This window comes from Buteo buteo, chromosome 4, assembly GCF_964188355.1.
Source record: "Buteo buteo chromosome 4, bButBut1.hap1.1, whole genome shotgun sequence".
Classification (NCBI taxonomy): domain Eukaryota; kingdom Metazoa; phylum Chordata; class Aves; order Accipitriformes; family Accipitridae; genus Buteo; species Buteo buteo.
This window is the reverse complement of record NC_134174.1, coordinates 1816316-1957246: the sequence shown is the minus strand read 5'-3', so window position 1 is coordinate 1957246 and position 140931 is coordinate 1816316. Positions and strand designations below refer to the sequence as shown.

Below are 140931 nucleotides of genomic sequence, written 5' to 3'. Positions count from 1 at the left end.
TAAATGAGCTCTCCTGGGGTGGTTACTGGCCTGTGTCAACTTAGCACAGGTCGATCTGTTACTGGCTTGCAGAGCTGCCTGGGATATCAGCACTAAATGTGTTTACTTATTTTTACATTTAGTAAGAAAAGAATGAAAGGAACTGTGCCTTCAAAAAGTAAAAGCCTTAAACAATCTCTTTTGTAAGAGCAAAGTACACCTTCAAGTCCTTGTAATGTTTAAATATTTAAAATATGAAGTCACTCAGTGCCGCCTTACCACCCACCTACTAAGGTCTGTTTCTCTTCTGATCTTACCATTAAATTGTATAGACATTACATTATACAGCTCCACCCTGCAGCCATTTCCTGCCCAGCTCCTTAGTCCTTGGTATTTTCTGATTATTTTTTTCTCTTGTCTCCTTTTCTGTTTTTCCTACGGCTCCATTTTTTTCATCCATGGTTCCTCGACTGCTTCTGCCGGCTTACTCTGCTCTGCCCAAATCTAACCCTGCCCCCGTTTCTTCTTTGCTGTGTGGGATAAGTGCTAATCTCCTTCAGCCTGCAGAGCAATGCAGGGCATCTTTTTATAGCCCTGACAAAGATGAGAAGGAGGTGAACTTTCCTAAGAACATAAGAACTGGTTCAGAACAAGGGTCCCTCTGACCCAATGCACTGTTTCCAACAATGATTTAGGTGTTAAGTAAGAACAAGACTGACATCTATGAAGCTCATTTCTCTTGTACTGTCTCAGTCTCCACCAGTTTTCAAGTTGTCTGCTTAGTAGCCCCCAGTAAATCTCTTCCAAGGCTTTGTCTGGTTTTGTCTTGATCCCATGCGGACCTTGCATCCAGGGCAGCTTTTGGCAAGGAGTCCTGCAGGTCATTTGTTTACCTGGGGTGTTCCTGGTGGGGCCATAGCCAGAAAAGCCTCTCCTGCACCAGAATGGGCAGGAAAAGGGATGTAACCTGCCCGCACCCCAGTCATGCTGTATTTTATGGCTTCTGCAGAACTGCCCTGAGCAGTAGGAAAAATGCTGGCTTAGGTTATTTCAAGCCAAAGCCATCCTGTGGCTTGGTTTGTTTTTGTTATGAATCATAAGTAATTACAAGCATATTATTCTAGTGCTGATGAGTCCCCACACTGGTGCTATAGCAAAGGGCAAAATGGCTTCCTTTAAATACACACGTGGCAGTACCACTGCTGTTACAAATCCTCCATCTCCTCCAGTTTTAAGAGAGCCTTGAGCTGCAGTATGGTCCTGTATAACAGAAAAAAGCTATGCTAGTACAAGTAAACAACTACATTTCAGCTGTTCTTTAATAACCCTATACATGCATGTGTTCAGCCTCAGCTAAAGATGGTTGTCCTTCACTGAGCAAAAGCCTAACTGAACTCTTGCTCAGACTACCTCACGTTTGCTGCTGGTGTTTCAGCTGGTCAGTGGGAACTTGTTACACCATGTTAAGTTGCTGTTCCAGCCCTTGAGCCCTACAAGTGGCACAACTGCATTCATACCAGGGGCTGCAGCGACAGTTTGCACAAAAAAAGAAAAACATACAGCTGAAGTGACTGTTTGCATAGCTGCTTAGAGTTAAAAAAGAGAAAAGTTTGTGCCTGTCAGCACTAAAATGTATGTTTTCCTGAGTGTTCTCTTGTGATAACTTCTAATATTTATTGGATTAAGCTTAGTTCCCACAAGAACTCAAAATAGTTGTCTGGATTTGAACCGACGCAGTCTTCCTCAGCTGGCATGGCTGCCGGGCAGCAGAGCTCGCTCCCATGGCTTCTGGGCACTTGGAATTCTTCTGTCCTGACTGCTTTCCCCTGAGAGTGTTCAAAATAGGTATCACAGGGGAAGGGGCTTGCGGGGGTGACACTAAGTGGAAAGAGTGATGTTTAAATACAACTAGCTTCAGCTGAACTTGGAGCCTTTTGCTCCCTGCCTGGAAATGTTTGAAAAGTTTAAAGTTTACTTGGAGCCCTCAAGAGCTTGTTTTTGTGGGAATTTAAAAAAATCAGGTAAAGTTAATCCAAAAGGGTCAGCGGTTCATTAAAGCACCCAGCGACAGTGGCCTTCACTTTGGCACACAAAAACACCGAAGACGGCCTTATCTTCAAGTCTAATCTCTATGAGACAGTGCTTTCCTGTAAGCATGACTATTGTTTATAACATTTGCTTCCTTTCTCTTTCTTCCTTGAATGCAGTCCAGATATTTGTGGCATTTTTTGTGCTTGTGCATTATCACCTGGTCACATTAAGTTTAACATCTCTGCATTGAGAAGTCCGCTTTCATTTTTTTTAGTGGTGGTGGTTTCTCTGGAACACAGCTCATTTCTGACCTTGGGACCAAACTTGCGGAAGAGGGTGTGAACTATTTAGAATAAAGCCTGACTAAAGATTTCTCTAAGCCTTTAGAGGTACCTGCTATCAACTGTACAGCTAGGATGACATGGTCAAGTGAGTCAAAAATGTATTTATGAATATTGCATCTGAGCTCTAACTAGAAATTTTGTCAGCTGGTATCTCCTAAGCACTGCATGGAAGATTAATTTCACCTAACTTTGGTCACCTAAAAGCTGATTGCTTAAATCTGAGCTGCACACAAGGTTCCTTTATAGCTGATGCAGAAAGAGAGGCGCCTCGAGGGCATAGCCAAGCCAGCTTAAAATGCCTAGCTGGAGGTGTCAGCCTCTCTCCAGGAGTGACAGGGGAGCCTGGACAACTGCCTCCCAGTCAGGGGGCTGACAGATGAGATGAGCCCTGGCCTGGCTATAGACTGAGCAGGAAAAGGGGAGCCGAGGTTTGGCATGTGGTGTTGGTGTGGTTTTATTTCTGTTCCTGGTTTTTAATTGTTAGGATTATCTTCTAGCTCATCATTCATGCGAGAAGTCGTGCACGGCCGACAGACCTGATTGACAAGGGCCTGATGCACGAAACAGCGGCTCAAGAGCTGGGGTTGCATTAGCTCTGCCACAGGGAGCTGTGCTCTTCTGCCAGAGATGATCCTGCAGCAGTGAGAGCGCTTGCACGGCTGCTGACAGGCAAAATATTTTGTCAGCAGCTGCACTGCTTCTCCCTACAGTCCTCCTGCCCCCTCTGCTTCAGCATTTACATCATATCTCTGTAAATGAGAGTACAAATAGCTCTGTGAAGTGGGCAGAATTACTACATGCAGCATGTGCTTAATCATGTATCAGAAGATGTTAGTTCTGCCGGCAGCTTTCATTTTTCTCTTAATAAAGAGGAATAAAGTTTTTATCTTCCTAGTGATGGATTATTGCCATAATCCTCTCTTACATGCTTGCAGGCAAGAATACCTGCTTACAGAACTGGACCTTTCTTTGTACAGCTCTGCCCCTGCATGCCATAAGGCTGCGCGGAGGAGACTCTGCTCTTGCTGTCTTCCAAAGCAAAGCACGGATGGAGGCAAGGGCGAATGCCTGGGTGAGGGAACAGCTGGGCGATGCTCTGGGGCATCACTGGCATGAAAACACTAATGCTGATGGAGTCTGTAGGGACACCAGCTCCCTCCTGTGCCCTGTAAGAGGGATCGTACTTCTAGAGCACTACAGTTTCTGCTCATGCCTAGTGAGGCTTCTGTCCTCTCAGTTTGTGCATGGCCTGGATTCATGGACTCCTTGAGGCATCCAGGTTTTCTTTTGTTTCCTCAGCAGTATATGTTCTCTGGGAAGTTCACAGTGTTCCCATCATGATGGCAGTTGAAGAAGGTCTGTGCAGCTGCAGAATTGTCTCAGCAGGCCAGCTTGCAAGCAAAGCGGACGGAAGGTTTTCCTACCCAGGCTTATGTTTGCCACCTCTTGGTTTGGCCAGCGCAAATGTTTGCACAGTCGTATTGTAAACTAAATCACTGAAATGGTACTCTTACAAATAATCTTCACAAAAGGCTATTGTTATCTGTTTCATTTCAGTGCTCGGTCATGGTATGTTGCGGTGTGTCATTCAACCAGAAGCCTTTGAAAAATGTCACTGTGTGCTAAGCATAAACGTTGAAGTAACTCGAACAGTTGGACAGGGATCGGGGTGGGGAAGAGAGGAGATTTGACCATGTGCTACTGAAAAGTCCTTCTCTTTCTCCTACAGAAAGGTCTGACTGCCAGCCTTAGCAACAGTGCTAAGGAGCTTAGCGTTTACCAAATTTGACTTGGAGCAGATACCCAGCTGGGGAGGGAAGTGTGAAGGCAAACTGGAAGGAAGATGCTTGGGTCATAAGGGAAGTCTGCGGTGAAAAGATATCACTTCAATCCTCAGATGAAACTAGATGTTGCTGTGTTGGCTGTGGTGAGAGTGCTAATGTGCAGCTCTGGAGAGGTCAGGCGTGTGATTATTTAAGGATATCAGTGCATGTTTAATCTGCTTGGGGCTTATCTGCTCGTGTTCAGTGCTGCCGTTGATTGCTTCTTCAGACAAATAGCTATAATATTCCACCAATACCTGTGAGGAGCAAACACGTCTAAAATGGAAAATCACTCTTCCCGTTCAGTCTGTGCTGAACTTCATAAAACTATTTAAACAAAAATTTAATGTTCTTTGTATAATTTAAACCTGCCCAGAATGTCTGAAGGCGCTTCCTTTTAGAAGCAGAGGTTGTTCCAACATAAAAGAACAAAATAATGGCTATTCCAGAGTGTCTGAAAAGTACAAGAAGTTCTCAGCTCAGCAGTAGCACTTGGTCCTGTCCAAGTGGTAGATGGATTGAAGTGTTTTTGATTGCTGCTTAACTCCACTGCCGTGGGTTTTCATGGCTTTGCTATTTGAAAGCTGAGACTGCTAGAATTACTAATTGCACCAGTGTTGCAAACCATGATGATGATGCTGCCAGAAAGTTATTGCAGCTTTCTAAACCACATTTCCAGAGAGCAACTCCGTCATTCTTTTGCTCTCTATATAATTACGGCTGTAAGTATCCCGCTTCCTTTTGTGTGCTATTGGCAGCGATAGCATTAATGAGGTAGCATTAATGATGGAGAAGCAGTCTGCAAACTTGAACTCCATGCGGAGTTCACCAGCACCATTTTCCTCTCAGCCATTGAAGTACTGAGTCCTTCTGTTTTGCTTTTAGATATTGAAAATGTCTGTCAATAGATTTTTCTTCAAGTAAGGCTTTTACCCTGGAGCTTTTCAAGATAAGGAACCGTGACAAGAACTGCCGTAAGTGCCCTTAGTCAGAGTTTGTTTGCATAGTGCTTGGGAGGCCTCTTATACTGGCCAAGGCCTCTGGATATTGTTGAAGTGGAAATATTAACTATAGTAAGTTGGAAATCCAGAGGCTCTTTTTTTCCCCCTGCAGAAAAGCTTTAAATTAAAATTCAAAAGACTCTTTGTGGAGCTTTTCTGTTCTTGTCATTCAAAACAGGATTCACCAGTGTGGCTTGCTCGTTTGGGGAAAGACTTACTTTTATTCTGTTCATGTTGCTGTAATATTCACCATCTTAGTATTAACTGGTGCAAGTGGTTTATATTTAAGAACAGCTTGCTCTGAAAACAAAAAAAAGGGGGGGTTGGAAGTCAGAGGGGAAGGAAACAGAATTGCTGCCCAGTCTGAAGAATGTATTTTGGAACTTTAAAAAGTTAAGAGAACTGCCAGATCAAAGCATTTCTGCAGTTTCCTGGATAAGTCATCAAAAATAAGTAAAAAAAGAGTGCAGACTGTCGAATGATGCTGACTAGGCGGTGCGGATTTACAGTAAAAAGGGAGAAAAATGTTTCAAATCACATTAATGTGAACTTGCTCTAACCTGATGAGTGAAGCTCTTCTGTGCTTTATCCTCTAGTCTGACTAATGGGAATCTATTCTAGCACGCCCTTTGTGGATGTCTTTTGGATTTTTGTTGACCCCAAAATCTTACTGATGGCTTTTTTTTCTTTTTCCCCCTCCTTCCTCAGAAAAACCCAGCAAAAATCAACACAAAAAAACCCTGTCTCTGGTTGAAGACAAGCAATAAGAAGATGCTTAAGAAGCAACACAGTATTTGAAAGAAACATTTGCTTTTTGATGAATTGATTTAAGATTAGGTGTGTGTTTTCACTGCTGTTTACCCTTCCCTTCTGAACTTCAAAATGTGTCCAGCTCTGAAGGGAATCATTAACCCTGAAATTAAATTCTGAGGACAAATTTGGCCAAGTGCTCACTGCCATTGCTACATCCATACTGTCCTGTGCTGGTGAGAGGATCCCAATGTTTATTCAAGGAAGGCGGTGAACAATGACTTTTTCCTTAGTCTGGCTTCAATGTGAAACAATTGGGCCTGCCCACTTGCCTTTATCAATATGTTATCTACTAAATTGCCCAAACTTCCTCTATTAAGATTATTGGGGCCCCATCTCCTCCCTTGCTATGTTGCCGAACAGGTTTTGTGTTCAGGACTTCCCCTGCCTCTCTCAATGTTGGTATCTGGTTTTCTAAATGTGTTTGCAGGCCAACTTGAAAATACAGATGACACATGCTCAATTTTAAGGTTAAAAAATATTTCATAGTTAATCTGCCTATGGACCATCAGCATGGCATTCTCTATTTTAACAGGCTCTGGAAAGATTTACTTTTGGCAAGACTGGCAGTATCATCATTTGTTGGTAGGCAGCCTGGAACATTAATTTCTTGAAGCAAACAGGGGGTACCAAAACAGAAGTGTTTGTTCTTTCTGTACAGTCTCAACAAGATTTCCCTTCCCCTGCTCTTGGTTTGGGGAGATTTGCTTTGCCAGCGTGTTGCTGCAACATTTTACAACTCAAAAGTTATTTTTGTTTGTTCACGTAATTGTCTTCATAACCCTGAAGTTCTTAATCACTTTGAAATAGGTTTCAAAGTTACATGAATCAGCCAGCTATAATTAACACTTTCTGCTTGTCTTGAGCCTGGTAAGATAAGGAAAGAGTCTGTATCTGCTCATCCTGTCTTAAACAAGGAAATTATGCTGGAGACAGTCTATCAAGAAGAATCTTTTCAAGGAAGTGACTGAACACAACTTTAGTCTTTTCGTTTGGGTGACACAGCAGGAATATCTATGGATGTCCCTACAATAGGGCTGGGCTCTTGCAACAGCTTTGCCGTAAACACAACAATTCACTGTATGGCACCAGCATAATACTTTATTCTGCTATTTTCAGGTACTAAAACATTACATCCAGGCCACTCTGCACTTGTTTCAATCAATCATACAGTGTTTTGAGCAATGACCAACAGTGCAGTGCTCCATCACGCAGCTCTGCTTTTTCTCACATTGTGTTGTGAGATGCATTAGGTAAAACTTCCAGGATTGCTCTTACGGTCATTGCTGACCTTTAATTCACCAGCGCTGTCTTCAGATTCTTGACAGACCTTGCAAGAGATGCCCATCTGAGCACTGCAATCATGAGTCATCTATTTGCTCGTAATATGCGTGGTAGTCATGCAGGTGACTAAATTTGGCTCTGTACTTTTGAAGAGCTTTGCAGGCTCTAGCAGAGCTACAGGCAGAGCAAAAAATAAGCAGTTCTGCAGGTAATCATCCCAATGATCATTGATTAAATGGTACCTCATCAAGGCTCAGTTAGCAAGCAGTGACTGGAGAGGGGACACCGGGATGAGATGTGATGAAGCTTTGAGATGACAGAGCATGCTTTCCTAAAGGTCTTTTTTCCACTTAGCACGAGAGTCTGCTTACCTTGATATCTGTCCGTTTGCCACTCCTTATGGTTCCTGGCAGATCTCAGCTCCCCATACTTGGCCAAAGACTTGAAAAGGAAGGAGGATCAGTAAGATCTCTTTACACCACAAAAGGCTCATTCCTGTTAACAAAACATGGTTGGGAAATGCCTGTGATACCAAGATCTAGAACAAATAAGAGAATTCCTACTCCCAGACACTGTTGATGTTGGTGGCATGTGAGAAAGAGCAGTTTCTGACTTCTGCTTTGCCCTCTTCTCTTGATTGAGTCCTCTTACTGGACCATTGAAGAGGAGGAAAGAGCAGCCGGTCTATAACAGGCTCTGTTGTTGCAGAAGATCTGTGTTGGGTGTTTGGAGGACTGAAGGGAAGTTTTTAACTGGGGCAGATATTTCTATATTACATGCCTTTTGTGGGAGGGATTAGCTGCATTTCTTCCCACAGCTGAGTGACCAAGGGAGAAAGTTTAGATGATGGAGTCTGAGATGGAGAAATTTCTCTTCAACCCTTGTGGACAACTGGAAACAAAGCTGGCTGTAGATTTTTGAACCTTGATTCTTTTGTACTGCTCACCCCTACAACTCATTTCAAAATGCTGAGGTTTCCAAGTTAATGCCTATTGTACATGACCATTTCTCCTTTTCATGAAAGAATAGTGGCTATGTAGTCTTGATATTAAGCAGTAGCGGTAGAGAAGTTAATACCTGTGTGATCATCTCTGCAGGTTGTCTTTTGGAAGATATTATCAGGCAGGTTTCCAGGAGACACCAAAAAAAGCCTTTTTCAAGGACAGTGAGGAGGCCAGAGTGGGAGGCATCTCGGGCATTTAGTTATATGAGTCCCACCCCAGCTTTAGCAGAGGAGAAAGTGAAATGCTGCATAGGCAGCCCCATGAGGTACATTGCCTTACAGTGTGCGTGCCAAAATAAAACACTGCTTTGGATTAAAACCTTATTATAATGCCTGTATAATAGGAATGAAACGCGTTGGGCAGTAAATGAAAACCTACAGTGGTTGCTTTAAACCTATGAGTGTAAGTGGACATGATGATAGCTGTACAATACCTTTAAATTTGAGCTTTTTGAAAGGCTGCTGTAGCCAGACTCACTTGATTATACCCCATAAAATCTCCATTTGATTGGAAGCTGAGTGCGTTAGTACAAATGGGCCAAACTCCTGCTTGTTCTCAATGGCAGCTTCATACCTCCAGTCCCGTTGCTGCCCGTGGGCAGGGGCACACAACTTGAGGTGCACCCAGGACCCCAGACAATGCAGCTGGGGCAGTTACAAGCAACCCACATCCATACTGGGGTGACTGGGAGTTACTTTGAACAGTTTGCAAGCCTCATGTGGCTTCCAGGCCACAATTTGGCTGCCTCTGGTGTCGGAGATCAAGATTCATGCAATAAAATTCTCCTGCTTCTCAGCATGAAAGCTCATGCCTGCCTTAGAGACGGAGGCTTAGTCCATTCTGGTAGCTCTTTATAGCTATGCATGGCGCAGTTTGCAGACCATTAATTATCTCTTTGCTTTTCTATCTGTAGGCAAGGAAGGTTTAATCAAACTCATAAATTTTGGTCTGGGCAGCCTAGCAGGTTAGATGTTGGGATTAAACAGTGAGGATTTTTCTTTCTCATGAGAAAAAATGTCTCTATTTTAAATTTCAAAGAAATCCGATGCTCATTCCCAGATTTTCTTCCCGAGCGGTATGTACTTTTATAAATCCCAAAGAATGTTCCCTTCCAGAAGTTTCTTCTCCATCTAGCAATCAGTGTACTGGTATGCAGCTCTTGGAAATGCCACTTTCCTTTCTGGAGCAGTGTCACAGACATAGTGATTGTATTAAAAGGTTTTAGCTGATCCTAAGGTACCTGGAGATCATGTGCTCTGAGGAACAGCTTCCTCTGATTTTGCATAAGTCGTAATTCCTGCATATGGTACTTTGAACAAGCTTATTTTTTATATTTATATATTTATAAATTTTAGGTATTTATTTTAGATATCTATATGTTTAGGTATCTAAGTCTACGTGTATATATATAACATAGAAGGCATATTTACTATTCTAACTAGTTTGAAGCCCATGACAATGTTCCTGCTTCCTGGGTTTCCACTGCAGATGCTGCTTGCTTAGCATTTTCACTGCTTACACGGCAGCTACCTTGCTTGAACCCTTGGAGAAGGCGAAATGCTCCCTAAACAGGTCCTGAGGGGACTTCAGCCACCCCAGAAGCTGCAGGGAAGTGTTACTCCTATTCCATGGGACCTACTGAGGTGGCCAAACAACTCTCACTCCCTGTCTGGATCAAAGTATATAATTTTCTGCTAAGGCTGCTTCAGCTTTATATAGGTATCAGACACATTCCTTCACCACGAGTGGGGAATGAAGAGAATATGCCCTTCTTGCATGTAGTGGTCTTGTCTTTTTTGTACCAGGTGCCAGATAACAGTTTTGGGTCATCTCCTTGGGTCATTCCAAGAAACAAAATCCACTGCCCGGACACTGGTCCTTCCTGCAGTGAGGAGCACAGAACCAGCTCAGGCATTAAGCAGCTGGTTAGATTTCTTGTCAGATTTGAGTTTGAAGTAAAATACGGTGTCATGTGTGTTAACAGACATATGCTAAGCAAAGGGTCAGCATAGAAATGTATTTCTGGAGGAAAAGTACTAATAAGCTCACCTGTGCAGTCTATATCTGCTGCATAAAATGTCTGCCTCATCGCCAAAAGCATCTTGTATTCCTTCACGTCTTGCTTCCAATAAGGTACACTTCATAAAATATTTATCTTGTTGCTCTGCACTAGCTGGTAGAAATGCAAAAGTATTTTCTGGGTGGTTGACTTATATTTTCCAAACACCAATCCAGAACACCCCACCCTGCACAAACCTCTTACAGACAAATGCTTTTTCTCTTCCGATAGGGAGAGCTGCTGACATTAAATACTACTAATACTTTGTGAGATGAATTTTCATTAATGCCTGAGCAATACTGGAGCGCAAGTCCCCTGAAAGTCAGAAGGATTTGCATTCCTATATTATTTCCAGGTTTCTGATAATCCTGTGGGATCTCAGAATGAAGAAGAAAGGTGCAGCTGGCGAGGAGATGGCTTTTCTGTCTGAGTTCGTGACAGCAAGGGGGAAATCTTCTCCCCATTAGGTGATGCAGCTGGCTGCCTTTGAAAAAAAACGTGTGGCCCGTTTGGGACTAAAATTCTACATGCAGAAACCCAATGACAGACAAAAATGTTTCTCCATACTACAGCCAGAATAAGCTTTAAAAAATTGTTGCTGGAAACATACCTTAAGTCCACCAGACAGTGAAAGTTGGAACGTAACTTGTTTGCTTAACTCAGTGCTAGTACAATAAATGACTTGCATAAGGCAGTTCGTTTACCATTGTTCAAAGAGCAAGGATTATACAAACGGTCTATTGTGTGTAGTGCTTTCTGGTGGTTTAACTTTCTTGGATTGAGAATGACTTAATGAAAGACCACAACTCAATTCCTGGTTGTAATTTTATGGGAAACTACAAGGCTGCATTGTCAAAGGTGCAGTTTGTTGCCTCCTTTCATTTCAGCTTCATTAACCTTGGAAAATGAGGCCACAATATTATTATTTTTTTATTATTATTATTGTTTTATCCTTCCTCTTGGTCAGATTGGCAGGTTTGTGGTCAAAGAGATATTTTCCTCCATACCAGCCTGCAGGGCCCAGTGGGAGGTTTTTGCCTGCCTCTGTTGCATGGAGCCATTTATTGTAGAAAGTGGGATTTTTAATCTAACAACTGCAATCATCATTGGGAATACTGACAGCTCTTTAGGAAGGAGAGACCAAAAGATTATGCTACATCATTGTCTTTGCAACTTTTGTGCTAACAGCTAAAGATGTATGATACCATCAAAGTTGTGGAAATCAGATGTAGTTTATCAATTGCTACAGAAACCTATAAGTTATTTACCTTATTCCTTTTTTTCTGCTCACAGGTACCCTCTGAGACGAGGCAGCTCTTTCACATTTCTGACTCCGGGACCACACTGGGACTTCACCCTGGTGAGTAAAACAGCTGGTGGGTTCATATTGCAAAAGCACACAAACAAAAGCAGGAATACAGAGGTGAAGGTCCTTCTGTCTGGAGGAGAGAGAAAATCAACACATTCCTCTCTACCTGGCTAGACATTTTCTGAGCCACTGAGGCTTCTGAGTTTTAGCTGGAGGGTGCTTTCTGCACACAGGGATTGAGAGAAGGCAGGATATCCTGGACACTGTGGTTTCTTTAAAAACTTCTTATTTTCTGTTGTGTTTCAGCAGTCCTGCTAACTAAGCTGGCAAGGCAATAGGCAAGATGTAAAACATGGTATAGAAATAAACCTTTTTTTTTTTTTAATTAAATAAAAAAATCTGTATTTTATTTGGTAGAGAGAAACCACCTAAAGCAAGTGCATGGCCTAACTGCTGTAAGCCTTGTACTCTGTTCTCTTCATCCTTTAACATGCATCCCTTACTAGGGAAGTGGTTCACATCCAGCCTCTAGAGCTGGCAGCCGAAGATGGACCACTCTGGCAAGTGGTTCAGAAGACCTGCACTGGGTTTGTGTTCTAAACAACTGCTTCATGAAGTCTGTCCCGCTTCATGTACTGAGGATTTCAAGGCGATTAGTCAGCTCAAGTAGGTGCATAGTGTCTGGTGTTGTGTATATAGATTTTATCCCATCTTAAAGCTCATTTTCATGAGCTGCCTGAGCTGATTTGTCCCCCACTGCCCCTGGAAGTGGTGATCCTATTCTCGGCCAGCAAACTGATCTGGCTGAAAAACTTGCCTTACCAAAAAGAAAACAAAGAGTTTTGGATGAGCTGAACCAGCTGATTGCACAAGCTGTATGAACGCCTGTGTCGGCACAAGGAGGGGCGTGAGAACATGTCTGGAGGTGGGGAAAAGGACAGGACTACAATTTATGAAGGAAATCCCATCTAAAATCAGCTGGACTTTCTTGTGAAAGCATGCATTTAGACAGGCATTTTGCTGGCTGTGCCTTGAATGGCAGCCATGTGCAATTTTGAGGCTGCACAAACACCAGTCCAGTGTGGGAGTCGATTAAAGAAAACCATAATCTCTTGTAGATTTTTCTTTTGCTTAATTTTAGAAACTTTCATCTGGTGACTACAGCTATATTAAACATATACATTTGAATGTTACAAAGCCCTAGAAAGGTATATTCTTTCAAATTTGAAAATATTGTTCTCTAACATCACAAATTAAAAGCATTTTGTTTGAGTTTCAAGTTATTCCTGTTCTTTGCATGTTTTTTTAATCTGCTTTTATTTGGCTATATGCATATGCAGTGCAACTCTCAATTACAGTTAGAACATATTATATGACATGACAGACTGCAAAAAATGAGTAAAGTGTTTTTGAAGGACTTAATTGTTTATCTGCATTCCTCCATCACATCCCTCATCAACCTGGTCCACCACCACTTCTCCCCTCAATCCCAAGTAGCTTCATTTGCAGCTACAGAAGGTGGGTACCCCTGAACTCCAGACCCTCTCTGGAGACCTAAGCTTTCCTGTGACTAGCTAGAGCTTAGTCTTGGACTGATACACTTAACATTGGAAAAGAAGCAAATACAGGAGAGAAAAAATAATGAAGGAGAGAGCATAGCTGTGCAGTACAGTTGCCCAGCAGACATACCCTTACTGCACGGCCAGGGACCAGGTCTCTGCTTAGAGGCTTTGCCAATGTAATTATGCTGACGTACATTGACCAGAGTGCATTTTGGCAGCAGCCTGTGTAGGCAAGCAAGAATTCTACTTTTCTCAGTGTCGCATCCCGTGCTGGAGTAAGCGTGTCACACAAGGACTTTTTTTCCCCATGACCACCAAGTACTCATATGCCAGTCACAAATAGCATCTCTTCATGTGATAGTTTGTGCAGCTGTTTGGCCAAAAGTCTGTAAAATGTACCTGGCCTGAGCCTCAGGGGAAGTGGGTAACTAAGCCAAGTGTCCTTTTCGTGCCTGCCGAGGTGGGATGGGTTTAAAGAGAAGGACTAGTGCATGTTCTGCATAATTCTAAGAAAAGACTAATGCAGTTTGGGTTAAAACATCCCCCTGGATGGCTTCTGACTGGAAGCGAGCTTACTCATGGTCTGTTTTCCTTTCTTCCTTTTCATTAAGGAGGATTCATTTATAAGAAACAGGCACTTGATCTTTGTTGACTTAACGGTCCTGATGCACATTCCTCACCTGAAGCCTTATTGGTGTTTTATGACTTCAGGTGGGCAATAAGCAGCAAAAACCAGACTGATCCCTAAAGAACAAAATATCCTGGTTTTAGGCAAAAGCCCTTAGTAGGAGAGAGGAAAACTAGATGGCTAGAATTGTTTTCAAATTGAAAACCAGTACTTTCTTAAAAAGGGTTCCTGGAGCTTTAATCGGAATCCTTGAAATGTAATTAACATTCATGCTCACGGCATTGTTTAGGTCTTTCTAAAATAAAGTCACAAAATATTTAGATTTCCCCTCCTGATTAGCATTTTTTATGCTTCTCCTTTACAATACCTCTTTGAGAGCCTGAATCGGGTCTCACGGTTTTTACAGTTTAATAACTTTCGTAGAAGTAAGTTTTTCCACATGACTTGAGTTTCGTGAGAAGGTTAACGTATCAGATCTCTGATCGTGACTGTCTCAAAAATGTGAGAAAACAGTACCGTAGCAGTTGCTTTTCTATCATGTGGCTTTAAACACCCAGATTTGAGCAGTCTGAAGAGGCCGTTTTCTTGGAATATGTTTCTGTTCTGGCACCACACAGGAATGACACAGCTGGCTCTGTAGTGAAATGTCTAAGTTTTTGTATGAAACTATATTGGGCAAAGGAAATGGGGTCCAGCCAATGCAATACTTATTGCATAAGTCTAGCCAGTTTAAAAACAAAACTTTGGCCTTCCTTTCGTGTCTGGGCTTTGGTCTGGAGCTGTATGTTAAAGATGTTAATATACTTGACTACATAAGGAACGAATAATATTCAGACCAAAAAGGCGTGGTGTCTTTGTCTTTATTGCAAGTTTTCTTCTGTTAAATAAATGCTAATATCCTTGACTTACATATGGGAAAAATAATCTGCAGACCAAAAAGGTGTGGTTATAGCAGTCTTTTATTGCAGGGTTTGATAAATAACCAACCCTGAATATTTTACTAAACCTAAAAAAAACAAATGTCTGCATTTGCATGTGTTCTCAAGCCTGCCAAAGGTCTGTTCAAAAAGTATGGAGTGTGCTGTGACATTAATTCAGTGTCAATGCTATAAATATGGTAAAGCATAATGTCTAATGTGAGAATTTTTTCCTCTGTAGTTAGCAAGTCTATCAGTGAAGACTCACTCACGTGACAATCAGTATCTTGTCTTTGCAAATACAGAGAAAAAAAAAAAGAAAAAAAAAAACAGAAAAACTGAAATCACTGGGGAACTTTGTACTTGAATCCACTTCTGTAGCTAGTTTGAATAGCTGAGAAAAAAAAAACGTGGCACCAAAACCCAAAATGTAAGAAACTAGTGAGTGTACTTCTGTAATATCTCACCATTACATGTGTGTATTTAATAGTTAAGTGGTAGAGTCAGCATAGTGTGGACAGGTGAGAAGACATATTGGAGCCTAAAAGCACATTGTACAAAAGGACTAGCAAACAAGAGAACACGTTTCTAAAAACCCTTCAGGGAACCTGGACATCCCCTCAACAGCATCAGATTTTCAAAGGAACCATAGAAACTAGGCTGGTTAGCATTTAAATGAATACTTGCGTTCAAACATTTTAAATACACTTATGATGAAGGCAAACCTCTTAAAGCTGAAACTTTTAAGTTATTTGAATATATTATTAAATTCTAAGAAAACAGGAATTACATATTTGCTCCTGACAGAAAGTCAAGCTGCTGGACTGGTAGAGCACAAAACTGAAATTTGCTGAAGTTCGGAGTGGACTTGTGGTAGTAGTTCCTTCTGCAGCTGCAGAGAGGGTGTTTTCCTCATTTCACCTAGTTCAATGCCTAGTCTGTTAAACTGATAAACAACATGTAGACCAATATAAAAATACAAAATAGCTTTTTGCCTTTGTACTTAATGAAGTGGAAGAGGATGAACTTGACTCATTCTGAAATGCTGAAGGACAAGGGTCAAACACAGGATGAAAATCAACTACTTGTTTCATGGGTGACCAAACAATTTATGCTCATGACCCGTATTTTTTTCAAGACCAGGTGATCTGCAGGCTGGCACAGTCTAGCAGGATGAGTACACAATTGGTTTTCCATTATCTGGGTAATGAAAAAATAATGTAGAAGCCCAGATAGTAAAGAAATAGTTGGAGGTATCAGGAAGCTCAGTGCAGATGTCTTTGATCATTGTTCTACTGGCCTGTGCTCTTCTTCGGACAGGAAAATAGCTGAGAGCTGCCTGGCCAAAAGCCTCATCTTTCTCCCACAAAAATGCTTGTTCTTTTAGCCTGTTGCATTCCTAGCAGGGATGCTTCAGCCACAGCTGTCTACTGACCATGTCCAAAGTAATCAGTTAAATAGGTGATTGAAATGCCCTCAAGTACACCCGTTCAGCTGTTTAGGGAACTGCACTATAAAACAAATCCCTGATACACAGTAAGAATTCCCTGAATAAAATATGTTTGGGTATTAGAGGGTATCTGAGGAGTGGGAGTAACCAACCTAGTACAAAACTGCTTTATGCTGGCACTGACTCTAAGGTGAAATCTGTAGATCCCATCACACACAGACCCCAGCCCAAACCCAGCCGTGCTGGTGTGCAAACATAAGAATTAGGCATAGTATTTGCTGGTGTCCCCTAGAGACCTCAGATCCTATTGATCACCAAGTCTGACCCTCTTGGTACCTAACTCTTTCAAAAAGCCCAGCTTTATTGCTGGATTGCTGACCTCAGAAACCACAAAAGATGTTTCGTTTAACTAAATGAATCTCAAATCATTTCACAGTGGTAATCGCTGCATTCTGTCCTGCTACTGAGATTTCCTACTTAAGACTTTACTCACAACCACAATTATGGGAGCGCAGCGAAACAAGCTTCTGAGCATATAATTTATAGGTATTGATCAGGTGACAAACCTCATGAAACAGCATAAACATGCTTTGCATTTGTTTTCAACCTTTAGTTTTTTGAGTTATTATACTTAGTTGGGGGTGCAAAGAAAGAAAATATCTCTGGTCTGCTTTATGAAAAGCAGAACCTTCTTTCTGAATGCAAATCGAGTGTACAGCTATAACTGTTTCATTTCTTACAGAAGAGGAAGCGTCGAGAGAAAGATGATGATGCAGTCAGTCTTTGCAGCCTTGACTTTAAGGTAATCAAAACATGTTGCTCTACAACATTGTGCAATCATCTACTTTGTCAACTATAGTGGCTTCTGCTGGGGAGTGCTATACTTTCTGTGTTTGCATTTCACCATCAACAGTTTAGAGACATGTACAGCTGTGTTTGCTCTTGCATACACCTCTGGGGTGGGCTGAGTCCTGCTAGTGATATCCACAACACTGTTTGTGATCTCCTGTTTTAATCAATTGAATCCTAAATCTGCCACAGTTCTAATGTTGTGTGAAATAAATGCGTGTAACCCGTGCTTAGCAAGAACATAAGCATTTTCAAGTGCCAGGAAGCAAAACTGTGCAAAGCCTCTTCAAAAGTTGCTTTTGTTTGACTTTAGTTAGTGCACTTCATTGTATTGCAAACAAGCTGGACTGCCTGGGTGGTAAATTGTTCTTAAAGCTATGGATTAAATTGACTTATAAAAATGAGGGTGGGGAGGTGCAGAGTTGCATCTTTTTCCAAGGACTATCCAAACCTGGTTTTCTGAAACTACTTCCCACTGTCCATCTGCCCTGAATATCTCACTGTCAGACACTTCTCTGAAGAGGGGAAGGAAGAGAAACGGGGTTTTTCCTAGGAAGGTAGCTATTGAGTTGAGAGTTAACTAAGTGGGGTTTATGGTTTATTAGACTGGGATTAAAAGTAATTTGTTAGTGGAGAATTTCCTGTTTGACCTAATGACCAGTGCATCCTCTGTTGTTGTCACTTACTTTGCATTTGTGCATTATTTATTAGCCTCGCTTAACCTGGCCACTGCTGGATGCTTTCCATGACCGATTGTCCTGTCCAACAGGCTAACTGTGGGCTTTGACCTCTCTAGACTAGATCTCCTGTTCCAGATAAGACCACCCCTGTAATTTCCCAGTAGGAGAGGGAAAAGAGAAAAGATTATCTGCAGAGGGCTGTGACACAGCAGTGCTGATACCCCTGAAATGACTGTGTTTTGGGCTCGTTTTGTTTCTGAGGTCTTTCTGGTTTTCTGATGCAGATGAGAGTGTTACAACTAGGAAATCTGCCCTCAGGGAAGAGAATTTTTTTTTCTTTTCTTTTTTTTTTCCTTTTTAATTGGACTACCTTTTCATGTTGTTGGACAAAATTGCATGAATTAGGGTTTCTCCCACAAAGCAATCACTTCAAGGTGAAACTAAAGTATTAACAGTAATTTGTGTACTCACCTTTTAAGAGTTTTAACACAAATCTTCCAAGGAAAAAGGGAAATCCCTAGGCTAATGCAGTCAAAATTCAGACTGCAGCTTTTGTTTAACCTGGCTTTTTAACTTGTTCTTTTGAAAGGGTCATGCTCTCCCGGACATTTGAGAGTTTGAGGCACACCTACCAAATACACTCCAGTGTTCTTGCAAAAATACATTAATGGTACTGATTGGATTGTAATTTTCAGGCTTTTTAATACCAACTCTCAAGGTTATTAGAAGTTTCAAAAGCACATGAGCAACTATCTATAGTCAGATTTTCAAAACACATTACCATAACTTCTGAGTCTCATTGAGCACTTATGCTGTGGTACAAATTATACTTTGCTCTGTCTAGATTTGGTGAGGGTGAACCAACAGCCTAAAATTTGGCTTCATCAGACACAGATATATCTATTTCATTGATGAAATATGGTCACAAGAGAAGATCAAGATAATTTAAGAATGTTACATGTAGGTCAGACCGTATATTGTTTATTTCCATCTTAGAGAGGGGAACTGATTTTTCAGAGTTTGTCTCTATAAAGTGTCTAATTCCACAGCATAACTGTTATTCAGTTCCACTATCTCCCCCAGCAAATATAGCTCAGCTGACAAGCTGTTGTTTTGTCACCATACTTGTAATAATGGAGGACTTTTGCCAGCACACTGCATTCGTGCTCCTACTAGGCATAATTATGCTGATAAAACTGCCATGTACATGGTGATCCCATGAAGGGCTGCTTTGGAGCAGGGAGCTGCACCCTAGTATCCTAGACTTGGCATCCTACCCAATGTATGTTTTTAAAGTAAAGGTAGGGGCAAGGGATTATTTAATTTGGATGTGTACCTGTCTTTCTGAAAAGGCTGAGCAGTCCTTTAATGGTGTTTAAGCCTCATATATTCTAGATCATCGTTCTGAATACCAGGAAGATGGTATGCAAAATGGCAGGGGAGATCACACCAGTCCAGACAGACTGCAATGCCCTGGCTATTCTTGTTTATTTTTGGCTTGTTAACCTCCTCCTTGCTGCCCAGAGTCCTACTCAAAAACAAACCAGATCTGTTAGGTCTGTTAAGCTTCTAATTTGACATACAGCCTAAAACCCTCCAAACATTACCAAAATATGAGTGGGAAGTTACAACCTGAGACCATAGTTACAGCATCCACTTCCTTCAGCACTGAGCCACCCCTTCTCTTGTGCCAAAACACCCTCCTTTTGGGAGAAAGAAGGTATTTTCTCCCCAGATCATGTCTGGAGCCATACTACAACGTGGGCTGTTGATAATTGTCTGGGTAAGACAGAAGGGAGAGTGAATTGCAATGCAGGGACAGAAACAAGAAATTGAGGACAGGAATTTATTAAGCAGATCTTTATGCTTTAAAACTGAGAGTATTTTTGCATTTCAGGTAGGTTTATGCCCAACTTTTTGTTAAGTGATCACATAGGAAATGGTTCTATATTACCCCCACAGTTATGTAAGGTGTTGAATGATTCATGGGAGGAAGCAGTACTGTGTTTTTTGAAGGTGTGTGTATCTTGATGTTTGTTAGCAACTAGATAAATACATCTCAGTATATGACAGGGAACAGACGGATGTGATGGTGTATTTTACCAGAGGCAAAATGAAGCCAGGCTGAGTAATGTGTAAGAATCACGTCTCGTCTGGATGGTGTTTTCTGTTCATTATGGGATGTCCTTGTAAGGGTTTAGGGAAGAGGGACTTCAGAGAGGAAGTGAAGTCTTAGTGAGGACCCTTTTTATGAACTACCATGCTGTGTCCTTCTTGATGCCTTACTCACCTTTTGGGGACCAATTCTGAGAATATTACTCAGTCTGGACAGGAGTTCAGCCCAAACAAGCCCTAGAGTTGTACTAGTGTTGGCAGCAGAGAGAAACTGCGACAATAAAGCTGACAGCGACAAACTCTCCAGGGAAAGCAGATAAACACTGAATTTTTTTTTTATATTAAAAATTACTTGGAAAAAAAGAGGGAGGGGGGGGAAAGAATCCCTGTGTCTGCATTCTTGCTGGTCCAGATCATTTGAAACCATCAGTGAGTGTCTTTCCATGGTCAGAGTCGCCACAAGCAGCTTGGCTTCAGGCAGGGATAACACAGCCTAAAGACCATCACTAAATAATGCAAGAAACTGCAGTGGTAACTCCTTCCTTTAGAATATATACCCACAAGCTTTAAAGAAACAACAAAAACCTTCCTTTCCTCCTCCCTTCCCCCTCCCAAAGATACAACCGCTCTAGAGGACTTTTATGGGAATTTTATTGGCGTGCCTGATTCATGCAAGAACGTGCCCATGCATAAGTTACAAATTATTTGCAAATAGACTTTGATCAAAACGAACATCTCTGGCATTGACTACACCAGGCAACTCTGAAAAACAACATTTGGCACGTGAGCAGGTTGTGAGCTGAAGTCAACTGTAGCTTCTTGCTCCATTTCTCTGTTGTTAGGGTAGATGTTAGTTTAATAATATCACAAAATTCAACAGTTCATGTTTTCTGGTGTTGCATTCATATTCATAAGATGGAAATTGCTTTTCTGGCCTGAGCGCACAAATGTTCACTTCAGAGATAGTTGACGTAACTCGTTTTCTACAGAGGTCTACAGAGTGTCATAGGTTGTATTTCAGTAAAAGTGCCTCAGTACTGTGGGCTGGGTTTGGGGGTTTTTTTGTATTTGTAACTGTATAATGGAGTTGAATGGCAGCTAATTATAGTGACCTCCCACCATCCAAAATAAATGCTGGATTCCAGACCGGCTCATAAACTTTTCAGATGACCCAATAGTCTCTTGATGGGTCATAGCCTACTTTTGCTCATTTTCCAGAATACTGCTCTGAATTTGGCTCTGAATATAAATATCTGGGAGTGGAATGTTAAACACAGCTCATGGACAGTAAACAACTTTGTGTACGGCAGAGGGGGTCTGACTGCCCTGGGTGCATGAACATGTATGGGAGAAGATGATTGCCTGTGGAGATCTTATTTATTCCAGTCCTCGAGTGTTCTGCATGTTACACTATATATACCACATTAAGAATAGCTGTAAAGTGAGTTTTTAGGTGGATTTCAGTTCCTAGTAAATAGGATTTCAAAATGTACATGCACAACAATGAAAATGAATATGCTATGAATGTAATGGATGCTTTCATTTTCCCCGAGACTTCAAGCCGCCAAAGGGATTAAAATGTCGCAGGTTCTTTCTTTGAAGAAATTGAATCCAGATGTCAAGCACATTAGAGGCATCCAGGAACTGTGAAAACTGGGAAAACTGCCCACTGAGGAATACCCCCCTGCCTCCGGGCTCTGTTAATGCACCAGCTCAAGTCTTCTCCTCTTCAGCCAGTGGTAGAACTGAGATCTTTTGTCATTGGTTTTGTCAGCAGCAGCAAACATCCTTCGTGCAGGGTTAGGTATAAAACAAAGTAACCTTGAAGTGTCCTGGGCTGTGTAACTTGGCCAGACCTGAACTATAAGGATATTGAGGGTGCTGTAATGACTCTCTTCCACTGATGGTAGGCTGAAAATCACAATCCAGGCCTGCTAGGGTTTTGTATTAACTGTATCTGCCTGCTGTTCTTGCACATGATTTGCTTGAATACTGCCAAGAGAAGAGACAGGATCAGGTTGTGAGTGCTGACCACCCTGGACACAGGTGCTGGAGGACATATTCAGCTGTTGGGGGAGCATTCCTGCATGCCACGCTTGGCAACCCCTGGCACTAGCCAGATGCCATGTGTCGCTTAAACAACTGAGTATTTTTAACTATGAAAACTTACATCAGTCTGGAATTGCACACTGGAATTTGGATGCATGTTTTCTTAGGAATTCATCATTTGTTAATCTAAAATTTATTTGATCATGCTTTGGGGCTGAAATAACAAAATGGCATGTCAATACCCCGGAGAGCATTTTTATTTAGTAGCAGCCCTACCCAGAATAACTTGCAGGAGCAAAGAATGTCGCAGGTATGAGGCCGCCCAGGACTTCAGGCAAACAGCTCTGTGTAACAGCAGTCCCCCCTTCTCCGTGGAAATGAAAACCCAAGCTAAAAATAAGAGTAAAACAATGAGGGCTGAGTGACTCCTCTTGTCACTTGAACTCTTCCCAGCTCCCTAATTTGATAGTAGGATAGGAGTCACCAAGGTATTTTGCTCCTAGAAGTGAAAATCCCCATTTGAGTACAGGGGAGGAATGCTATTAATACCCACTAGCAGGAAAGCAGGAAGAACTGGTCTGTTATCCATTGCTCAGTGCAGCGACCGGCTGGGCTGCGTTCTCGTGGCTTCGGAGCTGCCCCAGCATGGGCTGATCCCTGCCCAGTGGGCTGGAGGGGCAGGGGAAGGCACTAAGGAGGTCGGGGCCAGCGCAGAGGGGTAAGGGGGCGCTGGGAAGACAGGGAGATGGTGTTGGGTAGAAAAATACGTCCTGAGTTAGAGGGAAGATGGGATTATGGTGCAGGGTGTATAGGGTAAAAACCCTTAAGTCCAGCTTCGTTGCTTCTGCTGCACAAGGAACAATCTCCTTTCTTTTTCCATTTGTTTTGGCTTTCGTCAGAGGGTTCCCAAGTACCACAGCTTTGTTCAGGATGGTTTGCCCACTGGAGTGGCATTCACACTACAATGAACTTTACTAACTTAAAGGTCATAGTCACCCTGCCTCTCCCCTGTGTCGTAAGTAGAGCAGAGGCAGGTAAGTAACGTGCAGGTATTGCGGCGCACTCTGAGACGCTCTAGGGCCGTGCTGATTATGTTGTTGTAGACGGGATGCCATGGGCATGGGCAATGATTACTTTACCTGTGCAAGATCACCTTCTACCCTTGCTGCCTTCAGGCTTCTCCAGATTTATTGCCTTCCCTGCGTTGCATGTTGGCCAGCGAGTACCCATTGCACAGTGTGTGTCTCCACCGCTCAGGGTGGATTTTGCCTGGAAATGGCGTTTGATGATCTGTACAGATACAGAGGGCATACAGAAATCATCCCATCTGCTACAGGGGCAGCTGGGAACTGCTTGTCTTAGGTTCTTTTGTTGCTATAAGGCCTTACCCACGCCTTGCTTTGAACAATGGGCAGGTGTCCAGGGCACGTAACCCTTTGCACGTGCCATGCCAGGAGGCAGACGGGGAGCCCTGTTGCATCAGGCCAGAGCTTTACATGTCCACAACATGACATCAGCAGGCTGCATCAGCTGGGGCTTGCGTCACCATGAATTAGTTAGCCTCACAAGGTGTCACGAAGAAAGTCAGGGATCTCCCGTCGGTGAATCAGGTGCACAGCAGCAGGTCCCTTCCCCAAGGGCTCGGGAAGGAGAAGGACTATTTAACACTTACGTCACAGAAAACACTTCATATGGCATGAAGTGCTTCAGGACGCAGGACATCACGTTCTGGTCCTAACAAGAAGCGTTTAAGTGCCACCTTTGTGTGCACGACTCTGTTTCACACCTTCCCTCTCGGGTCCTGGTTGTTCATCCCCTATTTTTAGTTGACTCTGCACAGCCTGTCTACATCTCACTGAAAAGAGATGCGCTGTCAGGGTCAAGAACCGTTCCTGAATATTTAGACCAAGTTTAACAAATTTTTGATCTTCGATTGTAGGAGAAATAAATGGGCATGTTTGATACTCCCCCAAAAAATGCTCAGACTCTGTGGTGGGTTTGCCTGCTCCTCCCCAGAGGCATCATCCCTTTGGTCTTTTGTTGTCTTAAAAGTGGTTGACTTCACTAATCCCAAAAAGGATTACCCATATCTGAAAGAGTCACAGTCTGTCCTTTCAACAAGGGTACAGAAACTCACTGTATCCTGAGTTTCTGAGAATCCTGTGGTGGACGAACCTAAATGTCCTGATCTCGCAACGCAGAGGTTAAACAGGCGCAGATTTGCTGAGAGCAGCTCCCCATGGGAGAGAAGCAAACAAAGCTAAAAAAAATAAAAGCCAGGGGAGGGGACAGCAGGACTTTCCTCTTGTCCATTACTGTTGCAAACCCTCTGCCAGTCCCGCAGCGGCCACATGGGAGCCGGGGACCAGCTCGGTGGGCACCCTGCAGTACTCCCAGCCATCCCAAATTTTTTTCCTCCGAGAAGGAGGTTGGTTAGCGCAGGTAGGCAGCAACGCAGCTGCCCTCCTATTGCCAAATTAACTCAGTTTCTTTTTACCAGCACAAGAGACCTTTTATTTTGGAGATTTGTAGCGGTGCCAGGAATAATATGACTTGAACAAACAAACAAAAAATACAAACTCTTTGCATCTACAGCCAGGCCTGCTGGGACAGGCTCCCCTGTTAGAAGAGGGGGAGAGGCTCAGCCCAGCCCCTGGCTAACAGAGCTGTGCCAGCACAACCTTTAAAGCTGAGAGCAGACTTAAAAGCACAGGTCTAGACAAGAATTCTTTTTTTTTTTGAGCAAGGAGGGCTGAGGCTGGTAAAAAAAACGACTTGCAGTGGCAAACGATTTATGCTCCAGCGGCAGCAAGGAGAGCCGCCATCAGGAGGAGCACGTCCCACCGCCACACTTGCGAGACGGCCGTAGGCAGCGGTGGGCCCCAGTGCTGCAAGTGCCAGTAAAGAAAAAGAGAAAAGGGAAATAAAACCCAAAACATGCGTTTGGCTTTGTCTCTTTTCAGGGCAAATAGTGAAAGCCCCGCACTTTTCAAACCGCTTTCCATTGTGGGGTGCGGTGGAACAGTCCTCTCGACCCTCAGTGGGTGTCCCCGTTGCCCTGCCTCGAAGGGGAGCCTCTCGGAGGTCCCATTTTTGGGGAATTTAGGAGGAAATAACGATCGGGAAAGAAGCCCAGAGGCTCCTCTCCCTCCCCGGGCAGCCTGCCCCCGGGACAGGGCGAGGGGCTAGCAGCCAATGGGCGTGGCTGGGGGGGGGCGTGGCCACGTCGGCAGCCCCGCCCCCCGGGCGCTCTTGCCTCTGGGCTACGGCGAGGCGCAAGCGGCCAATGGGCGTGGCTTTGGGCGCGGGAGGGGCGTGGCCACGGCGGCAGCCCCGCCCCCGGCGGTGAGGTCGGGGCGCGGCGCGGCGGCGGGCGCAGAGCGGGGATGAGCGCGGGCTGAGGCGGCGGCCGCCGAGGGAGGGAGGGAGGGGGAGCGGCGCCGCGGACGGCGGCCATGGTGGCTCACGACGAGCTCGGGGGGCTGCTGCCCATCAAAAGGACTATCCGGGTGATCGACGCGCAGAACCAGTCCTTCAGGGAGCAGGAGGTGAGGAGGAGCGGGGAGGAAGGGGTTGCTTGTGGGTTTAGGTTTTTGGGGTTTTTTTTTTGAGGGGAACGTGGTGGGTTTGGGAGACGCCTCCCTCACACACGCACCTTCCCGCTCTCCGCGCCTGAGGGGAGGCGACGAGCCGGGTGCGCTGCCCGCGGAGAACCGGTCGCGGAGTGAGGTGCAGGTAGCGATTTTGGGAAAAAAAAAAAAAAAAAAAAGGTCTTTAAAAAGAACCAACAACTTCCTAGCCCCTGGAGGGGGTTTGTCCTGGAGGAGTGGGAGCAGGGAGCCGAAACCGAGCTCGGCGCCTCACCTGAGCCCGCTCCTCCCAGCGGGGGGTTCATTAAAAAAACGCCTGTTGCTCTGTGCGCTCTTTCCACTGACGAGATTTTTCCCAATTAGGGCGTTCGTTTGCTGCATAAACCAAAAAAAAAAAAAAAAAAAAACAAACAAACCATGGGTGTTGGTTGGGGTTTTGAGGTTGGGGTTTTTTTGGAGCATTGTTATTTTTATTATCTGTTGTTATGTAGATGAGAATAATTGCATTGCTGGTAGATGCTCGCATGCCTCCTGCTGCGACAGAAGGCAAAAGTTCAGGAGCCAGGTAGGGACCGGTTGCACTGGGCAGGGTTTTATTGCCGAGATTAGCGGCGAGACGAGGTGGGAAAAAAAAAAAAACTCCCGACAGCTCTGGGGCTTGAGGGCTCCAGTCTGAGTCGCCAGCCTCTTGAAATCCTGGCTTTAAAACAGCCAAACTTGGGCAATCTCATTGTGCAAAAGGGAAACCACATGTTGGGAGAGAAATAACATAAACCAGATCTCTTAAGGGGGAGTAAATCACCTCTAATTCTTAAAACGTGTATTTTCTGTAGGGTATAACCAGCATGCTGGGTATCTGAAGTTAAGCTTTGGGTCTGGGCTTGAGTAATGACTCCTAAGCCAACACTCCTATCGGTGCTAGGTGCTGAGTTGCTATCAAGAGCCACTGAAGTTATAAGCGGAGTGCCAGGCTAGATTTCCCCCTTGGTCGCGAACAGCCTGTTAAATTTGAGAAAGGCGAGGGCTGTAATCTCTGTACCGATGTGTCAAGCCAGAGCCTGGTGGTTCAGTTTGAGTGCAGACAGCTGTTTTCGGAACAGAGCTTGAGATTCAGCAAGCTCCTTGCATGTGAATCTTAAGATAGTCAGGTGGCGATTTCTGGCAGGAATTATTTGAGCTGGTGACTAAAATCCCTTTCTGCTTATTTGGCTTAATAGGAAAAGTTTTGCTGTGCGTGGTTTTTAGATTTGTCACCATGTTTGTATGCATTGGTATGGAACTGGCACGTAGGACATTGCTCTCTAGTAAGTGATCCTTGTAAAAACCACTAATTATTACCTAGCACAGGGGGAAAGGTTGTAGCCAGGTAGGGACTAGCGTGCTGCTAGAGGAAAATGTTTGTTGCTCAAAAGTAGAGCCTGGTTTTCTTTTGAGCAGCAAGGTGCAATCTTTTCGCAATGCGAAGAGTTAACCAGCACTTAGAAGCACTTGAAGAAATTCCACTAGTGTGAAGTCTTGCCTGCCAGCTGAGGCACTAAGGCACAAATTTAGCTTTTGTGTATGTCTGATATATTTATATTCACTTTTAATAAAGAGTCCCCTGGAAAAAAAAATTATGAATGGAAGCAGAAGTGCTGTTGAAGTTGCTGGGGTTTTAATTATCTGTCGGTGTTGTAGTGTTTAACACGGCTAGCTTGTTACAGAAGCTTTGCAGACTTCATTCTAATCTGGGCTTCTGTAAGTCATACAGTGTGGAGACAGGCTAATCATTGTTTGCAAGTACAGAACAAAAAAAAAAAATACTGAGCCAAAGTTATCCATAGTATGAACTGTGCTGAGTCTCGGCTTACACCACAACTGAGTTTGACTGTAAGTGGAGTACATGACCCCAAGCTGAAACACAGATCTCGGAGAAGGTGAGGTTTCTAAGGAGAGGGATATTCCCCCCCCTCCTTGGATCAAACAATATCGCTGGAAGGAGAAGAAGAAGAAACAGATGCTTTTTTTTGGCAGTCAAGCCATTCATGTCTGAGAGCGCTCACAGGACAGAAAGTGGAATTTGTTTCTCTTTAAGAGAGAGGAAATGGCCTTTTGCTAAGCTGAATTTATAGCGTACAGAAGTTTTTCTGTTGGCCAAACACCCCAGGGGAGCACATCGCATGTACAGAAAGCGCTCTGGTCATGCCGATCTGTGTGAAATCCCTCCCTCCTCAGAGCAGAAGAGGGCTCCTCGAGAGCCGTGCTCCCTCTTGTTCAAGAGAGTGGTGCTTTTCACTTCAAGCCTGCCTTTGCATGTCTCAGTATGTATGGGCTGTTGAGAAAAGTGGCGATTTATAATCCCAGGGATCCCCTTTGTACCGCCTGTCCCAAACGGAGAGGCAGGAATGCCAGACCTTGTGCATATGCATGTGTCGCTTCAGCCTAGCACAGATGTGCTGGGAAGGCATTCACACATGTCCCTCAGCACAGATAGTGTGTCATTGTATCTCCTATCTGGAAAGGCTGCAGAGCTGACCCTTTTAACAGCAAGCTGCAAAAGACCATACAAGCATCCTAAAGTACTGAGGTTTCTTGCTATTAATTTTCAGTGTCAATGTTTTTCTTTTCCATGCTATTTATATCAATGGCCTTGACAGAGCTGTGTAGCTTATGTCTGTATATTTTTTGCTTACATTCTTGCAGTTTCTTAAGCTTCTCTTGGCTTGTGTCCCTTTATTTTAGTACACTGATACATGGTTTTCTAGAAGTAAATTACCTATCCTTTTCCTCCACTCAGAAATGTGAATAATTAAAGTTCCCTCGTCTTCCTTTGAGCCCAGCCTAACTTTCTAGCCTTCTGCATAATCCTTCTCCTGACAGACTCTGTCTTGAGTGCCAGTGGCTCATGGTTGGCAAAGGAGAGAAGCGACTGCAGTGTTCCCAGTGCTGTACCTAAACCCAGCTGAGGGTTGGGGTCCTGGGGCTGAGGACACTCTTTTACAGCTTTTCTTCATTTCTATAGTACCCTCATAGTTTTGAGATTACCCAAAACATTTCAAGCATAGCTTTGAACAGGCTTTGTGCTGTGCCAAGAGGTATTTCTGTTCTGCATTGCTCATAAATTGTTTCTTTTCATGTTTCCCCCCTGCAACTTTGAAGGCTTAATTCAGTGTGAGCTAACCTCCTCTGTTGCTTAACACTGTGTGTAGGCAGACAGACAGGCCACTCCTTGGGTCATGTTGCTGAAATCAGATCTTACGTACGTAGCTTTTATGCTTCTTCAGTCTCAGGACTGGAATCCATCGTGTTCCTATTCCCCTTTTTTGTTTTCAGCATTTGTCACTTCTGTTGCTACACAGAAGCAAAGCATTTGGGCACCTTATCTTGCAATCTCGGACTGGAAATAGCGACGGCAGAGAGCTTGTCCTAAGCACTCTTCTCAGTCTTTGCCTTTTAGCCTTTTGAAATGTAGAAGGAGGGAGTCAAATGTAATTAACTGAAAATGTCTAATAAAGCTTTGGTAAAATTTCTGCTGAGATGAACTCAAAAAAGAGACTGCTTCCATCAACTCATCTGAACCTCATGCTAAGAAACTTCCTTGTGATGATGAGTCATGTCCAACCAACTGCCAGATGTTTAAGAGCACCAGGGCATCTCATCTAGTCTTTCTCCTAGCCTTAAGCTCCGAGTCCATCTCTTCCTGGCATCCCATTGTGCACGCCTTTCCTGTACAGTCCTTACAATACAGTATTTTTGATGTAAAATATGTAGAGTTGCCAGCATGGTTTTAAAAACTCATCTGAGCTTAAGCAGCAGGAGGTTTCCATGGGGCGTTTCCTCTTTCTTGGCAGCATTTTGGTCAGGACAGAATTGAAAATGCTCTGGGCTCCCAGCAGGGATTAGTGGTGTAGAAAAGCAGAAGCTCTATCTTTCAAATCTAAACAACATATAAGAAAAATTACGATGACTTGCGGGGGTGGGGGTGGGGGAGCAGAAGGGGGAGGAAGCTTTGTAAACTGAAGGTTTTAAACTTTATCCACTTCGTGTGTGCATGTCCCTCGCAGGAATGTTCAGCATGTGGTCATTTGCTATTTGTTAGAATAGCTGCTGAGGCTGTCCTGGGCTCTGACTGCTGCTTTTCTCTCCAAAATAAAATTAAAATGGAAAAACACATTCTTTCTACAAAGGAAAACATGATAAAATGGAGAGGCAGATCACAGCTCCATCTTTAGATGACAGTCGCTTGCCTTGCAGAGGAGAATGCTTCAGTCTATTTATGTTCAAACCATAACGGTCCCTGTTCGAGCCCTATTTTGAATTCTGACTGATGTGTATGTTATCTTGCCTCTTTTACACTGGGCAAAGTCTCTGCAGTTTAATTTCAGCCTTAAAGTTCAGACAAATATTTACAGCCTCTGCTTTCCTTTTAAGATGAATGGCTACTTCAAAACACTCTCTTTGCTGTGTTTCCCACTCCTTAAGTGGGTTCGTGCTTTTTAAACCTGCCTGGGCAGCTTGAGAAATGAAGTGGGAGTCACAGCCAGTACAATTTGTTCTCTGCTTTATTTACAGGAGCCAAGCAATAAGCGGGTTCGGCCTTTAGCACGGGTCACATCCCTGGCAAACTTGATCTCTCCTGTAAGAAATGGTGCAGTTCGGCGCTTTGGGCAGACAATACAGGTAAATAGCAGAGCCTTCTAGTCCTAGACGTCTAGAGATATGGGGAAGGTACTGGCTGTATGGGGGTAAAACAGGCACTGGGATTTCAAGGCATCTCTTGAAAATCTGCTATATGATTTATGCAAGGACAGAAAGCTTGTTTGGGACTTGGGGATGAAGAAGAGTTCACGAGTTCAGAGGTAGCTTGTTAGATAACCAGGTTATTGAGGGTTTAAGCAGTAAAAAAAATAAACTGATTCAGATAGGGAGAATTAGTTGATAAACTGTTCAGTACTCGAGATATGTGTGTTGGAGCATGTGCTTAAATGTGAACTGACCCTGCTGTTCAGTGACCTTTCAGTAATGTTAGAGAAGTGTTTTCTAAGGAGCACTATACTCCACGCTTGCAGATAAGAGCGCTCCTGTGTCTGTGTTTTAAGAACATTGCAAATCACGAGAGCAAAGTTCAAGTGGCTCCTGATTAGCCCCATTATAGGTAGAATTATGATCCTAGTTTATTTACTTCCTCATACCTTGGAAATAGACCCAAGCTTTACCTTCCCATCCTCCTCCCAAGTGCTGCTGCTGGATCAGTGCAGGGAGAGGCACATGGAAAAGCTTGCCAATCGCTGGGCTCTCAGGGCTTTCTCAGCAGCTTGATTAAAGTGTTCCTTTTTCTGAGGAAAAGTGTCTGGGTGTGTTTTCCTGCCCTGTACAACAGAGGAGGATGAAGGATTGGGAGGGGTATGGATAATACTATAATACTTCTGTACTTCTGAAATGTTGGCTCTACTTTTTTTTTTAAATTTTTTTCTTATTTTTTTCTTTTTTTTTTTTTTAATTCCTATAGTCATTTGCCCTTCGCAGTGACAGCAAGTCTCCTGGCTGTGCCCAGAAGTCATGTAGCAGATCTGCTGCTCCTACTCCTCCTAAAAGAAGAAACAGTGTACTTTGGTCTGAGATGTTAGATGTCAACATGAAAGAGTCCTTGAGCACCAAAGAAATTAAGCGCCAGGAGGTAGGCTCTCTGTTAAACAGCAGGACTGAGAAAGGCAGCCGAGGCCTTGGCTTGTGCCGTTTCCTTGGCGGGGAAGGGAGTAGTGAGCATCTGTAGGTGACTTTATCTTCCTGTGCACCTTCATTTCTAAACCACTAGATTTATTTCTGCATTAGGCATGGGAAAACGTAGGCTTCTCTCTCATGACTAGGGAGTTCATCTCCCCAGTTTGGCGATCAGAGATGCCAAGCTCTTTGCGTGGGGGTGCTCAGCATTTCTGAAATTCAACACCCAGCCACCCTGGTTGCTTTGCAGCAGACCCAAAGTCGGGTTCCTTGTAAAGCCAGCTGTCTTTCTCTTAAAGCTCTTGACAATTGGTTGAAAGCCAAATAGCAAGGCCTTGGCTTGCCTTTTTCCTGTAGTTCTTAGACAAATCTTCTAGTGACAACACAGAAGCTGACTAAAGACGCCTGGGATTTGACCTCTGTGGTTTTCTGGGTTTTGTTTTTTTCGTACTTGCCTGTGTAAAAGCAGTGATTTAAAAGGCGCTAATATTTAATTTGGCTTGTGCGTGAGCGTCAGAGCTTTCACACAGTTGTAAGTAATGTTGCTTTCTCGGAGCTGGGAAAGCTAGCAGATTTACTTGAGGTTGTCATGCCCAGGTGGCATACAGTGATTCAGATGGCAAAACCGCCTATTCAAGCTGCAGAGGCAGGGTGTACATTATGTGAGCTGAAAGGCTCTTTCAGAGGAAGACTGGGATTAAAAATGACTCTTGATGTTTTATCTCCTTCCTCACAGGCAATATATGAAATGTCTAGGGGAGAGCAGGACCTAATCGAAGACCTGAAGCTTGCCAGAAAGGTGAGTGTCTTTTTTTCTGCAGTCAGAAATCATATTACATATGATATCATATTACAGATAATAATGAAGTTTCTTTGCACCTGCAAAGATTACATATCGGCTTTATCAGGCCCAGAATCCACAGTTTGAAAACTGGCCTGGAAAGTTGACGTGAGCAGTCCTACAGCACTGGTTTGATTGCAACAAACCCAGCCAAAAAAGGATTGCACTTTGCAGTCCTGCAGAGCTAGTTGGGGGAGAGTTGAGCTACAGAGCTCATCTGGGAGATGAGAAGAGTTCAGACAGGAAAGACCTTTTCATTTGAAGGTCTTGATACCTTCATACAGAGGTGAATCTTTTCGTGATCAAAGTTGATGTTATGTTCCTGTTGGCTTCACTTTGTATCTGTCCTGCACGTGATATATCCCCTCATATTTAAATTGTCAGCTTTTGGGCTTGGGAGATTTGAATATATTTTAATACTGATGTTCTTTGACAGGCTTATCATGATCCTATGCTGAAACTCTCTATCATGTCTGAGGAGGAACTCACCCACATATTTGGGGACTTGGATTCTTATATTCCTTTGCATGAAGGTAAGAGCAACTGGATCATTTTCACATAATGTGCTGACTAAGAGTTAAACTCTATGCTTTCTCATGTTAGAACAGCTTACTGAGGCATTGTTGCAATTTCTATTTTTGTGTTTCAATTCCAGACTTGTTGGCAAGTTTAGGAGAAGCAACAAAACCAGATGGAACAGTGGAGCAGATTGGGCCCATTCTTGTGAAGTGGGTGAGTACATAACTTGGAGACAGCAGGCTAAAAGTGAGCTTAAAGAACATTTAAAGCTAGAAGCCGAAAAGCTGTGGGCTTTTGTGGCCTTGAGCGAAAGATTGAAACGGAAATCCTGGCTACATTGAAAACAAAGGGACTCTGTCAGCCGTAATGGGCCACGATTTCACCCTGGAGACTTACACTAGTGTGACTGCAATTACTTGCTGATTTATGTTTGAAATGTCTGTATCTTCTGGACTGTTTGTCACTAAGGCGATTTCAATAATGTTATCGTTGTTAATCTCAAACATCTGAACTTCAAAGGCATCACACGCAGGTTGCCCTTGTTCTACTCACGAAAGACTAGCTACATATACAAGATAGTCTGTTAGCTTTTTTTTTTTTATTGGGCAGAGTATTGCAGTAAGGGAAGTAGAACTCCCCGAGTTTTGACAAGTTAATTTGATTTGCCTTTCCTACATGTAATTTGACTCCTGAATATTATTCTGTTCTCCTGCAGTTACCACGACTCCATGCCTACAAAGGTTACTGTAGCAATCAGCTGGCAGCCAAAGCACTTCTGGATCAGAAGAAGCAGGACCGGAGAGTGCAGGACTTCCTTCAGCGCTGCCTTGAGTCTCCTTTCAGCCGCAAGCTAGACCTTTGGAGCTTCTTGGACATTCCTCGAAGTCGGCTGGTCAAATACCCGCTGCTCCTGAAAGAGATCCTGAGACACACTCCCAAAGACCATCCCGATATCCAGATTCTGGAAGAAGCCGTAAGTAATAGTGCTGTCACGATCATTGTTCTGACATAAGCATGTCATTCTGGTGGTCCAGAAACCTTTCTTAAACCCTCAGCGATTTTGTGGGGTGGTTTTCTTCATGGACACAAATCTGTGACTGTAACCCCTCATGAAAGCAAACGAGAGATCTGTCCACATGGATTCCATCATCTGGAGTTCTTGAATAGCACTTAAAGGGAGGATACAGAAGCAGAGGTCACTATTTAATCATTTGTAAATGTTTTGGTTTATAGATATCTATAATCCAAGGAGTCCTCTCTGACATCAACCTGAAAAAGGGGGAGTCAGAGTGCCAGTATTACATTGACAAGCTGGAGTACCTGGATGAGAAGCAGAAGGACCCAAGGATTGAAGGCAGCAAAGCTTTACTGTGCCATGGGGAGCTGAAGAATAAAAATGGACATGTAAGTCCCTTGTGTTCATGGTAATTAATTCTCAAGTTTGAAAACGTTCCCTCAGAGGTAGTTAAAACTCTTTGTCTGTCATAGCAGGACCAGGAGCCCCTTCCATCCATAGGGGTAGTTTAGACAATAAGCTAAATTTAAAGAGCAGAAGAGAAAGCACCTGATGGCAGTCTGTATTTCAGGGTGTAAGGGAAAGTTTCCTGCTGACAGCTTTACAATTGGCCTTCAGAAGCTGGAAAATAATTAGCACAAAATTACCATAGAAAGTGTGCTCTGTGCCCAAGCACTCCATCAAAAGGGATTTCCTGCCGGCTGTTTACTTTCAGGTGCTCTGACATTCCCCATTATGAGCGCTGGCGCACAGCTCTTCCAAACAAAAGTGTTCCTGCAAAAGCCTGTTTGGCTTTGAGATGAACCGCCAGAAGTTTATCTCCCACTGTAGCAGTGCTGAAAGACCCTGCTGTACTCAAGGCTCTGCTGCCTTTTGTTCTGGCTTGCAGGAGGAACCTCGTTGTAAACCTCCAATCTTTTTTCTGTTTTCTTTTTTTTTTTTTTTTTGCTTGGTAGGGGGTTTTTTGTTTAATTTGGCCATTACGCTTCCGTACACATGAAGTGTTTTGTATTGTCAGAAAAGATATTGCTTCTAATCATCCTATTCTTGGCATCTGTAAATGATAATTCACTTTTTTAAGGGTCTTGTAAAACAATAAACCTGTTGATAGAACTGTGGTCTGTGCCACCACTGCCAGGGCCCTATGTTGCTGTAACAGGAAACTGTCAGAAAATAAACATGGGTGAAACTTCAGATAACGTGACCTTGAATCCCAGAAGGTGTGTGACTGCTTTGACTACGGAGTACAATGCTTTACTCGTATTCAAATGTGTTTTCTCTTTCAGAAACTCTACGTCTTCCTCTTCCAAGACATCCTGGTTTTGACCCGGCCGGTCACTCGCAATGAGCGTCAGGCTTACCAAGTGTACAGGCAGCCGATCCCTGTCCAGGAGCTGCTTCTCGAAGACCTGCAGGATGGTGATGTGAAAATGGGGGGATCCTTCCGAGGAGCTTTTGGCAATTCCGATAAAGGTATGGACCAAACCAGTTCATCTGCCCAGGAATCTGTTGGTGAGGAGAGATTACACCTGGGCATAGATCCCCATGGGCTGGGGTTCCTTTAAGATAGCAGACACATGTTAGCATTTACCTGTAGACTGCCACTGCTGGGCCCTGCAGTTTTATATTTGGTGGCCATAAAATTATATATGGTGCTTTGCAGCTGGTGCTCAGATTAGAAAACATCTATTTCAACGCGTTTGTGGGGTTTGGAGGGGGGGTTGGTGGGATTTTGAACGCTTTCCCTGAAGCAGAGCAGTGCAGGATTTTGAACGCTTTCCCTGAAGCAGAGCAGTGCAGTGCAGTCCAGGTCCCTTGTCTAGCAATGGAATCTAAATACTGAGCTAGGAACTGATCTGCTTTTTCCTATGTTTATCTTCAGCTAAAAATATCTTCCGAGTTCGTTTCCAAGATCCCTCCCCAGGCCAGTCCCACACGCTGCAGGCCAACGATGTCTTCCACAAGCAGCAATGGGTTAATTGCATCCGAACCGCCATCGCTCCCTTCCAGCGGACTGCTGCTGCAGCAGAGCTGAAGGAGCTGCCGGAGCTGAGCGAAGAGTCGGAGGAGAACAACCCCTCCGCGCCCAACATCAAAGCCCAGAAGAGGCAGTCTGCCATGTCTGGCATAACCGAGATGGAGCTAGACGAAAGCACATCCGAGTGTGGCTCCATCTTGGACTCGGAGGAAGCCAAGGGCGTGAAAACACACAGAACACCGTCTGGGCACAGAAAAACGAGGGAGAAGCAGCTAAGTGGCAAGCGGAAAGAAACGCTAGTGTAAAGAGGAGCGCAGCAACATCCTGGTGGAAGACTGTTTATTTATAAATAACGTGTACATTTTTCTTGTAATGTGAGCATGATTGGATTCACTCTACTGAACAGAATCTTTTTTGTTGTTGTTTTTTATGTTGTAATGGCAGCTACTGGTATACAGTTAACACTGTTGAACTGGAGTCTGTTTTTACAAACGTGGCCACTTTGAACCTGGTTTTAATGCTGTGAGTGATTCGCAGGCCCTCGTGCTTTTGACTGCCCATGGCAGATTTGAAGAGCAAACTTTGGTTTCTGAAAGATTTCCACGTGCAGTGTTTGAGATGGGAAAACATTAAAGCTAAAGCGGAAGTCTGGGCCATCACCGCAAGCCTGGCAGCACCTCCATTTGTGGGGGGTTTGGATTGACGTTGCAAGGGTCCTTTTAGAGTGGACTCGAAACCTGAATTCACGTTTTCTTCTTGTCTTGTACAGTGCATGTTTTGCAGTGTATGGTTATCATAATCTGTGCAACTTTACATGTTAAACAAGGGGGGAAAAAAAACCACAAAAAAACAGACCCCAGGTTCAACAGGTTTTCAATTTACCTACTGGAATCTTTCATCTTAGTGTGTTCTTTGTACATTCCTCATTTTCACTCCTGTAACCTGCCAGATATTTAATTTTTTTATTAGTTGTTTTGTTTCAGGTTTGTTTGGGGGTTTTTTTGGTTTTCTTTTTTTTTTTTTATTTTTGTATTTTGTTGTTGTTGTTGCTCAGACTTGGCATTTCCTTTCAAGTACTTGATCCTCCTTGCTCTGAGGTGTGCGTGTACATACCGTTTCTCACATCACTCCACAGTTCTGCGGAGCGCAGGCAAGCCATAACGAGCCGGTGGCTGGGAGGAGACGCCCAATGTACCCCGTTAACGATGAGCGACATAAATGGCTTGTGTGCGCCCCGGACTACTGAAAGAGAACTGCATTGCTAACGGGGTTTAGGAAGGTTTTAGGCACGTTGCAAAGGGTTTGGGGAGGGAAGAGGAGCAGCAGCTAGAGGGGAATAGCAGGGAGTGAAGGTAGATTTTTCTTGTTCCTATTGCCTTTTGGAAATGAAACGCCTTCCACAGGGAGGCAGGACTGGAGGCAACCAAGGGTTTATTGCATGTGGTAGAAAGGTAGAGAAAAGAAAGCGTCTGAAGCTGATGAGGTGTAAGGAAAGAAGAGATAGTGGTTGTATATACTTGTCACGGCGACACTGCCATGTTCTAGCGGTCCAAAGATTCGTGTGAGAGATGCCAGCTTGGTAACTGCGCTGCTGTAGGAAACAAAGCGATGACAGCTTTGAGCACAGCCAACAGGTTCTTCCTGTCGTTCGACGGGTGATGGAGGGGCGAGGACAGCAATCCCACCGTACCCGTCCTTGAGTGTTACCCGAAATCTGTGCTTGAGGAGCCGTAACTCGGATGCAAAGGGTTATTGCCTGTCACGTGTTTGGCCAGTAACGTTGGAAATGGGAAGAGGGTGTACATAGACACAGACGTGTGGTTCTCTGTAAATGTATTGTACAGTTTCGAGTGCCAAGTACAATTAAATTCCTGACAGCCTCTTGCCTGCCTCGTCTGAGTCGCTGCCTGGGAGGGACACGCTTGTGCAGTGGGTGCTGCCGGATGGCAGCAGATAAGCGCGAACCTGCACTTCTCCAAAGCCCACGCTCCGGTCGTAGGGCTGTAGCTCGCAGGAGGAAGCCGTGGCTTTATTCAAAACCCTCTTCTCTGTCACGGTTCCCCTTTGCGCGCCATGACCGGGCAGGACAGGAGCCGGAGGTTTACAGCTCCTTGTGCAGTGTGGGGCCTGGCAGCCGCTGCCCTTTGTGTGCGACGGGCGGTCGCTGTAAAACAGGGCGCAGCTGTGTGACTCACTGCAGCGCTTGCATCACTCTCCTCCTTTTCTGGGGCAAAAAGGAGCAATGGCAATAATCCCTGCCCTCCTGGGGCACTGAAACCTCCTTGCTACAAAAAAGAAACCACACCACCCCAGAACTGAAATAGTCCCCATTTAGCAAATAATTTTAAAATATCTTCTCCTTGGCGAACCTTCAGAACCTTGAGCGGAAGGTGGACCTGGCGGGGCAGACTGCCCTCCACCGATGGGGAGCAGTGGGTGATCAGCACCATGCCGAAACCGTCAGGTCTCCGCAGCCCTCCCGAAAAGCTGTGACCTGACGGCGTAGGAGGGTGTCTGGGCATGGCTGCAGCTCCTGGGGAGAGCGGCCCCGGCTCCAGGCCAGCTCCCTCGGGCTGGCCGTGCTTCCCTGGGTCCCCCCCACACCGCTGGGGCCCTGCTCGGAAGGGCAGGCTCAGCTCAGTTTGCAGGGACAGGATTTACAGCTGAGCTTTGACCCGTGAAGCCAAGTTTTGATCTGGAGGAGGATCAGCCCTTCCCATGCAGGGAGAAGCTGGAAAAAAGGCTCCTTTTGCCATTTGAAAAAAGGTATTAATGAGCTGCCGGGGCATGCAGCTTGTCCTCAACAGAGAGGAAATCCTGCAGAGAGCCTGCTTATCCTCCCGCATGTCAGGCCGAGGCCAAACCTCTGTCTGGTCGGCCCGTAGCTGACAGCAAATTAGCCAAGAACTTAATTTCCCTTTAAAAGTAAATCCCCCCTGCCCCACCCCGACTCCCGGTGGTTCCTATCCCCGCTCCGTCCCTCCGGGAGGAATGTGGAGACCACAGCCGTCCGCCTCCTCAGCCCTCACTTTGCTAGACTAAACAAGCCGGGCTTTCCTGGTTTCCTCCCATGCCGAACTCCCATCGGGTCCCGGCCAACCTTCTCCTCGCCTGCACTGCTAAACCGCTGAGCTGAGACCCCCCCCCCATCCCAGATTCAGGGGGACCCAGGGACGCAGCGGGGTGAAATACCCAAGGGCAGAGGGGGGACCTGAGCCCCTCCGTCCTCGGCCACCCTGGCCGTAGTGACGTCCCCGTCGTGGCCAGGGAAAGGGAAGGTGTCCGTGCCCGGTGGACACGTGGGCACCTCTGCCTTCAGTAAGGAGCTCCCCGGTCCCGAATTTACCTTTGGGGATCCACCCAGCTCAGGTGCTACACGCTGAGAGGAGCCAACGCTGTCCCGGTTTACAGGTGAGACCTTCCAGAGTCGGGGTCCAGAGCGGGGCACATCCCTCTGCCGAGCATCTCCCCGATGCTGGCCTCCCTCCTCTGCCACCGTGACATCTGGCAGGTCCAAAAGTGGGACTGGGGTCCCTTCGTTTGGGCTAGAAAAGCCTGACTTTAGGAGCTGCCCTGCAGACCCTGCCGTTCCCCCTCAGCTTTGGAAACCTCCGTTAAAACGATGCCTAAACTAAAACACGAGCCACCGAAGCCCAAATTTTACACCCAGCAGCTATCCCCTGGAGATCCCCGCAGCCATTGCGGGATCATACCCAAGCTCAGCCTCTCCAAAATCCCGTTTTCCACATTAAACCTCGACGCAATCTTATGCCGGGCTTTGCGGAGGTTCCTCTCCATCCCCACGGGTGCTCACGGGACCGGCCGGCCTCGGCGCGTCCGGGCTCGTGCGAGGGGCACAGGGCCCCACCGAGGTTTCCCTGTCGGAGCGGTTTCCCTCTCCGCCTCCAACTTTCTCTTTTTTCCACAAATTCATCAGCCTCGCCCCCACCGCCTGGTCTGCAAATGCAAATCCAGACGTCGCCGCACACATCTGCGCACATCTGGGCTTGCGTTACGAGCCGCGCGGGCTCGGGATAATCCAACTGGGTGCTTTTAACCATCTGGTCCGGGTTTTGGGGTTTTTTTCGGCCATTACCTGGATCAGACCGCTCAAAGCCAGACGCTGAGGTTGAGCAGGGAGATGCTGCCTGGAAAACGCTGTGTGAGGCTTTAACGTTGGCCGCTTGCAACCTCCTTCGTCAAAGCATCGACCTTTCCAGCTCCGGCTGGAGACATCCCGGGAAAATCAGCTGCCAAAATACCCGTCAGCCGGCGGCTGCCTGCTCCTGCCTCCCACCGTGGTGGCCTCACCGCTTTCCCATCCTACCCCACGGCCCATCTCGGATGCCGTAAATAGGACCCGGCCATAAACTGCGGGATTTTATGGGCCGGTAGGAAGTTTTATTAGCTTAATTATCCTGCCGTGCTAATGAAGGTGCAGTTAAGCAGAGTCTAAATCAAGGGTTGGCTCGACCTTCTCCCAAAGGCTGCTGCAAATGTGGGAGGCAATGGGTACAGGTGACGGGGAGGTGATGGGTGCTGGTGGTGGGGATGTCGTGGGTGCTTGTCATGGGGAGGTGATGGGGAGGCGAGAGGTGCTCGTGATGGAGAGATCATGGTGCTGGTGATGGGGGGAAAAAAAAAAACCCCAGCAGCTTCCAGCTTCGCTCAGCACCAAGGGACACCCAGGATGGAGCAACCCCTCCATCCTTAGCAGAGTGACCCAGGGTCCTCCCCACCCAGCCCACCCTCATTTTGGAGCTCAAACAACTCCCCCCACAGCTTGAACAAACACCTTAACCCTCCCGGGCTTTGAAAACACAACACAGATAATGTTGGTGTTTGCTTCTCCCAGCTGGGTTTGAGCCAGCTCCCCCTCCTCTTGGCTCCTTGCTCGCCTGCCCAGGGCTCTTTCACAGCAATTTTAATTCGATCTTATTAAATCTGGAGCAGAACAGCAAGCGTGGGCAATTAGACAGACAATTAGGGAGCAGCTTGTTGCACAAGAAGAGCTGCCAGGGCCTCCCCTCCCCGAAACGCGCTCGCGGGGCGAGTAGTGCCGTGCCTCTCGCCAGACAGGTTCTCGGCACGGCTCAGCCGCTTCCTCCCTGCAACTGCAGCGTTTTACGTGCCCAGAGTTTTTTCCAGATGAGGTTTTCCTCAAGACGGTGTTCCACCCCCGGACTTTGTCCCACCTGGACGTCCCATTTCCCATGTGTTCCTCAGTTGTCCCATGGGTTGGCTTCTGTTTTGTGGCCTTCCCTCCAAATCCCACAGCTCTAATTCCCCACTGGGTTAAACTGGGGTAAACTGGTGCCATTTTCCTGTAGCTGAGAAAGTCAAACTATCTTCTGCTGTGGACCCTGGTCATCTGGTCCATTAGCTCCTTGGCCTGGCTGGTGACAGTCACTTGACCATTATGGGCACACAGGAAAGAGGGGTGGATGGTCGGAGGGACAGGTAGATGGACGGTAATGTCAATGCATGGATGGATGGACAGATGCGTGGACGGGTGGATGGATCATTGGGCAACTGGATGGATGGATGATAATGTGGTTGGGTGGATGGATGCACATATGGATGGATGGATGGGTTGGTTGGTGGGATGGAATGATGGTTGGTAATGTAGTTATGTGTACGGAAAGACACACGGATGGATGGATGGATGGACAGCTGGGTAGATGCATGCATGGATGGGTGAACGGATAAGTGGATGGAGGGTTGGATGGAAGGTAGTGAGAATAGCTGGATGGATGGACAGTTGGACAGAGAAATAGCCCTCGTCATCATCTGCCTCTGAACCCTCCTGTACTCCCTGCTGTAAGAGATGAGTAAAAACGAAAGCAGGCCATTACAACCTGGTTAACCCTCACTCAGCCCCGGGGTTAACCCCTGACTAACCGGGGGCAGGACTCATGACACTGCTCACCTGATACCACCACCACGTCAGCTGCCCCGGGGGCCGTGGAGCTGGTTTTGGGGAGCCCGGAAGAGGCTGATTCAGGTCTCCGTCAGCGCGGAGCACGTCAGCTCCGGAGATGCAGGCTCTGCCTGGACCTGCACGAGTGAACCCTCTCTCGGCAGGTTTGACACGCTGCCAGCATCGCTCTTGGTGGCCCTGGGGCTGGAGAGACTGGGGGGACCCCTCTCAACCATGCGGGGCTGGAGGCCTTTGCACGACTCCAAACCCCACCAAAATTGCCTTAAAACAGCCAAAAATAGTATCACCCCCCCCCCCCCCCCCCTTTCCACCAGCGCCCTGCCTCTCCCCGAAACCACTGCTTTGCTGCAAGCCACAGAGCAAATCCCTTTAATTAGGGGGTTTGTTAGGAGCCGGCCCCACGAAATGCCACCAGCGGAGCAAGCGGGACAGCAGCCAGGGTGGCCCAAGGGGGCTGGCGGTCACCCTTCTTCTCCAGCACCCCGAAACTCTCCTGCCCGATCCGCCGGGGTCCGGCTGAACCGTTCCTCCTGACCCCATGTCTCAGCGTCTCCCGTGTGCCCCGGCTCCTGCCTCCTCCTCCTCCTCCTCATCCGGGGAGAGGCAGGTTGGAGGGAGGAGGCCCCATCTGCGCCTCCCCGCCGGCACCGCGGCGTGCCGGGGCAGAGCCGCGTGCGAGCGGGGAGCGCCATGGCCGAGCGGCTGTCGGAGGAGCAGATCGCCGAATTCAAGGAGGCTTTTTCCCTTTTTGACCGGGATGGAGACGGTTGCATCACCACGAAGGAGCTGGGCACCGTCATGCGGTCGTTGGGGCAAAACCCCACCGAAGCGGAGCTGCAGGACATGGTGGGGGAGGTGGATGCCGATGGCAGCGGCACCATCGACTTCCCCGAGTTCCTCTCGCTGATGGCGAGGAAGATGAGGGACACGGACAGCGAGGAGGAGATCCGCGAGGCTTTCCGCGTCTTCGATAAGGACGGCAACGGCTACATCAGCGCGGCGGAGCTGCGGCACGTCATGACCAACTTGGGTGAGAAGTTGACGGACGAGGAGGTGGATGAGATGATCAAGGAGGCCGACTGCAACAATGACGGGCAGGTCAACTACGAGGAGTTTGTGAGGATGATGACGGAGAAGTGAGCCCCCCTGCCACCCACCTCCAACCCCATCCCACAGGTAACTCACTGGGATGAGGCTTCGTGCCCAACCCAGCATCCATGGAAAGTCCTGAACCATGGGGTCTACCCCACCCATTGCAATGGCCACCCCAAATCTTGCATCTCCCCATCCCGACCACCTCCTGCCCTGCAACTCTTGCTGGTGGTTGGAAAAAATCTATGTTCGTGGTGCTTTTTTTTTATTTTTTTTCCTTAATTTCTTCATAGGGAACAGAGGTCGTGGTGGTCCCCCAGCCCCTTCATCCCCTGCTGCCTTCTCTCCGCCATTCTGGGCTGGAAAATCCTCTTTTATCCCAGCCGGAGCGTCACCAGCCAGCGTCTGCATCGGATGCGGGCATCCTACCTGGCAGGATGGGGCTCAGGGTGCAGATGGACACGGGGGGTCTCTTCCCCCTGCCCCCCCATGAGACGCACCTCTCATGTCCATAGAGGTGCCAGTGGCCGTCGCGCATCCCCCGGCACCACGCCGAGTCCAATAAAGAAATGCCCCCCACCCCGTGTCCTGGTGGCTGCCATTTCTTCCTTTGGCTTCTCTTTGGGGTCCCTGCTAAAAACCAACCCCCCCAAATCACTGACATCGGTGCATCCCAGCCAGGGTCAAGCCCCACATCACCCCCATCCTCTTTCCCCCCCATTCTTTTTCCCTACAAGCTGGAAAAATGCCCCTCGTGGGTGCTGGGCACCCTCCAGCCGCAGCCCCCAGGGTTGTGGCCATCCCCATCCCAAATCCCCATCACTTTTGGGGTCTGCTGTCTGCACCCCCAGGGTATTGGGGGCCCTTTTCTCCCTCTCCCCAAGCTAAGAGGAGAGTTGGCAGCTGGATTTAGCCCTAATCCCCATCCCAAAGATAAGTTAGAGCAGGATTCACCTTTCCTGGCCGTAATCCACCCCGTCATGCTCTGCGTGACTCAGTTTCCCAACAAAGAGGGTGAAACCCAATTGCAGCAGCCCTCCTGCCCCGGGCTGGGGTGATTCCCTACACAGAGGGGTTTGAAGGAAAATTAATTATAATGGGTCTTATTAATGCTCAGTCACTAATGAGCAAACAGGGAGGCGGCGTGAGCGGGGGATAGCTGTTTTTGCGGGGGACATCGTGGCTCCGGGGATGTTCAAGCCACCACGAGGACTTCATCCCCCACCTCCAGCCCATCCCTGGGGCCGGAATCTTTGGCAATCCCGGTTGTTTTCCCGACGCTCGGAAAACCAGGCAGGTACCTGCACGCCGGCTGGCGGGGCTGAGCACGCCCACGCTCGTTGCACCCCAGGCACGGCCCCCAGCCCAGCACCCAGCACCTCTCACCACGTGCTGCCCTCTTGCTCGCGCATCCAACCTGCCTGCAGCTCTGCGGGGGACAAGAACGGGGCAAAGCCAGGCAAAAAAATAAAGCCCCAAATCCCGCAAGATCAAGCGAAGGGGTCACGCTGGGCTATTGTACCCGAGTCACTAAAATTAGACCTTCCCGAAAACATGATTATTTATTAATGCCGTGTTTCAGCGCAAAACCATACCCTGTATTTTTAGGCTTGACCTTTTCTCCTTCTATTCTGGGGCTGGTTAATTACCAGCGTATTTTTTCACGCCACTTATCCTGAGCTGGTTTTTCTTAACGACGGCCTTTCACGGGAGGCTGGACCCCGGCCAGAAACGCTGGCCCCGCAGCCCCATCAGCAGCGGCATTGGCCCGGAGAAGAAAGTTTATTTGTGCTTTGGCACTGGAAACTTTTGCCTGTTTCTCCCCCAATTTGATGGTCGGGAACGTGGCGGGAAGGTTTCTGCTGGTGTCATTCGGGATGGACAGACGGACAGATAGGAGGGTCCCGTTTGCTTCAGCAGTGCCAAGGGAGGGGATTTTGCTTCCCAAATCCAGCTTTCCAGGCTCAAAATTGTCCTGCTGGGGGAGGGGAAGGAGCTGACGGGGTGTGCAGGATCTGGCCCAGCACTCGCGCACTGCCTCCTGCCATGCAGGGCAGAGCCATGACTCACGGGGCAGTTTGGATCAGGCGTTGGTTAATGATTAAATTAATTGAGCGAGTATGGGAGCTGCACTCGGTGCCTGGGAGGCTGGGGGGGCGGAATCCATGCAGGGTGGAAAATGGGGGCATGGGGTGGTAAGGGAGAGACTGGCCGATTCTACCCCAAAACCCAACCGGGATGGTCCCCTGCACCTGGGGAGGGAGATTGCAGGATGGGACCTGGGTAGGGGTCACCTGGGATGGGTCCTGGGGAATCATCTAGCCTAGGACGTGGGTGATCCCTTGGGATAAAACCTGGGGGATCAGCCAAGAGGGGACCTGGAGGAGGGTCACCCGGGATGCAACATGAGGGACCATCTAGGATGGGGCTTGGGGGATTATCTCGGATGAGTCCTGGGAGATCCCTTGGAATAAGACCTGGGGGGGGGGCTTCACCTGAGATGGGACCTGGGGGGGGGTCACCAGGGATGGCACGCTGGAGATCACTTAGGATGGAGCTTGGAGGATCCTCCAAGAGATTGGACCTGGGGGATCATCTAGGATGGTATCTGGGAGATCATCTAAGATGGGACCTGAGGGGTGACCACATGGGGTGGCAGAGGAGGGATCACTTAGAACGGACCGTGGGGGATCACCTGGGGACCTGGGGGTTCATCTAGGATGGGACATGGGGATCATCTAGAATGGGACACAGAGGATCCTGCAGGATGGGGCATGGGAGATCTCTTGGAATGGGACTTGGGGGGATCTCCTGGATCCGGGCTGTAGCAGCTGATCCCATCTCCACGGCTGGCAAACAATCTTCCACCACCTTGCCATATATTTTCCGCCAGCCTTTCCAACAAAAAAGCCACTGAGGACTCCAGCACCACCCAAAAACAAGGGTCCAACCGTAACCCCCCCATCGGTCCCCTCTCCCTGCTCACGGTTCTGCTTCACCTGGACACAGTTTTTCTCTAAAATGATACTTTTTTAGGAGAAAAGCAGCTCATGAACCCCCCAGCATCACCCACCATGGGGACTGGAGATGCTTCTGCTCCAGCATTGCTGAATCAGTCACAAATTCTCCCCATTCCCTTTTATTTTAGCAAAACAAGACATTTTAATAACATTTGAAGAACCGGGCTTTAAAAACACATCAATTAAACATTGGGGAAACAATACTGACGCCCCCCAAGAGAGACCAAGGAGCTTTTCTGAGCCCTCCCAAAGGATGTTGAAAAGAGGGGCAGGATTTTTTCACCATTTTCACCATTTCCCCCCCACCTCCTGCAGCCCCCCCCGGGCCACGGCTCCCTGCCTCCTCCCTGGCAATAACTCTGCTCTTAAGTAAACATGACGTATTGCCTGGGAAATGTCGCTGCCCATGGGAAGGGGAGGCCCCTCGACACCCGACTGCTGTAAAAAAGTGGGGAAAAAAGGATTTTTGCAGTGGGGTTGATCCCAGTTGGTGAGGTGAAGGGTTAGGGGATGGCCGCAGAGGAAAGCTCAGTTGGTTTGCAGCAATCCAGGTTCTGCATGGGGGAATAAATAACTAAACAAACCCCTAAAAACCCCAAAACACCTTTGAAAATATGTCTTTCCAATATTTAGTTTGGCAGAAAACTGTTTCATTTCTCAGGGGTGTTTTTTAACCTGTTTTAAAGTGCTTTTTCTCGCTGATTTTCCACTTTCATGTCATCTGTGAAAGGAGAAATCACTGTATTGGGGGAGGAAAAAAAACCCCACCACCACAACACAAATTGCCCCACGACCAGGCACCACGTATGGGGCAGGATGGGCCATGGTGACCAGGGATGGTCAAGATGATGCTGAACGGAGCCATTTGGGGCTAGACCCAGCGCCAAGCCTGAGGTTGCACCAGATGGGGAATTGTTTTGGGGCAAAGTGCCTAATTTTGGGACTGGAGCAGTTGGTTTTACCCAGGGTTGGGGTTTTTTTTGGCATTAGCCCCTTTGCCCCATGTGGGACTACAAGTCCCGTTGCGATGCAGATGCCCAGCGGCATCCGAGGCGTGGAGCTGCTTTGCATGACACGAGTTTCCCCAGTCTCAGCTCACAGCTGGGCCAAAATCATGATACCCTCTCGGCTGCACTTGCCAGGACATCTGGTGATGAATCTTGGGGGGCTGCATTGGGCTTCACCTGATGGGGAAAGGCTCTGCCCCCAAAAGGCTGCACTGAATCCCACTGGGTCTGTACCAAAACTGCCCCTGAGAGCAGGACCAGGGGAGGGGACAAGTGGGACGGGGAGAGGGTCAAGTGGGACGGGGAGATGGGGATATGTAGGAGGACAGTGGACAAATGGTACCAGGAGACCAACAGGACCAGGGGAGGGAAACAAATGAGACCAGGAGTTGGGGACAAACGTGACCAAGAGATGGGACCAGTGGGACCAGGATTTGGGGACAAGAAGAGCCAGGAGAGAGGAAAAATGCAACCAAAGGATGGAGCAAGTGGCATGAGGAGACGGGGACAAGCAGAACCAGGAGATGGAGACAAATTGGACCAGAAGAGACCAGTGGGAGCAGGGGAAAAGGACGAGTGAGATCAGGAGATGGAGACAAGTGGGACCAGGAGAAGGGACCAGTAGGACGAGGGGACAAGGACTAGAGGGACCAGGAGTTAAGGACAAGTGGTTGGGCTGGGGATAAGCGGGAGCAGGAGACAAGTGGGACAAGAAGAGGGGACCAGAACAACCAGGAGATGGGGACAAGTGTGACCAGGAGAGGGGACCAGGACAGGGGCCCCCATGCTCTGCAAATGCCAGGTAGGTTTTGGGGGGCATGAGCTGAGCCGAGAGCAGCCCCAGGGCTGCTCTAACGCCCTGTGCCTCACTGCAAGGAGGGGAACACCTCCCCAGCCCCTCCATCTCATTTCCCCGGCGTTCCCAAGGCTCAATATAAAGCCCCAAGGGATTTTGCGAAGACGCTTGGGGCTCCTCGCAGGGACGCCAGGAGCCCCCAGCTGCCACCGCATTTCACAGGGCTCCTCTCTCCCCCTTCCACAGCCGAGGGGTTTCCCAAGTTCAAGTTACCAAAATAAGCCCCCCGTGTCAGCCCTGGGGGCTTTACGAGCATGAAATGCAACCAGCCGCCGGCCCCCAGGCACTCAGCGATGGCCAGGTTTCCAGCATCGCAGGGTGGGCAGATGTGGCTCCAGCCCGGCCGGCTGGCGGGGGATTAAATCGGATGAGGTCTTTCCAGGCGCCAGGAGGGTTTCCTAGACATCTGAAGGGCTCCCGAGTCCCTCAGGAGCCAGATAAGGACCTGCAGCAGCCGTAGGGTGGCCAAGGTGGTGACCGTCAACCTTCAAGGGATGTAGTCTACCACCGGCACCACGGGATTTGGCTTTCTCAACCCAAAAAGTCAGGCATCCCTGCAGGGGTTAACTGCAGCAGCCGCAATCGGAGCTGCTTCATTTTCCATCCCTGCAGTGCCGGAGCCATTGGGGCTTTTAACGGGAAATTAATAGCACCATGACCTCAGCCGCCACGCACGCGGCCCAGCTCGCCGGCGTGCCGGCAGCCCCACGTAACCACAGCCCACCACATCCCAGCCGGAGGAGATTTTGGGGTCTTCTCCCTCTTTTGTCCCCCAGGATAGGCAGGACGATGGTGCCGTAGCTCTATAACTCACCCCCAGAGATAAACAAACGATTAAAAAAAAAAACATCCCGACCTCTGCAGCTTTAAAGCCCAGCACATTCCCCTCTTTGTACCTTAAAAAAAAACCAACCCTTAATTTCCCACTTTGGTCCATACTAGCCCCAAATCAGCCCTCACAAGAAGAGATGCCAAAAAAAAAAAAAAAAAAAAAAAAAAAAAGAGCCCAGGCAAAGCTGAAAGGAAAAAATAACTGCTTCGCAACCCCTCCATTCTTATTTTTTGCCCTATTTTTATCCCATCCAGGGAGGCTGCCCCGTGCTCCCCCTCTCCCCTCAGCCAAGCTGGGTTTGCATGTCTTTCCCTCAATTCCCATTTTGTTCCTTAAAAATGCATACCCCCCCTGAGCTGAGATCAGAGGAATTTTATTACTGACAGATCTGGGGAATGCAAAAAAGCTTTTTTTGCAATGGGGAGGATTGAAGCCCGGAGGTAGGAATTGAGTCGTCTGGAGGCGATTTGTTGTTGCTATTCATTTTTACCCAGGATAAGGGGGGGAAAAAAACCTCAAATACAGGTGAAATGGGGCCCATGTTTGCAGATTTAAGAGCTTTGCTGGAAAAAAAAAAGAACATCTTGGCTCGGGGCAACCCACGATGCCTTTGCTGTCCGCCCACAGAAAACCGCCCGGGCTTGTTTTGGGGAGCAGATTTTTCAAAGCTTTTCCAGGATTTGTCTTTCTCCTGCGAAAACTGGTACAGACCCAGCTGGTTAAATATTTCCCACTCCCCAGGGAGGTTTTGCTGTTCTTAACTGGGGGGAGCAGCACCGCCAAGCGGTACCTCGGGGGGAAGAGGCTCCCCACAACCCCAGCTGCAACAAAACCTGCAGATTTTGAAGATTTTTCACGCTCACCTCACAAATCGGTGCCAATTCCCCCAAAAGACACCTCCCCAAAAATCCACAGGCACCTTTTCCCCACCCCAACCGGCTCCCGCGGTCCATAAGAAGGACCTGGTGAGCAGGATGGCTGGAGAGCATCTCTTAGGGCAGGGACTGTCCCTTTGTCCCCAGACCACCTCACCTTCCTCCCAATTTCTTTGGGATGTTGTTTCCAGCCTCTGTTTTGTTCCAGGACTCAGGATTTGCCCCAATCCCTTTGCAAGCTGCCCAGGGGGAAGAGGTTTCCCCAGTTGCAGCCTGCATCCCCAGGTTTCAGTGAGATGTAGGAAGCATCCCTGGGAAACAAGGACTAAAATTTGGGGGGGGGTATGGCGGGGCTTGTTTTTCATCATTTCAGTGTCCTCTCAAAAATCTCAGCCAGCGTGCCCCTAAAAGCCTGTAATCACTATGAAAACAAGCCTATTTTTATAGAATCACAGGACAGTTGGGGTTGGAAGGGACCTTTAAAGGTCACCTAGTCCAAGCCCCCTGCAATGCACAGACCCCTCACCACAACCCTCTATGGAAGAAACACAGTCGGGCACAGATGAAACCTTTCAGAGCTGGTTTTCATCACAAATAACACTCCAGCACATTCGCACCTGCCCAAATCTGACCATCACAGCGTGCTAGGAACCATTAAAAATCAGACAATCGGGTATAAATATAAATAGCATCTTCCTAGCGGGCTGTACTCTTTCCAAACAAACAGAGGTCAACGCTTTCTGAGCTTGGCGTCTCTTGCCTAAACCCAGAGAAGCATCAGGGTATCACAGTTACGGAGCACCTACTGAAGTACAAGCTGCATCTATGCTGTTGGGTGAAAAAGTGAGTTGGTTTGGGATTTTTTGCAGGACACATGAGGTTTTTGTCCCCGGTGGTGTGCAGGGAGGAGAGCCTAGGGTTAACTAACAGCGCAGGCAAACCTAAGGATGCCACGTAGAAATAGTCAAGGTTTCCACAGGTCCTAAATATCAGTAGGGTTTTTTTCATCCCTTATGCTTCGCTACCTTGCTATGGATTTAGGTGCCGGCTTTAAGTTAGAAAATAATAACTTTGGCCTTAAAACCCCTGATTTCAAAACAACCTGTGCTTTGGTCTCCCCCAGGCCAGGGACCAGGATGTTCACCAGCCTCCGAGCTGCCCAAGGTTGGACCTCAATAAAGCACAAGTCAGCAGAGACCCCCCCAACTCGGTTTACACTGGCTCCCACTCAAGCGTGCGGGACAGGGACCGTCTTTTTGCACGTGCAAGATCATATAAGATCATTTGTTCCCATGAAGAAAGGAGGGAAGTGATGAACAGGGTGTGTGAAAGCTCAAGGAAATACTCAAGGTCTTCAGCGTTTGGGGTTTTTTTGTTTAAAATCAAGAGGTAGAACAGACACTTCATGCTCATGCTTGCTCTAAATGTGATGCAACCACTGCATTACTCATCTTCAGGTGTCACCTTCCAGAGGACACTGAGGTCTTTGTTTGCTGCTGCTAAGGTTAGGGCAGCTCTTGGGGTTTACTCTCTGGTACAAAGTCCCCTGAACATATTAAAAAATAGAAACACCGACGCTGTTCGTGTTTGACGTCTTCCCTTCGCCGCTATTTCTTTATGCCGAGACTTGGGGAGCTGCAACCAACGGCACAAATCCTTCCTTCATGGAGGGGAAGGGTGGCTCCTCTCCGCCTCGTCCGGGGAAAGCAAGGACTGCTGGCGTTACAAGGAGTTAATTCTTCAGCGCCGCGAGGCTTTCTTCCAAGGCATCGGCTTCAGTCACACCTTGTTTTTCCTGGACAAACTTCATATAGTTGGAGAAAAGCTGCTATGATCAAGCTCCCCGCTTGCAAGCCGACCTTAAGAAGCCCGGCCAGCAGCACCCAGGAGCGAGGCTAACTGTCCAAAAGGTGATTTTTCACCCATGAAAGCAAAGCCCTGTTCTCACCTGGGCTTCCCCGAAGCAGCGGGGTTATTTCAGACCGCTCCCTGTGCTGCTGGACCTGCAGCAAAGCTGGTGGAGAAACCCACAGGAGAGGGAAGGTGGCCCAAAATGCTCAACTGGGTTTGCAGTTTGGGGAGCCCGGGAAGGGGAGGGATGAAAGCAGGACCAGCCTGGTGGGTTTGGGTTTGTTTGCATTGGATTCATGCCCTGATTTGACATTCAGATTAAAGGGTGAAGGAAGTCAAATAATAGCCAGAACCTGACTTAAAATAAGGCAGAGGGTGTAACCCAAGCAGAGTCAGTCGAGGAGTTTCACTTAATAATACCCGTGATTCAGACAGCCTCTTTCATTCCCAACGAGCCCCAAACTCTACAAACCCACGGGTCCTTCAGCTGCAGCAAAGGCAGCCGGTCCCTATAAACTCAGTGTGAACTGGCTGCTTGGGATCTCCAAGTTTTTTAACCCATGAGAGAAATCAACCCTACGTGGCCAGAGGGTACATCACCCAGGGAAGACGCATAAAACTTCCAGAAGGTAAGGTCCTCTTGAGACCTTCTTTCTTATACACCTAAGAAAAAAAACCACAACCAGTGCAAAAAATAACCAGAGGAGGAATCTCTTGGGGGCAACCACAACTGCCTTTCCCAACCCATACCTGCGACGCGATGGTGCGACGAGAGACAGGTACAGCTTAACGGGATAGAGAACGGCGTGTCCACGGCCTCCGGGATGTCTCGCGGGCGATCCCGAGCCGTCCGCGTCGGTGGCTCACGTGAAGCAGGGCAGTGCAGTGTAACGGGTTAGCAGAAGCTCTCCGACGACCTGCCACGGCCTCTTGTATTAGTAAGTGGAGGTTCCTTCAGCAATTCACGGGCCAGGAGACACCGTAATCCAAATTTGACCCCCAGTGTAGCCCCCAGTCCCCCTGTTAGTGCAATGTTATCTCCAAAGTTTCTAATTTTCTTCTTCCTTTGAGACAGCTTCAGTGATTCCCAGCTCTCCAGACTATACCTGCAGCAAGGATGATGCCACTACTTGTGCAGTAACTAACTGCCACAAAAACTGCAGCCTGAGATATTAAGGGAAGCCAAAACATCACATCGGTTTAATTTGGTACCTACTTTGCTTTTACCCCGAGCTGTAAAACGCAATAGCTCAGAAGATGCTTCACAACCAGCTGAGAAATCCCTGCAGGATTAAAAGAACTGAGGGCTAGACAGGTGGATAAAAGATTAAAAAGAATCTGATTCTTAATTTTCATTTGCAGTTTAGAAACCCAGAAATGCACAAGTAAACACCCACTGGGTCAACAACAGCCATGGCATGATCCGGCCACTTGCCTCAGTAGCACGGCACATTGGGGAACGACTTGGGTGTTGTTTTGTAGCTCGTTGGCTCTCAAAGGACTTTCCTGGAACACCTCTCCCTCCCGACAGGGCTATAACAAGTGGGTGTCTTAAGAAAACTGCTACTGAACGAGTCTGGCTATCACCGCCAAATAAGAGGTGCTTAGGTCTCTCAGTAAGTCCCTGCTGGATGCATGCATTGATCGGCAGGACCTCTCAAAAGAGATTTAAAAAAAAAACCAAAACAAACTTTAGGACCTACCAGAGAGGTGACTTAAAAGAGAGGAAAAAAATAAAGATGATGTAATGTGGTGGTTTGACCCTGGCTGGACACCATGTGCCCCCCAAAGCTGCTCTGTCACTCCCCTCCTCAACCGGACAGGGGAGAGAAAATATAACGAAGGGCTTGTGGGTCGAGATAAGGACAGGGAGAGATCACTCACCAATTACTGCCATGGGCAAACCAGACTTGACTTGGGGAAAATTAATTTATTGCCAATCAAACCAGAGTAGGGTAATAAGAAATAAACCCAAATCTTAAAACACCTTGCCCCCACCCCTCCCTTCTTCCTGGACACAGCTTCACTCCCAAATTCTCTACCTACCCCTCCACCAGCGGCGCAGGGGGACGGGGAATGGGGTTGGGGTTGGTTCATCACACCTTGTCTCTGCTGCTTCATCCTCCTCAGAGGCAGGACTCATCACTCGTCCCCTGCTCCAGCGTGGGGTCCTCTCTCCCCGGGCTGCAGGTGGAGATCTGCTCCCCCGTGGACCTCCCTGGGCTGCAGGGGGACAGCCTGCCTCACTGTGGTCTTCATCACGGGCTGCAGGGGAATCTCTGCTCCGGCGCCTGGAGCATCTCCTCCCCTCCTTCTGCACTGACCTTGGTGTCTGCAGGGTTGTTTCTCTCACATGTTCTCACTCCTCTCTCCGGCTGCAGTTTCTGTGCCCCAACAACATTTTTTTCCCCTTAAATCTGTTCTCCCAGAGGCGCTACCACCATCACTGATGGGCTCAGCCTTGGCCAGCAGTGGGTCCGTCTTGGAGCCGGCTGGCCTTGGCTCTGTCGGACACAGGGGAAGCTTCTAGCAGCTTCTCACAGAAGCCCCCCCGTAACCCCCCTGCTACCAAAACCTTGCCACACAGACCCAATACACATAAATAGGAACTTGTAATTTTATTCTCGGTTGTTCGAGGAGTCTTTTGTTTTTACATTGGAAACTTGGACTCTACCATTTCATTATTTCACCAGCTTAGGCAATGTTAAAAAAGCAACCTAACAAGGGATTTGAATTTGAACCAAGAGGGAAGGTTTTCACCCTAGATTACCACAAGGTGCACTTTCCTAATACATATTTATCTGTAAGGACATGCATGTTGGGCAGAGGAAGCTTTTCTTGAAAGATACAATACAAAACCTTTATCCTATCAATCACAAGGATGAATCCCACAATAAACATCTCTAGGGCTTCCCTGAGCTTCTCGGCTATTTCACATTTCTGATACTTTAAACACAAAAATCAAAATTATAAACAGACAATCCCCCAAGGAGCAGGATCTGAACTTTTTTCTGTCCAGCTCTATAGGATACAGCACAGCAAAAAACAACAAACAACAAAGGGGTGAAGGGGGGAAAAAAAACAACCAAAAATTAAAAAACAAAGTGATTTGCTGGTCACCATTAAAGTGCATTCAGTTCCACCTCAGCTCTTCAACCCTGTGCTTACGCTATTTTCGCCCTCTCTCCCGAGGCCAAGCCCCATCGTGCTGGCTGGGGGAGCACGAGATCCTGCAGGCAGCAGGCAAGCGGCCGTCTGCTCTCAATCGTTAGTTCACGGCGCGGAGGATGTTGAGAGCCCTGAGTTAGCTGGATGCCACATTAGACAGCGGATTTTGTAACATCTGCTGCCATTCAGAGGAGGGATTCCTTCTCATCACAGTGCTAAGACTTGCCATGGGGGCACCGGGGAGCTCCATCCCCTTCGTACCACGTATCCTGTAGGTAGGTTACTGCCTTCAGACAGCATGTAACGTCTCATCTGGAAGGCAGCTGACAATTTTGGCTCTGCTCATACAAATGTCACCCTGAAGATTTAAATCACCGAATGATGAAGCTGCAGTTGCATCTGCTGAAGCCAAAGGATTCGAGAACAACGCTCAGCAGCACGCGGCTCAGGGCTGCCAACCTCTGGAGAGGCTCCAGCATCGAGAGAGAAATTCAGAGGGGGGAAAATAAAAAAAATAAAAATCTCAAAACCCAAGGCAGAGCCCAGCCCTCCTGCTGCCTTTCACTGGTGGGTATATTCCACAGGGATCTGCTGCACCTCTACACAAGGGACGTGCCCTCGCCGTACTTCAGGCACCACCGGGCAGCAGCTCTGCCACTTATTGCACATAAAACGAACAGAGTGGCCACAGTGGCTCAGAGCAAGTGGAGAGATATTGTTTGGGACCAGCCATCTGGAGGGAAGCATCCTTGGACGTGCAGAGAGACCTGCTTCCTGCTTGGGCTTGAAAACTAGACGTGGTGATACCCTAGAGGAAGACTACGGTAAGAGCTGGCTCACCTTCAGCGAGGAAGGAGCATGGGCAAAGTCAACCCTGATCTGGCAGCAGTTTGTCCTCGCTGCTGGTGTTGAGCCAAAGCCTGCTGATGTTCATGGAAAGTCAGTAACCGGCTGCAGTGCCTCTAATTAGCCCTGAGCTTGCTGGGGACTTAATTTGCCTCCAGCTAGAGCACGCAGGTCTCTCAAGGCAGTCGTCACTTGAGTTGTTAACACCAAGGTGGGATCCAGCGCTCCCACTGCAGAAACACGGACGTCCGAACCCGAGGGTATCACCTCCAAATCCCTTTGCGGTCAGCAGAGATAGGCGCTCCCGGGGCATACCGTGTCATCCCGGCACAGGCTTCTAAAACAGGACAGATGAACCCTGCTCCAGAAGTATCTATTTCTCTTTGCTGACTGCAAAGGGAGCCTAGATCATACGGAGATGCTAGAGACAGGTGAAATTAGGCAAGATTAATCCCGCTCAAAGAGCGGGCGCTACAGCCTCAAACACAGTGACAGTCTAACGCATCACCCCAGGAGACACGACAACTTCAAGCCAGTGCTACACGTTCCCTGAGCCTGTCTTTGCCCACGGAGAAGAGGAAGTGCTGCCTCATAAATACTATTTACACCAGTTTGCTTGAATTAAAATTAATTTCTTGGGGGGAGGTAGAAGAGACAGATACTTCATACTGTGGGAGCTAAAGATATCGTCCTTCCCGGCCACCTTCACCCCTGTCAGTTGTAGGACAGGTACTGGATTAATCGCGGAGGAATATTTAGCTTGGCAATCTTCTCCAGCGCTCGCTGCCCGGCGGCTTTCCTCACCGTAACTCTGCAGAGCTGCGACAAACTCAGAGGCGTTTCTAAAACGAGAAAAGAGGATCCAAAGTCAGGGCTGCAGCTCAGCGGACAGCTGATCTTCCCACAGGAGCACAGACCTCCCAGGAGGGTGACGCCTGGCACCGACCCTGCTGCGACCACAATCCCGTCTCTGCTCACAAGCGCTCGCCCTCCCGCAGCACCCAAGGAAGCCCAAGGAAGGCACTGCAGAGCCACGGGCGCGCTCTCCCAAGGCTCATCCCGATGGGAATCCCACCAGAAATACTGAGCACAGCTGCAGTGCCCTTCTCCCAGTTCCCCTCCTTGCCTGCATGCCCTGAAGCCCAGCGGTGCCCACTGGATCACCTGCTCTGACCCACTGGGGCTATCCAAGACTTTCACATTTCCCTTAGCGATGCTGTATTCAGCCTCAGCCACGCTGTATATAGGTACAAAACCTGCTTCCGACACTTCTCTACTGCTCTGTTTCTCCATCGAAGGACTGCGTTAACCCTTTTCACTCAGCACTCTGCTGAGATCTCCAAGAAAACTCCCCAAGCCCCTTCCAAACAGCCCCCAATCTGCAGCCCACAGCCTCAACGCTGGGTGTCGATGCTCATGCACGGACCTACAGTGAACCGGGCACGTTGCTCTGGAAGCAGTCATTTCGAAGAAGCTGCTATCCCTACCCTCACAGCCTTGGCAATCACCAGCCTCCAAGATCTGCATCTGTTCTGGATCTAGTCCCGACTTTAATGATACAAATCAAAAGAAAAAAAAAATACTAATAAAGCTAGCACAGTGCTTTTGCAACAGTCTGCGTTGAAAAGCAACTACACGTGCAGTTCTGCCAGCTGGGTTTAGTGGGCAGTAAACTCTGGCAAGATACAAGGAGTATTTATGGGCACGTAGGATGCAATCTCTTCAGCCAGCTCAGCTGCAGCCAGACCAGCACACTTCACCGCTCTCTAGGAAAAGAGAGCAATGAATAACTTGGAGGAGAGACTGCTACAGGAAGAAGAGAAGTCAGGGGGAGAAGGAGTTATAAGGTGCTCACCACACAAAGGACTGCAAAGCCAGAAAATTCTTTATTATTCTATAAGGAAGAAATTTTTCATTCTATAAGGAAGAATTTTTTTATGACGAGGGTGGTGAGACACTGGAACAGGCTGCCCAAAGAAGTTGTGGATGCCCCATCATTAGAAGTGTTCAAGGTCAGGTTGGCCAGGGCTTCGAGCAACCTGACATTGTGAAAGATGTCCCTGCCCATGGCAGGAGGGTTGGACTAGATGACCTTTAAAGGTCCCTTCCAACCCAAACCATTCCGTGATTCTGTGATTCTATGATGTTTAGGATCATGTAGCGCAGCAGCACTCTGCAAAAGCTCAGAAGGGTCTGTGAATTACTCCTCTGAGGTCCTTTAAGGGTAACCAAGACAAAGATTGATTTAAAGCCACCCTCAAACGTCAGTCAAATGTCTCCTCCAAAATCACACAGCCAGCACAGCTAAAGTTTAACACGTTCCCTGCCCCAAATAAAACGAGTTTTCAACCAGACAATTTCCTTGACCTGACTTAATGCACCAAAGCATAAATGCTGATGCTGACACAGGAGAGGGACCTGAATTCAGTGAGGGCATGATTTGGACCATCTTACCACTATCACTCAACCACAATTAAGCAGAGCTAGGCTAGAGCCAGCTGGCGTACATTTGCCACCAAGAACTCTACACCTTCACAGAAAAATGATCAGGGACCTACAAATCAAAGTGGACTGAGAATCATGATGTGGAGCAATGGAGTTGGCAGTCACTGAATTCCTGGGGCAGGGAATCATATCTCACTTACTTTCGTAGTACTCAAAGCACTTTGCTGTGGGACTGCTGCTCCAGGTGTAATCCGACGGCTTCTTTCCTCGGTTGTCCCTTGCGTAAATGTTTCCTCCAAATTCAATCAGCATCTCCACAAGATCTACATTTTTCACTTTTGCTGCATGGTGGAGGGCTGTTTCATGAAGTTTAGCAGCATTCACATTTGCCCCTGAGGCCAGAAAGAAAAATAAACCTGTTCATGAAAGCCTTCCTTGACCCAAACGTAAAGAGTGGTTTGACTGGAGAAAAAAACGCTGTTAAAACACGCACAAGCAACTAGAACGAGATCCAAACAAAACAGCACAAACAGGAAACCAAACTGCTGACCACGTTCTCGGTGCTGGCGATGCATGAGTTTTCTTCTCTGGCTTTATGTTTTCCTTGCAGAAAAAGGATTTTAGCCCATTTACCGAGTCAATAAGCTGCTGAGTGCAAAGTTCAGAATTGCTTCCTGATCTGTGCTGTCCAAAGCCAGCAAAGAGCCATTCCCAGTTGTCTCAGTGGAGTGCTCCCACTCACGGCTAACAGTGACATCTTTGTTAACTATTTTAACAGAAATACCCCAGACCCATGAGAAGTTGCAGCTTGCCATCAGACATCACTGCAGGATCAAGTCTTAGTTACAGATTTTTTTTCTAAGAAAGTTTGGCTTTTATAAGCTGACAGCAAAAGGTTCTTCCAATCCCCCCACAACCGCTTGCATTTCATCAGTGGATTTGTTCAGCAGAGGTGAGCTGAACCTCACTGAATTCAAACAACTGACTTTTAGATATGTGTAGCCACAATGAACTCCCTTTATAACTAATGAGGAGAAACAGGCATTTCTGTGGAATTAATTAAAGGGTGCCCAAGACAAGAAACTGGAGGGGCTGGGAACAGGCTAGCTTAGATGAGTAATTTTTAAACAACTAACGTTCAACAAAACAAATCCCCACCCCTGGGCCAAATCACCCCCTGGTAAGCACAGGCAAAGACAAGAAGTCCAACTTCAAATTCCCCCGAAGTCAGCAGCAAGAAAACTGGGATGTGAAACCTGGAGCACAGAACACTGACTTGAACATCCAGCGAACTCATCTGGGCATAACACTAACCAGATCTCCCTGAGGTATGAAGTGACTTCATCTCTGGTTTTCTGTACAACATCAAATCCTAACGTCTCTCCCTTACACCTATCCAAAACCGTAAGACTGTGCTACCAAAGCTGAACACATGCCCACCAGATGATACCACTTTTGGGAAGAAGTTGAAACTTTGCTCTAGGGGGCTGAAGAGGTCTGAATTTATTAAAATAAGAGAATGGGAATGTCACTGGGAACATCACAAACTGGATATTGACAGGCATACGCTGAAAAAAACCTTAAGCATTAAGCTTTGCTCATGTAAAGGCAAAAACCTTTGACCTTTGCCATCTATATTATCCTGTGAATGAATAAGCTCTTCGACAAGAATGCCTCGGCGGAGCACCGAGGGAAATGCCGTGCACAGACACCACCATCTCCTGCCCACCCAGAAGCAAACCCTGTGGCTGCCATACCTGCTTTGAGCAGCAACTTTGCACAGTCCAGATGCTCCCTGGCACAGGCCACGTGTAGGGGAGTCCCGAAATGGCAGTCGTGAGCCTCCAAGTTCGCACCGACATCGATGAGGAGCTGCACGCACTCTGAGCTACCTTTAGAAAGGGAAGACGTGAGTGAAAAGAAAGAACGCAGCTCAAACGAGAGCGTATGGCATGCTGAGATCAGGTTGACCCACAAACAGCCTGTTTAGTATTTGGGGTGATGGCTGCAAAATAGAAATGCTTGTGAGCCAAAGCAATACTCTCTAGGACCAAGACAGAGACCAGGACACAAGAAAGAGAGTCACATCTGCACGGCACTGAGCTAGAGCTAACAGGTCTCACAGGGAGTCAGGTCAACCAAACCTGAATTCAAGGGTTTGCACTAAATCACCTGTTGTTCGTGGAGCTGGTTGCATTGCTGATCCTGCCCTGGGTGGATTAGATCACCTTCAAGACCACTCCAGCTTTACTTTTTCCAATGCTAATAATATGACTTAACAGAAAGCAGGCAGTCGTCATCATCAAGCCTTAGGAAAAAGGCTTAATGAGGAAAAGCTAAGCAAGAGCTCACAGCTACGTATTTAAGCAACTACCTGTTTGTCAAAAATGCTGTCTCCCACAGCCTTCATAGTCAAAGGGAAACTCTGTCCAGGACAGCATACAACAAAAACAGTGAAGGGGAGGAGAGAGGAGGTATTACATCTTACAAAGAGGAAACCGAGGCACAAGATTAAAAGATTTGGTCACAATCATCTAACAGGGACATTGCTGCTCTCACATCCAGGCTTTCCTGCTGTTGCGTCCGTGCAAGTGTAAATTCAGGGGAGGAATTACACTTAAATACCCTTCTGCCGCTCCCCCTGACTCTGTTGCTGTCACAGCCACCCCTGATGCTTCCTCCTGCTCCGTAACCCAGATCCAAATGTCCAGAAGAGGCTTGAGTAGAGGACGGGGGGAGCAGAGAGCAGCTGGCATGCACCAGCTGGGACATTATTTTGGCCCCAGCAGTCTTCTCTTATCCCCTGGATAGACCCTCCAGCTGGAAAAGGCTGTCAGAGGGACAAGGAGCAGTACAGGCAGCAGCACTGCCCAACAGTCCCTGGCACCTTCCTTCCACCTGACAGCCTCCTCCAACAGCTCTGAACAACCAGGAGGGATCTAGAACAGGACTACCTGATTAAGACGGTCTTGTGTCTTAATCAGAGCAATTTATTCCATCTCAATTTGGATCAGAGGGAAAGGATGCAAACTCCCCTCTGCTCACAAGAGCAAAGCTACTTGTTTGGCTGAAGGTTTTCTAATAGACCACCAAGAAGCTGGTGTTTTACCTGCCTCAGATCTTATCCCGTGTCTGTCATGCAGGATAAAAGCACCCAACACAACGGATGCTTTTATTCACCCAATACCACAGCACTTTGCATTTGGAATTCAACGGGAGATGTGCCCACGTAGGGCTGACATATTTGCAAGCTGTAATAGTCTGATGAGCAACAACAGCTTACAGTCAATTTAGGATACTTGGCAGCTGCTTTTTTTCCCCCCTCAAGTTGCAAATAACCATGTAAAGATAAGACCATGCAGGCTTACCATTCATGCAGGCTTCGTGGAGAGGAGACGCTGTGTAAAGGGGAGGGTTCACCTTGGCACCGTGGGACAGCAGCACTTTCACACACTCTATGCTACCCGAGGCACAGGCGTCACAGAGCGGAGTGCTGCCATCAATATTCCTGGCATCCACCTTCAAGGCAGAAAAAAAATAAAATTAGGTACCCGCAGGCTGCTGTGTGGCAGTACTCTCTTGCCTACGTTTCCACTTCTTTTAATCCTAGAAATATTCTGGGCTAGGGAAAGAGTTGGTTGCTACTGCCAGCAACCTGGTTCACGCTGTTCCCATCATTCTCAGGGCATGGATGCACATTAATGTCACAAGTTTAGGCTATTATTTCCATCATTATATTTTTCTACCACTCTCCGGCTGAAGGTTACAAGCCTTGCGCTGAGTAACACAACGCAACTCCTTGTTTGCTTTAGTGCAAAGCTCAGCTTCATCAGTGGACGCAGCCAAGCTGGCCGACTTTGCACTGAGGAGGACTAGGGACAGTACACGTGCCCCACTTCACCAGCTCTGCTCGGAGCATGGCTGTCTTCAGCGTGTGAGAAGTCACAAGCCCTTGAAGACAGTTGTCGCCAGCTATATCCAGAGACTCTGTTTGGCTGATTTTGTTTCCGTTATAAAAATAAAAGTAACAGAAGAAATGAAAGAATAACTATAAGTCCCCTCTGGGAGCTACGTGTCCCCTGCTACCCTTCCGGCGCCTTGATTCATCCCAGTTAGCTTTACACACTTGAGTCATCTAAACTAGATTTCTAGTCACCCTGGGCTCTGTCGATAGTCAGTGAAGAGAGGAGGAGACACAGAAGTACTTCCAGGCAGTTGTTTTAAGTCCTCATCAAGCTCGAACACCCTCTGAAAAGGCCTGCCATCCTCTGCTGACTGTCAAGAAAGCCCAGGGTGATGAAGAAGAGCCTAGAGCTAGACGGGGAGAATCCAGATCTCAGAAATAACTTCAGACATGAAGATGAAGCTCCCAGTTGGATCAGACCCAAATACACACCTGGGCGCCTGCAGCCAGCAGGAGCTTGACACATTGCGTTTGCCCTCGCAGGCTCGCCTCGTGCAACGGGGTGATAGAGTCGTAGGTGACGGCGTTGACACAGGCTCCGCTCTCTATCAGCTGCTGCAGCTGCAGGATTTCTCCCCGCCTGGCTGCTTCATGAACCGGTGTTCGATCGGCCCAGAAGCCTAGAGAGGAAATAATAAATACATAAATAAATAAAACAATGCATACATGCGGAGCAAACGGGTCTCTGTGCTGGAGAAAAGCAGACGGGGAACGCAGGTGGGCAGGTAGAAGAGAGAGCTGGGAACGAGAAACTTATTCCACACCATGTCCCCACTCGGCATGTGATTTTAAGTTAGGTGCTTCATGTTTGTGCGTTCCCCATTGACTACTACCCTTGCAGGGACTGTTTGTAATGCTGGGTTGCCTTACAGTTTCTGAAATGCTTTGCTGTACTTGCTTGAAACTTTATCTAAGTACAAACCCAGCAGCATTCATCGGGTCCATATTCATCCCACCGTTTAGCATTAGGAGCACTGGTCCTCCTGGCTCCATCTAAAATCACTGGAAACGGGACACCTTCAGAGAGCAACTCAGCCCACCTAAAAACTATCTTCCCAAAAAGTCAACGGAGCTTCGGCAGCGAAGTTGCTAGCTTCAACGTCTTTGCTGAGCATCTACGCTTACACGGGGCAAGTCTGGGCTTAGCTTCCCCGTACTGACTGACATCCTCATCTCCTTTCAGGTGTGTTTAGCTTTGAAGGAAGCAATGAGTAAAGAACAGCCCTGCACATTTTCACACACCCTTCAGCAAGATAAATGCATCCTCCCTGTAAAAACACAGGCCTCGGTACCCTGCGAAAGCAGGCGTTATATGAACAGTACGGTACTGTCTGCATACAGGTCAATACTAAAAACCATCGGCGAAACAGACCTCACAGCTATAGTTCCTGCCCTTTGAATACAAGGTCCATAAGACCCCCATTTCAAGGCAGGCACTCACAGCTGTGGAGTGGGAGAAAAAGGATGATTTGCCTTATTTTTAAAAAAATAAACACCCTGCTATGTGTTTCAGTTGGACTGACCATCCCTCCTCTCTCCATCCCTAAACACAGCATTTTATTTACCAGCATAAAGCAGCAAATGCTAACAGAAGCCAGTGGTTATGAAAGATGGCGCAGACTCCAAGAATAACACAATGCTGAGGTGTACGGTGGACTGAAACCACCTCCTGAAAGGCAATCACGAGGACCAGCATTTTCATTTTCACAGCACACAGTATGTGCAGGCTTTTTTATTTGCTTGTTAGATCCTCATTCCCTTTGCCAATATCCCTGGGCAGGCTGTTTTTCCTTCCCTGGAGCTTCTCGCGGCTTATGTCAGGAGAAGCAAGAAGTCCAAACGAGGATGGAGCTGTCAAATTGCCAGCCACCAAGCAGCATCACTTTGTCACCACCACGACCAAGAATAGGAGGAATAAGCTCCAGCAGCATTGCATTAAGGGCTTATTATATAGCCCAAAAAACCAAACTTGCAAACTGCAGGCTCCTCGGATTTTTTTCCCTCCTACTGCACAATTCCTTACGGGGCAGGCTCACGCGAGAGATAACATCATCATTCCCTATGGATGCCGCTCACACATCCACAATCCAGCCAGCTCCACCTGGGGTTACGGAGCGGGAGGGAGACTGCAGCTGGGGCCAGACCTCCTAAATCTGCAGCACAGCATCGCTCGAGACTCAAGGGCTCAGCCCTGCCAGCTGAAGCACGACACAGGGGAGCACGGCCGGTTCCTGATGCAACTCGAGAGCATCCCTAACAAGGGGACCAGCCGTGCAGCACAGATTTGCACCCACTACGGTCCCTCCGTGGGCTTGCCCCGCTGCCCCAGCCTGCTGTGCCCCATCCCAGGGTCACGATTTCTCAGCAGCCGTGCAAGCAGCTTTGTCACCTCCAGCCCTGCGGAGGTAACCTGGTAGGAGGAGGCAGGGTTTGGGTCTTCTGGGGTGTTAGATGGCTCCCACCCGTCATCTCCCTCCGAGGAGGGAGCCATCCCCTCTCCTCCAGCTCCCCAACACCGGCTCTTCGGATCACGCACGCAGGCTAGTTCACGGAGGAGCAACGATAATTCCCCATGCCCAGAAGCAGGGGCTCTCCTGAGAGCATCTTCACCTTCCTCTTATCCCTTGCCTTGGGAGAGGCCGCTCGCTCCCAAAACCACCCTGTCCACCCCCTAAACCACCCTGCCTACCCTCAAAACCATCCTGCCCAGCTCTAAACCATCCTGCCTACCCTCAAAACCATCCTGCCCATCTCTAAACCATCCTGCCCACCCCAAAACCCATCCTGCCCACCCCAAAACCATCCTGCCCACCCCTAAACCATCCTGCCCACCCCTAAACCACCCTGTCCACCCCAAAACGACCCTGTCCACCCCAAAACCATCCTGCCCACCCCAAAACCATCCTGCCCACCTCTAAGCCACCCTGCCCGCCCCCTAAACCCACCCTGTCCACCTCTAAACCATCCAGCCCACCCCAAAACCATCCTGCCCAGCTCTAAACCACTCTGCCCACCCCCTAAACCATCCTGCCCACCTCCAAAACCATCCTCCCCACCTCTAAGCCATCCTGCCCACCCCTAAACCACCCTGCCCACCCCAAAAACATCCTCCCCACCTCTAAACCATCCTGCCCACCCCTAAACCACCCTGCCCACCCCAAAACCACTGCCCACCTCCAAAACCATCCTGCCCACCTCCAAAACCCACCCTGCCCACCCCAAAACCACCCTGCCCACCCCAAAACCATCCTGCCCACCCCTAAAGCATCCTGCCCTCCTCTAACCCACCCTGCCCACCCCCAAACGGCGACGCTAACACCGCCCCCCCCCCCCCCAACGCCCGCGTCTCCTCCCGGAGCGGACCGAGCCCAACCGCCCCACGGCCGCGCCGCCGCCACCCACGCACTGATCTCGCCCCGCAGGGAGCCGCTGCTGGCCGGGCTCTCCATGGCCCGGGCCCGCCGGCTCCGGCCTCCTCCGCCCCGTTCCGCCCCGTTCCGTCCCGTTCCGTTCCGCCTCCGGGCCCCCGGCTCCGGCCGCGGCGGCCGCCGGGAGTTGTAGTGTCCCGGGGGGGCTACTGGGAGCACTGCTGCGGGTGTACTGGGGTGTGCGGGGGGAGACTGGGACTGATGGAAGTACTGGTGTATGGGGGAGGGGGTACTGGGGGGAGACTGGGATTGATGGAAGTACTGGTGTATGGGGGAGGGGGTACTGGGGGGAGACTGGGATTGATGGAAGTACTGGTGTATATGAGGAGGGGGTACTGGGGGGGAGACTGGGATTGATGGAAGTACTGGTGTATGGGGGAGGGGGGTACTGGGGGGAGACTGGGATTGATGGAAGTACTGGTGTATATGAGGAGGGGGTACTGGGGGGGAGACTGGGATTGATGGAAGTACTGGTGTATGGGGGGAGGGGGTACTGGGGGCACTGGTATATGTGGGGTAGGGTACTTGGGGGACTGGAAGGGGATACTGGGGGCACTGGTGTGGTGGGAGGGGTAGTGAATGTACTGGTGTATGGGGGAGGGGGTACTGGGGGGAGACTGGGATTGATGGAAGTACTGGTGTATGAGGGGAGGGGGTACTGGGGGGAGACTGGGATTGCTGGAAGTACTGGTGTATATGAGGAGGGGGTACTGGGGGGGAGACTGGGATTGATGGAAGTACTGGTGTATATGAGGAGGGGGTACTGGGGGGGAGACTGGGATTGATGGAAGTACTGGTGTATGGGGGGAGGGGATACTGGGGGCACTGGTATATGTGGGGTAGGGTACTTGGGGGACTGGGAGTGGAAGGGGATACTGGGGGCACTGGTGTGGTGGGAGGGGTAGTGAATGTACTGGTGTATGTGGGGAGGGGGTACTGGCACACTGGTGTATGTGGGGAGGGGGTACTGGCACACTGGTGTATGTGGGGAGGGGGTACTGGGGACACTGCTGTGTGGGGAAATGGGTGTTTGGGGAGACTGGAGTGGGAATGAGTGTGGGGCACTGGTGTTTGGGGAGACTGGGGGCACTGGTATATGTGGGGAGGGGGTTCTGAGGACACTGGTTTGTGTAGGGATCAGGTACTGGGGACACTGCTGTATGGGGGGACTTGGTACTGGGGGGACTGGTGTATGTGGGGAGGAGCGTCCTGGTGTGTGGTGGGAGGGGGATATTGGGAGCATTGGTGTATGCGAATGTGGTACTGGGGCACTGGTGTGTGTGGGCAGGTGGCATCTGGTGCGTGGGGAAGGGGTACTGGTGCATGTGGGAAAGCGGTCTTTGGGGGAACTGGAGTGTGGGAAGGGATACTGGGATCGCTGGTGTGTGTGTGGGGAGGGGGTAGTGGTGGCACTGGTGCAAAGAAACCAGGGTGCTGACAGCAGGTAGGGGAGGCTGGAGGGGCCCATGAAACTGGTGTAGGACATGGGGAGATGCTGGGAAGGTGATCTGGGGACACAGGGTGTTTTGGGGGGAGGTAGGGCTGGGGGTCTGGGGATTGAGGAGAGCTGGGGAGGGGGCTCAGCGTGGAGGGAAAGGACAGGCTGGGACGGCCACCGTGCAGCCGTGGGATGGGGTGCAGGAGCTGGGTGAGAATGTGTTTGGGGGAGCTGCTGTGGCAAAGAGAGGTTTGGGGTGTGCTGGAGCAGACTGGAGAGAGCACTGGGGAGGGGTAGAAGTGGGGCAACTTGTATGCCAAAAATGTGGTGGGACTGTTTTTCCTGGGTCCCAGACGGCAGCAGAGTCCACTCAGGTCCCAGGGCTAACTGAGCTGCTCTTCCAGAGTCACCAGGACCAGAGTGAGTTCATTAGTAATTATGTCATTGATGATATTACCTCCTGGAAACAGCACGTCACACGTGCAATGCGGGGCAGGGAGCCAGGCCTCCTGGCCTCTCCGTAAGGGCTGGCATTTCTTAGCAATTTGTATTATGGTTGAACTCCTCAGTTTTGCTGGGTCATCCTGTCGATGGCAGCTCTGGAAAGTTTACTAGTAGGTAAGACAGCAGAAACAGAAGCACAGAAAGGTGAAGCGATTTGCCAAAGATGACAAAAAGAAATCAGCGCAAGGCTGAAACCACAGCCTGAATCGCTTGATTCCCACTTGATTCACCCAGGAGACTGCAGCCCTTCTCTACCACTTCTCTGCTGTCTACCCCAGATTTCTGCTCTCTCAGGGTGGGAGCTAGGGTAAGACGCATTCCTTAAAATCTTCATTTTAAAGCTTCCAAAATAACTGTGCCCACATGGAGGCAGCAGCAGAACCTGCAGGAAACATCCGCGTACCAGGCTTGATCATGCAGATGAAACCATCAACAGCGTTGCTGGTGTCTCGGGTATCCAGTCCCCACCACATCAGCTCACCTGCTGCAGGGACATGGCTCCAAGCATATCCTTTTCCTCGGTTCAGGAGCCCTGCACAGCAACTGCATCTCATCAACAAATTGCTGATCAGTTACCCAGGGTCACGGAGTGGGAGAGAAGCCACAGCAACCAAACGGCAGGAGACTGGAGCCAAATGTCAGCATATCACACTCAGAATATGAACATAAATGTCACCAACTGCCCTAAAATCTTTTTCTCCTGTTTCTCCCATCTTACCACCTAGGACTAAAACCAAACAGCCAGGTAATACACAGACTTCATCTTCCACCTTCCCCTCCTCCTCCATCTGTAAATTACTGTTCTTTACAGTAGAGACATAGGAGAAAAAACACAAGGCTCTACAGCGATCTGCTGTTCATCTGTGGATTTTCTTCCCCTGCGTGCCAGGTTCCCCCTCCTGCCCCACACTTGTGTAGTCACATCCAGAAATACAAAGCATTTGTTGTCCTAATTCCCAACGGATTATTTAGGTAGCTGATATTTATGAGGACTTTGTAAGAGGCCTTGTGCCTGTATGTTTGTTTTGCCTTGGCAAAGCAATTTACCCAAAGAGAAACCAGACCTGTGGGTTGGCGTCTGTGTGGGCAAGGAGTTAAATCTGGGTGCTGTTTTGAGAAGTGCAACTTGACTCTGCACTTCCTGAACTCTCAAAAAGGTGCCACAAACTCAAAAAACTGACACCTTGAATTTTCGCTAGCGGAGCCAAGCTTTGTCAAGCTTGCGCAAGTGCCGTGCGATAGTGTTGTTAACCTTTTCTCATTTACATCCAGGTCTTGAAAGAAGAAGCGTGTATCAGCTTTGTTGTGTGTCCTACTTTTATTACACTCCCAGTCTTGCAGTTTTCCCCTGACGTCCTTCCCAAATTGCTGGAGTAAGTAAGCACAGAGACAAGAAATGGATTAAAAACAGAGACCAAAAAAAATGCCCTTCACCCCAACCAATCTCTGCAGGAGTAGATCTGCAAGGAGAGCTGCTCCTCCAAGGAGAGATTCTGCAGGATTCCTTCAGTTCATGGTCCTGCCGTACATTTGCAATTCTGTTCATGTTTTTCATTTTGCCCACCTGCTTTGCATTTGTTTGTGCGCTTCTCAAGTGGTTGGGAGCTATGCTCTAGGGTACACAGGAAGCTGAAGAACACCTGCTTCCCCCTTCCATCCACAGCAGGATAAAAGATGAAACCATATTTTTAAAAAAAAACCCAAACATTAAAATTAGATTTTTAGAAAAAGTAAAATTCTACTGCTTCTTGCTCTTCTGCAGTGACTATACTTCTAAAATAGAAATCTGCCCTGTGCTTGTTCTCCACTTTGATGGAAAAATAGATGTTTTCCAGTAGTGGACATTTTTCTCCTGAAAATATTAATTTTGAAGGAAACAAATTTTCCTTTGCTGGAGGATGATATTAAGTAACTCCAGTGGGAAACTTCTGGTCAACACTTCTGGTCAAGTGGTAGACATGCTGCCACATTCATGTAGTAAGAAAATCAAGTGTGTCTGCACTAACTGCATAAAAACTAAAATTGCTACACCCTGTCAGCCGCAACAGTATGAGGATTAGCCCAGGATGGGACCTCTCAAAACATGAGGTGTTATTTTTTATGTCTGTATGTTGCAGCCATTCATTCCACCCTCAAAGGCAGGACAAGAGAGCTGTGTAACTGTGTTTAAATTTTTCAGGGTTTCCATTCCCTATTTAAAGATGCAAAGAGCTGGCATGCCAGCACCATAACAGAAACCCAGACAACAGGGCTGGAAGTGATCTTGGAAAACCATGTAAATTCTCTCACTTCTTGCCCCAAGGTGGGTCCAGGGATGAATTTAAGAAGTGGATAAACTCATCTGCTTAGTGCAGGAGAATAGCGGGTAGTGCCAGGTAGAGATGGAAATACTCTGCGGACCTGCATATAATGTCAGCTGCAGTTCAGACAGTGCTGGGGGTTAATCAGCTGTAGATAATGAAATTATTATACAGACAATAATATGAAGAGATAAGTGCTGTGTCTGCGTCAGTTTGATAAGATCAGGAGTAAGTGTTCCTATTTCAAAACATATCCCTATATACACAACACCTGAAAGCAGAAGGCTAAGAACAATGACGTTTTAACCTTCCCAAAGTCCTTATCTGGCCTCCAGCAAACCACTCACTGCCTCAGTTTTCTCCTCCATAAAATATGGATATTACCCATTTATAACATCTGCCTGATGGAGGAGTTTAAGCATCACTGAACGGGCTGATGTGGCTCACAGCAGGAGAAACTTTATTCTCTGAGACCAGCCAGCACCTCTTCAGCCTCACCTGGCTCTTCTGTAGGGAGAATGCAGGATTGCATGGAAGGAGATAGATTAGAGGTTGGAAATAGCATGGTCAAAATGGGAAAGAAGTGGTTGTGGAGGAGGATCATGGATACAATATAAATTTCCACCTGTGAGAAAGTAATCCACTGTAAATATCACTTAGCTGAACAGGATCACTTGCCTGCATGTGCAGATAGTCTGAAATAAGACTGGTACGACCAACTCCAGCCTCACACAGGCCGTTATCAGCTCTGAAGATAATAACGATTGCAAATGCTCCCTATGTTTAATTACTACAGGACTGATTACTGCAAAAGAAGAAAAAGATACTCTGTTTAGGAGATCTGCATGGTCTTGAACACACGGCCTCGTTTTGCCATGATCAAACGGTAACATTTTGGTTATAGAAAGAGCTTGTATCTCCTCACTCCAGTCTTATGCCTGGTAAGGAGTAATAATTGGTGTTCAGACTCTCTCTTCAGAGACTGTCAGGCTTACATTGCAAAAATATAGGATAAGCAGCACAGCTATTAATTTTTAATAACTACCTCAATAATGATTTTTTAAAAATGGGGAAAAATTGGTAAAGGGACTTAAAAAAAAAAATCACTTGCTCACCACTGAAAATGCTCATCTGCACTTTGTCACATTCTTGTCATCTTTGACTCATTTCCTGAGTGGACCTTGTAGCTGCCTGTGCAGTGTGTGGTTTTACACCCTCGTGAAAACACTGTAAAACAAGCTGGGTTTTGTTAGAGGCTTTTGTAGGGGGTTGGTTGGTTATTTGAACAACTTTGGTTCTGATTCCCCAATGCCGCTAGAGCTATTTAAATGTTTGCCATCACAACTGGAACAAAAGGTTGGTTTCATAGGAAGTTGCAAGATGCCAAAATAGCCAAAAAACCAAACACAAGAATAAACCAAACCATAAACCGAAAATCTTAACTGTGCTTTACTGTGGGAGGTGTACACTGCATGAATACACCGTGAACAGATACCGGAGTTTAATGGCAATGAATATACAATGCATTTTCCAGCCAACACAAGAAGCAGCATGTCACTAATGGGCATATCGTGAAGTGGAGAGTTATTTGGGATTTTCTCAAAGAGACGAAAGACTCTTGACAGATCAGTAGGCTCGGAAAATGTGCTGCCCTATCTAGATAAGCGTATGCTGGAAAGGTAAGAAGGAAGATTTTGAGGGAGAAGACTCTATCAGCTATTTCTCTGGGAGGAATAATCCTCTGCATTTAATCTCAATCTGTCTGTCACCTGCAGATTTGCAAAGCGTATGAGAAATGTTACAGACATTCTCAGAGAAACCACATACTCGTACCATTGTGCTGGAGGATTCCTGCATCTGTATAGAGCTGGAGATAGTATTTGCGGTGGTATTTTTGAAGACTTTCCCCTATTACTGAAAGACATGACAAAATTAAAGGTCTTGGGCAAAATTTGATTCTCTTGCTGCAAGATCCCAAAGTGATTATGGGAGTTTCGCTTGAGTTGAATGAAGGATGGGGCAAGACAGCTTTATGGGGGATGTCATACACTTTGACAGCGTTGTAGAATAAACTGTTGTTGTTCTTGGGTCAAGAAGCTCCTGACTTTGCATTTCATGCTTTTCCATGCAGTTTGGTTTGAAAATAGGAAATTTTTACAGAAAATAAGAGTAGAGCAGAAATGAGTGGGAGCAAACCTCTTTCTGTCCACCTGGATTAAACCAGAAGGGCTCAAACTTTGTGGTCATGTGCAGCAGCCATTTCTGAGCTAGCTGCCTGCTCCCACCCCTTCTCAGGTGCCCAGAAGTCTTTGCATAAACTTTTCATGGTCTGAACATAACACCTTTAGAAAGACCTCTGCACTTTTTCTGGGCATACCAGCAAGAATGACCAAACATGACGGGCTACCAAAGAGGTCAAACAAGCCCACAAGTTCTCTTTTCCCACTTTCTCTTTCAGTTAAGGTCCTGGGCAATACTTCCCAACCCAAATGGCTCTGAACCCGATATTTTACCACAGCACATCAAAAGTTCCTCAAACGACAAATGCTGGGGCCTATCTGACCCTCCAGATTGGCCTGGTGATGCTGCATCTAGGAAGGCTTCTGGTTCAGGCTCATTTCTGTTGAAAAACAGGCAATTTCTTGGCACAGACTTGTACAAAAAGATCAGTCAGGACAAGTCCTGCTCTGCTTCATTCCTGAAAGCACTACCTGGGAAGGCAAACTTCATCTTGAAATAAAACCATGCTAGAGTCCCACTGTGACAGAAGCCCATCTCGCCTCTTCTCCCTGCTGTAGCCACTTGCCTGCAGTTCCTCTCGGTTTCTGCAGTTGCCCCTCTCCCCTCTGGACACGTCTGTCCAAAGTCTCCACAGCAGAGGAACACCAGGGTTTTCAGCACCCTCCCAAAAGGCACCCATGATATTTCCACGTGCTTGCATTTTACCTCTTGGACCTGCTTTAATCTGTCTCAACAGCCGTGCCGATGAAAGAACAGTCACGCTGGGCATCAGCGGTATCAGCCAGCCATGGGCTTCATGATTTTGCTTTGAGGTCTACACAAATGCAAACACTTATTCAGAACTACCTTGAGCCACTGGTGACCTCCTCCCCATCTGGACTCCCTCTGCAGCAGCTAAGGGGATGGTTTACCCTTTGGATGTTCTCATGAGCAGGAGAGGAAAAGGGTCCTCCAGCAGACCACTGATTTTCTAGAAAATTGAAGAAATTGGTCTGTGAAACCACTACCTTGCTGTCAAATTGGGCTGAAACTGGCTAATGGCTTCAAAAGTTAGTGGAAGAGACAGGCTGACAGAAATAGTATGGTCACAAGCCTTGTTTCCATCGGAAACCAAGCGAAAACCAAACCACTCTCTCATGCCACATAAGGAAATAGGAGAAAATCAAAGAGAAACTCAGTGTTTCCATGTATTTGTGTCATCTGCTGTCCCATGATTCACACATGGCAGGAAAAGGGGAGGGAGCCCGCAGGTCCTATGCCATCCAGCATCTGCAGGCTATGTTTGTAGACTTCACACAGCACTGGGACTCCTGATGCTGCCCCACACAGTCAAGAATGATTTCAAACCTAATTATTTGCTTTATTGTTGTGTGTTGTCTTTCAGCAGGAGGACACTGTCATTTTCAGGAACTGCTTCTTCCACCTCCCAGTTGACTCATTCCATTGCGACTATTTTCTTTCACAGAGTGACTGACAGCATCTGCAGGCATCATTCATTTTTTTCTGAATAAAAGAGGAAATAGGTCTTCAGATGACTACTTCTTTATTTTAGACTTGCAAGTTTGCCAGAACTTTATGACTCATTCTTTCAAAGAAGCCAAAATAGGGTATTGCCAGGAACTAGGTCCCCACCACAGTTAGGTCATAGGCTCTCCTCTTGCACAGACCACACGTGCCACCACCCCAAAAGGCAGGAGGCACCAAACAGCAACACAGAAACTCCAGTTAGAAATGGTTTGACCCCCAGAGGCTCCAGTTGTTACTCTCCCCAGCAAAATGATGACAAAATTCCCTCAAATTCCTTGTTTTTCTAATAGATGAAACAGGAATAGGTCATTGAGAAAGGAGCTCTCACCAGAAATCCTACCTTTCCTCATCAGAAATAATTCCTAATACTAGAATACTCATGTTTCATTGTGGTGGTGGCTGAACAGTCACACTCGAGGGGGAAAGCCGGGCGCTCTGCCTGCGGATCTGCTCTTCCTTACAGATGCTGCAGAAGCTTAGAGCCCTTTTTGTGTCTGCTAGGTCGAGGCACACGGTTACGTGGGGCTGTTCATCTTACACCCTCACAGGGCAACTGGGGACACTGACCCTGCACAGATATTTCTGTCTCACCTCACCTGACCACTACAGCATGGGAACACAAAGAAAGAAAAAATCTTACTCCTAGCTGTGTTTAGGACTAGCAACACCAGCAAGAATTCCAGTCTTTGATATGTCAGCAGGAGCTAGAAGAATCAGTGGATCTGGCAAATCGGAGATACACTGCTACGCGGTCAGAGCACGAGACTGCCATCAACACTGCCCTTACTGACTGTAGGATGCCAGAAAAATCACTTACTCTTCCTCATGCCTTAATTTTTTTACTGGGTAGTAGCACTTTGCACTCTCTGCTGCTGCAGTAGCAAATTCTTAGGATGGGTGAAGTATCTGTAACAGCATGTTACTGACCTGCAGCATTGCTTTGAGTAATAAGTGACTTATAAGTGAGCTGTCACATTGTCACCTCATTGTTCTTTCTCCTTTTTTCCTTTGTTTGCAAATCTTTCCTGCTAAGGCTATGACTATCCCAGCACGCGAAAATACACCTGACGAGGTCAGCAGAGCTAAACCAGAGCCTGGGCACTGGGGAGCTGAGTACAGAAATGGGCTGTGCAAATACCAGCAAGGATTGGGAATCAGCCTCTCATTTATTAGCTCAGATGGACGATCGCACAGAATGTCCATGATGCACATTGCTGTGCAGACACAGCGCCGTGGATCTCATTGCCAAAAGTACCTGAAATCTTGGGTGGGCTCCCCTCCAACCACCTGCCAGACTTATTGCCCGGCACAGCCGAACACACGTTCATGCAACACAACCATTGACTCATCATTCGGCACACCGTGTTCGCTTGCGTTAAGAGGTTGGGCAAGGCCAGATCACCCTGTTCCCTGCTCCAACATCTACTGAAACATTGACTATTTGCTGCATTCACAACATCCCTGAAAGGCTGCTGAGCCTGGTGAACCCTAAAAATTGTCATCTGCTCCTACTATTTTCCACGTAGGGTCCAACGATACTGTGACAAGGCAACTCAGAACCATCAAAAGAGACGCTATGTCCTTTAGAGCAACATTAAAAGGATCTGGAGCCCAGATGGTGTTCTCCTCTACCCTCCCAGTCACGGGAAGTGGTTTAGGAAGGAGGAGACAAATTATAGGATTCACCTGACCAAGTGGGGCAAGAGAGTTTTCACCAACAAGCTGCCCAGACTTGTATGGAGACCTTTAAAGTAGACTTAGTGGGGAAGGGGAATGGAGTTTTGAGCAACAGAGAAGAGCCAGGGGCTGTTGATGCATTAGGAACCACCAAAGAAACACCAGTGAAACGCCTCAGAGGAATTAGGGCATGTTCCTCTAAAAAGGTGTCACGGTCGATAGCCCACCTGAAGTGCCTCTATACCAATGTACATAGCATGGGTAACAAGGAGGAGCTGGAAGCCGCTGTGCAGCTAGAAAGCGACAATCTAATCCATATATCTATATTCAGTATATAAAGGGAGCTTATAAGAGAGAGAGAGATTTTTACCAAGGTCTGTAGTGACAGGACAAGGGGCAATGGTTTTAAACTGAAAGAGGGCAGGTTTAGACTGGACATAAGGAAGAAATGTTTTACGGTGAGGGTGGTGAGACACTGGAACGGGTTGCCCAGAGAAGTTATGGATGCCCCATTATTGGAAGTGCTCAAGGTCAGGTTGGACAGGGCTTTGAGCAACCCGATCGAGTGGTTTACACGCAACCACTCAAGTGACAAACTGTCTCCCTGCCGGGCTGATCGAGACAGATTCCAGGTGGTGGAGGGAAACTGGATTATTTATCTTCTTTTTCTGCTTCATTTACCCCCACTGCTCCTGGAGCAAACCCACCCCCTGGGCCACGCACTTTCACGTTTTCAACAGACGAACAAAACCCAGAGTATCTGGGGCGGGGGGACGGGTTGATGCTGGGGCACTTTTTAACACCCCAGGAAAAATCCTGTTTAAAAAAACGGGATGACTGAAGCACCCCAGGCTGCTGCCGTGATGTGGGGCCCGGAGCCACCGCCATGAGGGGCCCCAGGGGTACCCCACCTCAGGAGGGGCACGGGCGGCAGCGGGGACAGGGATGGGGCTGAGGAATGAAGGGAGGTGCTGAGGTAAGGGCCACAGAAAGGGGACGAGGGAAAGGGGCCAGAAGGGCTCAAGAAAGATGGGGGAAAAGCCCTGAGGGAAGAGCCAAAGGAAGGGGGATGAGGGGAGACTGCGGGAAGGTCTGGGACAAGGGGGCTGAGGGAAGGCGCTATGGGGGAAGGACCGGGGTGAGGAAGGGGACGAGGGGCTGAGGGAAGGTCCCAAACAGGGCGCCGGGGTAAGGCACTGAGGTGATGGAAGAAAGACTGAGGTGAAGGACAGGGCCCAGGGCAGGGAGGCGAAGACTGAGGGGCTGAGGTGATCAGGGAAGGAGGGAAGGGGGTGAGGGGCTGAGGGAAGGTCCCAAACAGGGCGCCGGGGTAAGGCACTGAGGTGATGAAGGAAGGACTGAGGTGAAGGACGGGGCCCAGGGCAGGGGGGTGAAGACTGAGGGGCTGAGGGAAGGTCCCAAGCAAGGCGCTGGGGGAAAGACTGAGATGAAGGATGGGGCCCAGGGCAGGGAGGCGAAGACTGAGGGGCTGAGGTGATCAGGGAAGGGGCTGAGGGAAGGGGCTGAGGGGCTGAAGGAAGGTCCCCAACAGGGCGCCGGGGTAAGGCACTGAGGGGACGGAGGAAGGACTGAGGTGAAGAACGGGGCCCAGGGCAGGGAGGCGAAGACTGAGGGGCTGAGGTGATCAGGGAAGGGGCTGAGGGAAGGTCCCAAACAGGGCACCGGGGGAGAGACTGAGGCGAACGACGATGAACAGGCGCTGAGGGGGACGGTGCGGTGCGGGAAGGACCGCCGAAGGCCGCCGCCGGCGCGGCGCTGACCCGCGGGAAGAGGAAAGCCGCGGGCGCGGCCGCGCTCTCTTTCCGGTTCAGTTTTCACTTTCTGTTTTTTTCCCGGCTACCGCCCGCCCCTCCGGCCCCGGCCCCGGCCCCGGCCTCCCCGCCCGGCAGCGCCGTCCCGCCGCGGCGCCGTTTCACTTCCTGGGGCCGGCGGATGGCGGCGGCCCGCAGCGCTCCCGCCCCGTATGCCGCCCTTCATCGGCTAAACCAGCCGACCCGCCCGGCCCGGTAGCGCCGCGCCCTGCCGGGGCCCCGCCGGGAGCGGAGCCTCGTTGAGGGCCGGGCGGGGGCGGCAATGCGGGAGGCTTAAGGGCCGGCGTGGCGGGAGAAGGGCGAAGAGCGAATCCCGGCCATGGGAGAGCGGCGGGACGAGGAGACCGGCGGCTCGGGGACGGGTGAGTAGGGCTCCGGGGGCGGGCGGGGAACGAGCGAGCCGGGTCGGGGAAGGCGGGGGGGGGGGGGGCGGCTCCATCCCACCCTTCGTCTAGGGAGGAGAGGCCAAGCCGGCTTTGCCCTTCTGTTTCTCCGAAGCCGGGGCTGTCCGGCCCTGCGGGGACGAGCTTGAGGGGGGAGTCCCCGCTTCTGGCTGGGTGAGGGGGAGCAGGCCCCGGGTCAGGGCTGGAGGCACCTGCTCTGAGCCCCTGGAGGCCTTCGACACCCAGGAAGCAGCTTTTTTTTATTTAATTTTGGCTGGCTCACTGGGGAGACGTTGGCTTTTCCAAGCTCCCGCTTGTTGCGGGTAAGCTGACCCCAAGTCCACGCAGCTGGGAGAGCCACGGTCCTTTTCGGTTTTGTGGCTGCACACACCTTCAGTCTGTCCTTGGGGAGCCGTGCTGGTCGGTGCAGGTGCCCTTCAGGAGCCGGGTATGGAAATAAAAACAGATCGGCTGCATGCTGCTCCCTTCCTGGCACTGGCGTGGGGAGCTGAAGGCTGGAAGGCCTCTTTGCTCCCCTCATGGAGCATCTGCGCTGCCTTGCAGGGCTGGAAATTGTCCCTAGAAGAGGGGGGCGAAAAATATGTTTCTGCTCTGGTGCTGCACAGTTCTGCTCCCAGATTGTCCTCAAATAAGTTTTCCCGCAGAGGCTCAGATAAGAGCAGGGCTTGCCGAGGTGTAGGTCTGCGCTACTGAAGGGGGGATAATCTGGGATAGACGAAGTAAACCGGAGGGTAGACAGCACAAAAATAGTTGTAAAACACGTTCCTTACTCCATGGGAACAAAGATTTTTAAAAAATGTGCAAGAAAGCCTGCCTGGCCCAGAGTAATCAGTAGCCTGGTGCTTTGGTGCTCATCGTGGACACAGGAGATGCTGAGTGAAGCTCTGTTCTGTGGGATTCAAGTCAGAACATTAACCTCGTGGTTTTACCCCAAGCATTTGGTCAAAGTGGGTGTTTCTTAGTGCTGCTCGATAGATCCCATTACCATTACAATGCTTATAAGAGACTGGTAACAAACAGGGAGACAAACATGGGGCTCTACTGGCACTAGCTGTCCTATGGTTGAGTCTGGAAATTACTGGTCTGCACTTGAATGAATTTGTTAGATCTAGTGTTTTGTCAAGAAAACGTCTGATTTCACAGAAATTGCTGTTTTTCAATTGAAAAATTGTTTTGACAGAGAATTCCCCATCTTCTCCGATAAGAAGAAGTGTAAGTACTCGCCTAGGACCAGAGACTGTATTACCCGGCTTGAAGCTGGTTTTACATGCTAGTTTGGTCTATTTTTAGTGCTCTTCTTAAACCTGGCATTTTGGGCAGTAGCAGAGCTTGCTTAAGTGTTCCCCATTCCCAGACACTCACCCCTGATACTCTGTAACATCCGCATCCCCCTGACTTCAGGCTGTGTTGGTACAACTCTTTGTGAAGCTGTGCAGCAATCCAGATTGCTGAACCTATCTTGATTATAAATAGCCTCCTTTATTTTCCACTGCAGTTTGCTGATTTTCTTCATTACACAACCCCAGCTGTGCCAGGAGGGGAAGAGAAGGAGCATTGGGGCTTAGGGGCTTGCATTGGTCACTGTAGCCACCCACTGAAACACATGTGGGATTACAACTTTGGTGGAATGGGCTGGGTTTATTACATGAAATATATATGTTGGTCACTCTGGCACCTGTCAAAGTGAGCAACTGATTATTCTTGGTTAGAGTTGCTTAAAGACAAGAAAGTGAAGTGTTTATTATTTTTGGTAAATGCTATTTTTGCACAGTTTGGCTTTTGGTCTTTTTTTTTCTGATGGTGAGACAACTACTCACTAGTTCTGATGGGGTGTTTGGAGTCAGCGTGCATGGGAATTTTAGTACTTGGCTTTGGTTCTGTTTTTATTTGAAACCCTAAGTGTGTCTTGGTAATTTCCACAGCCAAAGGGTCCATAGAGAGCATGTGGTTAGAGCTCTATTGCCTTATCAAGCAGAACAAGAGATCAGGGGAAAGAAAGTAGATGTTGAAAGGAGAGCATCTGTAGTGAGAGCAAAAGTAATGCAACGAAACAAGCCTAAGGAAGGATGTATCCCTGTTTGGGAGGTTTTCAGGCTTGCTTAAAGGCAAAAGGAGTAAGTAACCAGCTGTCTGGAGGAATGTAGCTGCAGGATTTCAGGCAGGGGAACTGTATGCCTGCTTTCTCCAGCCGCAAACAAGTTTGTTGGTTTTTTTTTTTTTCCTTTTCCCAAATGGGGCGGCTTTTGCCTTGGGGAGGTTGTTTTTAACAGGTGAACCACTGCTGTTGCTCTAACAAGGCTGCTTGTGTGTCAGAAGACCCAGGACATCGCTGTAGTGTGTGCAGTTGCCTTGACGGTGCAAGGGCTTTAGACCCAGGACGTCCCCAGCGTCTATTTTTCAGGGTCCTGGGAGGCAGCAGATGAACTCCAGCTTGCGTGGTGGCAGGCTGATATTTCTTGGGAGGGCTGGATGTTGCTCTGCGGGTGCTGTGTGGTTGGCTGGGTTTAACGCGTGGGTTTCAATGTACTGTCTGTGGGCTGTGTGCAAGGGATCCTTGAAACGTAACCTAGTGAAGGCAAGGCTGTCCTTGGTGGGTTTTTAGTTTGCTGTGCACGAGTCTACAGCTCTCCCACGATGTCAAAGCACATCAAGTCTGATTGTCTTAGGCCATCACAGCTACTGTGCTAGCATGAAGAATGACTTGACTGGGTGTTCTTGCAAAGAAAGGGTTATCTTTTAGTTGTCTAAGTGCTAAAATACCTGTGCTGGTGCTAGATTTGGGAAGAGTCAATGCAGACACCTGCAGCTGAGTGAATCCACAACAGGTGGCAACCCTGTATAAGATGATAGAAGAGGGGAGCTGTGGCAGGACATGGCTTTGAGGAGCATCTGCTGAGATGAAAGGCAGCAACAACTGCTATTGCAATGAATTAAGGAGGGAAAACCTGTAATAACCACTTCCTCAATTATGTGAGCAGCTGAAAGTAACAGGAGGGAGGTTATAAAATCAAAGAAATGTTACTTGGAAAGTTTCTCTGGTGTAGGACTCCTACTCTGAGTAGATTTTTCACCAACATCAGAAAGGGGCTTCTGTGGCTTTGGCCAGCCAAGGATGGGACCCCCCACCTCTCTGCGACCTGTCCTAAGGCTGCATCACCCTCCAGGGGAAGAATTTCTTCCTCATGTCCAGTCTGAACCTCTCAAGGTGCAACTTGAGGCATTGCCCCTTGTTGTTTCAATCTGCCAGTGCCAGAAGAGAGGCCCCATCATCTCTGTGACTCCCCATCAGGTAGCTGTGGGTTGCAGTTGGATCTCTCCAGCTTTCTTCCCCCAAACTAAGCAAGTTCAGCTCCCTTGCTCTCTACGTAATTAGGTATTGTCTTGTTGGGGCTGCCTTCTCTGGGTAGGAATTTGGAGCACAGCTGGAAACAACTGGGTTTGCTGAAATTTCTTATGACGTGGGTTTGGTTTTTTTTTACATAGTGTAGGAACATAACCTTCCCTACCTGTGAGGAAGCTAACAATGTTTTCTCCCCAGCCAACTAGATGCATTCAGATATCGCTGTAAGATTAAATCTGTGTTGGCAGAGCTCAGGTGGAGCTGTCTGTGTAGAGGTTGCCTGTCCTCTGGGCAGAGTAGTAGCTCTCCTGAGAGGGTGCCAGGGGTTCCCTGCATTGCCTAAAAGTGATCTAAATAAATACTGTCAGTCTCTGATATTGAGATGAAAAGCATTACAAAAGCTCCTGCAGCCTGATGCAGAACTACCTGATCCCAGAGGAAATTTAAAATACAATCCAGCACCTGGGTTTTCCAGCTTAGCAGCAATCCCCTTGCCTCACTATGGAAGAGTGTTTTAAATACATCAAACCAGAAGATTGCAAAAGATACCATCTCACACCAAACAGGGACACAACTCCTGGGTTTAAGGTCAAGGATGTTAATTTAGGAGAGGGGAGCTGCATCAGCCTGCTTACTTTTTTTTCAGCAAATGTAAGAGAGCTGTCATATCCAAAAATTCCCCCCTGCCTAGCAGTTTGAATGCTTGGGTTTTCCAGGGGAAAATAGCTCCACAGTTATGAGAGCTCTTGAACCTCCATGCGAGCCAACTGCTCTCTTTCTGAGAGTACGAGGAAACATCAGCTGCAGAGAGGTGGTTTGTAATGGTCTGTTATGATGATTTACTTTGCAGGAGGCCTGTAGTAGTTGCAGGATAATTGACTCAATAAGTTCCTGGTCTTGCCCGTGAAAGAACCACATAGAGTAAGAGATGCTTCCTACCACAGTCACGATAATGTGGCACTGCATATCCATCATATGGTGTCAGCCTGGCTCCATGCGCATTGGGGTAGGGGTAAAACCTTGTGCTGATTTAATGGGCTGTCCCAGCTGAGACCAAATATCCATCTTGGCTGGTATCCTAACTCTGGGAGTGGCTGCTTAGGGAAAGGTATGTGAACAAATGTACAGTGCTCTTTCTCCTGAAAACACATGCCACTTGCGCAGGTTTGTGGCTCAGGGACTTCCTGAGGAAGAGGTGGAATCTTTGCATTTAATAGATTCCTCCCTCCCCTCCCCCCCCAAGCTGATTTTTTAACTCGTCTGCAGCATCCTAGGGCAAGACCTTCAGAAAATGCTGCTTGTAATTGGAGCCCTTCCTGCTTCTGCTGGACAGCCTGTGATACAACCTGTGCTGCCTTTTCCATCCCCGGTGGGAGGCCTTTTCCCCTTTCATTTGCCAACAGACTCACTCCTCATCTCTGCAAATGGGTGCCTCCATCAGCCCAGTTGAAGCTAGAGGTCTTGTTTTGGCTGGACCATGAGCACAAGCCTGACCTGGTAACCCATCCCATGCCCAACATCTGCCTCTGGTACATGTAATATCCTGGCTGTGTTGGCTCTGTTGTATGTGGTTTAGATCAGATCCGTTACTGTGTGGCAGGTTCAGCCAGCTCTGCTTATTTGCAGCCTGACAAATACAAGGTTAGAATAGTAGTCTGTGTCTCCAAGTGGAAAAAACGGGAAGGAAAAAAGCAAGAAAGTGAAAGAACAAGATGCTGGGAAGCAGTGAAACTGTGAAAGTTGCTGATAATGGCAGGAGCAGCAGGAACAAGGCACTTGTCTGGTGTAGGAGAGTGTATTTTGAGACTGAAAGGCTTTGAAGAACCCATGCTAAAACACAAGAAAATCCCGAGAGGCTCGAATATGCCAAGGCAGATTATTTTCTGTTTTGGTGCCATGCTAACCCTGCCCTGGACTGGTGCCCATGGGCATAGGACACCTGCTCCATGGTGGAGATAGCTCTGCTGCGCTGTGCGAGGCAGTCTCTGGGGTCTGCCTCGGGTGATCAGTTTGAAAATACACCTAATATCAGCTAGCCACGCGAGTGGTCTGTGCTACATCTCCTTGCCTGATTACTCCTGGAGAGTAAATGTAAGCTTAGTTTACATCATGTCATTAACTGGAAATACTTTACAACAGTCAGAAGCATCTGCTGTAGTCAGCATCTTGTTACTTTGCAGGCATGACACGTTCCTGCTCCTAGACGTTTCTGGGAGATGGTGCTTTTTGGCTTAGTTTGGCTTAATTTAGCTCAGATTTTGGCTTAAACTGAAAGGAAAGTGACTTCTGTGCTTCAGCAGTAATGAGCCAAGACTTGTTGTAAAAGTTGGGCTGTGCAGGTGTAGCAGTCGTGGTCACAACCTGTGAGGGTGACCTGACCTGCAGGTGGGCGAAGAGCATGACCATGGGGTTCTCAGGACTCTGCAATACACAAGGACATGAAAGTGCGTTTCTGAGAATTTCTTTATTACAAATTACTAGAAAACTACTATTAGTAAAAACAAATATGTACATATAAATATATGCTACAAGACACTACAAAATTACCACTAGGAAAGCAAGTATATATGTATTACAAGAGTAAAGCAAATATATGTATATTACCAGTTATTACAGAATTCCAGCTAGCAAAGCAAGTGTATACTTGATAAACCTTTACCGATGGGCGCAACTATAAATATATTATGTGAGGTGTCACTGGTGCAACACTCACCAAACTGCTCCCAGGAGCGGGGCCGGTCAGCGATGGAAAGTGTCACTTCAAAGATGATCCATGTCACCAAGTCCAGAGTCAGCCAGGCATTCCCAGTGAGGGTCTGGTCTGTCTGGGAGATCTCGTACAGGGAAGCTCTTGCAGAGAAGCTGATTTTGGGTAGGTAGTGAGTTTCTTTTTATACCTTTTTGGTGTAGATAGATAAGTGGGCGTAGAACGTCAGTTCCCAGAATAGTTGTTGCTGACTTCTGTTTACTGGAAGGTTGGTTTGTTACCTCAGTTTCTTTGTCCCATCAGCTGCTCTCCATCAAGGAGGTTTTGGCTGAGCTTATCAAGGATGTCTCAGGACTCCTGGAAAAAGAGGCATCCTTCTTTGTCAGTGCATTTACCAGGTCACCTTTGTGGCTGCTCCATCAGCAGGCTGTAGCTAAAAGAAGTTTGCAGGTGAATAGCTGGTCAAGCATGTAGTACCATGGGTTTTATAACACAGAGTTAAAAAGGACAGTTCATATAATTGTCATAATAATTACTGTGTGCTAGAAATGATTAAAAAGTAAACCTAAAGAGTGAGAGCAGCAAAATTGGGATGGGAGATTATAAAAAGAAGAGAGAAAGTGGACTTCAGCAGAGCCAAAGAACTTGGGAGGATGATCTTGAGTCTCAGCTGGCAGTACATGAACTGTTGACAGTACAGAGGAGCATGTGGTAGTGCCAGAACTGACACTGCCAGTGATGCCTGCTGTTACAGCTCATACTAACAATGGGCCCAAGCCAGGAAAACGGAGGAAATCCTGGTTGAAGAGAGGCAAGATGGAGAAGGGCTGTGGGAAGGGACCGTGCAGGAGCTGCTGTGCCAAGGACAGGTCAAAAGCCCTGTAGGTGAGCAATGTGGCTGTGTTCGGTGTGTGTTGACCATGCTGGGTTGCAAACTTTTGGAGATTTGACAGCATTCAATTGTCTGCAGCAAGTGCTACTAAAATTTTAAGGTTAAAAAAAAAAAAAAAAGACCAGGAAGAGAAGCAAACCTTTTTCTCTGTACAAGTCTGTACAAGTAAGTGGTTCGAAAGCTGTGGGTGTTCCTCCTGGGCTGACTTTGGAAGTCTCTGCGTGGTGAGGCCATCCAGAGGTCACGTGAAAATGGATGAGCCGAAAGAGGATCCTGGTTTTGGCAAGTCTGCATCTCTTGGCCTCGGCTGGCCCTTCTGATGGTCATCCAGTACCTGCAGGAGCCCTGAATTGGAAAGGGGAGCAAAGGCGTGCAGCTCCTGGGAGGTGTGTGCGCCGGTGGGGCACGTCCACTCAGGCTGACTTTAGTCAACGCTTTGCAGAGGACAGAATAGGGCCTGTTGAGACATTTGCAGGCATGATTGGGGTGGAAAGGTCAAAGGAGCTGGCTTTAAGTCTAGAAAAGGAGGAGGAAGAATGAGGTTAGCAGCCTTCCAAGGAATGCAAGGCTCTTGGAAGATGACTTCTGCACAGCCACAACACGAGGGAAAGATCAGCCTTACTTGCAGCATTGGCAACTGATGTTAACAGCTGCAAAGGTGACTTTTTTCCGCCTTGCTATCAGGGTAGGAAATCACCAGGACAGGCTTTGAAGCCCCTTCCCAAGGATTTCAGGGCACAGGTAGCACCCACGGTGGGTTCAGCTGGGCTGTGCTGGTGCAGAGCTGTGCTGCGTTTCTCCAGCTGTCAGTCCCGTGATGCGTCTCTGCTGTCCGGCTGACCCCATAGGAGAAGTTGGTCCCGTTCCTTGAGGATGCTGCGTGGCAGTAGTGACATGTCCAAGCTGCTAAGAGGGGAATGGACACTTTCACTTTTACTTCTGGTTTGGGCACTTTCACTTTCGCATCCTCACATCCTGCACAGAGACTGTCAAGGGCCTTCTGCTCCCACAAATGAAACCTGGATGTGTCGGGGTTTTGCATGTATTTGTGTGACTGCAGACTCTTCCTCAGGGTGGGAACAGATCTGAAGGAGCCCCTTAAATCTGAAAGGGGAGTTGAGGGTCACAGCAAGCTGCTGGACTCGGTGTCACACTTTGTGATTGTTTCATCTCACGTATTTATGTATTACTACAGCAACTTTTTTTTTTTTCCCTTATGGACTTTCATTTTTACACTGCAGCTGAACTTGCAGGGAGGAATAAATGTTTGAGTTATCTCTTGCAAAATCGCTGTTCATGTTGCATTTCCAAGATCTTCCCAGGCTTTTTTTTTTTTTTTTAAAGCCTTTAGCTTTTACTCCTGAAAGATACTGAATATCCAATGCTTTTGCCGATTTAACACCCTGCACCCTCACTATATGTTCTTCACCTGGAGGGGTTTTTAACCCATAATCTCTCTTTGTCAACTCGGTATCTCACATACTCAGTGTGGAAACACATGACAGGCTCCCAGTTTGCACATTTAGACATGGCCTTTCTCATACTTTAAGACCCTGAACTTGTCGATAATGCAAAGTTGCAAGACGCTATCAGTAGGAGGAGCAGAATATTGCACCCTGGAAAGTGAGATGGTTTGGAGCAGTAGCTGTGAAATTAAATAGCACCAGCTGCAGTCCTGTTCTTTTCAGACATGAGCAGCTGTCGAGGGAGGTGGGCTTGTTTAGGCTGGTAGAGAAGATGCTGAGGACGGGGCTGTCGCTCCTTGGAGGATGACTCTGGACACAAGTGTTGTTGTTGTGCTTGGGCCAGGAAGCAAAAAGGGATGTTGTGTTTGGTCCAAGCCTTTGAGCAAAGCTGTGAGCTGGGATGTAATTCCCTAATCTGATTTCTGTGGAGGAGTCTGAACTCCCTGACTGCTTCATTGAGATCCACAAGGTGCAGGAGAGACAGACAAAGCAAAATGAAAGACAAGTGAGGAAAAAAGTGAGAAAACTTAACATCCCTTCTTACACTCATTAGGCTCAAAGAGAAGACACAGTAATAGTGAGAGAGAGTGGGAAGACCTCTTTGTTTTTCAGTTTTCTGTGCTTGAGAGCCAAGTTGTGTTCACCTGCTTTTTGACTACTTCTAATGATTACAGAGGCGTCATCTGAAAGTGGGAGGTTTAGAAAGTGAATACAAGAGGGCACAAAAGATGTACATTCCCCAGAGTGAGGTTAAGAGAGGCAAAAGTTCTTTTAAAGACTTCTTCTGTGCTCCGAATTTCCATTCCCACCTGTCCTCTACATGCTTTTCTTAGAACCATTTTTAGAGCAGTCTTTATACTGTTTCCCCCCACTTTCTGCCTTGTCTGGATTTGTCTTTTGCCTGGCACAACGCAGATGCTGTCTCCCTTCCCCTGTTAAGCCCCATAGTGCAGACTGGCTGAACTGGCTTAGAGCAGTGTAGCTAAATGAGTTTAATACACACTATTTGAACTGTTATTTTTCCTGTTCCTTATATTAGGTCCTTTTTTGACCTTGAGTATTTTGAGAGAAATAACAAGATTTGTGACATAGGGAGTGTTTCTGCCTTTTCTTCTTCTTTTTAATTGAGGGGAGAAAAAAAAAAAGCTATTAGAACTTAGCCTTTAAAAATAGGAGTCAAAACCCCAAGCAGGTTGCAGGGTTACAACAGATGCTATCTTGCTCATCACCAAAGGAATGTGGGCCTTTCTGCTTTAGAGGTTAAAATGAGAACTTATCTATTTGTCCTCAAAAATTTTGGTGAGGTTTTTCTTAGAGAGTGAGCAGCATGCAAAACCTGTTCTTTGGGTGAGGTTCAGCAGTTCTACATTTCTTTCCTTGTAGATGACTACTTTATTTTCTAAAGTTTATGGGTCAGAATTAGTAAACCTTTTCAATGTGTCTATGTTGAAAACTCAGCTTGGGATTTGAAATCTCTTAGCTCATGAATCACTGCCAGTAATAAAGTTTTTTAAATGTGCAACAGAGACTGAGCCCAGGATTTCCTGTCTGTCGGAGTGGCTGCTTTATTTAATACTTGGATTTTAACAGTTGCAAGAGCACAAATACTGCAGGGCTTTCATTTGTTTCTGCATCCATATTTAATTTGTCAACTGCTTTGGGACCTCTTCTTGGTGGGATGCAGTTGGGAAGTGTTTCACTCGGATGTTTTCCTTGGAGATGTGAGAGAATTTGGGCTTTGAGAAAGCTCTGCCCATTGAGGCTTTGAAGGAAGGCTTGCTCTCGTGCTATTGAAAACCACATTCACTCAAGACCTGAAGATCTTTATAGAAAAACAGATAACCCCGGGAAACTGAGCATGCACTGAGATTTTCCCTGTGTGCAGACATCAACTCTCACACCCTAAAAGAGTGCGCAATGAATCTAAGTAACTTTTTAGCACAAGAGAAAACTCTGACCTGCTCAGCATAAAGTTAATTTACCACCAGGCTTTGCTTCTGGCAGTTGCTATTGATTTCTTTTTTTTTTCCTGTTGCAAATTAAAAACTTTAAGGGGTCACTAGGAAACAGGGAGCTTGTATTCCTCCTGCCAAAGGGCAGTTTAACTTACAGACAAAGACTTGGGGGTTCCATGGCTGGAGGCGAGCGGCTGTTCCCATTGGGAGCCACAGGGCTGATCTGCTCCATGGAGATCTGGGCTTGATAACTAAGCTGCCACCCACCTCTGCTGAGGCCCCATACTCATCTGGGGATGCCCAGAGTTAATATTTGCACCTGCTTTTTGCTTTCTTCCTCCAGGTTTTCATCTGGAGTCAGAAGAGTCGAGTTCCCTTCTGCAGACAGCAGTTTCAGTGTTGCAGAGCTCCTACTTGGACTCTACATCTCAGGACGGTTTTCAGTACAGTCAAGCAATTCTGGTGGAAAACCATGTTTTTCTAAGTGAGGTAAGGCCGGTGGAGGAGCAGGGTGTTGCTGGCAGCTTGGGAAAGGGTGGTGTTTCTTTGGGAGCTGCAGAGGTCTGTAAATGTTGGTTTATTGGCAGGTATTTCCTTTGCAGCACGTGGCTGATCTGCCTGCTTTGTAGAGCCCCATTTGCAGTTCCTGACTGAAGGGCGCCTTTTCTTTGCTTTCTCGCACTTCTTCCTTCCCAATCTGATCAGGAGCAAAAGGTCCATTCAGCCAATGTTGCCAGACATTTAACAGCAGTTCCTGGAGCAGGCCTTGGGGGCAGGTTGAAATCCTGGTTTGATACCTAGCAGGAGAGCTTTAAAGTTATTGCACTTCTGCTGATTCACAGGGAGGCAGATTTCCATGTGGTATTTCTTTTGTCTGCCCTCACACCTGTGCAGGCACCAGTTTTAACCCCATTTGCCTTTCTCCAGCTGACTGGGACGTGTACGGAACTGCTTTTAAAATGCCTTCATCCCTACACTCCCTCTGTCATTGGTGTGCAAGACAGGCTGTCTTCTCTGGGGACTGGAGATGACCAGTCTGCTTGTTGTCATAGTTTAAATAGAGTTTAGACATTTTGGCTGCCTAAATCTGGGATAGTCACTGTGGAGCTGGATAAAACAAATGGGGATGCAGGTATCAAGTAATTTGTTGATTTGCCTGTGCGTCTAAAGCCAAAATAAGCAAAAGCAGTGATGAGATGTTTTCTTATCATCTAATCCTGTTTAAAAAATCCCATCCTACTACAACTTCTTTTATTAAAGCCCCAAAATATTATGGACTCAGATCCAGCTCTGTTTGCTCCCATGATGTTCTTCCTGTCTGCACTGAGAACATGCTCTGCTTTAATTATCAGACAAAAGAAATTGGAGTAATGTGTTATTTGGCTGTAGCCAAACCCTCTGAGCTGTAGTCGCATGATAGCACCTGCCCTCTAATCAAATAGTCTAGGCTTCCCTGGTCAGTGGAGAGAGAAAAAGAGAGGTGCCTCCAAGCCATCTCCCCTTCTGTAGGCATCTTCTCCATGGCTGAGATGATCTGCCTTCTGATGGGCATAGCTGGCTACTAAATGTGATGCTCCACCAGAACCACATGCTGCTTGGTGAAACAAGCTCCCCAGTAGCCTCTGATGCATGGCAAGAGGGGCACGGTGGAATAAGGCTGGACTTCCCTGGGATGAGCACAGCGTGACACTGTGGGGCTGGATGTGCCTGCTGTCCCTTGGAGGACATTGAACATGTTCTGCTGGCGACAAAGGCAGAGACAGACGGACAGACAGATGCATGGATTGGGGGCCTTGTGGTTGGAGAATGGGTGTACACGTGCCTGGGGGATGGAATCGTGTGTGGGCACATGAGCTGGTCCAGCATCACCTGGCCGCTGCCATCTGCCCTGTACTGACCACGACTGGAGGTACTCGGGACACTGTCCTCACACTATGAACGTGTCACTTGGTTCTGGCATGAACAGACTAGAACAAAGTGTTGTTGTGTCTTCTGCAGCTCAAAGCTTTTGCCCAAGCAAAGGAAGCTGCTGGATACAGCCAGGAGGAGCTGGAGGAGACCTTTGCATTTCTCCTGTTTGATAATGAAGAAGAGGTAACCTGAAATGTTTATTTAGCTTAAGAAGTTTGATGCCAAGTGTCTGCACATGTGCTCCGTCCCACCAAAGCCCAGCAGATCTGTTGACTGAAGTGTCCTGGCTCTCTGTACCCTGCTTACCAGTAAAATTACTACTGTATAAATAGTACAGAGCAAGTTCTGAAAGCAGCTACTGGGAGGTTTTAGTGATGGATCTTATTTTGCATCTCTCCAGTCAATTACTGTTTCAGATCTGGCTGTCCCCTTTGCCCTCTGCAGGGAGATAGGAGGAGTCTCCCTTTGTCCCAGTGGACTTATGGTCAATTACCAGCAAGTGAAACCTTTCATGTACGCTTAGAAGAGAAAAGCACCTTTGTGACAGGAGACAGGAGTTCGTCAGGTGGTTTTGGGCAAGTTCCCTCAGTTTTGCCAGCTAGGTGGAGAGCCTGACGCAGCTATCGGGAAAGTTACTCCTGCCCGTTTTTCGCAAGGATGCTTTTGATTTTTGAAAAGAGTTTGTCTACAGAAGGATGCTCAGGGAATCTAGTGGGAATTCACTTTTAATGTGATTTAGTGATGCCATGCTAAATCACAGTAGAGATGGTTTTGTTCAGGATGAGAGTAGCCTGAATGCATTTTAGTTCTGTTCAGTTTGAATTGAGCTACAGCAAAATAAACCACTTTCAGTCTCAGTTTGGGTGTGGGAATTGTCTTGCTTTGTTTTGGCTGTTTGAAATTTAACATAGTCTGCGCCAAGTGACTGAGCTCCTTGTACAGACCCTAGGAAAGAGGGACCTCTCCAGAGGACAGTTGGACCTCATTTAATGCCGGCATCTAAAATCCTTGGACTAAACAGCTCTCTGGAGGTGCCTCTCTCTGTTGTTCAGAGGGGAAATCTAGCTGGCTGGTCTAAGCTAGACACTTGCCTTTTAGGAGGCAGAAGTTAGGTGAGATGAGTGTCCAGTGTTGCTTATAAAGGGGCTGAGTATAGTTTGACTGGTTTGCTTTTATTTCTCACCCATAATGAGTTCATACTGCTCCTATTGTCACTCCTTGGTCAATCTACATTTGGTCTTTGCACACTTCTATGAATCTGCTTTGGACATGAATTAAAGCTGGTGAGATGCTCCCAAGGCAGTAATTGTGCCTATAGAGGAGTAAGCACAGAGTAACAAATGTCCTTTGCCTTCATGCCAGCCCCATTCCATTTATTTTTCCATAAATTTCCTGTGCAGATAAAGAAGGTGCAAAGTCCAGCCTCACGCTTGCAGTGGTTTCTGGAGATGCTGGATTTTTTCCAGATTTTTCTAAGCTTTTGCTTCCACAGAGGTTTTTGTAACAACACTCGATAAATACAAGTATTTAGTATCTGAAACAACATGTTTGCCTGTTGCAAGTATTTTGCCAACTGTTGTGCTACAGATTTCAGTAGCTGTGTCCCTTATCTTTGAAAATAGATAGTAAAAGAGACTGTCTCTTCTTTTGAAGGCAAAAGAGGTGTGTCAGACAGGCCTCCGTGTAAACAGCAGTTCTATTTCCATACTTGGTGACCCAGCAAAAGGTAAGATTTCTATTCAGAGGACCAAAAGACCTGTTCACTGTTCTGGGGATACTGACTCCTTTAAAAGCAAAAGCCCAGACAAACTCTTGGTACTGCCTTGTTATTTACTGCAAAGATCCACAGAAACTCCCGTGTTTCTTACGTGGGAAACTGCACTTGTTTGGACCAAGCAAGCAGCAGTTTTTTCCTTCTGCCCCTTCAACCAGATGAGGATGGGATCTTCCCCAGGGAATGTTATTGTCTCTTCACCTCTCCATTTCAGGCTTTTTCTCCCTTGTTAATAACAACCTTTGTCACCAAAGTGGCTTTTTGGCAGCTCTCCCCACCCGTTTGCTCTTCAGAGTCTGTTTGCTGAGCTTTTGCCACTAGTCTTTTTAATAACCAGAGCAGATCGTGACACGTCAAAGCCCTTTTCAGTATGTGCAAGTTCCTTGCCCAAAGGTCTGGGGCCTCAAGACGTGCAGTGCACAATGGGTTACTCAAAGAAATCCTTCTGCCAGAAGCAGAACGTCTACCGGTGTTCATCCCGCAAGTCTTCGCAGGCCAAGAGACCTAATTATTGTGCAGTCAATGGCAGTGAATACAAAACCAAACAAGAACTGGTTATTTATCTGGTGTATATCTTAGTCCTGATGGACTGAGATGAATATTATGGTGTGTCTCTTTGTAGCCCTTCCCCTGCCCAGTCCCTGTTTCCCCCGCCATGTACTTCTCTACCCATCTTGTCTACAAATATAAAGCAGGAGTGAAGAGCCAACACCCCCACCCCCAATAAGTCCACATATGATATGCCCTGAGCATGGAGAAGGGATGGGAATAAGCCATGTGAGAATAGGCCTTGTCACAGGGTAGAAGGTTCATGTTGACGTCTGAGATGCTGAGGGGCCATAAAGAGCCAAGGAAGGGGCCTGGGAGGGTCTGTGCCATGCCATGGGCCTGCTCTCATGCCCTTGCAGTGAGTGTTCCCCACGTATAAACATTCACATTGCCTTTGTGTGACTCCAAATTGAGCAAAGTACCTGCCCCACCTTGCAGTCTGACCTGGAAGCCCTTCACCAGATCTTCCTGTAAGAGACAAGCCCTCTCTCAGTATGTTTTCATGTAGTGTGGGCAAAACTGATGTTAGCTTGGCTACTTCTCCCAGGAGAAACCCAAGTTAACTCCTTTCCTAGAGCTGACCCTGAAACATATAATGCTGTTCCATACCAGCTGTCAAAAAAAAGGAAAAGAGTCAGAAAGAGTTTCACCCTTTTTATGACAGCAAGTGCTACTCTGGTTTGCAACACTGACTCTGCAGAGACTCCCATTTCCGCAAGAAGGGCCCTCTTTACAGGGTTTTTTGGCAGTCAGCTTTACTCGACAGATGATTCACATTATCTTGCATTGCTTTGTTTTCACAGGGGTTTATATTTCCAAGTATGCAGACTGTCTTCATCCGAGACCCTGGTATCATGGAAAATCAGGCTATATTGTAATTTGTAAGCTAATTAAGGTAAAACGCAAGTCTTTCTTTTTATGTGGAATGGTTTTCAGAAGCTGCTATACAGTGCAAGCAGTTTTTAAGGAGACATCGGTGCCCATAACTGTGGTGGGGTGTAGAATCAGCTCTGTTGAGAGCTCATCAGGATTTTTGACAGTGGGATGTGTCAGGCTAGAAAGCAAGAGATCCAGCTGGGCTGGACTGGTGGCCTGCAGGATAGCAGAGGATGCAGAGGAACTTCCAAATTCCACTGCTGAGATCAGAAATTTCCCATAGGGTCACCTTTTCTCCTGGACTCTCATGCATTTTGGGGATTTGAGAGGGAACCATACGGTGGCTCAGATCACAGGCCCATTCTATTCCTCCATGGGGCTAGCATGTGGCCCCTTTCCTCCCCACTGGCTCCTGCTCTCTGTAGCTGGCACCGAAGACATGCTGCTCCTCTTTGCTCTCCTGAGCAGTGCAGATTTATCTGCCATGGCGAAGTTGGCTGTGGCAGGCCCTCATGTTTGTAAGGACACCAATGCACGCAACCCCCTCACAGTGGTGGGGAGTGTGGGGCTGCCAGCAACACTGTCTTTGGGGAAAAGGAGCATTCAGGGGTCTTTTAAAGTAAGTTTCTGCAAACAATTATGTGTATACTCTTTTTTTTTTTTTTTTTTTTGTTTGGTAAATTTTCTGGCACAGGGGAAGGTCAAGGTGGTATCTGAGAATTACACAACCAGCTATACCTGCCCATCTCCCGGCTACGACTGCCATGTGGCTGTAAGCAGAAGCAACATGCCATCAAAGGCCAGCCACTGCCAGGCCTTCGAGCAGAGCCAGGTATCAATTTGCAACAGGACTGTGCAGACAGCTTGCTTGTGGGCTGCAGGGGAACATGGTGCTGGCCCAGGTGCCTTGCTCATTCCTCACCTTGTTTTTTCATCTGTGTTTCCCTTCTGACCCCAGTATTACGTGTATGAAGTGTCCGATGGCAGCACTGCTGAGCGGCCCAGGCAGATTTGCCCTTACATAGTCATCGCCTGCCAGTACAGGGAGCCGAAGGAAATGCCCGTCTTAGCTATAGAGAGCCTGTAAGCAACTTGCTGTCGTTCCAAAATACCCGGTCACTTTTGTGGGCTGTTTTTCCTTTTCCCATTGCTAAATGTTCCTCTTTTTCTCCCTTTTCTCTAGACCTGAGCTTAATCACAAAGGTAGGAGCATTTGGTGGTTGCTTTTGTTTTATAAATGTACCTTTCTCCCTCTCCCTCTCCTGCTTTCTCTGAGCCGTTCTCCCTTTTGCCTGTAGCATTGTACTGTCCATGGAGGGGGCAGCTCTCCATCCGGGGCCAGCTTTTGTGCAACATCGCCCTGAGGACGCCATACAGCTCCACGATTCCAGCCCAGCTGTAAGTTGCCCCTTTCTCTTCTTTCTGTGCAATTTGTGGAGTGTGAAGCATTACACCTTTGGGTGTCTGTGTACCAGCAAAAGCCAGTTTTGTCTTTCCTGCCCCATCCCTTCATTGATCAGCATCTTCTTGCAGCTGTACCAACTTACCACCTACACTTCAGGGCAGTCATCAGTGTCAACAAAGTGGTGTTGGGCAGCCAGTGGTGCAGTGTCACAGCAATAGCTGGATGAGGACATGAGACTGGGCCCTGAACTGCAGCTGGAAATGGCTGTATTTTGTCATCTCTTTTTGTTAACTGCTCTGGAATGTTTATTCCAAATCAATTATTCCTGCTTGGGACTTTTCTCCCTGTGAGAAGTGGGCTTCCTGATGGTGCATGTACGATCAGCCAGTTGTGTTTACAGATAGGCACGATGGCAAATAAAGTATTGAGGTAACTAGCATTCAAAAAAATGAGAGATTTAAAATCTTCAGTAGTCAGAAGCCAACCAGCAGGCAGCAATTTGAAACAGCCAGTGACAGCCAGTAACACGGCCACCAATATCAGTGTTTGGAAGTGTTCACAAACAGGATCCTCAGATCAGCAAAGTGCTAAGCAAGCTGAACCTTCTCCAGCCTTCTTCAGAGGCGCTTTCTCTGGTTTTACAGTGACAGACCAACAAGGACACTCTACTATGCTTGATTCTGAGAGCCTTTTATGCTTGTGATCTCACTGTCTGCTGCTTTATCCCCACAGGCCTCCCAACCTGGACATTAACCATGTCATGGGTTTGTCTGACTTGAAGAAAAAGCTACCAGAAGCTGCATTTGGGAAAAGAAATTACACTGAGAATGAAGGTGAGTGCCAAACCCGCCGGCATGATGAGTAACATGTTCTTGTGCTGTGCCATAGGAATTGCTGCAGGGGGTTAGAGCTCACGTCCACGTAGCACTGGGTCCTGTCTTGAAGGGTGGCTGATTGCAGATAAGCAAGGAAAAATGCCAAGGCAGCACAGGGATATTTTCCTGTCCGTGCTTCATATGGTCTCCTGATGTGATATAATGCTTTTCCCAAAGCAACCCTTTGATCAGCTCATTCCTGGGACAGGACAGGGTGGGAGACCCTGTTTTGAGACCTGATTTCCCATCCTGCAAGATGCCAAAAGTGGTGCAACTGAGAGCAAATGCAGGGAGACAAACTTTTCCCTTCTTACATCATCTCCCTACGAGGTGAGGGACACTCCACCTTTTGGGGTCTGATCCAGTGTCTCCTGCATCTGGACAGATGGGCCTAGCTGCCAGCCAAAGCCAAAAGACGAGGCTGCCTGCAGTAGCTTTGTGTCACAGGTAACCTACTTGTCACTTCAAGGGGACTGACAGTGACAGTGAATGGCAGCATGAGAGGGGAGAGGACTCCAGAAACCTTGGAGAGAGGCAGAGAATACTCAATAATCAGCAAATAAAAGCACAGATTTGGGGAAGGAAGAGAAGGGCTCTACTGTCCCCTAAGAGACCCTACTTGCCTATAGTCAACCACTCTCTGTCCTGGTCAGTGCAGGGTGGGGAGGAGGGGACCTAATGTGTCTAATTACACTTGGGGTTCATACTGCTGATTGATTTTTGGGTTGCAGTTTTGATGAGCCTGGCAGCTCTCAGCCCCGAGGTGTTGAGCTCCTGATGGCTGTGAGTGGCTGTGCATTGCAGTGGACGTGCAGTTACTGGCACAGATACTGCAGGTTGCACATGGAGGGCTCTGGATGTGATTTGCAGAAGCTCCAGGTGCATTTCCATGACATTTCCATGTCATCTTGCACCAAAACAAGTGTGGACTTCTGCAGTGTTGCGTCCCATCCATGTATCAGCTCTGCTGAACCCAGTCAGGGCATTGATCGGGCTGACTGACAGCCAGCCTGTTTTGGGGGTTAGCATTCAGCTTACAGTGCAGATGGACACAGGATAGTGCCAGGGCAGGAGAAGTGGGGGCAGGCCACAGCAACACTTGATGAAAGTGCCATGGAGCCACAGTCTTAAGATCAGTTGGTGAAAGAGAGGAAATAGTTGAACAGAAGAATTTTGCTGTGAAATTCAGAGGGTTAAGGTAGGTCCAAGATCTTGCCTTTGTTAAACTCCTTTGGGGATCAGAGTGTGGAATAACGATGCTCCATAGGAGGGGAGAATATGGCATGTTAGAATGAGCTGTTTCCCTCTGAAAGGCTCCCTGTCTCTGTTGAAGCACACAGCATTGGTTAAATAGCTTTTGTTAGCTGCAGAGATAAGATAGGAAACATCTCCAGTGAACCATGCATGGGTTGAAGAGGAAACTCACTGCGATATGAATGCATATACCAGCTTAGGATATCTTGGTAAGTTTTTTTTTTTTTTTTAAAACCCAGTGCTTCCACCAATTGCACACCCATTTTCCTTGTACAGGAGCACTTGTTTGTTCAGAGTTCATGCAAGTGGCACTATTTCAACATCAAATTCTCTCTCTTTTGTCTGCAGTCTGCTTTCAGGGTGTTTACTTCAGTCTGTATGAAGTAGAAATATCAAATAAGGATCAATACAAAATGGATCAGTTAGTAGAAAAGCTAAAGGAAAAGGACTTGGTAAGTATTTTAAAACATTGTCATTCTGGGAGGAAGGTGGCCTTTTAAATGATCTCTTGAAACTTTTGGTATTCACAGATTCTGAACTAATGCAAAATGGAATGAATTCCCTGGTTTAAGTATTATTTTCCTGCTTTGTTATTCTCAGACATAGTTTAGTATTTCTGTATATAAACTGTTAACTGAAGATTACCCACTATGAGTTGGGAACTGGTTTCTAGGGTGAGCATGCCCTGCTGAGCACAAGGCATTATACCAGGCGAATCTCTTCTTTGGCTATGTTTATGCCAGTTCAGATTATTTTATTGTCTTCGTTAATGATTTTCCCCCCTTGCATTGCAAACAGCATGGTGGACAAGGACTGCAAGGGGATCTTATATATTAAGAAAGCAGAAGCATTAAGAAAGCAGAAGCAAAGTCCCCCAATGCCAAAATGATAATTACTAAGCAAAAGACATAAGCTGTCACATGCCTGCCTTTCTCCCTTGTTGCTGAAAAATAGCCCCCACTCAGCTAGATACTCATAGTTACACTGCTGAAACCTCATGGGCTTCCAGGAGCTCTGAATAAGTTGAGATTTATTTTTAATGGTGAATTTCCCTTGCGATATATTATCTGATAAGGCTTTTTTCAAGCACACTGGGGTCTTTTGTTCCCAGTGTGACTGTCACATCTCCTTGTGACTCCAAGGGATAATCCTCATCCCTGTGGAGCGCAGCACCTGCATCTCTGCTGGGATTTGTGGTTGGGTTGGTTTTGGCTTTGCTGCTGCTGGTTGCTCTCTCACATCTGACGCTTCCTGTAAATTCAAGGTTGCAAATTCACGGCTGCAAACTCACGGCTGTCTGGGCACATCATCCCCTCACTATAAGTTGGCAGTGGCCCATGAACTGCCTGGAAGTGCTGTTGCCGTGCGGCACTGCTGAAGAGTTGCCCACTGATGTGCAGTTTCCCACATGTAACATACCAGAGCAAGTGTTTGTTGTGGATCCCTGTAAGGAAAGCACTTGGACTCCCTAAAGTATTGATTAAACTATTTTATACTGGTAACAACATGAGAAGAAAGAAGGGATGACAAAGACAATATCCCTTCACGTGCAGGTAACCCTGACCTGTGCAACTTCAGTTGGACCTCTGGTTGGGGCACTGATCTGTGCTGCAGCTCATCTTGAGGTTCCCAGCATCTGAAGAGATGTAAGCTTATCTGTGCTATCCCTTTTTTCTTCTCCTGTTCTCACCAGTAAGAGATATTTTAACCAATACTTTACAGAGTCCAAGTGTCTTTCTTGCTGGGATCTGTGACAGCCACGTGTTCCAGGGCATCACACCATGCTTGTAGCCACTGAGGGCTATAACATGCATCCTGCCAAGCCCAGCAGAGCTGGGCTCACTAGAGCAAAAGATGAGATGGTTGAGTTGTGGCCGTGAGCAGTTTGGTATTGAAAGCCATCAGGAGCATCGTTTCCCTAGAGATTCCCCACCCTCATATATCTGTCAGACTGCATTAATAGAGCTCCTTTATTCCAGCGAGGAAATGGTCACTATGCTTCTTCCCTCCCCTTAGCTTGCTGTTGAACAGCCCGTGGGTGAATTCGCTTTGGCGGCAGCTCCCAAAAGTCTGAATGAAAAATGCCTTCCATCTCCTTTCCCTTTCAGTGGTGCACAGGCCAGTCAGCCACCTTGCACAGGGCCCAAGTGAAAATGAAAGGGTGGCTGGGGCTCGCTGTTGCCTCAGGCCAGCTGTGGTCCTCTGGGTGCTTGCTGATTGATGTCTCTCAACTCTGTGTCTGCCTTATGGCTTGACTTTCCTCCTCACCTGCCTGAAAATCATCCTGTCCGTGAGAAACCACAGCTATTTCATTGAGCTGAATTTATGCAGCAGAGATGCTGGCTCTTATCCCTTCTGCTCTGCTGGCTTGAGACAACCAAAGCAAGGAGCTGCTGTTCTGAATAGTGAATATTAAATTGAAATTGTTCAGCATTTCCAAAGCTGTTCTGTTGTCCTGGAGAAACGAGGCTGTGGACTTTAGTCCAATCCTCTGTTATGTCTGAATGTATTGAATGGCATCAGTGAAGTTTCACAGAGCATTAGAAGCCCTAGGGTTATTCAGTTCCTCTAAGTTTCCTGAAAAGATGTGTCTGCATGGAAGGAAGAGATCCAAATGGCTATCCCCACGGAGGGAAAGGCAGTCCAAATGAAGCTCTGCAATGAGGCATCAAGCAACACCCAAACATAAGAAAAGCCTCGATAAGTGCACATATCTTTTTAGACATGCAGTCATCCAGCTCTGAGACAGAGTTGCAGGTGTCTTTTAGACTCAGCAAATTTTTTGTCACATATTCTTTGATACTGATGCTGTTAATAAGCAAGATGCATGGCCTGAACTTCAGTCAGGCTTGTGGCTGGAACAGTTGGTTGTATTTTGTCAGATGCTGGTGTCCAGCTTTGCTTTCCCTCCTGGGAAAACCTTCCCCTTGGGCTGTTGAAAGCAATTTCTGGCTGAGATGCCTAGGAGCTTTTGAACTGAAGGGACTAAAATTATTAACCTTGTTCATTAATTACAGCTAGTTTGACTAAGCATATTTATTTTTTAAGAAACAGATGGGAGGAATCTGAGAGCTGAATAACAACATAAATGGAATGCTTTTGGTTACAGATCCCCATTGACCCAAGTGGCATGAAACAAACAGTGTCCTCCTCAACAGGGAATGAGCTGGTGATGTTGGCACATGTTCACCGGCAATAAGGGCTTGTCAACAGTCATGCTGAGTGATATAAAGTGTGCTGAGGAGGAAAGGGAGTGTTTGCTCTAACTTTGTATGTGTTTTTTATAGGCAATCATCAAATATTTACAAGACCAAGGAGTCCTTATCCTCCTCACGTCCTCTGCCTTGGCACGAGATGATGGTAAGGCATGGCTATGTAGAAACCATTACCTGTGCTTAAACATCCTGCTCTGTTTTAGAGACGGAGGGTACGCACCCTCAGTCTAAACAAAACCTGTTGCTTTCTTTCATAGGGTTTGACCCCAAGGAGCCCGTCAGCCTCCTGGCCCTGTTTCTGTTCACCTCATCCCGGTCGGTATGCCTGAGAGGTAGGGAGGTTCCCTTTCTGGCTTCAGACACTGTGTTTTGGCTGTGGGATCCTCACCAGAGGGTCCTCACAGACATGTCCTCTTGAAGAGCTGATTTCTCTGCTCAGAACCACCTACAGCTTTAGCGCAAAGGGCCTTAAGAGGAGAGAGAAGTCCCAATTCTCTAGCTATGCTGCATTTTAAGCTGATGTAAACTAGAGTCACTGCACATCCTTGCCCCTTTGCAGGAAGTTGATGGGAGTGACAAATAATTACATTTCTCCCTCTCGGTCAGTTTTCAGCAGCATCCACTCCCTGAACTGCCTTACGTGTGTATGTGGAAATCTGACTTCTGCAGAGCCTGGCTTACATCCCTAAAGGTGCACTGGAGCCGTGCTCAGGGGGGCGAAATGACACATGGCACTTGCTGGACCCTGCGTGGAGCTGATGTGATTTGCTAAACCAGCAGAAAAAAACCCCTGCCCTAAAAAATAAGGGAATTGTTTTCTGCTGAGATAACAAGTGAAGTGGGCTCTGTGAAAGGTCGCTGCTGTCATGGGGAGGGAGAGGAGAGGTGGGGAAGGGGCGTTGCTCCCTAAAGAGCAGCAAGGGTTTGGAGGCTCAGCCGTATTGTGTGACTTCTCTCCTGCGGGATCCATAAATGTTGGTAGCGGAGCTGTGACGACTGGTCAGGGTGCATGACGGGTGAGGGAGGGAGGCAGGGAGATGGTGTTGGCCAGAGCTGTGATACTTTGCTGCCATTAAGGTGAGGCATGGCTCTGGGAGCTGGGAGGTGAATCCAGCCTGTTTGCAGCTGCAAAATGTGCTGCTTTTCATGCAGAACAAATACAGAGGCACTAAATAAGAGAAAATAAAGATTGCTCGGTTTGAACCTGCAGATCTTGAAGTAAGAATCAGCTTCAACCTCTGTTGCATTTGCCTCAAATTTTCTCTCTATCTATTGGCTTTTTGCTGCACTGTCTATGTAGAAATATTCATACTACAATTTCTTCTTGTGGACATAAAGAAAGTTACTGCTCTGCCTCCCCTGGACAGCTTCATCCACGTGCCTCTCACTGTGCCTACTCCACCAGTAATACTTTTAGCCTTGCAGATCTGCAAGCAACGTATAAGCAGGGACCTTTTGCTCTGCATAACTTCTGGCTTGCTTTTTGTTGAGTCATCCTAGGGACAAGCCAAGAGACTGTTTATGCCAGCCACACATTGGTATTTCAGTCCACCTCTGTGTGAGCGATGGCTGGCATTGCCGATGGAGCTGCACAGGACGTACCCATCTCCCCTCCCCAGAAGATAAAATCAGCGGAATAGCTAATGGGACCCACAGGCACATCCGAGCATGGATTGCTTTGTCTTTTTCAGTGTTTGACCTCCAGCTATAAACTTTATTCTTCAGGACTCGCATATGAAGTGGGCTTGTAAGTCGGGTGAAGACATGATGGTAACTTGGCAGTACGTGTTGCAAATGTCTTTGATGCCCGAATTCAGTCAGCCTAACCTTAAGGACGTGCTGCTGGTGGCTGTGTTAGCGTGGCAACATTTCTAGTGTCTTTACTAGGTGTAGGAGAGAGACAGGCTCCTCCTGAGGCAGACTGAAGATCCAAAGTGCCAGGTCAAACCTGGGATCAGGTTGTTGCTGTGATGCCTGGAGCAAGGGCTTGAAATTGGGTGAGGTGAAGGGGAAGAATGCCTGGAGAGCAGACCGGAGGTGGGAACTGACCACCCAGATATTGAGATCTTGCTGATCAGCCCTGCAACAGGCAGAAAATACCCTCCAGAGCAGAGGGATCTAATCCAGGCTGACTGTGGGCTGGGGAAGAGGAGAACAGGGCAAGGAGGTATTTATCTTGAAGAGGGTTATTGTGGAAGAAGGTGGTGGAGACAGGAGAGGGCACCAGGCGTAAGGAGCATACCAGAGAGAAGCTGGTGCAATCAGCTGGTTGGTAGGAAAGTTTGGGGCTGTAGTAGACATTGCCTGTGGCTGGTGTTGATGCTAAAGAGGAGGCGAAGCCGTGGCAGCCAGAGAGCAGCTGGTGGCAAAGTGAACAGGCAAGGGGAGAGGATAAGATTGAGTAAACACTCAGTGTTGTTATGTGTCATGATCTGAACGTTGATGGCTTCCAGATGCTTTCCCTCTGGTGCCGGCAGGACTCCTGCACGTGCTGTCCCATTCTGCCTATGTGAGCGGCGTTACCCCAGCCAGCCCTGACTGTCCCCTGGGATGGAGACCTCTTCTCACTGGGATTATAAACCCTTTTTCCTTAGGGCTTTTCCTTTCTATGAAGATAAGCAGAGCTGTGCAGGGGTTTGGGGTTGAAAAGGGATGGTAGGGGTGCAGGGGAGATGCAAAGAGAACAGGAGGTTGAAGGATGGTCACATCTGAAGTCACTCGGCTCAGACTTGAAGCATGAATAATGTTTCCCGTTTTGAAACAAGCGGCCTCTGAATCTGTTCCCTTCCTGTCCAGACAGCCGTCAAGAGGAATGTAGGGCAGGCGTACCAAACCCGCTGTGCAGACATGCCGCAGTGTTCCTGAGCCAGCAGCGGAGGCAGGCAGCTGGGAGCTGGCTTGCGGGGACGCCTGGGCTTGCCGGTAACAAGGACCAGCATTGCCAGTGCAAGGCAAGCCAAAAGGCGAAGAAAATCGCACATCTGGAAGGGGAAGAGAAATGCCTTTGCCTTGCTGGGAAGAGACATGACAGGGAAGGGCACTGGGGTTGTCAGCCTGGCCCTGCAACCAAAAGAAACCTCAGAGTTGGATCATAACACGCAGATGGGCCAATCCCTTGGGTGCAAAGCACCAACATCAGGCTGCTGGCTTGCAGCGGATGAAGCCGGATAAGTCTGCCTTGTGCAGATGGGGAGCTCAACTGACAGGCTCTGCATATCACACTGGCTCTCCAGGCATTTCCAGACACTGAGAGGATGCTGCTATGCCAAGCGGAGCCTACTTCCACAGTGACACCTGCGAGGGTGGGCAACCTCGAGCCTTGGGACTCATTGATCCCTACTGGGAGCTAAACCCAAGGCTTTTATGATACTGAGCAGTGTACGTGGTAGAGTGTTGATCCTGCTGAAAACAGAAACACCAACTCTTTTCAGTAGGATCAGTCCTCCAGCTTTAGAAAATCACCCAGGGATCATGTTAGTTATTTGTACAGTCCCCAGATCTGCTTGAGGAAGTCTGTATTCCCCATCCCACTCCAGAGCACTAATGTGGTGTCTTCATGTGAAGCGTGTCCACCCACGCTGACAGCAGGTAGAGATGGAGCTGCTGGAAGTTGCATGTGAACAGGGACGTAACACAAGTGATCTGAAAATGGTGCTAGTCTAAACACCCTGCATGGGCAACCCTAAATTTAAACAGGTTTAAAACAAAGCCAACAAAACCCATCTTATTTTCAGAGCTCTGTCTGTCTTAAATGTTGGATGTAGCAAGAGTTGCTAGAATGAAGGGACTTAGACCACTATGTGTGCCATCTCACCCTGTAATTTCCTGCAGAATGGAGCTAGCTGATACAACAGCAGTCTTTCATCTTAGTTTAATCCACTTTGACTCCTACGTGCAATTCTTTTTACCTTCAGCAGTTACAAGCATCCATCAAACCAGGACATCACCCCTGGGGCTAGCTTTTTGTAGGTTGGCTTCTGGGGCTTTTTCATAGCTTTCATGTTCTCTTCGCATGTAACGATGAGGTGATTTGAGGAATTTAATCCTTTTTTAATGTGAGTAAAATTCTGTTACTTTCCTTTCGCAGTTGAAAAGCATGATCCAAAAGATGAAAGGGAAGATGGTGATGATAGTGACATCTCATTAAAAATAGCATCAGTTTTACCTGGACTTCGCTATGCCTTACAGAAAGCCACGAGTTCTTCATGGGGGGATGCAGTCAGTACCAGCTTATGTATCAAACAGCACTTCCAAGAGTATGCAAAGCTTGATCAAAATACACAGCCCACCTCTGGGCAAAACTGCAAAGTTCCCCTTTCTTCTCTCCTCTCACCAACTGAGGATGAATGTACTGATCCCTTCAAAAAACACTCAGAGCAGTCTTTTTCCCAGCTGCAGCATTATCTGTCTGATCCCAGCAGCTACACTCTGGAAATGTCAGCTGCCTTAGGATGTTTGACTGGTGCTGTTCAGTCTCTTTGCTGTGAGTCAGAGGCCAATTTTAAAGTGGACTTCTGTTCAGCTGTGCCACCAGACCCTATTAGTCCCAACACAGCAGCGGAAATAAAAGTCAAAAGTGAAAACCCACAGCCCAGTGTGGGGCAGGACCAGAGTGGTGAAGGGCCCACAAAAGATGTCAACTCAGCCAGCAAGCTGTGGGTACAGCAGAGCAGGAGAAAATCCAGCCGAGCCATTGTGACCAGCACCAGGAAGAAATGGTCACCCCTCAAGATGCAAATGCATCCTATGGGGGACAGCAGCAGGAACAGGAAAGCAACCAAGAAGAAGAAAATCAACATCGCTTTCTCTTTTCCTAAAAAGCCAGGGTTCGCAGCCAGTTCCAATGAGCCCATGCTTAAATTAGCCAATTTGCAGTTTCCACACAGAAGGAAAAGAGGTAAGTGCTATATAAATGGGACTGACTTCCTCCTGCTTCTTTGGGATATCCAGCTGGGATAATCAGGGTTCACTAGGAGCTGTGTCCCCTTGCCATCACCCCAGGTGCCCAGCGCGAGCAGATACCTCCTGAGAGCATCCAAATAGGTCTGTGGTGATGTCTCCACAGTCTCTTGTTCAACCTGGGAAGGAGTCCAGGTCTATGGCAGGGGATTTCAGTGAAGGTACCTGAAACTTGGTGCAATGGTCTGTGCTGGTGCCTTCCTTTGCTTATGGGTGACTCTGCACAGGGGCATCAGCCAGGTCATGGTTATTGCATCACTTGTCCATGGGCTGTTGATGGCTCAGGCAAGGAGCAGTTGCCAAAGCCATGGTCATTACAGGCTGCCTAAATAACCAGCCACCCTATATGGTCACGTTGTGACTCCCTGAGAGTCAGCTTTCTTGCTGTGGCCTTGAGGAAGCTCGAAGCGTGAGATTGATCCCACCCAACTTACTCTGCTGAAAACTGGCATCTGGCCTGACCTGCTCATGCAAGGTGTCTCAATGGCATAAATTGTCCTCGGAAGGTTCCTGTCTCACTGTTGAGGATAGGCTAAGCCTGTCCTTCTGAGCCAGCCTGAGCCTCCACCTGATTTGTAGAGACACTCAAAGTGGGTTGAGATGAATCTCAACCTTGGTGATGAAACGTGGCCATAAACATTCAAAGGACCGGCTGTCTGCAAAGTTAGTGTCATACTTGGCGACCTCCCCGGCATTTACACACATCGTGGATAGTGGCAGCAACTGTGAAAATGGGCTGTTGTGCAGAACAGGGGGTTGTACAGCATCTGCCAGTAGTGGGCTGAAGTCAGCTCTGATTCACAGTCTGTTGAGCTCTGTCCTGGGGCACGTTGCCTCGGGCCTGGGTGGCATTGCTGATGGATCTGGGAGAGGTTCTTATGTGCTTCTTGGAGAGATTAAAAGTACCCTCAGGGTGCAAGTGTGCGGGGCAGGAATTAGAGTGACTTATCCCTGGAGAACACCTATTCTAGTTCAGGAAAGCAGGCTTTTAATGAGCTTAAGAAGCGATGCTTAATTTTTAAAAACTGGTTACTGATCACTCACATCAGTAACAAACCCATTTGTAAGATTGGATGCTTAAATCAAGTCATTGAAGACTACTGTGCTACTGGCAATCACTTCTAAAGCAGTCCTTCCACATTTCTTAGCTGGATATTTTGCAGTTACTCCTTTTTAACCTGAATATGTCTCAAACCAAAAGAAATGCGCTCCTTTTTCCCTGTCCCAGGTGCGGAGGTCCTGTCTGCAGAATTTGTGCACAAAGCACAGTCTGAACCTGTTCAGAAGGAAACCTCAGCTCCTGACGATCCTGGCTTGCAAACAAAGAGACTAAAGATACTGAAGAACCCAGACATGAAAAAGGTTCCTGTTGCTGAGACCGTCACGAAGCCAGTGAAAAGTAAGACGCTAAAAAGTGTGGCTAACAGCCCATCAAAACCTCAAGCCAAAAAGCAAGCAGAAAGTGGTAAGAGTGCTGTTTCCTGTGGAAATCTTTACTTTAAAAGCTGAGCCATCAAACATCACGATCAGGTCACAACCAGATGATAGTAACAGCACGTTTGGCAGCAGCTGAAGGGCCTTACAACATTTAGTGCTGAGGGTCTGGATTGGGGTCTGAGTGCTGCTGCCCCGCAGCCTGGAGGCACCCAGTTATGCATAGTAGTGTAAAACATAAAGGCAACCGTGAAAATCTCTGTTGCAGGATGTGCAAACCACATGGGGTCTCTTCTGAGTCCTTTCCTAAGCCTTCAGTTTGCATCCTTGGCAAACTGCTTGGGTAGTTTAAAAACCCTGATTTTTAACTGCTGAGCTGTGAAACTGCATTGACGCAGCTCATGGACAGAGCATTATAACCTCTGCTTGTAGCCAGCATCTACCTAGATTCTTAGTCTGTTATGTTGTAAATCCGGTCATTTTAAAAGGAGTCGAATTGTCGCAGCCTTTGCAGACAGACTGCAGCAGATTTAAGAGGCAGCGTGGACAGCCCCTGAGTGTAGCGTCTGCAGGTGCTGGCTGGGAGTCTGCTGTTAAACTGAGAACCAGTATTACAGTGCCAAAATAAATGATGGAACAGGAGAGTCATTTTCTGCTAATTTGTGGTGTTTTCTCACTCTCGTGCTTTGATGTCCTTTTTCGGATCTGTCTCTGGTCTTTCTTTTTCCCCTTCCTGGGGGATGTGGAGGCTTTGAAGACTGGTTTAGCCACCTTGGCTCAGTTTATCCATTCTTCTTGATCTTTTATTGCCACGTGTTCCTGAAATGTGGCGCTTTTCATCAGCGTGTGTGTATCAAACGCCACCCCTCGTTGCCGTTTTCACATGGGGGTTCCCGGAGCAGATCTGGCCAGTGCTCCGGCACGGGCAGGGTATCAGATGGATCCTGCTGAATGCCAGGATCAGCCAAAAATGCAAAATAAGACTGTTTAACAGCAAGAAATACTCAATTTATGTCTCTTACTATGCAGTTCTCAAGGAAATTAAATGTAACATGCAGGACTAGCACAGATGTGATTTAATAAGGTTTTACTTGAAGAGAGATTTTTGTGCTGGTTTTTAGTTGAAGGCATTAACCTTGTTTAATGACTTCATACTGTTATTATGAATATGGCCCTTGAGCTACAGTGAGGGGCATTTTTAACACTGAAAGCTAAATCAACACTTATTTGCTGTGCTCTGGCTGCCTTTGAGAGCCCTCAGGTTTTTGCATGTGCTCTTGAGGTACAGCTCAGGGGTGGGTTATGCTCTTGAGAGGGTGTGCAGTGGGAAGCATCAGGGTAGAGTGGTTTTTCTCTGTTTTAGAGGATTTGGATTTTTTTGTAACTGTGGGTTTTTGGAAGTATAGCACAAGGTTTATCTGTGAAGACTGCAAATACTCAAACTAGGAAAAAATTTAAAGCAAAATAAAAAGGATTAAGGAAACACCTAAAATATCTCTGGTTGTATTTAAGTGGCCAAACTACCCTGTGCACAGAGACCAAGGGAAATTTGTTCACTCTGGATCCCATGCCTTTTATTTCTGAGAATAAACCACCTTCCTGAAGCCGCTTAGATTCCCAACTCTGGATCGTTTTGTAGTAGCCAGGGCCTGCGTGACCATAGAGATGTTTTTTGGGTTTTTTTACGTGTTCAAATTCCATGTTGGAGAGATGCTTTTTCCTGCCAGACTGAAAGCCTGCTTTGAACCTCTTCTCAAGGCAGAGCTGTGTGGCCTTTGTTTATTCTCTGACTTTGTTTTTCTCACGCAGAGTGGAAGGAGCCATTCTCTGTCCTCCCAAGCGAAGTTTCTTCCCAATGCCATGGAGCAGATGGCCAAACAAGTGAGATTTACCCAGGCGGGGTTCCTGATCTCGGTTTCGTTCTGAAGGGAAACAACTATGAGTCCCATGCCTTGAACTTGCTGGCTGATCTGGCTCTGGGTTCTTGTATTCCTTCATTTATCCCCAGGGGCAGTGGGATGATCGCTGTGTCCTGCAGCCCCTCCAGCAACTCTGCAAAGGAGCAGCAGAGTCATCGCAAGCACAGATCCTTGCGTGTTGCTTCTGACCATGAATACCACAGGGTAGACAAGCTTGCAAAGGGAGCAACCTGTCCTAGCAAAGTATCGCCGAACCAGAAGCTTTCTCCTGCTGAAAAAATAGACTTAAATGATTTGGCCTCTATTCCCAGGGAGAAAAGCCCTGGGATTTTCAGCAAGAAGAACAATGCGAGCCCCAGCCCTGCAAAACCCCATGCATTGCCTCCAAGAGAGACTCAAGAAGCTGCTGAGGCGAACAAGCACTCCTTCATCTCTGCTGAGCACTCATATGCCTCACAGATGCCTGAGCACTCAAAGAAACACATGTATCCCAGAGGTGCTCCCTACCCTGGCCCAGCACCTTCCAGAAATGGGACCAGGAATGCCCGAGCAGGACCCCTGGTTGGGAAGGTTCTGCCTTTCCGCCACCAGCAGAGCAGCACCCACCTACAGCGGCCCTTCGAGGCCATGGCGATGAGGCGCAGGAGCAACCTGCTCTCCCCCCGGCTGAAAGAGGACTTTGCCAAGTCGCACACAGTGAACATCTGCGGCGAGTCTGTGAAGGTGACGTGCCATTGGGAGGCAGAGTATCTCTTCAATTTGGACAGCAGGTACACCAACGATGCCCTGGAGAAAACAGTCATCCGTGCCCTGCATGGGTAAGTCAATCTGGAAGGACATCTGTAGGGGACATCTCTTGCTGGACATCTGGGGTGCTTTTGGAAGGGGCTTCCTTTGCTCTTTTTTTGCCTTGCTTTGCATGATAAGTCCCTTTTTCCCCATGCTCAGATGCCCACTTTTGCTGTGTTAACACTGGTGTGTTTTCCTTGTGGAGAAGGACTTGGGGATACTGGTGGGTGACAAATTGGACATGAGCCAGCAGTGTGTGCTTGCAGCCCAGCAAGCCAATTGTATCCTGGGCTGCATCAAAAGAAGCACGGCCAGCAGGTCAAGGGAGATGATTCTGCCCCTCTACTCTGCTCTGGGGCCCCCAACATAAGAAGGACATGGACCTGTTGGAGCAGGTCCAGAGGAGGGCCATGAAGATGATCGGGGGGCTGGAGCACCCCTCCTATAAGGACAGGCTGAGAGAGTTGGGGTGGTTCAGCCTGGAGAAGAGAAGGCTCCGGGGAGACCTTATTGCAGCCTTTTGATACATAAAGGGGGCTTATAGGAAAGACAGAGAAAGACTTTTTACCAAGGCATGTAGTGACAGGACAAAGGGCAGTGGTTTTAAACTGAGAGAGCGTAAGTTTGGTTGGGACATAAGGAAGAAATGTTTTACAGTGACAAGGCACTGGAACAGGTTGCCCAGAGAAGCTGTGGGTGCCCCATCAATGGAAGTGATCAAGGTCAGGTTGGAGGGGGTTTTGAGCAACCTGGTCTAGTGGAAGGTGTCCCTGGCATCTTCCCCCATGGCAGGGGGGATTGGACTAGATGGTCTTTAAAGGTCCCTTGTGAGCCAAACCATTCTATGATTCCCATGGCTCTGCAGCTAGAATTGGTACCTAGAGCCATGAACAAGAGTCCTCCTTTGCAGTCATGAGTTTCTCTTTTTTTTCAACAAGCTGGAAACCGCATCAAGTGATCTGTGTCTGCAGCTGGGCATTTGCAGCCCCACTGCATTGGGGCTTAGTGCCATGAGGAACCAGGAGATGAGTTACCTTGTGCTAGTCAACTGGAGGGAGGATGAAGACGTGTCAGGCTGTGTTTGCTTTCCCTTCCAGGCCCTGGGACCCCGATCTGCCCGATGATGTGGAAGAGATGAAGCTGATCCTTCATATGTGGGTGGCTCTTTTCTACAGCAAACCCAGCAAACTCCTGAGCAGCACGAGGAAGGTGGTAGAGCACAGCAACCCCGAGAAGTATGTCTCAATAAATAGCACTGGGGACTTTCTTGAGCTGAGCGATGATGGTGAGGACTGTTTTGGGCTGGAGACATGCCCTGCAGACTCTCGGTCAGACCCTGACCAGACTCCCAGCAGCTCTCTGGATCGCAGCACACATTGCCAGGGATGTTTCTGCCCAGAGGAGAGCCCTGCAGACTCTCAGACTGATGATGACGGGACTCCTGGTGTTGTCGATAGCACGGTATCGTCTTCTTCAGTGGAGCTGCCCTGTGGGGAGGAGGAGCCTTCCTCCACAAGCTGTCCCGAGAGCCTTTCTCTCATTGAACGTGCCAATGAGAGCCTGGCTGTGAAAGACAGGCAGCTGGCAGTCATTCCTGAGGAGTGTGTGCATGATGTCTCGACCATCACTGCGGTAAGAGCTTGGGGTTTGGGTGATATGAGTCTATAGGACACAAAATGCATTTTACGTTTATAGGAGTAGGGTCTTCTCAGAGGAGTGGAGCAGACATGCTTGTGGGCTTTCTTAGAGCTAGGTAGTGGGGGTTCCCAAAGCAGGACAGAGAAACTTCTCCCAACATTTAGCTACCCCAAATGACTGCCATGCAGATGTGTTCAGTCACCATAAAACAAGAAGCTTTCAGGCCTCAGTCTGGGTTTGGATATCCTCTTGGAGCGAGCTGGCATCCCCAGGCTCTGGCACGAGCTGTATCTATCTGTGTCCAAGGGCCCAGGGCCTCAACATGGATGCTCTCCAAGGGGGAGGAATCCCAAAATACTAGAGCAATTAAAGTTTTGAGCTCGGTGTCTGTTCCTCATTTCAGCTGCGAGCTGTGTGAGCTCGGACAGGGTCTCAGACCTGCGCTTAACTGAGAGAGAAGAGAAACCACAAACACCCCAAACCAGGACTTGAAAGCCTGCCTGTCTCCTGTGGGCAGCTGCATTTGCCTGCCCACGGTCACAGCAGCCCAGACATGTCAGGGGACACGGCACAGCCTTTCCTCTGCTAGTTTGGGAGAACTGAGGTTTGCTGGCTTGGAGAGGTTTCCCCCACACAGATGGCAGTGCAGTGCTTTGCAGCATTTCCCTTGCCCCTCTGGTGAAGTTAGTTAATATTCCATTCTGGGCGGGGTTTTTAAAATTAAAATTTACAGTTTCTATGGTCTGCAGATGGTCAGGAGTGGAGGTACTTGGGTAAATATAAAACATGGGTGTCTGCTGACGTTTTTTAAGAATGAATTCTTGAACTAAAATAATTCCTTTAAAACCTCCACTCTGAACAAATGGGCAGCTGCCATAGGGCTGCAACTGTTTTGCAGGAAAAAATATCCCAGTGTTTTTTACCTCCTGGGTTTAGTGCTGTGAAGCAGGCAGAAGTGTTTTGGGGGGAAATGTGGGATCACTGTCCATAGTGTCCATACAGCTTGCTTGGACAGATAAACTCAGCAGAGGTAAGAGGATGCTGTTACATACATTACCTTTGGGCACTGGCTGATTGCCCCTGCATGGTTTGGCCTATTTTTAAGCCATTTCATGGTGTCAAGAAGGTGGAAAGTTTCAAAACCTTTCCCTGGCTGTCTGCAGCACTCTGCTTGCTGGCTGAGGTGGGGATGGTAGTGGCTTACATGGGATAAGGATTGAACCTGGACTTATTTTAGAGACAAACTCAAACTAATGTCCTCAGATGCTGTTGGAGTGGTTGTACATGTAAAGTTTGAGCATTTAAAATATCCATGTCCTCCTGCACGGGTGTCTTGGCTCCTGCATTTGCCTCCCTTGAAGATTAACCTCTGAATTGTGTTGTTTCAGAAGGAGCCACCCAGGGAGGGACTGCTGGACTCTATGATGACCCCCAGCCCTTCCGATGAGCTTGGCAATGCCAGCAAGCCTCCAGCTGCACCGGGCAGGGAAAACGCATGCAGCCAAGCCCCAAATTCCAGTATGGCTCCCTGGAATGATGCCCTGTGCACGCTGCATGGACGTGGAGAGCAGCAGGAGAGCGCATGGGCAGCAGGGTCAGGGGGTGGCCCTGGCCCTCCCAAGGATGGAGAGGGCATGGAAGATGCTGGGCACTGTATGGAGGTTGAGGATGGCAGCTGGGCCACCAGCAACGGACTGGAATGTGCCTGTGATTCAATGTCCTTAGAAGCGAGTCCCAAAAGTGCAAAGCTGGATGGAGCCAGTGGGGAAGGCAGGGAATCACAAGACACCTTTGGACATCCAGAAAAAGAGGAGGAAGAGGTGGAGGAGGGAAAACAAGAGAAAGAGGACTCTGAGTATGAAAGCACAGTCCTGGGGCCTGTTGATTTAGTATTTTCTGAAAGCGGTGATGCTGACATAGAGCGTGAGCTCAGCGAGCAGAAGCGAGTGAATTCGGCATGTCTGAAGGACTTTGACGTTCCTGGAGAGGGCCCTGTGCCCAGCCCCACTGCCTTAGCATCCTCCTGCCCAGGCAGATCAACACCAGCGCTGTCAGATGGGACTGGGACTGGCCCCCGAGGACTTCCCGGTGAGATGGCACCAAGCCTGCACACACTGCAAGAACCCTGGGAGACTCTGGCCGCCTCAAGTGCAGAGACAAACAGCGTTGGTTTGGCAAACGCAGCCACTCCAGCCAATGTGGGGTCGCCCCGTGAGAGTGGGTTGATGCTGCCGTTATCACCTGATCCCAGCCTTGTCTGTGGGGCACAGCCAGACAGCATTACAGGCAACTTGGGACCTGCCGGAGAGACGCTCGGGGAAAGCTTGGAGCAGAAAGACAAGGATCGTGCGCCCTCTGCAGAAAGGTGGGTGCCTGCTGAGAGCAAAGCTGCCGGCACAGCTGGCCTCGAGTCACCGTGTGGCCAGGGACTGTCACTAACCTCGTCTCCTGACTCCAGTTCTGTCTGCCTCACATCACTTGATGGAGCAACAGATCCTGGGATGGCTCCAGAGGACCAGGAGGCCATGGCAAGCATCCAGTCTCCATCACAGAGCGACCTGGGAGAGAGCAGCTGCCTTTCCCAAAGGTGTGGAGGTGATGTTTGTGCGGACCTCACTTCGCTGAGCCCTTGTGAATCAAACCAAGAAGGGAACAAGGTTTTGGTGGAAGAACAGCATAGCAGCCCTACTGCCAACCCCACAGATGTGCTGGATGAGTCCTTGGGAGTGGGTGATGGCCAGGCCTTCGCCTTCAACTGTACAGCCTTAGCAGGTGACTTTGAAGCTGCGGGGAGCAATGATGTGTGCCTCGGTGCCGGGAAGTCCCCCAGGAGTGACAAAGCAAACACAGCAATGGTGGCTAACACACCACAGGAGCCAGAGACCTCTCTTCATCACCTCTTGAAATCAGAGCCCTCCTCCTCGGTGAGAGAGGGGATGTCTGCCATGAAGGAGCACCCCAGGCAGCAGCAGAGCTCCCCAAACAGCCTGTCCCCACCTGTCCACAGAGGCTCAGCTCCTGCTTCTCCGCTGCAGCAGGACCCTCTGCCCCATGGCGGGGACGCAGACCCCCACACACACTTGTTAGAGCAAAGCGAGCAGGGGCCAATCCTGTACCAACACGGGAGGCCCTGTGAGCACGTAGGTGCTGCAGATGTGAGTGTGGCTGCCAAGAGCCCAGATGGCTCCTTAAAGCCCAGATGTGCAGAAGAGGTGAAAAAAGACGTGGGTCCGTGCCACGCAGAGCCAGCAAAGAGCTCCCCTGTGGATGCGCTCGTGCCACGTAACTCGCGATCGGTGCCTCCTTCTGCTTCGCACAACCGCAAGGCAGATCTGCACAACCTCGAGCCAGACTCAGTCCTCAGCGTGCACCCCGAGTTGTGTTCCCCCAGTGTGAGTCTGGCTCCAGATGGTGCCCCAAGGTCCTGCTGCATGGGACAGCTGCCACCAGCCGCCTGCTCCGGGTATGGCAGCCCTGGGGGCCAAGCAGCAGACGTGGTAGGGAGCCGTGAGAAGGAACCTGTGCCACATGAGGATTTAGAAGGAGGAAGCAGCATCCCTCTTGCCAGCCCTGCATCTTTTTCAGCAGGGGAGTTGCTCATGCCACTGTGCAAGCCCCAGTCTGTGTGCAACCAGGGTGAGCACGAGGCCAAGGGATCCGACGTGTTTGTTGATCTGCACCATGCCAGCGTGGAGGTGGGAGAGGGAGAAATCCCTACTCTCCCCTTCCCAGTGTTGCCGTTACATCGACACAGGGGGCTCTCTGGAGAAAGCCTGGAGCTTAGTGACGCTGAGGATATTTTGGACGTGCTCCCAAGGGCAAAGCAGCTCCCCAGCAAAGACAGACGCATGGGCTTGACCTCCGAGGATCTATCTGAGACTTTCTCCAGTGACTCAGACCAGGAGTCTTTTGGGGAGACTTCACGGTCCTTGCTTACAGCCAGGAGTTCCTACAGATCTGTGGATGCTGCAGGCGCAAGGACTAACTGCGACTCCTCCTCCGCGAGCGTGGTGCATGTGGAGGGGCGCAGCGAGGATTGGGGCTCGCTGGGCGCAGAGGGGGGCTGCTCACAGGCTCAGCATGGCTGGCTGATCGACCCAGGGGAAGCCAGCAGTGGGCACATTCCACAGTATGTCAATATTAGGGACAGCCAGGGGAACACCAAGGACTACCGGAACTTTGTGGTCACCAAAAAGTGCCAGGAGAGGATGGGAAATTTGCAGCCTTCAAAAAGGCACAGACACTGCGCGGGGCAGCCGCATTTGTTAAGGTCACTGAAGGGGACTTGGAGGGGTTTTGAGGAAATCACCCAGCACACTTTGGACATGGAGTGTCTCCGTTTCCATTATAAGCTAAAACAAATCCTAAGGAGTGGGAAACCACCCTTTTCTACCTCCAAAAGCATCTTTCCACAAGACTTTTCTCCCCAGGTGATGTCTGAGACCTTGCCTGTGCGAGAAGCTCCTGTCCCGCTCTCCCCACGGAGCAGGAGCCCTTTGCAGGTGACGATCCTGCCCTCAGACACGTGGCCGAGCGGGCTCGGCTGGCACCAGCGAAGCAGCTGGCAGGGGGACCCGTGTACCCCATGGCAGGACACACTCTGCAACGAGAGGAGCAGGGCCAGATCCCGAACCACAAGCCAGGGCCGCGCTGCTCCCTTCCACCTCGGCAAACTTAAGTACGATGATAAGCTAAAGGACTCGCGGGGGGACATCGCAGTCATCCTTGATGAATACGCTGAGTTCAACAGGGTGATGCTGAGCAGGGCTGATGCGGGGAGCGAGGGCGGAGGGCCGGTCCCGGCACAGGGAGAGGCCGTGAGCGAGTGGACCTGCGCATCCCTCCCCGGGAGGATGGCCGCCTTCAAGGAGATGATCGAGGACCTGTACAGCGCGCTGCGTTTCCACCTGCGCAGCGTGGCCAAGGAGGCCTGCGGCCACGCCGGCATGTTCTACCTGGTGGAGACGGGCAAGGACCCTTTCTTTGCACGAGTGAAGGTAACAGCCAGCCCCGCTGGCCTGGATGGGGACGGGTGGCCCTGGGGTGAGAGCTGAGGGCAGCAGGAGCAGGTGCAGGGCAAGCTTGCTCAACCCAACACAGGTGGAGTTTGGTTCCCTTAAGCCAGGAGCTGCCTCTGCCATTTCATCTCTGCTCACACCACCAGAAATTAGAATCATAGAATCATTTAGGTTGGAAAAGACTCTTAAGATCATCAAGTCCAACCGTTAACCTAGCACTGCCAAGTCCACCAGTAAACCGTGTCCCTACGTGCCATGTCTACATGTCTATTAAATGCCTCCAGGGATGGTGACTCAACCAGTGCCCTGGGCAGACCGTTCCAATGCTTGACAACCCTTTTGGTGAAGAAATTTTTCCTAATATCCAACCTAAACCTCCCCTGATGCAGCTTGAGGCTGTTTCTTCTTGTCCTATCACTTGAACATCCCCTGGGCCAAAACAGATTTAAGCTCATGCAGGAGCAGCCCAAACTCAACCCCTGCAAGGTGGCTTTTGCTCAAGCTCTCATTAAAGTGTTGAAAACTCAGGGAGGGTGATTGCATGGGAGGATTTGCTGTTCCAAAATAGCAAAGAGGCCCAACACATGCTACAGTGAGATGCTCAAGGTGGTTTCTAAAAGGTTTTTGCCAACAAAGGTAAATGGATGCTTCTTCCACTGCTGGTGGGAGCCCTGGCCTGGAGCACACAGTGCCTTTGACAGACGGACACCATAGGGTGCCCTTGACACCAGGATGCCTGGCTGGGGTCACTGTCTCATTCTTCTCTCCTTGTCCCCAGGCACGCGTGTGCCGGGAGCATGGCACCGCTGTTGTGAAGATACTCTCCATACAAACCTTCTTACACGATTTCTCTTTCAGACCTTGCTGAAGAAAGACGGCCACATGGAGATCGAACCTCTGAGCTTCTGCGAAGCGGAACACCTGGATACTGACAGGCTGCTTGTTGTCATCAGGAACGAAGACATTTCCTCGCACATCCACAATGTAAGGCCTGAGTCCCTTCTTTTATTTCTACCAGCAATATTTTTTTAATATCAGGATCCATTTTAAAGGTGTTTTTAATTTTACACTATGTATAGCTGCACATTTAATTGTCGGTCTCTGCGGATATGCTGTTCTCTCCACTGAAAGAACAGTGCTTCATGAAGAGCTGTTAAAAACAAGTATTTCAAAAATGTGAAGCCTGTCAGTTCTGCTTTTCTTCTGTCTCCATTTTCGATTGCTGAATAATGTCACTTGGAGTAGCCCAGCACAAAGGAGTCAGGCTGAGCTTATCTCATATAACAGAACAGTTCAGCCGAGCCTTGGCTCGTGGGCTCCAGTGAATATTGCAGCAGACTGAGCTGTCTGTAGGTCCTCGTATCACCACCCACGGCTTTGGAGTTGAGCTACGGAGACACGAGTGTTGGGGTGGTGCGGACAGAGGACAGGGTGGGCTCCCCGGGTCTCCCTGGAGCGGGTGTGGGTTGCAGAGAAGTGCAAATGCTGTTGAAATGCAATTGTGTGTGCAAAAGCATCTCTGCCTTGAGCAGGTCCCATGCTTGCTGAAGCTGAAGCACTGCCCGAACGTGGCATTCGCCGGAGTGGACAGTCCCAAAGATATAACAGGTCACACATACCAGGAGCTGTTTCATACCGGTGGCTTCATGGTGTCAGACAATGAGGTGTTGGAAACGGTAACGCTGGGTGAGTCTCGCTGTGACCTCTCGCTTGGACGCAAACACACAGTGTCGGCTCCTGGCCTTGCCTGCTGGTTTGCTGACACCTTCCAAAAACTTGCCATTGGTGTCCTCTGATCCTGCTTTAAGTGGGGGCAATTTTTTCCCTCTGTTTGGCGTTTGTAGACCCCATCTGGATAGTGGGTCCATGTCAGGGCTCCCAAAAACATCTAAGTACAGCAGGAGCCACCAGAATGGTCAGGAGCTGGAGCAGGGGTTGTACAAGGACATTCAGCCTGCAGAAGGGAGGACAAAGGGGAGACCTTGTTGCTGTCTTCAGCTCCCTAATGGGAAATGGCAGAGAAAACTGAGCCACATTCCTCCTGGAGGTGCGCGGTGATGGGACAAGAGGTGACAGGGACAAGTTGCGCTTACCATTCTAGATAATCAGGGGAAAAAATTCACAGCAAGTGTCTTCAAACACTAGGACAGGATCCCGGTTTTACAACCCAGGTTGTGAGTCTCCGTCCTTGGAGAAATTCAGACCTTGCCTAGACAAAGCCCTGACCAACCTCAGGTGACCCGACTTTGAGTAGACATTGGGGCAACCCCAGGCACCCCTTCCACCCTCAGTTACCCTCTGGCTCTTGCTGTCTCCCCAGGCCAACTTAAAGAGGTGGTGAAGGTGCTGGAGAAGCTGAACAGAAGCGGGAGGTGGAAGTGGTTCCTTCACTACAAGGAGAGCAAGAAGCTCAGAGAAGATGTCAGGTAACGGCTTGCAGTGGCAGCTCCCTCATCCCTGCTGTCCTCGTTACCGCAGCAAGGATGTACACGCTGTGGCGGAGTGTGGTGTCCCATTCACTGCAGGGATACAGGGCAAATTAGGTGCCTTTGGTTGGGTTTTGGCCTCTTATAAGATGAATTTGAAGATTTTTGTTTAAATACAAACTTACCAGTGAGAGACCATGTGCCTATGTGCCTCAAGTCTGGAATTGCTGGAGGTCAGCATTTGAGTGCTAGCAAGTGCGATAGAGATTTTTTTTTTTTTTTTTTTTTTTTTTTTGTATCTATATGAGATGGAGCAGCAGGACATGGGACCTGGAGAGGATCAGATGGCCTGAAATGTTGTGTCTTGCGCGTGATCCTGGATGAGGCAGAGCTCTGGCAGCTGCTTCTTGCACCCCGCTGTATCTCCATAAGGCAGTTCCCCCCTCTCTTTGGCAGAGATGCCCTCTATGAGCGTTACAGCCTGCAAGGGGCTTGAGGAAAAGCACAAATTTTGTTTGAGGAGCTGCACGCTCTGAAAGCTGCCTCCGCAAACTGAGCTCCCTTCCTACCAGTTCACCCCAGCTCCTGCACACACACGCTCTGGGAGCTTGGGGTACCTTCCTGGGCCTTGCTCTGCCCTACTGTCTCTTTGCTTTTTCTTTTTCTGTCCCATAACGTGTGGGATTTGGGGGATTGAGGAGGAGCTCTGGGTTTGTAATGTGGAGAGGAACCGGTGTGTTGTGGGAGTGCGTAAAATCAAACTCTGCCGGGAAAAGCAGAACTTCTGCTATTTGCCACTTATTTTAGGTTATTTGCAACAATGTGTATTTAAATGATGCAATTTGAAAAAGAGAAGTAAGATGGCAATTACTTTCCATTGAAATGTCCTGCTTTTATCATGTTTGAGCTCAGCGAGGAGGGTTTTTATCAGGCAGGCTGCCTTTGTTAGTGCCAGACCACGGACCAGAAAGGACGGCTTTCTAGTAATGACCTGTGAACAGAGAGGAAACTGGTCTGTTCTGTCTGAGCAGAAAATGCTACAACAAATGGGGAGAGATCTCAGATCCTCTCCACGCTCAGCCTTTACAGTGATAGCACAGGGTAATCGTTCTGAAGACCTGGTTTTCAGTCCTCGAGCAGTGAGGTGTTGCAGAAGCTCGCGGTTGGGTATTTCATTGTACTCTGTGAGATGAGGACTCAGCCTCATCAGCAGATGCTGCTGTGGAGCAAGTGTTTTCCTTGTGCTCCGTCACTGGTGCTCCTGTAGCATCTCTTGACTCCATGGTGGTGGGATCATGAGCCCCGGTGTCATGGTTTAACCCCAGCCGGCAACTCAGCCCCATGCAGCCACTCACTTGCTCCCCCCCGCTGGGATGGGGGAGAGAATCAGAAGGGTAAAAGTGAGACAAATCCTGGGTTGAGATAAAGACAGTTTAATTGGTAAAGCAAAAGCCGCGTGCGCAAGCAAAGCAAACCAAGGAATCCATTCCCCACTTCCCATGGGCAGGCAGGTGTTCAGCCATCTCCAGGAAAGCAGGGCTCCATCACGCCTGACAGACTTGGGAAGACAAACGCCATCACTCTGAAGGTCCCCCCTTCCTTCTTCCCCCAGCTTTATATGCTGAGTGTGACACCATACGGTCTGGAATATCCCTTGGGTCAGTTGGGACCAGCTGTCCCGGCTGTGCCTCTTCCCAGCTCCTTGTGCCCCCCCAGCCTCCTCGCTGGTGGGGTGGGGTAAGAAGCAGAAAAGCCCTTGGCTCTGGGTAAGCCCTGCTCAGCAGTAACGAAAACATCCCTGGGTTATCAACACTGTTTCCAGCACAAACCCAAAACACAGCCCCACACCAGCTACTGGGAAGAAAATTCACTCTGTCCCAGCCCAAACCAGCACAGCCCGTCTGTCCGAGCTGCCTGGAGCAAGGGGTCATTTTGTTTTCTGGCTGCATGCGTGATCCGTACCGTGATGCTCCTGCCATTTCCACTTAGCGCAGGGTAGCAAGCGTAAAAGTGCTCGTGAGGCTGGAAGAAAAACACGTGGGGGAAAGGCAGGTCCCATCATACCTGCTTATTCCCTGGGAGGGGAGAGAGGGGGTGAAGCCCCTCATCGCTTCACCTTGCCCCTCTCCCAGCAGGGTCGACGCCGATGCCCGCAAGAAGCACTTGATCCTCAAATCGTGCCAAGGAGCCGATCTCATTGAGGTGCTGCACTACCACGCCTGCGACTCCGGGTTGCCCCCCAAATCCGAGTACGTCAAGTGCTTGTTGAACCTGCAGGTTCAGCACGTCAGCGCCAGGTTCGCCGTGTATCTCACAGGTAAGGACGGGCTCTGGGCGCTGCCCTCGATCCCTGTGAGCACCGTCTTAATTGGCCTGGGAGGCGGCAGAGGAGGGACAAGAAACACCCCATTTTCCTCCCATTTCTGCTAGAATCATTTATTTGAGGTGCAGGTTAGGTGTGAACTGATTCATTGCAATCAGTGCAGTAAAAGGCAAAATGAACAGACTTTTGGAGGTCTGCTAAAATCTGGCACTTTTTCGAGCCTGTGGCTGGCTTTATGTCACACTCTAATTCTGGCCTCGCTGGGCTGAGGCTGGTTGCAAAGCGGCGCTGTTAATCTGCTCGCATTTGCAAAACAGAATAACTGCAGTGGGATTTGGGGATATTTTCTACAGCTTTCAGAACAACCTCACTTGCTTGTTTGAACTACGGTGCTGCTCCTTCCTTTGCAGAAAAGCCCAGCGTTAGCAGGGAGGTCCTCGAAAGCAAAGGAATCCTCGTGGCCGACGTCAACGCTTTCCTTGGGACGGTGCAGAAAGCGGCTGCCCCGTTTAGAAGAAGCTACTGGTAAGGGGGGGAGCTTGGGATCGACCGCTTCTCCCCCAAAAGGCCGGGAGCAGCTCCGGGTTTGTCTGCGGGGTGGCAGGCAGGGAAGTGGGGTCCAGCTGCTCCCACAGCAGATCAGGGACCTTCCCCAGGTGCCGGCTACAGGATCTGCTCTGGCTCCGCCAATGCTCAGGGCTGAATCCCGAAGCCGTAGCTGGGACGGCCCATGCTCGGCAGAGCCGGCACCGGGAATTGCGCCGGCACTTGTCCTGGGAAAGCTCTGCAAGAGGTCGGCGCTGCCTGGAGCGCGGAGGGGAGCAGAGCAATAACCTGTGCCACGTCTCTGTGTTGCAGGTGACGAAGCGAAGCCGCGGCCACGGCTTCTCCCCAGACCCTGCGGGGCTGGTTTGGGCATCCTCATCCTCTGCGGGACAGCCCCTGCGCCCCTTGGGTTTGGGGTGCTGCACACAGGAGCTGTGGGCAGAGAGGTGGTGGGGGAAGGTTGGTTCTAGTTCTGTATATAGAAATTATTTAAAGATGGCTAATGCGAATCCTCCTGGGGATTTACTCCCTGCCATCAAGTTGCATATAGGACAGAGGTTATTTTAACATTACACAGTTTTAAATTATTGGAGTGTTTTCAAGCTATTAGTGCAGCTGACATTGGAAGAAATAGGAAAATAAAATAATAAAAAAAAAAAGCCTTTTACTTGAAAGTTAGGGGCGATACGAGTCCACAATAATAAAAGCATTTTCCACATGGCTGTTGCTGTACATACTGTACACAAGACGCCTGCGTTAGCCACTGGGGTGGGTGTCCATTTTAAATGGGTGTTCAGGACCACCGCCCGAGTGTCGCTGAGCCTGCGGCAGTCTGCTCCACACTACATTTCAAGTCGCCCCTGTTGCCTCTTGGTACCATTTAACTGCTGGGACTTGAGTGCATTCCAGCACGTGGAAGTCTTTCTTGTAAATAGCCAGACGACAGGACCCAGGGACAAAAAAGCTCTTATTTATGGTAGCTCAGACAAACACGCGCCTGGAAGAAAATGCCCCATTAAAGACCTTTGTAAGATACCCTACCTATTGCTGTGGAGGACAAGGGTGTCCTTTTTTTTTTTTTTTTTAATAAAAGAATGCAAGAACATTATGTACAGGATGACTTTGTACAGTGTTTCATTAATAAAAACCTAAAAATGAAGTTTCACAGCCCCCTGCCCTCTGGAAAGGGGTTTCCCTCAGCAGGTGTGGAGGACAGCAGCTTTCCCAGCTCACACGTAGCTCAGAAATCAGCTTTGTTCTGAATTATGACCCCCAGAGCTTTGAAGCCCATGCCAGAAGGAAAGAGTGAGCAAGACTGCTTGGCTCTAAAGGTGGTGGTGGGCCCATGGAGCCTCGGGGCTGCAGGCTCGCTCCCTGCCTCCTTCCCAGCAGGAGAGGGCTAACAAGAGTGAGAGGAATAATCAGGTTAGAGCAGAGAGGGGTAACAGAAGTGTTTAGAGGAAGGAGCTCATTTTCCACATGCGTTAGGATCCCTCTTGCCTTCAAAAAGGCTCGACTTGAGCTGTTTTGGTGCTCAATAGCAACAAGAGAGGAAGCACAAGGCAAGGGAGAACTTCCCCTGCCACCGCTATGTGCCTTGCTCCGGCACTACAGGCACTGGGGGCTTCAAAAGGAAAAGCGGTTCCTGGAACCGCTGCCGGGAGAGAGGAAGTACCGAAAGCCCCTAAACCCAGGAAGGGAGGAAGGCAAGGGGCAGCCGCAGCCACATTTAGCGCAGCACGGCTTTGTGATCGAGATGTGGTGAAGGAGCCAGTTCCTCTTCATCACCAGCAGCAGCACCACTGCGGCTGGAAGGAAAGATGAGCCTTTCACCAGCGACCCTACCTGGCCAAGCGCAGGAGAAGGCTGTTCCAAGGTACATTCTCATTTTTCCTGGCACTTAGCATCGCCGCGTATAAAGACGAGCCCCGCTCCTCACTGTACGCCTGCTGCCCAACCGCAGGATTGCTTCAGGCTGCAAGATCCCAGCTGGGGGATCAATAAGGCTCACTCCAAAGAGGAGCATCTCTTATTTGGAGAGATCTCAATGCCCTAAGAGCAAGAATTATTTACTACAGCTTCAAGCAAGTGCTATTTCTGGATGCAGGCACTAGGGGTGGCTGCAGGGAGCAAGCAGGCTTGCGCCTACCCGCAGCCTGAGACACAGTGACAGGCCTTGTGCTGCGGCGTCTTCTCCCCAGGCAAAAGCAGCCCTGAGAGCAGCTGGAGCAGCAGGGACCAGGAAGCCAAACCAAGGAAGTCTGAGCCTGTTTTCTAGCAGGAAATGCTCTGCAGCGCTCCCGTTTCAACCCTGGCAGGCAGAGATCCAAGGGATCTCAGAAAGGAGATGCTGCTCGTACAACTGAAGTGAATCAGACCAGAGCACAGGACTGGTTTCCAGAATTTGGCTTTACTTCGCAGTACAGAAATCATTTGGAGCCTTCAGGAGACAGGAGAAGCACAGGCTCTGTCATATCGATACCGCAGTGCCATTTGGTCCATCCAAGAAGCCACCAGGGTACAGAAAATACTTCCACATCTTGCCTGCTCTGTAATTTGTTCTCTCAATTTTATTAAGATTAAAACACAAAGGAGCCTTAGGCACAGCTGTGTCCCAACCGATGTAAACAGTTTTAGAAGCTTAAGTGGAGGTTAAGTTCTGTGCCCAGAACTAAGCCAACATTTGCTGCTACAATAGATGTGGGCTTTGTCCATAATACAACTTGCCACAGAGTTAGATTGATGGGAGAGACTTTAGGGATGCTGTCCACAATAATGGAGTGCTCAGTTTCTATTTTCCTTGATAATCAGGTTTGAGTGACAACCGTCACATCGACTAGCTCACCAGAAGCACATAATTGTGAAGGATGTTTACAAATGATTAAAAATACAAGGTAAGACACAGCTGTCAATGAGTTATTTCAAATCTGCACCAACGTCTACGTCTGCAAAAAGAAAAAAAATAAAGTTCAGTCTGCCTTTCGCTTACGAGGTTAGTCATTAAATCAGTCAGTAATTTGCCAGATTCTGGACAGCAGCCCTACTAGAATGAAATAATTAACACATGATATCCAAAAGGGGAACATTACCAGTGCAGTACTCTTCAATCTCTCAGAGATGGGATTACAAAAGCAGGCCTTACAATATTGAATTTCGTACAGTGTTCATTAAGTTCCTTATATATTCATATTAGCCGATTTAAATTTCTCCTAATTAGAGATTCTCATTACTGCTGCTCCTCCTCCCCATAGATATCATTTTTCTTGCGTTTCATCTCTTCGAAGTCAAACTCTGATCCCATCATCCTCTTATAAATATCTTTGATGTCATCGCACGTCGTCTCAAAGTGAGTGGTGGCGTCATAGGTGCGAGAAATGAAGATCTGGAAAGAGAAGCAGCCGTTTAGCATCAAGCCTCTCTCCTCACCCCATCAAACACGAGCTCAGCGCTTACTAACCTGGCTTTCGGTTCCCAAGTCGGTCGGTGCAAACAGGTCACTGATGCTAACGAACCTGCAAGGAGAAAAAAGAGCTTCAGAATGGTTTTAGAGCATCACCGAGCATCAGTATTGGTGCAAGAACAGCTGAATTAAGGGGCATCGCTCTGCCCGGTGTGTAAGCAGTCAAGGTGCAGAGGAAATTCAGAGTTTCAACACCTCTTCGCAGCCAAATAGCCTTCAGATCCCCGCTGCCTTCATGCCTCAGGCGCAAGCGCTCGCAGCAGAGAGGCGAGAGAGGGGGGCTCGTCAAGGGCTTACTTCTGCTCAATGGGCTCCAAGAGGTCCAAGGCCGGCTTGATTTCCTTCTCTGGGTCCGCGGTTTCCACAGTAGTGCTGGCAATAGCGATGTACTTCCCCTGCGCTGCCACGTTGTGCGCAGAGGAGATCATGCAGACGTAGATATCTGGGGAAGCACATTGTGGCAACATGTCAGTACGCGCCAGGCAGGCCAACAGCCCGGGTCAGGCCTGCCTCGTCCCAAAAGCTTCCTCTAGCTTGCACGCTCGCACACCTTTTCCTGCTCCCCAACACTTTGTACCTCCTCTTAAGACCACACCTGAACGAGTTCCATCCTTGCCCTGTGGTCCTACGTGCTCTCAGTCTCCTGGCTGAGGGGCCTGGACACAAGCAGCCCTGTGAGATCTCCAAAATTCAGTTTCCTGTGGCTTTGATGGCTCCTGAAAGCCAGCAGGGTCCCCAGCAGCCAGCCCACCCCTCTGTTCAAGGGTGAGGAAGCATTTCCCCCCGCTGCACGCAGCCCTCGCCTCCCCCTCCCAGAGCAACCCCGTGCTCCTCACCCACTTCTCCCAGGTTGGGGCACTTCCTTCGGCGGGTTCCTCACACGGCTTTCCGACCACAGGCACCCCAGCTTCTCCCACGTCCCCCACCGCTGCTCTAAACCAAAGCACGGCCTCACTGGGGCCTGAGGGATTTCTGGACATGAAGTCTGCCACAGGAGCATTTCCCGTTTGATTCGCATCTCTCCGGGCCGTCGGAGAACGTGTTTGGTGCGAGGCCACTTAACTACCACCCTGCCTCAAAATGCAAGAGCGACGAGACCCGCGCGCGCCCCCGCAGTCCCCGCTCTCCACGCACCTGATTTTCGGTTGACCTGATTCTGTGGAATGATGATCTGGCATGAGTTGGCATCGTTTGTATTCTTGATCGGGTGGCTCAAGATGCAGATTACCCGAATCACTTGGCCGACCTTCGTTACGCGGTCCGAGACATAGCTGGGGTCGCAGATGAGCTGTTTGCAGCGAGCAACCTGCAGAGACAGATGGACCTTGAGTGACCACCACACGGAGGTGTGTACACAGACAGACACAGGTGAGGAACCAGCTGATTTTGAGGAAAACCAAGAGTGGTTTGAGGTGGCTGTTCCTGCATCAGGTTCTTATTTTGCTGCCAGCAGCAAGCTTCAACTTGGGCAATCCAAATCTCAGTGAATTACTCTTAAAAGGCTACGTATAGCTGCATGATCACACCTTCCCCTTGTCATTCAGTGCGCAGCTATGCTTTAACCCCTACAGAGCCCAGTCCTTCCAGCCTAGGACTATAACTTGCCACAGCTAAGGCTGAACCAAACAGATAAGGATGGACCAGTTTGCATTACAACTCATTTTTACAGTAATAGTTTAATATTTGACCAATTTGAGGCCTCCAGGCCCCCTGCACTTGGGCATGTCAGTCTATAGCACGGATTATCACCCCCACTGCTAGCCAGGACACGTCACCCCTCCCCAGAGGGGACACATTACCCTACCAGCAAGCGCTGAACTGTCCTGCGAAGCTCCCGCTCCAGTTGGGAGCACATTTATAGCTTCTAAGCAGCTCGCAGCACTCTCGCTAGCCTTCTATTGCCAGGTTGAGAAGAAGCTGCAGAAAGGCTGCGTGCCAGCTGTCTCAGCGGCTAATACTTAATGTCAAGGGCAGGGCTGGTTTCATACCCAGGTTAGACACAAGCAGGCAGCTCCTTTCCAGTTTAGCCAGCCTGATTTATTCAGAAGACAACCTTGCCAGCCCACAGAGACTTCATTCCGACTCCTGGAGTAGGACTACTGTACTGCACTCCTCACCATGAAAACATTAGCATGTCTTAAGGAAGTTGGTACAGGGGAAAAACCAGCACTGGCCAAGCAGTTTTGGTCCTAGGGCTCTGATGAGGGTTTTCACACTGCATTTGTTCAGATCGATGAACAACAGCTTCAATTTTGAGAGGCAAGATGAGGGGTGGGCAGTAAGGAAAGAACTGGAAGGTACCATACCTCCCCTTCAGACTTCACACCAACGACTTTGCCATTTTCTATCACAATCTCTTCAATGGGCTTGTTCAACATGTAGGTGCCTCCATATATAGCACTTAGCCTGCAAGAGTAAAGCCACTTCAGCATGTTCTACAGGTGCACGTTTGGTTTTTAACGGCCCTTCCAGCCCCTTGTTTCTGTTCCACTTGGACAAACCGCACACTAGACAAACTGCTTCAAAATACGCTGCTTAAACATCTACGCAGCAGATGCTGTCTGCTGTTCTTTCGGCAAGGCATCAGCTGGTATTTTGAGCAAGTTATAGGCAAAATTACATCCAGCTAGAAAGAATCTGCTTGGTGCAACCTAGACAGTCCTGCAGTGCAAGAGCTGCAGGCTACACCACGTAGGCAAATCCAACTTCTTGGATAGATAAGATGCTGCAAACAGCATCTCTGAGCAAACCCAGAACTATCACCACTAACGGCAATCACAGTAAACAAGCCCGGAAAGAAGCAACCTCACATGGAGGAATTGCTTCTTGATTAAGACAGCGAGAGAACCATTAACGACCGCAGTATTTTTAAGCAGCGTCACGTTCTGGAAGCCTGACCACTGACTCCCCACATCTGATCCCCCACCAGGTGCCAGAGTAGGGTTGAGAAAACACCGGAGTCCAAAACCAAGTTCTCACCTTGCAAATCCCTGGGGCAGCTCTCCAAGGCCATAGAGGGGATAAAGGTACGGGCTTTTACCATATCTGGCCAGCGACTCACTGTAGAGCTTAATCCTGTTGATTGTTTCTTGGCATGGTTGATCTAGATAGCTGGAGAGGGCAGTTAAATGATTTGCAATGTTTCACAAACCAAGACTTACAGCAGAATACACTCAGAGAGCAAAACATTTACTTCCTGTGAAGTTTCCTTCCCCACGCTCCAGCAGCTTCTGGCAAGTATTTCCCTGGAAGTTCCCTTTTAGAAGCACTTAGTGTCACAAGGGGTTTCATTCAGGAAGGAGATGTTTCATTAACCCCAGGAACCCACAAAGTTTAAATATCCCATCAGCAGAGGACCCAGTATTTTAAGATTCATGCAGCACCCAGGGACAGAGACACTTTGCAATACATCCTACCCTCAAATCACAAAGCCTGCCCTGTAAGCACCCAGCACCCCAGCTGATTTGGGGGAGCAACTGAACCCACACTTACTCGTCAGTCCTGTAGAGCGCGAGGGCATGGCCAGTGAAGTCTATAACATCTTGCCCCAGGTCAAACTTCTTATACACGTCACGCATGGTGGTCTTCTTGGGATCAACACCTTCGAAAGTTCGCGGGTCGTTCTCATCAAAGTTGGCAACGTACACTAGGAATTTCCTGAACCTGCGTTTCTCGAACAAGCCCATTAAGCCTAAAAACAAGGTGTTTTGTCAGAACTCACATCGCTACTAAATGGCTTTTCCATTGCCACAGAGTATCAAGAAGCAGGTAAGAACTGCTGAGCATTTCAAACATCACTCCATAACCTGGAGTTTGCCCTTGAGGGCTAACCAAGGCTCTCTGTTCAAGCAGGAGACAAACATCTGCATCTGCCAGACCAGTCCGCACTGACAGCTCTCCTGGTGTACCAGACCTCAAGAGGTGGCATGGCCAACTTTTTTCAAGGCATGGCTGGAGGCCGAGATTCTACACACTACTCCCAGCTGGGGGAAAGCTTGGAGAGCAGTTTCCACTTGGCCCAGTGTAAAGCCCAACCTGAGCTTCCCTAAGCAGGGACCTGTGCTTGGCATCTACCAGACTTAACATCAAAGTGTGGTGATGAAAGCTCCAACAAAGCAAGCACCGGGCTCTCCTGCAGCATCGCCAAGGAACAAGCAAGCGCTGCGAGCATCAAAACTTCAAACGTGAGATTGGACAAGGCACCATTTATGCGTTTTAATTTTCTACAAATTGGAGAAGCAAGACTGGACTTGCTGAAACATGAAGGCAGAGACGGCACCAAAGGCACCTCCTACTTCTGCCAGTACGAGTCTCTTAAGCACGAGACCACTTACGAGACAGCACATGGCCAAATTGAAGGAACGACCGATTACTTCACAGCAAACAGGAATATCTGCCATGAGGAAGGCTCCAATGTACAGACAAGCTACATACTTATTTGCAGGGGTCACTTTATCACGAGACTCTTCAGAGATGCTACTAAATACATCCTGCATCTGAAGCTAATGGATTGCCCTCTAATACCTCCTAATGTATTTCACTACACAATTACGAATGGTCGGTAGTTTTATCTGAAGAGTGAAATTTAAGTAGACAACAATTAAGATTTGAGCTAGGTGCCACATCTCAGAATTAGTCATTCCAATTTGCCTGCTGACAAACCTGGCAACATTTTTCACACACACGATTCCATCCGATAAGGACCCGAAATTAAAATATTTATGGCAGAGCTGGGAGCATAAGCCCCAAACATAACCTCTCAAGGAAGTAAAATACTGCCAAATTCTCACCAGGTGAGCCATAGAACAGGCAGCTTGACCGGCTCCATTTGAAACCTCCAAGAAAACAGTAACTCAAGGCTCAGGAAGCCCAAGACTCACACTGCAAGTGGTGTTTTAAGTCAAATGAGATGCAGAAAAATCCTATGCTAAGCACAGCTTGTTACCAAGGTGGAGTCTACACACAGCACGATGTGAGAAGCGTCAAGATTTCTTTCCTACATGAGCACAGAATATCCTGAAATGTGGGCGGCAGAGACCTGTCTTGCCTTTGTTTAGAGATGGTAGCCTCAGGAGGAAACAAAGCAAGATGTAACTACTCACTGGATGCCAAGGCTTCCGCCTCAGTGGAAGGAACTTTGTAGATCTTTCCTCCCTTGTAGACGAAGCTCCCCTCAATCACCTTGAAGTCTAAGTAGCGAGTGACTTCTGTGTAGAGCAGCATCTTTACCAACTGACCTGGAAAGGAGGTTTGGCACAAGTCAACCAGCTGGTCTGTAGCCAGAAGCCAAGAGGACAGTGCTTCTCACAAGACAGACAGTTCTTCCAACACAGCAAACCCTTCAACAGCAGCACCACGTTCAACCCACACAGCCCTTACACCTTTGTGGAACATACGGGGTGTGGCAGATACTCACTAGTGCATTATGAGGCAGTTTCAAGGCTCGCTTACAGGCAATTAACAGCTTCCTTTTCAGTCCTGTGGTTTCCATCAGTCCTCTGAGTAAAAGCCATCCTGCAGCATGTTAATCCGCTGCAGAACACTGCTGCTCTTTGCTCCCTGTAGTTCATTCACACTCAACATGACAAACAAGGTCATGTCTTTGGATGGCAGCAGCTCCTCATCCTCGCTATTCAAGATCTACCACAGCCTGCATATTAGTTGTCCAGCCAACTTACTGCAAATTAGCCCCTGGCCTGCGAGCAGCTAGCGTCACCATATGCCCGCTTACCTGTCCCCACCCACTGTCACATCCCCAGAGGGATGCTGTCCCTTAGAAGTGCACCACAATGCCTGTGCAAACTGAAAGTAAGCTGAGACTAGAGTAACCAAGAGTAACCTTGACTGGAATCTATCAAGTCTTCCACTGCACTAGCCTCGAGCAAGACTGGCCCTACACAATACATCTAACCCCTCGTGCTTCAGGGACAAGAGATTCCAGTAGCAAGCGGTTGGTATTTGGCAAAGGGAGTTGCCCCTGCACTTGGTTGCATTGATAACCACTTCACCAATACTGGATTTGGTCTAGAAGACCTGTCCCAGTACTGGAACACACAGATTAAAGAATGAGGATTTGTAGCATCAGTAAGGGACAACAGAGTCTGCAAGCCATAAAATAGGAACAAAAGGAATTGACAGTCGCCATGGAATCAACCGTTTCTTCCTAAGCCATGGAAGAATAACAACGCACGAATTCATGGCATTAACTTTGTCTAGAAATGCAAACACATTAAGAGAGGATGTTGGAAAACGGACGTTCAAACCTTCCAGATGTGCCACTGCTGCGCACTCCAAGCTGGAGCCATCTCCTGTGTTTGAAATGCCCACAGCCAAAACTAGTCACGGAGCAGAAGCCGTGGTGCTTCTGGCATAAAGGCATGCAGATCAGCTCGAGAGAGCTTTCCACAGCTCTTTGATTAATGCTTCAACAAGTTCATGGAGAGATGGCTGAAGGGCTGTTTATTCGATTACAGCACTGAACACTAGCCCAGGCTAAGCTTACGAGGCAGATTTGGGAGCTCTGTATCGCTTACCGTTAGCCATAAGGAATTTTGGAATTAGGTCCACATTCCAGTCTCTTCCTCGCCCCATAGATTCTGGTGGAGTTCCTGGTAGATTAAACCTTTTGTAGAGCTTCGGAGAGAATACAAAACTTATTATAGCAGAGGAAATATCTATGGGTATAATTTCTCCCACACATGTACACACTTTCCACCCCCACATCTCCCCAGCTGAACATAAGCTCTTCACAGCAAGCTTTTGGCCAGCTTTTTAGCTCCAGTTTGATTTTTGATGCAATACACAATGCACATCCAGTAAATTCTTACAGTAAGAATCAGGCAGCGTTATTCTGCTCATCCAGTCTTTCTTCCTCCAAGGCTTAAAGCTTGGGAATTTATGACCTGCTGAACCAAAATACCGCTTAACATAGCTAAAGGCAATCTGATCAAAGTGCCTACTTCAGGAGAGGGCAGGCTCCTCCATATACTGAAATCATATTCCCCAATATAAATATTTAACCCAGTTAAGCAGCAAGGAGAGCAATGATTTCCTCACATCTGATTCATCAGCCACCCTAACAGCTTTAGGGGTACACAATCACAGGGTGCAAGCAGTAACCAAATGAGATGGCGCCTATCTAGCTGGAAGTGACCAAGTGACCCATCTAGCTCACAGACCAAGGACCAAGTGTAACATCAGGGCACAAAGAACACACAGCATTTCTTAGGCCAATGTTTGCCAGCAAGCGTGGCAGTAGCAATTTAGCCGAAGAGTTTTAACATCAAGCTGTCGGGCGCTATACCTCCGAATGATCGCTCAAGTGCTGCACGCTTGAATCTCGGCTGGGAACTACAGAAAACAAGTGCTATCTACCAAGTATAAACATACACACTGGTTTCTCCCCCACTATTATCTGGTGTGGAAGTGCCATAAAACATTCTTACTCAAAGGAAACCCTTAGGAGTAATTACTTCGAATCCACCCCTAGGATAGCTCGAAATAAAGCCCCCTTTATGAGCCTGGGGAGGACACAATAGGCGGGTGTCAGCCTCCATACTTACATCCTCCAGGGGTGTAATAGATGCGCTTTCCCCTCCATAGTAAGAGTTACGATCCATGTGAAGGACCTTCTTTCCATTCACTGACATGATCCCAGAGAGGATGCATTCCTACGGACAGAGGAAACGAAAGGATGCAAGGGACATGTTAGTTGCGTTTGAGCCATTTTTCCTAACGATGCTCTCTCAAAGAGCATGTTCAGACAGCCTGCTGCATGCCTAGATTGGAACGTACCTGCACAGTCCTTTGAAAACAAACACACCAGTTGCCTCACTCCACAATTAAGACCTACATGCTGAAAGACTTCTATCTGAGACAGATTAACCCCTTGCTAGGTTTGCTGTCTGCTCTGGGCAGGCCAACCAAGAGGTTTTAACTACACAACCACCACCTAATCTGACCTTTCCTGAGGAAGCTTCTGGAAAGTTCATGCATTTGGACCAGATTAGGAAAATCTATACTCCTAAACCACCAGCTATCAATTTAAGGATGTCCATAGAGACGCAGCACCCTCATTTATGGGCGACAGCAGGAAATCTTACCTGGACTTCAGTTAGTCTCCACAAAACCTCCATTGCTGATATTTGCCACACTGGGACATGCAAGAGAATCAACAGCTACTCTTAGAAGGTAGAGGTAGCATAAAGACTAGATTAAGCCATTTGGGAGCTTTATCAACTCAGTAGACACTTCCATATCCTTGCTACATACCCAGTGAGATTAAAAACACTGAGATTACTTTGAGCAGCAGATCAGCTGCTATGTCTGAACGCAAGAGGCTGAGACTAACTGCAGAGGAACACAAGTTGTAGTTTGCAGAGCCAGCTAAGGACTTGCACAGCTAAATCCCCGTTAAAACACAACTTTGCAACTAACCCGGTCACCAGCTCTGGTATTCACAAGCCAAAGAGTCTAAAAAAAACCTTGAATACTTGCATGTTTAGGACTGCTTATTGTGGAGGTTTTACTGATCTTTCTTGCTCTGCATCAACTCTCTCCAAAGGCAGAATTACATTTGCAAGTGAGTTCACGTTCACCATCAGCATTATCTAATTTGTAGGTCCCGGCCGCATGTCACATTATCTTTCATTCAGCCTGTAAAACCCCACATCCAGCTGCTGAGAGATGCCACCGCTGCACATCTGCTCGCCCAGGAGCGGAGGAGCCGTTCCTTCAAGAAAACCGGCAGCTCAGCCCTCCTGGCAGATTATCTGTGTCTCTGTGAGATCCTTCATGTTTACTCCACATGCATCTTGCCCCACAGAGCGCTCAGGACTCTCCTCCTGTGTCACTTCCCCCCTGCTGCAGCACGTAGGAGGCTTATTTTAAACTAAGTTATGGCAACACTGGCCAATACAGGTATCGGTTAGCGCACTCAGCCAAACCACAGTTATAACGCAAAAAGTCTCCCACTGTACATTGTTTGCATGACTTGCAAATCCCAACTCTGGTAATCCTTGTTGTAAAGGAAGCTTTTAAAATCATCTTCAACTTCACCAGCCAAAGACCAACCCACGGTAAAGGCAGCTTGCACGAGGGGTTATTTTGTTCTGAAGTGTCTCAACATCTGTAGGTGCCAGGGATCGCTGGCATGAGGACTTGCTGTTCTTGCGCTTCCAGGTGGCAACGGGCAAATCTTCTCTGCTGGGAGAGCAAGGCAATGCTAGCCAGCCTGTTACCCACCAGGATGCCATGGTAATTCAGCCAGGGCCCCAAAGAGCAAAGCTAGAGCTGCCTGCCTGGTGCACGGCAAGAATGGGATGCCCCAAGTTTAATCCCTGAAGTCGTGGGTGATTTAAAACACAGTACCCACGAGGATTCACAGTTGCCACATGGATCCTGAACAGAGTTAGCCGCAGTACTTCCCACGAAACTTCTCCATGATCCACCAGCTGCTCCTTCCTATGCCATACCATCCTCCACAGGCTTCACATCCCTCATGTCTTACAAGGCCCCTCCACTTTTTCCAGACAGGCTGAAGCAAGCAGAGACCCCTACAGCAGACACAGCTGCACCAAACCCTGTGTTAAGACACTACTCAAGAGCACCATGAGCCTTACAAGGCTGAGAAACCACACAAGGGAAAGTATAGGTAGCTTTTATGGTGTCAGTTAAAACATGAATGATTTACCACAGGCAACGTGGGACTATCACACCAAATGCATCACCACTAGCCAGCGTGATTTTCTCAGTTAAACCAGATTTCACACAGCTCTACACAAGGGCTCTGGTTTGACTCTTTGCTCTAACCTGCAGTTTTATTCCCCCTGGAACATCTTCCAAAACGCTGGCTCCACAGCTCTGCCAGATGGTAGTAAAGGACTGACAACATCCATGCTGGAGCTGAGCCACGAGGAAGCCAACCAGGATTTCAAAACAAAATAAATATCAATTGGAGGGATGAAGTTACAGTAAAAGCTGCAGAAGCTACATTCTTCGGTCCAGATGTCAGCTGATTTCCTTCCTCCATTTAAGGAAACTTCAAAGCATTTCTTGCTCTATCTTGTCAGAATAGCGCACCCATCGCTTCTCAACAGGTTGCCTGCCCAAATTGCCAGCATCCCCCTCGAGTGAATTTGGGTATCAGCAGAAGATGTAAGAGGTCTTAAGTACCTTTTCAATCTTATTTCATACCCATTAAGCACCGATATGGGGATCGAGGTGGAGGTATCACAATACTACTTTATCCAAGGCTCATTTAACATATTCATTATATCACCCAGGCTCCTGCAGAGCCCTGAAGCGTTGAAAGCCCGTGCAGGCCTTTCACCATCGCTTCCTTTCACAGCCGATGAGGCAACGGCATGGTCATAAAACACACGAGATGCACAATAGATTTATCCTCCCAGCTCAGCAATTTCTTTCGACGGCTGCGCTGGCTGACCGCTGCCTATACCCATCCACTGGTGCGCTAGTCTGCATCTAGGAACCGCTTGATATGTCATTATGTCGTTTGGGTCAGGGAGTGAGGAAAACAAACAGCCTGTACTGATAAGGGAAGGGCTGGAAACAGTTTAGACTGCAAATAAAAAAAAAGGAAGCGTCAGAGTTCAAATCTGCGGCTTTCTGACCATTTTACAGACATCAACACCGTGCAATCGCGGTAAAACTGAGCAGCTGTTGACAGCAGAAAGGGCACCAAGACCCAGCGGGGAGAGCTCCAGGTTACCAGCCGGGGCCGAACACAATCTTCGTGCAAATTACAGTCACGCTGTGCTACTATAATCCACAGCTTCAGGTTACGATGGGCTCCCGGCTCCTGAGAGCTCGCATTGTGTTGCCGAATGAATGACTGAGCAAGTCTTACAGCCATCGATGTTGTCTGCAGCACAGCTCGGCCGCTTCAAATGGCCGGAAAGCACAGAACCAGAGAGCAACGCGCTTCAGAAACGTAGAGACAGCACATTTGATACAAATCCATGAAAAAAAAAAAAAATAGACTAAGGGGTAACGCAGAGGTATTGGTGTTTCCATGCTTGCTTAAGACCATCAGCTCTTCCCTCACTTGCATGAACAGACGTTCTGCACACAAAAGCCTTCAGGAATCGAGGGCAGCAAGTAGGTTTACATGGATTTTCTCCAAGTAGGGCGGCAGTTCAGAAAGCCTCAGACTGACCGATGGAAACTCAGTCTATCTAACAGCACTGAGGGGCGGATTCTGCGCAAAACGTTTTGCAAAATCCCTTCACTTTTGAGAGCGGGTTCTGGCACAGCAAGAGCTCCGTCTTAGAAAGACAGGGCCAGGCCATGGTGAGCAAGAAGTTACACACAGCTCGTTAGTATCGCCCATTCCACCTCTAGCACATGTTGGCTATGTCTACCACACTGGAGTCCCAACAAGCAAGACTCAAAGCTCTGCTTAGCCATACAAACTGTAAAAGCAATTACTCACTGCACTTGAGCAATCCCCTCCGCTACCAGGGGATGACGCAAGGGACAGTGACATTCCACTTGGTCCTCGCAGTCACTTTCACGTTCTTTATTTAGGCTCCATAAGCAATGAGGCCTGTGCCTATATGATTAAATATATCTTGAACCAAAGAGTTTGGCTACTCTGCTTCTATAGAAAGTGAATGTGTATCTCTGTGATGGATTTATATAGCTTTAATGCAGTGAGGCAGCTGGCAGGTAAGAAGCTTAGTTCAGCACACTGGTGCCTGCAACGAGTGAAAACCCAGCAGGAACATGGTGTTCATCTACTGGGGCTAAACAAGATAGTTTAATTATGCCCAACATTCGTGTCAAATAACCCACATCATCTGGAGCACAGAAAGCAGATAACAAGCGCCTGTCAGTGGGCACAGCATCCCACTCCCAAATGTCCCGGTGAGCGAGTGCCGAGCCATTTCCAGGCCAGAGAGGTGTAAATTAAGGTGAACTGAAAAGACAAGTCTGAAAATAAAAACACTAGGTGTTCTCCAGCCTGCTGATTACCGCACCAGATTAAAAACAAGTTTGTGCAGTAGGTCTGGAGAAAGATGCTGCCTAATCTGCAATGCACAATGCACCTAGCAAGCCTAAGTCAAGGTTCTTAAAGCTATTAAGACTTGAGCAACTTGGAGAAGTCATTCCCACCAGCACCTCCAGGATACAGGAGCTGGAAGAAATACCGGCTCTCGTCCTAGGGCAGCCAGACCCACCACCACCAGCGCTTTGCAGACTACCTGCCCTGTAGTTAGCACACACAGCCTAACTCTTCACCACCGCTCAATGCACGGAGAGATCGGGAGGAACACGCTGCTCTAGTCTGAGCACTGTGAAGTTAATTATACCTCGTGTAAGTCTGAGGCCGTCATATCTGGATTAAAAATGAGCTGGGATTATTTTTCCCCATACTGCTAAGCCATATCTTTACAAGCTTGGCACTGCAATGGGGTCTCCAATTAGCAGACATAAGGGAAAAGCTGAAATATTTTGAGTGCCAGTAATCCCAGTCCTAAAGCTGTCTGAGCTCTTCACTACTGGTTGAAAAAGAGATTAACACCTGAAATATTGATATTGCGCTTTCAGATCCATCAAAAGTGGAATTTATGCATGCACTCTTGTGCACTTACATAGCGGTGGCCCTGCAGACCCAACCAGAACGGCCACTGCAACGGATGTATTTGAGGCTCTTTTACCAAGATTCCAACCATTTATTTTTCCGCTTTAAACCGACAACTGAACTTTCACTTTGGAAAGAGAAAGAAAAAACCCTCTAGATCAACAGCCGCTCGCTGCCTCTCCCAGATGGTCTGGATTACAGCTATTTTCTGGGCTTTATACAAGTTCTAGTGATGGATGCTGGGACGAGTCAACCGGTAACTCTCATGGGACAAGACATAAGATGGGTGCAGCCCAACAGGTAGCCTGGCAAAGAGGCAGAGCACTCGAGTATCTAGCAAACAGGACACCCATTTAATCTCATTTTGTTCAGGCATCATCAAGATGGGTACTTGAGATGCAAGTCAGGCTTTTTCAGAGAGGACACACAAACTCCCTGAGCTCCAACAGTAGCCTGATGGGACTCCAATAGTATAGTCCACTTCTGCAAGGACCAGCTTTAAGGAAAGGGTGGTTGAAAACATCAGCAGAAGTTTCGTGACAGTTCAAGGCTCTTGGGAAAAGGAAAGAAACAACTGAATGTGTTTACGCAGCGTGTTTTCCAGTTCCTTTTCCTCAGGAAGCAACCTTCGAGCTTCCAGTCTGATGCCTCATCTGACTGCAGAGAGTTCTGTAGCCCAGCCTGAACCAGGCTCCACTCCGACCCTATTCGCCAGCCACAACGGTTGAGCCAACACTGTGCATTTTAGCATCGGAACATCCTGGCTGCACCAGGACCTCTGGTTTCCATTCACTTGCTTTTCCACACAAGCTGCTCAAGTTGAGATGGAGTCCATCCTGTTCTAATTGGTATTTCAGAGGTAAAGCCTGCACGTCAGAAGGAAAATAAGTGCTCCTGCACGCTCTCAGGCTCTGGAGTTTGGTCAGCACACCTTAAAATACGGCCATAATTTATTCCTTTTAACTCAACTGCTGATCATTAGCATTAGCTTGTCTTAAAAGTGATTTCACAAGAGGCCTTTTGTCAAATTTACATTGGCATTTGTCAGGTTGAGATTAAGCATGGTGCTTACCAACTTGATACCACAGCTCTCTCTAAAGCATAAATTAACATTTTAATGGAGCTCAGATCTATTGGAGGCCCCTTCACTAGAAGCTCATTATATTTCACCTCCCCAAAAGTCTGCTTCCCTGCTTTGGTGAGCCAAAGACAGGTTTTAGGACAGACTGCAGCTTTCCCTATCAAAGGGAAGAAGCCTTTGCCTTGTAAGTCACTCCTGCTACCTCAAAGGAAGAGCTTTTAGAGAAAAGAATGAAAGCAACCAGGAAAGTTGGGTTTACCCTAGGGCAGCAGCTGGGAAGACGCTCCCACACTTTGCACATTTTCTTTGTGCCACATCCTGGTTTTATTACCATTATTCCCTTACTCGAAACAGGGGGATGATAAACCAGATCTGCCTTAAGCAGCCGTGCCCCAGTCCTGTGTCAGCAGGCATGATGCCTTCACCACTGTGGCAGCCCCGTCAATCACAGCACCAAAGCCACGGTAGGAAGCGCACATATTTCTATTTACAATTACCATCAACAGGGGAAGTGGGGGAAATCCCTCACGGCCAACCCCAAAGATATCTCTTTGTCTAGCCACCTCTCCCCATTAACAGGAGGAAACAAAAGCAGGAAAGGCTATTTAACTGCGAGGAAAACCTCCTCTCCACCATATTGGATTTTCTTCTCCCCTTCTTCAAACAATGCCTCTTGTTTGTAACCTGCAATCCACCCTTCAGCCCCTACTAAACCCACAGCGGACAAACTAGCCGTGTCCCCAGCCATTTCCCTGGTTCGAAGGAAGGCAGGAACCAGAAGAAATCCCCACCAGCAAACCTGACGGGCAGCAGCACTGCCATTTCTTTTTTTTTTTTTTTTTTTTTTTTTCTGCTCAGCAGCCTGCAGCGCGGGCTGCATCCTCCACAATAGGACAAAGCCCCACCATGGCTCATCCCCCTCCCTCCGCCGCACCCCCAAGTGCCATCAGCTGTCAGCTTTCTTCAGGGATGACCGAGATGAAGCAACAACGCAGGAAAGGATTTTTTTTTTTTTTGGGGGGGGGGGAATCAGACAAATTTGACAGGCGTGCAGGGCTCGCCCGCCTCCCCATCCCCCTCCTGCTGCAGTCAGGGCTGGATGGAGAGCCGAAGGCTGCAAAGGCGGAGCGGGGATGGGGCGGAGGGGGGGGATGGATATAACCAGGTCTGCCTCCACCCTAAGCCAGGCTCGGCTCCGGGGAGGGCACGGCTCCGTGGACCTGCAGCCACCTCCGGTTTTGGGGATGAAGGGAAAAATAAAATAATTTAAAAAAAAATAAAAAAATAAAAAGCAAGCAATAAATCCCCGTTGGCGTTTTATTGTCCGTCGTCCCCCGCCCTCCCTCCGCTAAACAACTGCATTTCCTGGGGCCTCCCACAGGCAACAACGCCGCGGACCGGGGGCCTCCCGGGAGCTGGGGGGGGACCCAGGCGGACGGTGGGGGGGTGACATCCAAACACGGGGCTCTATTATAATCATAAAAAAAAAAAACAACAACAACAACAACAACAAAAAATCAAAAAAAACCCACCCAAAACAGAACTCAGCGCGGGGGTCTAGTTAGGGAGGGGAGAAAAGGACGCAGGTGACCGAGCGGGGGATGGCGGGGGGGGGGGGGTGTAGTGATGGGGGGTGCTATGATAATTAGATGAGAGATGGGGGGAAAGGACCCAGGTGTCCCGTGGAGGGGGGGCGGGGGGGACGGGACACCAGAACCCAGGCACCCCAGGGTAATACTTGGGAGAGGGGAAAGCAGGAACCCAGGCACCCCAGCCGGGCTTGGGGGGGGCTGCGATGATGAGGTGACAGGAAGAAAAGGACCATAAGGTCCGAGGGGGGGGGGGTGCTAATCAGGTAAAAATTGGGGAACAGACCCCAGCATCCAGAGGAGGGACCCGTGTACCCGAAGCGATTTGGGGGGGGGCGCTGACCCCCCCCCCAAGGCGGCCCTACCCGGCGCTGTGTGAGTGTGAGGCGGGGGGGGGGGGGAAGGTGATAGATGGGCAAAAGGACACCGGCGCCCGAGGGGGAGCGGGGATCAGGACCCGTGTGAGGGACGGGGAGGGGGGCCGGAGGCAGGCAGGACCTAAGCACCGGGATGAGGGGGCCGGGCCGGGGCGGGGAAGGGGGGGGGGGGGGTGTCAGGGCAGGGCGGCGGCCGACCCGCGGCAGGCCCGAGGCCCAGGCGGCGGCTCCTCCTCACCGTGAGGCCGGTGCCCAGCACGATCACGTCGTATTCCTCATTCATGGCGGCGGAGGGGAAGGGAAGAACGGGGTGCGGGGGGGGAAAAGCGTCTCTCGGGTCTCTCTCCCTCTTTCTCCGCCGGCCGGGGCTGAGGCGAGCCGGGCGCTGCGGGAAGCGGGAGAAAATGGAGCCGCCGCCGCCGTGAAGAGACCGCGCCGGGAGGGGGCGGAGCCGCGCCACCACCCCCCCCCACCTACCCCGCGCCTGCCAATCAACGCCCGGCGCCAGCCCGCCATTGGCTCGCCTCGCCGTCGCTAAAGGGGGGGGGGGGGGGGGGGGGCGGGCCCCGCGCCGCCGGCGCTGCCACCGTGGTGGGGGCGGCCGGGCGCGCATGCGCGGTGCCGCCCTCCCCCCCCCCCCCCCCGGGTTTGCGCAGCGCCGAGGCACCGCCGGGGCCGTGCCTCGATGGGCAGGGCACGCGCGGGCACGTGCCGCGTGTGCAAAAAGGGGAAGGGGGGGGGGGGGGGGGGGCGTGGCGGCAGCCGCGTGCGGGCGTGCAAGGGCTGGGCGCGCCACGGCCGCGGGGCTGTGCGCGTGCGACCGGGACACGCGCGCGCGCGCACCCGTTGCACACCCGCGGGTGTGCAACGGGTGCCCCGGTTGCACGGGCACACGCGTGACCGTACGACGGGTGCGCGACGTATCCACGCCCGCGCAACCGGCGTCTGCGGGCGTGCAAAAGGGCACGGCTGGTTACTTGCGGGCCCGTGCGCTACGTGCGTGCAAAGCGAGCGTGCGCGAGGGGCGCCCACGCGGCCCGGGGTGGCTTTGACACCCGTGGGCACCCCCAAGGGTGCAGGGCAGAGCACCCACGGGTTCCCCGCCTGGTACCCACACAGGACGACCCGGGTATCCCCCTCTGCAGGGCCGGTGCTTTTCCATCACATTCCCGGGGACCGCAGGGAAGCGCTTTTAACGGCAGCGCTTTGTTAATTATCGCAACAAACGATAATAATTACCAGACCTCTCACATTTCCCACTTTTCACCCCAAAACACGTGAAGAAGAGTTTTTGCTCTCGTTCAGGATCACGCTCGGTGCGGCAAATCCCCCCCATCCACCGCAAAACCGCAGCACGGCACCGACGCAAAGGAGGCAGCGCCTTTTCGAGAAGATTTGAGCTTTTTTTTTTTTTTTCCCCCCTTTTTGCTTTTTTTCTTCTTTTGCATATAAGAGGTTTTTTTAATCCTTGCCGCTACCCAGTCTCCACCGCCCACCGCTTCCTTGAAGTGAGGCAGGAATTTCCCAGCTGCGTGCTGGTTTTAACGCCCCGTGGATCAGCATCCTGGGGAAGGGGAGCGAGCCGGGGAAGCAACACGTACGCAGCAGCCGTGGCAAAGCTGCTTACGCGCCTCGGGGCCGCCAGCGCGGATTAGACACCCGCGGGGCTTAAGACATCTTAATTTGATCGTACGTCTGCGTTCCCCGTATCTACTGGGGACGCGCAACGCCGAGGGCAGCGTGCCGGGGCTGATGAAGAACCAG

At 48.6% G+C, this 140931-nt stretch overlaps 5 protein-coding genes across 10 annotated transcripts; 3 read left to right on the top strand and 2 right to left on the bottom strand.

Moving 5' to 3' along the window:
• The first annotated feature begins 25281 nt into the window (after positions 1-25281).
• Positions 25282-37413, top strand: NET1 (neuroepithelial cell transforming 1). The gene is made up of 10 exons (XM_075024586.1): positions 25282-25442; positions 30036-30143; positions 30973-31140; positions 31921-31983; positions 32462-32558; positions 32681-32757; positions 33260-33517; positions 33778-33948; positions 34846-35032; positions 35442-37413. Exons 1-10 carry the CDS (start codon positions 25350-25352, stop codon positions 35840-35842), a joined length of 1623 nt encoding a protein of 540 aa, XP_074880687.1. The 5' UTR covers positions 25282-25349; the 3' UTR covers positions 35843-37413.
• Positions 37414-42125: 4712 nt separating this feature from the next.
• On the top strand, positions 42126-43147 carry LOC142030520 (calmodulin, striated muscle). The gene is made up of 2 exons (XM_075026762.1): positions 42126-42654; positions 42864-43147. Exon 1 carries the CDS (start codon positions 42169-42171, stop codon positions 42616-42618), a length of 450 nt encoding a protein of 149 aa, XP_074882863.1. The 5' UTR covers positions 42126-42168; the 3' UTR covers positions 42619-42654; positions 42864-43147.
• A 10419-nt stretch (positions 43148-53566) lies between these two features.
• Positions 53567-64928, bottom strand: ASB13 (ankyrin repeat and SOCS box containing 13). The gene is made up of 6 exons (XM_075024585.1): positions 64841-64928; positions 61867-62054; positions 60839-60989; positions 59228-59362; positions 57671-57862; positions 53567-55867 (listed from the first exon to the last, which is right to left on the bottom strand). The coding sequence occupies exons 1-6, from the start codon at positions 64881-64883 to the stop codon at positions 55740-55742; spliced, it is 837 nt and encodes a 278-aa protein (XP_074880686.1). The 5' UTR covers positions 64884-64928; the 3' UTR covers positions 53567-55739.
• An 11489-nt stretch (positions 64929-76417) lies between these two features.
• On the top strand, positions 76418-121159 carry TASOR2 (transcription activation suppressor family member 2). Of its 6 annotated transcripts, none has more exons than XM_075024581.1 (24): positions 76418-76743; positions 87489-87634; positions 89144-89239; positions 90710-90782; positions 92183-92274; positions 92950-93087; positions 93214-93338; positions 93439-93458; positions 93554-93653; positions 94393-94493; positions 96138-96241; positions 99077-99149; positions 99262-99336; positions 103092-103901; positions 105192-105362; positions 107207-108134; positions 109203-109737; positions 111132-114740; positions 115620-115745; positions 116294-116447; positions 117082-117187; positions 119323-119504; positions 119921-120035; positions 120369-121159. In XM_075024581.1, exons 1-24 carry the CDS (start codon positions 76701-76703, stop codon positions 120370-120372), a joined length of 7926 nt encoding a protein of 2641 aa, XP_074880682.1. In that variant the 5' UTR covers positions 76418-76700; the 3' UTR covers positions 120373-121159. The 6 variants fall into 6 exon arrangements, with proteins under 6 accessions (XP_074880682.1, XP_074880681.1, XP_074880678.1 ...); XM_075024580.1 differs by having other exon boundaries at positions 105192-105428; positions 111135-114740; XM_075024577.1 differs by having other exon boundaries at positions 105192-105428.
• Positions 121160-122447: 1288 nt separating this feature from the next.
• GDI2 (GDP dissociation inhibitor 2) lies at positions 122448-139619 on the bottom strand. The gene is made up of 11 exons (XM_075024584.1): positions 139406-139619; positions 131079-131186; positions 130050-130149; positions 128619-128753; positions 127009-127207; positions 126496-126627; positions 125823-125922; positions 124651-124822; positions 123814-123958; positions 123514-123568; positions 122448-123438 (listed from the first exon to the last, which is right to left on the bottom strand). The coding sequence occupies exons 1-11, from the start codon at positions 139448-139450 to the stop codon at positions 123283-123285; spliced, it is 1347 nt and encodes a 448-aa protein (XP_074880685.1). The 5' UTR covers positions 139451-139619; the 3' UTR covers positions 122448-123282.
• Positions 139620-140931: the final 1312 nt, after the last annotated feature.

Coding starts and splice junctions, on each gene's coding strand:
- NET1 (XM_075024586.1), top strand. CDS start 25,350: ATGGTGGCTCACGACGAGCTCGGGGGGCTGCTGCCCATCAAAAGGACT. Junction 31,141..31,920: donor AAGAAATTAAGCGCCAGGAG/GTAGGCTCTCTG, acceptor CCTTCCTCACAG/GCAATATATGAAATGTCTAG. Junction 33,518..33,777: donor TCCAGATTCTGGAAGAAGCC/GTAAGTAATAGT, acceptor TTTGGTTTATAG/ATATCTATAATCCAAGGAGT.
- LOC142030520 (XM_075026762.1), top strand. CDS start 42,169: ATGGCCGAGCGGCTGTCGGAGGAGCAGATCGCCGAATTCAAGGAGGCT.
- ASB13 (XM_075024585.1), bottom strand. CDS start 64,883: ATGGAGAGCCCGGCCAGCAGCGGCTCCCTGCGGGGCGAGATCA. Junction 59,363..60,838: donor CCACGAAGCCTGCATGAATG/GTAAGCCTGCAT, acceptor CCCTTTCTAAAG/GTAGCTCAGAGTGCGTGCAG. Junction 55,868..57,670: donor GTGCTTTGAGTACTACGAAA/GTAAGTGAGATA, acceptor TTCTCGTTTTAG/AAACGCCTCTGAGTTTGTCG.
- TASOR2 (XM_075024577.1), top strand. CDS start 76,701: ATGGGAGAGCGGCGGGACGAGGAGACCGGCGGCTCGGGGACGG. Junction 99,150..99,261: donor TGCCTTGGCACGAGATGATG/GTAAGGCATGGC, acceptor TTTCTTTCATAG/GGTTTGACCCCAAGGAGCCC. Junction 105,429..107,206: donor CAAAAAGCAAGCAGAAAGTG/GTAAGAGTGCTG, acceptor TTTCTCACGCAG/AGTGGAAGGAGCCATTCTCT.
- GDI2 (XM_075024584.1), bottom strand. CDS start 139,450: ATGAATGAGGAATACGACGTGATCGTGCTGGGCACCGGCCTCACG. Junction 124,823..125,822: donor GTGTGAAGTCTGAAGGGGAG/GTATGGTACCTT, acceptor CTGTCTCTGCAG/GTTGCTCGCTGCAAACAGCT. Junction 123,569..123,813: donor TTGGAGCCCATTGAGCAGAA/GTAAGCCCTTGA, acceptor TTCTCCTTGCAG/GTTCGTTAGCATCAGTGACC.